Raw genomic sequence first — 144,179 nt, forward strand, 5'->3', positions numbered from 1 at the left:
AAAAATGCTACAGTGTAAGTTTATAATTGCAGCTCCATTCATTTCCTGAGAAAGAGATAATGCTGTAGAAGAATAGATGCTATAAGGTCAGAGATTCATACTCCAGTAAGCTTGAGAATATGTCACTGGCATTGTCTTACATGCCACAAGACAAAGTAGTTTCTTAAATTACTGGAGGAATAAATTAGCTCTTATAGCATGGTTTGAAACTTCGATTGCATTCTGTAGCAACCAGCAAATCCCCAAATGTATATAATATACCATTGCAAGAGCCATTGCTTCCTTCCCGCTGCTGAAAAATATCTTAAATTAAAATCCTAGGAGTTCAATACTGGATATATTGTCCATTTCATTGCTTTTATAGTTTTTTTTAAAGTCTTTTTATTTTTTAATGAAAAACGTAACACTTCCATCAGTGAAATGTGCTTTTCTTGGGAGCTTTGTGCATTAGCTAAAGCATGTTTGTGTGTAACAAACAGTGAAGAATCCAAATCAGACTCCAACTTTATTTTGTAATGCCAGGTGATTTGGGGAAACAAGAGTTACAGTTTCTTTCTGACGAAGATGCAAAAATCAGTTTGAAGGCCAGTATGAGAGAAAAGATAATGCTATGCAGGGCCTGTTTGGATAACAGTGGGGAGACCATTCACAGCTGCAGAGAAAAGCCGTATTTTAACTTTCATAAATAAACAATATATCCCTTCACCAAGCAGCACAGGAGCTACAATTTTAAAACAGAGGAAAATTTTAAAACGGAAATATGTGGGAGGGTAAACAAAGTAATAAGAAAGTCGAAAGCATATATATGTATCTTTGCCATAGCAGTCACCTTGCAGAATGCTGCCGTTAGCCTTGCAGCTGGCAGAGCGAAGCCCTTGAGCTGCACATTCCCATTCCTGGGACACAGCTTAGCACCGTGATTTAGCTAAAAATAACCCTTCAGGCAGCATTTTCCTATATGCTTGGTGGTCAAAAGCAGGACATCCTAAATGTAGCCAGTTCTACAGCCCGTTCTGAAACCAGACACTGCACTACCCTCACCGCCTGGGTCATCACGTCTTGTCCTGGCAATCGATGTCCTTGTGTGGGTACCATGCAAGACCACCGACGAACCTCCAGTCTTGAAACAGAAAATAAGAAAGCGGACGTCGTTGCTGACACTTTATCGCTTTGCTGTGAGCCTGATACAGCACTGATGGGGAGCAGAGAGACACCAAAGTCGAGATCTGTGCGCAGCGGGGATGCGGCAGGGGATGTGTCCCTGGCCAGGGGCTGAGCAAACTGTTCATTTTTAAAGGTCTTTAAGTTCTGGTGTTTTTTAAGTTCAGGCTGTTGCTCCAAAGCCCACTAGGACCCTCTCTGGTTTGTTGTGCTTTGGAAAAGTAGCAAAATTGATTTATTTTGGAGAAAACTCTGTGAAATCTTTCTGCTGATAATGAGCTAAGTCACTTAACTCATTGTGTGCTAGTTTACGGGCATTCCTAGCGAAAAAAAAGAAAAAGGATTCTGCCCTGTTCATGCAAGAAGATGCACTTCACCTAGTACCAAGTCTGCTCCTCAAAACCAGCAAGAAGCAGAATAAGATGTTTCTAGTGACCGGAAAATTGGAGCGTAATCCTGGGAGATGCCATATCTATTGTTCTTGTTTGGTTTAATCTAAGGATTCTAATGTATATTTGGAAAGACATCTTTTTTCAAATACCTTGTGTTTAGTAGCTCAGACAAACTCAAAAGTAAAGGCACCAATGTTTAGTCAAAATTGATTCGTTTGGGTTTCAACTTCTTCACTGAAAAATAGGAACACTTAATACGGAAAACAAAACATTTGTCAATAACACTCATTTTGCTTGACAAAGCACCCTTATTGTAAAAAGCGTGTTGTGAAAAAAAAAAAAAAAAAAAAAAAAACACAAGATCATATTCTCGTTTTTTAATTTGGAGTATTTTTTATTCTCATTTAATATTTTGCATTTCTATAGCCATTTCTGTGTGAAAGGCTCCAAAATTTAGAACCGCAGCCTATTGCAGGTCCAACATCCTCTCCAATTATTGGCTCCACTCAATTAGGGTTTTTTAATCCTTCCTTTCCCTCCCTCCTCAGTCTCTCGGGGCTGCTGCATGTGGGGGCTGGTGTTGGGGTGTTTGGCAGTAGGCACAGAAAACATCCAACACGCAGTGGAGCTTTTCCACACGCACAAAAATAACCCTTGGGAGCTTAAGGCTCTAATTTGAGCCATAGGTGGCTTTTATTTAGCTGGGTAGTTATTGTTGGTTTGCTCGGCCGGGCCGCGCGCGCGGCCTGCGGGGCCGGGCTCGGCTGAGGCCGCTGCCTCAGTGCGGGCAGCGCCGGGGGCTGCCGCGGCGACCGCGGCGGCGGTGCCGGAGGAGGAGGCGCCGCGGCGGGCGCAGGTGCGAGCGGAGCGGGGCGGACCCGCTCCCCGGGCCGCCTCTCGCTGCGGCGGGCGGCGCACGGGGCCCGTCCCCGCACCTGCTGCGCGGCGGCCGCGGGGCGAAGATGGCGCCGCTCGGCGGCCGCTGGTTGCGGGGCGCCGCGGCCGGGCTCGGCGCCGCGCGGAGGCTCCTGCGGCCGCCGCCGCCGCCCCTCGGCGCGGCCCGGGGCTGCCAGGGCGGCGCGGGGCCGCGGGCCGCGGCGGCCAAGAAACGCGGCTACGACATCACGAGGAACCCTCACCTCAACAAGGTGGGTGCCCCGCGGCGGCGGCGCCCCGGCGGCCTCGGCTTCCCGGGGAGCCGCGCGGCCCGTGGCCGGAGTCTGCGGGTGTGAAAATGGGAAGAAACGGGGCCGGGGAGCGCGGGAGCGCCCCTCCAAATCCAGCCGGGCGCCCCGGTGGGCCTTGCGCGCCCTGTGCGGCGTCGGGGCCTCGCGTCTCCGTCCCGACACGGGTGCGGGCATCGCCCCTGGTCCTGCGCCGCGTCCGCCTGCGGAGCCGCAGCCTTTGCACCCACACCAAGCGCAGGCCTCGGGGGTGCGAGTTCTCCTTGGCTCTGCTGGGTGCGGAAATGGCCACGTTAAAAAAAAAATAGGGAGAAGGAGGATTTCAGTGAAGTCTGCAAAGGGATGTCAAATGAGACCCTGTAATTTAGCCCACCTGTGGCTTGGCACTGTGTTTCCATACCTGTCTGCAGGTTGGATGAAAAAATGAAATCCAAATGCAGGTTTTAGGGTGAGATAAATGTGTTGGGCTAAAGAACATGGAGTTTCAACTTGTCATGTTTCTGTTGTTAGAAAAAACAGTAAATATTTTAGAGATGGTAAAAAGATGCAAATATTAAACACGGTGTAAGTAAAACTGTTTATTATCTCCTCATTGCATAGTCACCCAGCGTATCCGACTGCTGTGTTGGCCCCTGGTTGGGACTGCTGGGGTGACAACTTTTGCCTTGTGTAGGACCCAATATCCCAGGCTTTCCACATCTTGGTGCCCTTCAGCTTCCATAGTTCATTCCAACCTCAGAGAATGAAGGAGTGTGATGGCACAAGGCGTTACTGAACATGCAGAAATTTCATAGATAATCTGCTCAAGATCATTGTACCTTGAATGTCCTAGGGACCAAAGAAATGAGAGATTGCCAGATGTCTCCTAGTGCTGTTGGCTGCCTAGTTTGGGTGGGTTGTTCTTCGGCATCCTGCATGCTATCTTGAGTGTTCAGGAATAAGTTATAAAAAAGGTAGCTGATATGTCTCATAATCTTAAATTTGTCAACTGTAACGGAAAAACAAACGCTTTGGCCTTTGCTCAGTGTAATGCAATAGTAACTTATTACAAGCTGAATCTACCACACTTATTAAAGCTTGATCTGACTAGAGCAAAAAGCAATTCTGAATATCCCATTTGGTAACTTTCAGAGCCAAGGCTGCTTTCATGTGTTTGGATTTTCTTCCCTTTTGGTGAAAGAAAGTGTCTCTCTAAGTCATAATGGAATTTGGGTGTGCGTGGAGAAAAGGAAAGGAAGTGTTTTTTGTGTTAAAAGTACCAGTGTTCCAGTGTGCCATGTTTAAATGGCCACTAAAAACTTCCAGCCTGGGTGTTTGCTGTTTATGTTACAATCCTCGGTCAGTACAGGCCTTACAGTCATCAACGCAGTCCTCTTCAGAACATCCAAACAGGGAGAGAAATGACAGGTTCCTGTGATAAGAGATAAAGACCACCCATCTTTGCAACTAGATAATTAGTCATTAGTTGTTAGTGAACTGTTCCGGCTTTCTAAGCTTAACGTCTTCTATTTGCTCCTATTAGATCCTTATAGTGTCTACGGAATAAAGCATGTTGAGCTGCAGGGGGATGCATCAGACTGTTCCTGTGCAGTCAAGGTGTGATTCAAGGTATGTTTTCTGGCACTTCAGTGCCTTGCAGCAGTCGTGTAAGCCCAAACTGGGGAGCTCAGTAGGTTGTAATCTCATTGCATAGCAATTACTGCCTCCTTTTTGGAGGGCTTCTTATCTCCAGCAGAATAATAGACAGATTTATGGTCTGAGATTATTGATCTCAATCTTTGCTTGCTTACTAGGTGGAAGCTGCTTGATGGAGGCCTCTCAAACTTGGAAATTGCTGCTGACAGCCTCTCTGTCATAACCAAGTGTCAGTAAAAGTAGGCTATCTTCAGAGAGGCTCGGATGGTATCCAGATCTGCCTAAGAACAAAAAAAAATAGTAGTGAAACTAGTAGTGGGCACAAGAAATTTGTAGTGGCTTCATTTCTTTGGTCATTGCTTGCTACGTGAAGTTGGCTGGATTTTTCAAGGTAATAGGGTTGAATTCCTAAGCGTCGATCAAGGGGGCCAGCTCTGTCCTGAGTGCAGATTGTGAACGAGTTTTCTCCATTTCTTATTTGACCTATCCATGCATTGCTTGACCATGACATTTTTGGGGAGATTTTGAAGAAAAGACTGTCTTACAGTGAAGCCACTTTGTAGAGATTTGAGGACAAGCTGGATTCCAAGAGGATTTATTAGAAGTCTGTGATATGCGAGTGTCCTGCTGAGAGGGCAGCGGCACTGCTGGACTCACTGGGAGTGGAGCCTGGCCTTCTGTGGGATCTCAGCCTTGGAAAAGCTGTTTCAACCCTCAGATGCTGCAAAGGAAGGTGAGGTAAATCTTACCCACTGCCCTGCTGGTATGGTCCCCTCTCTAGTACCATTTTTTGTCCATTCTTAAGATCCATGCAATTCCCTTGATCCCAGATGCACTGACAAATCCATGTGCTCTCTCCATGTTTTGACAGAAACTCAGAGCTGAGGTTTAAGCTCACCAATTAGATGATTCCAAGTTTAACCACACACCTGTGGAAATTCAGAAATACCATTTCCAAAATCATCTATAATTTTGTTTTTGACATTGAGCTGCCTCCAATTTCGCCCTGTTCAATTGGAAACTTGGGGGCACTTCATCCCTTTTCCTGAAAGGCCTCATTTTGAGGCAGAGCTTGTCTCTTTGGAGACCTGCCATCACAAACAGATGTAGATCTGGAGGTCACCATTTGTTTTTAAAATGGCAGGATATTGCCAGTATTGGAAAGGCTTAGGGGCATAATAGATAATATGCTGATTTTTTTTCTGTGAGCTATAGTGCTGAGTTAAGAATTGGGGACCTTCTTGGAAAAAAAAAAATGCAGAATTGCCTGTCTGGATCTATAAGAAATTTTTCCCACTGCAGCTGAAAAAGATTGTTAGAGTTATGTACGTAGCTGTACTCAGCAACTGTGCTGAAACAGACCTAGAATTAGCTGGATTACTGAAATGACTGTATTTGAGCAAAATGAGCAAATGAACACAGAAACCGAGCACCTGAAGTGGCAGCTGGTGAGCTCAAACCATGGTAGGATTCTGCTTCCACATTGTTAAATCTCTTATCTAACCCCATGTGGTTGTCTGGGTATAACAAGAGTTTCCTGTTGGCCGTCCCCTGTTTCCACACACATTTAGCTGTTGGGGTGGGCACGGGGGTTATGAGGAGCTGTAGGCTCTGTGGCTGCCTTGCTGCCTGTTCAGGTTTGCTGTGTACGATGGGCAGGGTGTGAGGCTGTGCTCTGGCTTCTCAGGAGCCTCCAGCTGTTTGAACAGGTTTTAGAGAAAGTGGACAAGTTCATTAAGAAAAAAAAAAAAAAAGTGATATCCACTAAGGGTAACTGAATACATCAAACCACACCTGGCACAGAAAAGGACCCAATTGGAGGTAATTAGGGCATGGGAGCATGTTGTGGACAAATACCAGACATATTTGCCACAACTTTTGGGCAAATTATACTCTAATTCTTCTCTGTTCTAGGATGGATACGCGAGTGGGCTGGAGCACCATTTGGTGTAATGAGCATTTGATTATGTCCCAGGCAGAGCAGCTGTTTTCACATTTTTTATCTTGCTTTTCAGTTTCTGCATCCAAGTTGTTCTAGCTCGGTCATTGTTCACTTCAATGGGAGGAAACCCCAACAAGAGGACTTTGCCCTTGTGTTTTGTCAGCTCTGCTGCTCTGGAAATGTGGTTGCTTGGTCTCTATTCATTTTGGCCCTCATCGTGGAGTATGGGGTTTTGTTTTATTTATTTGTTCATGTCAAGTGTAGTTAGTGAGAAACAACCCTGTAAGTCTAAAATATCTTTCAGCAATCACATTTCATAAGGTTTGATACTAAGGAGAACTTTACTGCCTGGCCAACAAACTGAGCCCAGACGAAGTCCATCCTGAAGGGCTCCCACAAGCACTTTTTTCAGAGCAGGCTATGTTATAAAATACCTTTAAAATGGCCTTTAAATTATAGAAACTCATGAATTTGGCAGCTGCCTATGTTACTTTCTTTTAGCATGTAGTTTGTTCAAGGGAGGCCTTAATACCTCCAACCAGGCTCGTTTGGGTGTACGAGTAAAGAGACTTAATGTGTGGACCATTTTTTTGGCATTTAAATAGCATTGTGTTTAAATAACACAAGCTGTTTGATAAATATTATGAACCTCAGTGCAATGAAAATGGCTTTAGGGCTGAATGTTCCAGCTTGTTCCCATTTATCGAATCCAGGGAAATGAGTGGCAAACAACCTGCTGATTACACTGGGAATGCCTGGGGCCCGGGATGTTGGTGGGAAGACTGGTCATGTTCTATATACACATGGAGCAGAGCATGTTAAATATACGTGTCTTGTGGACACTCTTCTTTGCACTGATCTCAGCAGGGTTCAAGCATTGCCCCCACTTAAATAATGTGACATGTAGTGTCATTGACTTTAGAACTTGTTTACTGCAACACACAGAGATGAATCATTGGTATTTGCTAGGGCTCACCAGAACTAGTGATGCTGCTGAAGGATGCTGCTAACTCGCAGTACAAAGTGGAGAACAAAATTCTGTGGCTCAGCTTTGAATTCAGATGGATTTGCCATGCACTACATTCCCTGCTACAGATTTTCATGGCACTGTTCAAGTACTCAATTTTTGCTTTATGTGTGCTGTGGATCTGGCTCTCATGGAGCACAACTGGGTAAATTAAATTTGACTTGGTTTTGGATAAAAGGGAATGTAAGCTGAATTTCCTTCCAGTTTCTCTGGCTTCCAGATGATGAGTGGTACTCCAGTTGCTGTTGTGGACATTAATTGGAGCTGAGAAAGGAAAAGTGGGTCTTGAAGGAAATAAAACTAGCAGTTTCTTGGGCAGAAGAGATGGAAAAGCTGCTCAGTCATTCTCCTGAGCTGCTTTGAAGTCTGATGCTGTGAGAAACTGAGTGCTGGGGATGCTGAGGATTGGATGTGTGATTGCTGCTTATAGAGAGATGTCACCCAGCTGATAGGACCTTGTGGCCTGTATTCCGGAAGACCCACGTACTAACACCAGTCTTTATTGATTTTATTTCAGTAGGAGGGTGTTTTTGTTTTGGTATTAAAGTTTTAAAATCTTCCACAGAAAAATTGCTGCTTTATAGCTGTCTAGTCTGACTATTTCTCTGGGATCTCTAATCACCATACACTGATTTTCTGTTCTGCTTTCTTCATCTACTGACACAGTCAAATGAAGTATGCCCTTTTTTTAATCAGCATAGTTTGTATATGTCGGGGAACAGCCTCTAGTTATTATAAACTGTATTAATATTTTAGAAATTTACAGAGCAATAGTGGAATTCAACACAATAAAAGGGACTTTCTGAGTAGTGATCTTGCCTTCCTTATAGCCTATTTCTCCTCTCACACCTTCCCTTTCTGCAGAAATGGCAGCTGCAAAACGGATTTCCCTTAATAAGAAAGCACAGCAGGAAATTATTGATCTTGCTATTCACTGCAGCTCCAAGGTGTTCTGCTGTTGGGTGTGTGTTGGGTGCCTGATTCTGCTAAGGTGGGTGTGGGTGTTACACTCAGACAGAAGGAGTTGGGTCCTTCTTTGCCTTGCAGATGGGTGCTCTAGTGATGCTGGCATCCCTGGATCCCGGATTTTACCAATCCAGGCAAAAGCTAGGAGTAAGCCAGGCTGAAAAAGTGCAGGTTTTGTAATGTCTTTTGTTTTCCCTCCGTCTGCTACGTATTCTCCTGCCTTCTTTTCACGACACGCATTACCAGACCTGTTATCAAACCTTGAATGTCCTATTGTGTTTTTGGCCCAAATAAAATATTTGGGGACAGACTTAACTTTAGAGCCACTGTGAATAGGTCAGGCAGGCTTTGAGGCTCGGAGGAGAATAAACACTGTCCTGTAACATTCCCCTCTCTCAATAGAGGACTTAGTTAGCACAACAGCAGGCTGGGCTACTTTCAGCTTATGATGTGCTCCACTAGAGAAGATGAGCGTGTTTTTCATCTTTCATGTCGTCTTTGGGGCCTGGGGTGACACTTTCGGCCTCTCTCTGTCTCCCCAAACAACATGACATTTTGATAGATGGCTCATGCATTGTCAGCCTAATACAATATCTTCCTTTTAAAATTGTTTAAATGGCAAAGCTTTTTATAGTTCTGCAGCTGCCAAACACAAAACTCAGACATAAACTAAGCAGACTATGGTTCTGACAAAGAAAATAAGCCAACACAAAAGTCTTGTGCATATCAAAATTTTCTGCCTCGCTTCACTCTGTGGCTTTTTGTTTTACTTACATATTTTTTCTTTCAACATGTGCTGTTGGAACCAAAACAGATTTTCAATAAATTTCTGCATTGTGTATAAAAGATCAGCTTCACATCTCAGCAATTTCTTTTCTGTGTCTAGCTTATGAATTGGTGAGGCTGTTTTGTAATGTGTCCATATGGATTAACTCTGCTCAGCCTCATAAAACATATACTTGAGGCTTTACTGTGTTTCTCAACACAGGGAGGAATTAGTTATTTCTAATGCAGCAGTGTTATGTTCTCCTGGACAAGACATCTTGGCCTTTAGTTCTTTGGCTTGGCTAAAGGATTTGTCACTTCCCCTGGTGCTTAAGTTCATTATGGAAACTATTAAGTTCTGTTTAATCTTCAGTTCAGGGTTTGATGTTGAAGCCACAGGTGATTTTAGTTATGATCGGTTGCAGATGAGCAAATGTATGTGCTAAATCTGTCATTTTTGGAAGTGTCAGGCTTCTTGGAGCTCGTGTTGTCAGGGCAGCTCAAGCAAGGCAGAGGCTGGTGGGAGAGAGAAGTCGTTTTATTAGGTCAGCTGATTTAGCTGGGAAGAAAAAAAGACAAAACTAAAGGAATTTTTATGTTCACAGCCCTTCTGCTAGCAACTCCCAAGTGTTTTTCTTATCCTCAGACTTAATCAGTTGAGGATAAGATCAGGTCCAATAAAAAAAAAAAGGCAAAACCAGCTTTCCCTGTAAGCTCTTACCTGCCTCACAGGTAAGTAGAAGTCTTCATGCAGTCATTTGTATCTATAGGTAATTGCTGGTGCAAAACTACTCCTGTAAATCAAGTCCACTGATCATGGCTATTGAAAGGATAGCACCCTTCTGCCTCCTATTATGTAAATGTTTCTAAACCTAGCCTTAAAATGAGCCAAAAACAACAACAAAACTATCTGGATGTGCGAAGTCTGAATACTGTGCAATAAATAAATATAATATAAAAACGAACCATATCTCCCCTTAACTTTGTTTTTTTTTTTTAAAAAAAAAAACCCTATAAAAATAAACAGCAGAGAGCAAGCCATTTTTGCTCATGCACTATACACAGAATTGGACTTCCAGCAGGGCTTCCTGCAGGGAAGGGAAGGGAAGAGTTGTGAAACGGTTGTAAAAGACATAGTTGTACCATGTTTGAAGGATGTTTGAAGGAATAATTGAAGATTCTGCTCTCTGCCCTCAGTGACTAGCAGATGGCTTGGCATGATAGGCGAAAGCGATGGAAACCGGCTATAAATCAGCCCACGTGCTCAAGGTTGGTGCCTGCGGAAAGTTTTCCAGGCCCAAATTCATGCTGATCCAAACGCAGCGTGGCCTGTGCTCAGCAGCAGCTCCTGCTTTGTGCTCACTCATGAATTTGCTCGCGTTGGCATCTTAAAAGCCTGTCAAGTAAATAGTGCTCAGACACGAACTCGCTAGCTCAAGGGTTGTAGAAGATTTTTTTTTTCCCCCAGCATAGAATTTTGAACCAGTGGGCCTTGTTCCTGCTTGCCCACGTGCTGTGATCCACCTAGAGCAGCAGTGTTTGCAGGAGGGCCATGTGTGACATTTCTTTCACTCCGTGTGCTGAGGCCAGCAGCTTCTGCTGGTTGGTGCCCTGAGCATTATTTTTTGGCTCCTAAAAGGCAGCGCAGGCTCAAGCCCCTGGGAGACTTTTCCACTGATTTCAATAGACTTTGAGTCGGGCCTTGTCTGAATTTAGGAACAACTGCCTGCACCAGATTATTTGGTCACTAGAGGCTAAGCTTAAAGATGAAATTTCAGTGTCCTGCTCTGTCCAATCAAATGGAAAATTTGCACTCATTAGAGTTTTATTCAAAGTCTCAAAGCAAGAATTAGGTGTGTGGTTGTCATCAGTTTTTATTGATACTGACGACTCACATGAAGGCTTCAGCCACTCACATAGTTTGAATGCCCCCAAAATAAGAAATACTGTGTGATATTATATCTTAACCCCATCTGTCCAAGCTCTTTCATCTTCTTACGGACTTTGGGGTTACCAGCTTTAACTGATGGCTTTTTCCATGCTGCAAGCAGCTCTCTGGCGTGTGAAGAGACAGACTTCACCAGAGTCACTGGAAGGAAAACCAGAGCACTGTGATGCCATGGGGGACCTTGAGACTGTCCTGGAAAGTTCTCCTAGTAGCTTAATAATCCTTACAAAAGCTCCCTTGAATTATGACCTCCAAATGACCATTAGTCGGGGGTAACTAGGACTGTGAAACCAGAATGGATGCAGGTCTCAAGCTGCTGAAACTGGGCTGCCCTCCCTAAAGGCAAGTTGTTGTGGGTTTAATATGTTATCTCATAATTTCAAACATAGTTAATTAAATCATTTCTCAGGTAAATAGAAGTGATGCAAAAGTGCTGGAAAACAACAGTGCAACTCTGGCTGCTACTTTAAAATACACTTGGTGTTAGCCACTTACTGAAAGTTAATTGCATTTTAAAGATAAGTTTTAATGGGTTTGGCAGGGGGAAGGCGGCCGTAACCAGATCGTGTTGTTTGTGCAAGTGCCTTTCAGGTTCCTGTGCAAGGTCAAACGCTCTAGTGACTGGCAGCTGGACAGCTCTGCTTCTAGGAACATAGCTGGTATTTTGCAGGGGGGCAAAACAAGCTTCCCACTGAAGCCCAAGTAAAAGTATATGGGAGCCCAGCAGTTTGACTTCCTGCAAACCTGAAAGCCCTTGGTGCATTTACTAGGATATCCTGAGGGAAGAAGGGTTATTAATCTTGTTTGACTTACAGAATCATAGTATTTGCATTGCAGTTTGTAACACATAGCAAGAAGTTTTCGATTAGCATTTCCTGAGGAACACTGGGTTTGGTAGAGTGGGTGCTTTTCGCTGTGATGTTGCGCAGTGCAGGAGCAGGGAGGCAGAGCTGGGAGCGGTGCTGCAGCTCCGCTGGAGGCAGCAACAGCTGAAACCCTCTCTCCTGCCTTTCTCAGTGTTCGTGTTTGACACCATCATAGTTCAGTCCATGAGCTGTGGTGCTGGATCAGATGAGCTCGTGGGAGGCCTGTCTCAGTCTCGTCGACTGAACAAGTCACTTGGTCAGTTTGCTGCTGGGTTTAATTTTCCTTAATGTTACAGAGCTGTTCTCAAAGTCTGAGCAGGTTGTAGGGAACCCTGATTTGGGACCCACGTGACATCTCGGTCACGTCCTGGGAGCCTCTCCACTGAGTCGGCCTCTTGGAAATTGTGGGAAGTACCTTATAGCTCTTAAAGAAAGGGTTAAAAGTGAGTCTTGGGCCAGCATAACCTTTTGATGTTTGAGCACAACTGGGAGAGCAGAGGAGGCTGGTTTGAGGACCATTCTCTACGTGAGGGCTTCCAAGCTGTGGTGAGCAGGGACACGCGTGCCCATGGCGGTGGGGTCGTCCGTACAAACGGAGCGGCGGCGCTGGGGATATTCCTCCTCTCTGCCTTCCCAAAGGTGAGCGACTCGCCCTTCTCTTCCACGGCTACAAGGAGATCCAGGGAGACCAGCTAACCTACACCACGAATGTCTAAATTAGCTCGGATGAGGGAGGGCGGGAGGGAGATGCCGGACAGCACAGCTAGACTGGATTCCTTTGCTTCACCCACTGTCTTATTCTGGGATTTATCCAGTTTGTCTCAGGCATCCAAGAACCTTCCCAGCCCTGCATGTTGTGTGAAGACAGACAGAGACCTCGAGAGCTGCTGTTCCCCTGCAGAGCGTGAGTGTCCAGCGGCCCCTGGCAGCCTGGGACCCGCGTTCAGGTGCTGGGTGTTTCCAGCTGCTCCCCATCTCCCTGGGTCTGGTCCAGCAGAGCATGAGTGTTTAATCTCAACTGGTTTTAGGCCTAAACTATTGACCAAAGGAACAACAAAAATCCCCCTCACTGGCATGAAACTGAAATGCCAGTTAGAGTTCCCCTTTGTTTAGTGTAAATATGTCTTGTTTTGTTTTAAATAGTCAAATTATAACTCTTAAAACTGATTTTAAAAGTCCTTGTTTCCTCGTTTACATGTACATATTGGAAATATTTAACGTGCTTGGGTCCTGCATGTATTCTCCTTTCTAATATGTGTTAAAGGGTCTGAATTTTTCAGCACTCTGACAGATTGGGAATTCAATATCAGTTTCAGGTAAATAAAAATCCATTGTGGTTTGGTGTCCAGTGCTGGCTGTTGACTGCTGCTGTTGAAATGAAGAGATTCCATGTTGTCCCATTTTTTAAAGAGGAAATGGAGAGTTATATTTGGCAATTTACCTGACAAATATTAGGTAAAAGGAAAACAATATCAGAAGTTTTAAAGGTATTTACTGCTTCACATATTAAAACTAATACCATGATTATTTAGACTGCACCACTTTTATGTATTTTTTTTCAGTTTGAGCTAGAGACTGTTGCAAGATTGTAGCAAAATACAGGAACTACTGAGTTTTGAAATGAAAGGTAGGGGAAAAAAAAGGAAAGCAACGCAAGTGGGAGAAATGCTTGTGGTGTGTGATTGCTGATTCCTGGTTCTTGGAGTCATTCCGCACATGATACCACTCTCAAGACATGTATCATGAAGCTCCTGTTTCTCCCTAATATGCTTCATTCAGGCATTAAATTTTAAGCTGCTGAAGTCCTAGTAGATCAGTTGCATTAAGTATGCAGCTTTTTGGCCTGGTTGTGTTTCAAATAGTTATGAAGGGCAGTTTCTGAACTAGTCCTTTGTGCACACGATAAAGCAATCAAGCAGCCCTGAGCACCATGGTGGCACAATTCCTTATATTCCACATTTTGGTTTTGGAGCATCCTTCTAACACAGGGATATGGCAGCTGCTCTCACTGCGGAGGAATCAGTTTAGGCTGCCCAACGCAATGAAGGAGGTTGGGGCAGACCAGATACGTGAATATATGTCTCAGAATTAATTCCTTGATCCCTCAGGCCGTGTTCCTGCCTGCTCAGCTCTCTTAGGCTCTCCTAGCACAGCATCTTTTCTCTCTACCAGTAATGGTCTTGCCTGCAGCCTGCTAGAGAGACACACGATGCATTAGCTACTTTTTTTCACACCTGCCATCAAATATTCATCATTCAGTAAAGCGAAGAGCAATTTGTAAAAACTGTGCCCAAAAGTTACATGAAAAGGAAGAGCAAGTACTGAAAAACAGCTCTTTTAGGAATAATTTTTTATTCTGATTACAGCAACTTGTCGTGGTTTGTGTGTGCGTGTGTTTTTGTTTGTTTGTTTGTTTTCCCCCAGTATATCTAGGTAATCACTTAAAACTTCTGTTTTTATTGTGTCACGGTGCCAGATTTCCTGTCACACTGTGTATAGGTACAAGTGCCACTTTGTACAGATCACAAATTCTATGAAGTTCAAGTAATCACCTGGTCTACATTATTAAGGTAGTAATTCAAAGAGAAAACCAAAGGCAGGGGTCTCCCCATTGCTGCTGTGCAATATCTGATTAGGCAGATGCTGTAACTCTTGATTTCTAAGAAATTTTTCTAAGAAATTTCTAAGAAATGATTTCTAAGAAATCAAGAGATTACTCTCTAGATATTTCTCTCATCCTGTTTAGTGACACCTTCAGCAAACATCTAGGACTAGATACAGAACAGATTTAAGTGGGGAGAAACAAATGAGTAATTACAGCACTTTGTAGTGAAGTATTCAAGACTATGGCCCTATTGGCTTCATGTCATTTGAACAAGAACTTTCCTGGATTGGGTCACAGGTCTTTGACTTACTGTCCCATGCCTCTAAGACTACATATTTGAGCATTTTCCAGCCAGAGCCTTGCTGAGAAGTGGTTTTATGGGAGTACAGCTGAGTTGTAAACAAATTTTGATGCGCTTCTGCTCTGCTTTCAGGGGGAAGAGGTGCAAAAATAATAATAAAAAGCAGTTATGTGTATTATTGAGTACCAAACAGAAGAAAAACAGTTGCAAAATCAAAATAAACTTGCAGAATGAACTTGAGACAGCTTCTAATGTCTGTAGCTGCGATTTGCTTCATTAAATAAATAAATTTGAAAATAAGTAATAAATGCCCTAAAAGATGGCACAGTCACTCCAAGTGTTAAAACTTTTAACTGATAGAAATTTTTCTCAACTTTCCACTGTGAATTTGACACTTAATTGAGGAGTGCAAACGTGTTCTCCTTCTAGAGCAGTGCAGTGAGCCACAAATATATGTTAAATTTTAATTTAGTTTGGACTAGTGCAAAAGCTGGTATTCTGATGCATTCACTACCGTGGTTCACAATTCCCTTTCCCATCTCCCTTGCTCACAGGTTTGGGAAGTTATGGGAAGCAAACAAAGCATTACTATATATTTGAGGAAAGAAAATCTCCAAAGCCTCAGGACAAAAGTTATTTTTTTTTCCTTCATATAAGGCCCTTCAGGAGCAAAAAGTCTGTATGTTTCTTGAAAAGAGAGCTGAGCTCAAGAAAAAGGTGTATATTTTTCTTGTGTGAAAGGCTTGAGCTGCAGGTCCTGCGATGCAGCGCTTGCAGTGAAGAAGGGAAGATCATTAATTCTTCTGAGAGCTGGTGGGAAAATTCAGGGGCAGAGCAATTTGTGAATAATGTGAATGTGAATGACCTGGACAGTGTAAAAATACCCAAAGGCCTGAATTTTCTGTGGAGACAAAATAAACCCAGAACGCCTGCTTCATGCTGAGTCCTAGCAGTGCTGTTCCAAGACAAATGTAGTTTAGAGGTTGGTGGCTTTGGGGAAAAAAAAAACCAGATTTTTCATGTCTTTAACTTATATTTATCCAAGTGACCTCAAATGCTGCAGAACTGCTTTCTTTTGAAGGGGGAAAAAGAAAAGCCTAATGCATCAGGACAAATATTATGCAAGAGTTTTTATTGAGACCAGCCAGATGAATAGGGAGGTGCCTGATGCTGTAATCAGAAAGCTAATTTAAGATATATAACACAGCGACACTCCCCTGCACTTACAACGTTTAATCTGCACGGCGCTTTTGGTTAGTACAAAATGTTGTTTCCAGCAGCATAGGATTTGGCAATTTTGGTATAATTTGGACAGTCATCAAAGTAAATCTTTAAAAGAAATTTATCAGAACCTGACTTCTGCCATCAACAAGCACACACATGAGCCTGGGCTATGATTTTTAACAGAATCCGGCCTCTTCATCCTGAGCCCTCATACAAACCCCTGCTGCTCCCTGAAATTGAAACCTCCTGGTTCTCCTGCAGGAAGAGGCTTTGCTGCTGCCATCTGCAAAACATCAACATCTTTTATATGATGCTAAAAGCACTGGGGCCTCTCAGTCTATGATGACCTTGAAAGAATGTTCAAGGATGTTCCCTTATCTCCTGTTATGCAGTGAAATTAAGAGGTTGAATGTATCTCTTCATAAACCAATCCAGCAGTGTTTCTGATCAGCCGTTAATCCGGTTTTTGTATTTTCGTGGGGAAATGATGTGTTTATCTTCTTTTTATTAACCCATTATTTTGTGCGTTCCTGTATTTTACAATTACAAACATCTCCGTGAGTCTTTCAGATGCTGAGTTTTGATTAGTGTATTCAGGTGTGTTTGCACAAGGCATCTTTTTTTACAGAGCTCTCCTTTTCTTGATGTTGGATGTAGATCATCAGTGGGAAAGCTGGGGAAACACATTTATCGTTTCAGACCTGCAGCTCCTTCCTACAGCTAATTTGCAGTAGTTTTGAGAGAAATGTGAGGTATTCCATGCTATTGTATTACATATCCTTATTTTCAATACAAGTTGCTTGTCAAAAAGGGATTTTAGGGTATCCGTGGGAGTTTGTTACCATCAGGCATGTGCAATAAGGAAAGGAGAAGCCAACTCTGTCCTGTATTGGAATGAAAACTGTGATATCAAAAGCAGCTCAGTGCAGTGCCTGCACCTGTACTGTGCTTGGCCTGGCCTGGTCACCCCAAAACGCTCCAGAGTTGGAGGGGAACCCGGGTGGGCACGGAGCAACACCAGGCCTTGAACTGCTTTTGTAGCTGCACTTAAATCATTGCAGGGTAGGGGGTGTTTCTGTTTCTGAAATCTTGTCTATAACAGGACTGCTTCCTCAGCGTTTACTGCTGTGCACGTTTCAGCAGAAATGCATCCCTCAAAATAATGAAGGGCAAAATCGTTTCAACAACTTCTCTTTGAGTTGGCAGGGAATTAATACTGATGGGTGTCTTGTGCCATCCCAAGATCAAGACAGGATCATTCTCTTAAACTTTGCCAGTGTACATGCAAAAAAAAACAAGGAAGACTGAATAAATATGGACATTTATGTGGTTCTACTGATGAAGCAATTGTTTTATTATAAAATCCTTCTTATATATAAGACTATCCTAAATCTTTAAGAATAAAAACTTGCGGATAAATACTTTGCCGAATGGGACGTGTCATTTTTGTCATTCCTTAGGATTATTCCTTCCCTTTCCTTCCAAGTCTTTGATCATTCTCACCATTAAAAGTGAACCGTCTTCATTTCATGTAAAACGAAGCTTTACTTCATGCAAAATGAGACTACAACTCACACTTGCTGTTGTCCAATCATATTTTTTCTTGTCTCTATAAAATATTTTGGATGTGGAGGCAAGTCTAGCAGCTCTAAGGGCAAGTACATAATTGCTGAGTGCTCCCTTCTGATACTTATTCAAATGTCTTATCTAAATATAGATCAACACATCAGTTAGGGGTCTCTGGTGGATTCATGAGAAGCAGCACAGTGATTTCTTTTAATCCAACATAGGAAAGGAGCTTGCCTGCTGATACTAGCAGTGTTCTGGTTTCTATCCGGGTTAAAACACGTCTTGAAGCACCAAGTGCTAAATAATCAGTTAAGTGGATCTGTCATTCCAGAATCTGGAATCTGGACACATGGGAGACGTGTCTGGAGGGGGTTGGAGCGGTAGTGACTTCTTCAAGCTGTGTAAGTTAACCATTTGGATTACTCATAGCTACATTGCTCATGCTCATCTACAAAGATCTGGGAAAGATCTTGATGTGAGTTGATGATTTTCCCATAGAAACACTTCTTTGTCTTCACTGTTGACTCATCAGGCATCAAGTTTTGGGTTGCGTGATTCTATAATCTTTCAAAATGGCAAAGGGGAGGTGTTGTGGGCAATAACATGTGAGCTCTTGGAGAAACGGTGACCATGAGGTTTTGAAGACCACCAGAGAATCTAGGTGTGTGTGCTATCCAGGTACATTGGAGTTTGGCCTTTAAAATAAAAGACAATTAGGGTCTATTTCCCATTTCCACATAAAGTTAATCCACCAGATCTTAACTGTTTTGTGTTAGTAGCAGCCCTCCTTGGAAAATTAATTGACGAGTACCCCTGGACAGTCATTTAAAGGCAGAGCTGATGAGCCGGTTTGCTGTGTGAACCAGCTTCACAACATCACAAAATGTTTGTGTAGAAGCTAGCTACAGTCTCTAGCTACAGAGGCCTTGGAGCACAAGTTCATTCCTGTCTCGTGATAACGCTTTAGTCAACTCACTCTGTTAATGGGGCTGCTCCTGATGTCGCACGACACTGGATTGCTGCCGAAGTCAAACCTCAAGACACTCCAAAGGAAACGCGTCAGACGGGCGGGCAAGTGTCTGGGCTAACAAATGAAGCAAATCCAGACCCATTCTTTGCAGACGAGTCCAGCTGGCAAGGTCTGCATGCGTATTGTTGAACTCGGAATTGTGTGGCAGCTTACTGGGTATTGTCCGTGATCCATGGTAACTTCCAAATTGTGCCCAGGAATTGCCAAATGAATGAATAGGATTCACTCCTGCAGAATGTTGATTGTTCCTCCTGTGGGGAGAGATCATGGGCTTCCTGTTAACATACTATATTGGTAATTACAACTTTTGATAATCAGCAGTTGTCCTGTATGCATTTAGTTATATCCCTACTGTTTCCTTTAACAACAATTAGTAAGAAAACTGCAGCTTTACCTGTCTTATTAATAAAAGCACAGTTCAGTTCTTACAAAGTTTTCTATAGATCCCAAGAGGTAGGTTAAGGTTTTAGTTCTGCTACTAGATCACTGCTTGCCTGTAGCCTTTCGCTTTGCCTTCTGTTTCCATTTTTCACCTGGGAAACTATTTGCTCCCTTCACAAGTTTCTCTTAGAGCCTTTTTTGTGCTCTGTATTTTTTGTAAGTCAGGCATGAACACAAATTCTCACTTATTTTGTTACACACTTTTAAAATAAGGGCTGGAAACCTCGTATGAACTGCTTCAAGATCACAGTAGCATTTTTTTGTGCAACACTACCTAGTAGACAGCTTATTCTGAAAACACTAAATGTGATTTACCTCACCTTTCTGTCTTCAATGTCGTATCTTTGTGCTGTTGTGTCTTGCTTTGGAATAGGGCACAGAAATCAAATTAAGAATTATTATTATTAATATTAATATTGTTATTTTGTTAAAGTACCCGCTGTAGCAGTGCTCACAGGTTTAGAAAGCTAAGAGTTTAGAAAGCACAGAAAAATACACCGACCCCTCGGGGTGTCAGAGTGTTCCAGTGCCCCTCTGTGCCTGACGCCTTTTTACTGTCCTTGGTTTCAGCCCCCAAACGTTGTTTGTGTTGGGCACACATTTGAGGTTTTTTGAACACAATAAATGATTATAGCAGAAACAAATCACAGAATCCCAGAATGGTTGAGGTGGGAAGGCACCTCCAGAGATCATCTGGTCCAACCCCCCTGCTCCAGCAGGGACACCCAGAGCACGGGGCACAGGGTGGCATCCAGCTGGGTTTGGAAGATCTCCAGAGAAGGAGACTCCACAGCCTCTCTGGGCAGCCTGTGCCAGGGCTCTGTCACCCTCACAGGAAAGAAGTTCTTCCTCACATGGAGATGGAGTTTGCAGAAACAGGGATTTCCCACCCACATATTTTTAAGGGATTCTTTTAAAATTGTGTTGTTTGTGGGCTACCTCAACGTTGGTGAATCATGAGAAACTAAGCCCACAAATTACATCTTGGTTAAATGGTCTAGAGAAAACAAAAATTTCCCGTATTCGAAGAAGGATTTGTGTGTCAGAACACTCCTACATTCTTTTTTTCTGACTGTATCAAATGGCCTAGCACAGTTGTCTTTGCTGTCTTCATTGCTTGAAACTTGGAGTGTGCTTTTTCTTGGAAATAGACTTTGTCACTAGGGAAAGATCAGTTTAAGCCAAAAAAAGAAAACAAAAAGGTAACCAGGCCTTGTAGCCAGCGTGCTAATTCAGGGCTTTGCGATGGGATTGGGTGGTCGTCTTTGCTGCTCCCACTTTCCAGTGGCCTTGCAAAGCCTGTGGGTAATGCCAGAATAAAACATTTTCAGGAAACACTCATGAGTCTTCTTTTTTTCTTCTTCTTCTTTTAATTGTTTCCTGAGGGAAGAACTCTACAAGTTATAGAAGAACAATACATATACTTTAACTTCTGGAAAATTTCAATCAAAATGACTGGAATATACCAGGAACTGGTAATTCTGATGCTGAGAACTGGTGGCACAAGTGATTAATCCAGAAATTGCCTTCAGCAGATCATTGCCAAACGTAAGGTTGTTCATCATCACAGCATCACAGTGATGCTTTTCCTGGGGACTGGTCTTTCTCAATGCTTATTTTAATGAAACCTAAGCAAGTAATTGCAGATAACTTATTCAATTATATTAATCCTTTTAATTTTCAGGCTTTATTACTTGATTTCATTCCTTAATTGTATCTTTTAATTCCTGGGCTCCTAATTCATTTACTGTAACGAGTTACAGTTCACGGTACACTGCTTGCTTCTGCTCTTCTAAGTGCACAGCTCTTTCAGAAGGGATAAGAGTGCTAGCACCAATTAATGAGGTCCCTTTTCTGCAGCAGAGTCACTCACAACTCCATAATTTTTCGTGCTTGTCAGTACACTTCTTTTTGGACCAGTTGGTGGAAGATGCCCTCTTACCTGAAGCATCTCTAAGGTATGTGTGATTGAAAAGTGCCTGCAAAAGGTGTCTGCAGAGACATCTGGGTGGAAGAAGTCCAATGTACAGGACGTGTATTCTGGTAGGCCTCCAACAAGTTGTGCTTTGTCCGCTCTCCAATACAGGATACATCTCTGTATAGGAAGTCAGGATGTTGCTTTGTTCTGAGGCAGGTCTCACATTCATTAGATGACCAAGGAAAAGCTGCTGCCTTCATGCTCAGCAACACTTAGTGGAGAAGCATCACTGGTGTTTGTGTAGCGTGGCAATTTGCATTGAATGATGATTGCATCTTGCTTATTCTTCAGTGAATTTTCAGATAGTCAGTCTCTTTTCTGCAAGAACCTTCCATGCCACAGAGTTTCTCTGCTAGCCAAAATTTGAAAGGTGTCCTGATACATTTGGGTATTTTCTGTATGTCTCTGTGTATTTATAGAACCATTCTCTGGAAGATGCAGCTGCTTTTTACTTTCCATACGGTAAAAGATCCTTCTGATTAGCCTTGCATTAACCTATTCTTGTACCCAACAGTTCAAATTCCCAAACCACTCTTTCACATTCTTCATTATAGTCTGCACTATATAGCCCTTCATACACGTTTTACTGTGTTGCTGGTGCTGTTTCCATAGCAGTACTGGTACCACGTTTAAGCTTATTTCAGCATTTTTGCCTAGTTGTTGTGGCTGGAAGTGCATCATCTCTCATTTACAGAACACACTGGTTACTGTAGAGGGTTTCAGCCAAAATTCATCCTGAATGTCCTTTGGCTTCATCGACAGCGTTGGCTGGTCAAGCTGACTCTGTTATGTCCTCCCTCCACCCACACTCTGATTTGTTTTCCCCTGTTCCATAGCTTGGAAAGGGAAAATCTGAAAGTGAAGAAATCTCAGAAATTCCACTACTTCATTCCCAGTTCTCTGCCATTAGGAAATGCAATTCCCCCTGGATAGTAACTAACTGCTTCAGTGCAAAGTTTATATTGCAGAGAAAGTGCATCATGGTGTTGGTGTTAGAATCAAGCCCATGATGTGCAGCTGCTTGTCACATTCCTGATGCTGTTTCAGTGCTTTATGAGCTACGGGAACATAATTCTGCCTTTTTAGAGGATCTTGTTACAAGGCATTGCCTGGTAGTTGCAGAATTGCAGTTTCTGCACAAGGTGTGTGCGAAGAGCCCTGGCACATGCCCCAGCTCTGCAATGAGCTGGCCTGGGAGAGTCTGTGCAAAGATGCCTGTGGAGAACCACAGCAAAACACTGTGTATTTAGATATATATTATATCTATATAGTGTGTATTTTGATATTTATTATATACATTTATATATATATAATATTTATTTTTATATGTTTATTTATAATATATATATTTTTATTTATGTATAAAAGAGAGTGAGCACCCTTGAACTGACTTGGGCTGTCCTTGTATCCTTGTCTAACATATGGCTCTTCATATTCTATCTTATCTTGTCCCTAGCCTGATAATTTTGCTCCTTGGACAGGTCTTTGTGGCTTGCATTAGACCAGACCTTTTATTCTACTATTGTACTCTTACCAATGCCTATGTGTCAGAGGCTGTACCAGGGATAGACCAGAAAAATGGGAATAGCAATGGCACTTCCAAACAGTGCTTCCTGCCTCCAGCAGTTTGGGGCTGAGGGACCTCCTACCTTACAGGTGATATCTCTGTATTTAATAACCACTGAAAGGGATTTGTTTTTCTACCCCTTTGTTAAATGCTTTAAACTCCATGTTAATGAGGGAGCATACAAGTCAAGGAGTTCTTAAAGAAGACTGAAAGTGGTATAAAGGAAAATCTCTTTTTAGTTTGAACCTGCAGTTTGATTGCTTGATGCCTCCTGTATTAGCAAAGACTGTGAATAACCACAGCTTTCCCACTGCTCCAGGAGAAACGAGACTTCTAGCAAGAGCTGAGAAGAGACTGTTGGAGACCTGAGCACCTACGAGTGTTGGGTCGGCCCTCAGGGCTCTTGCGATGGTGGGATGAAGGCTCTGCAGTAGGACCAAGTGTGCTAATCTAGTTTAGCTTTTCCGATATAGGAACCGGTTATTAGGGCTAGCTAGGTAAGATGGAGATCCTTCAGTGTCAAATTTTCTGCTTTGTTGAGTAACAGTGGTCATATGATCACAAACATCCCAAAACTCAAGATATTCCTGCATCTCAAAAAACATCTTTCCAGTGAGTCTTGGGAAGAACAGGATTAAATTCAGGAGATGTGAATTCTCCTTGAAGCAGATTAGATCTGAATTACACTGAGGTTAAAAAATAAAAAGAGAAGGGGGTGGGATCACCGATAATATTTACATTTGTAATTAATGAATTTTTGAAAGCAATTGGTTCTCAGATAGTTGCTTAATTTCTCAGAGGAAAGTAGTGGAAAATTGGGAATAGGGAGAATAAAGAGTGGGTAGTGAAAAGCCTTAATGGGGTGGGGCAGAGCTAGAAAGCGAAATTGAAAAGTGCAGTTACATAAAATCAATTTTCATATTTCATAATAAAGCAGGAATTCAAAAACAATGCCTATAAAGCAACTAAGCAGTGAAAATGACAGAAAGTGAAGCTGTAATTTCCGAAGAATCATATAAGCACATATTCTACTGCTTCAAAGCATATTTAATAAAAAAAAAAATCTCAATTATAAAAATAGTTGTCTATTTAAGAGAATAGGCAATACCATGGTAGCAAAGCCATAAGCTTCAAGGGTCTTTGCAGGCTGGGCACGTGTTGCAGTTCTGCAAAGGGTGTGAAAGAAAATAAACCTGAAAATTAGAACTGAGGAAAAATTTCTAACGACTGGAGAAATGTGGGGGAGTGACGTCCCGCTGCTTCGTTCAAAACCATGGGGAGGTTTCTGCCACTCGGATGCTGGAGTTTAAATACAGAGCTGGGCGGCTTTCCTGGCCCTGCCGGTGCCCGTGTGTCCGTGAGGAGGTGACGCTGTGACCGGCAGCGCTCATGGGACACCCGGAGCGCTGGCCCCGCGCTCTGCAGCTCTGAACCTGAATGCTTTCCATCAGGAATTCTGTCCTGCAGCATCTGGTGCTTTCCCCTCTCTTGGCTAGTGGCCACCAAGTTGGCTTTTTTCTTGTTTTCTCTCTCAGACTCCAGCCATCACGGGTGCTGGAGGTGTCACAAGTCACCACGCTTGCGCTTTGGGAATTTGTCCTGCAATTCTTTTTGCGGGTGTCTCCTGGTTTGGGTCCGAGCACGAGGAAGTGAGTTGTTTCATCGTGGAAATCCTCTGAGAATTATTAGTCATCTTTTCCAACGGATAGCACCAATCTGATGGTGCTAGACAGGCAATCGAGCCAATATTGTTTGCAAATAGAAATGTCTAGAGATACCCAATTGATACTGAATTGAGAATTTAATTTAGCGTTTCATTAACTTATTTATTTTTATCATTTAAAAACTCCTTCTTTACAAAAATCTCTTTCAAAACATTTCTGTGGAAAGCTTTTGTTTTACGTTTCTCACTTTTTGTTAAAGTGAGATATTCAACCTATCTGGGTCTTATTTCATTGACACATTTTTAAATTTGTTTTTGCCTTTTTTAACAAAAAACTTTACTAAATACACTAAAAGGATACCTGCTACTTTTGCTCTTCTTTCTTGCCATGTTCCAGACTTTCTTAAGTTGCTCAAACTTAAACTGCAATAGAGAAAAGGGGTATTAAATACTGATGAGAATGAAGGAACTGACATATATGTATATTTTTTTCACAAAGCTGGATGGGAGAGGAGGGAATAAAGATTAAAAAAGAAATCCACCCTCCCTCAAGGGTCCTACAGGAAGAGATAAACTCACTGAACACAGCCAGCTGTTTTGTTTAGTTCTCTTGTGTGTGAGAGAGATTTCTGAGGCAAAATGAGGCAAAAGGGGAAGATGCAAAAATACCCTAATTCTGCAGGGGGAGCCCATCTAAATGCTGAGGTGACAGGTTGCGTCTCAGTCTCGTTGTTGCTCTCTCTGCTCTGTCAAACCTGCCTGTCTTTCGCCAGCTCCTGAGAAGGCAGGATCATGAGCAAGCTGCCATAATTAGGCCTTCTTTGAGTAGGGATTTGGACTAAATGAGCTCCAGAGGTCCCTTCCAAAACCTAAATCAGTCTGTTATTCTGTAACATACTCGTTTAAGAGAGGGGAAATCTACTTCAGCAAACCACAGTGTTTGGAGGCTTTGCCTCCACTGCTGCCCTGGGCACCTAGTAGAGCAGGGCTGTCCTGTGCTTGAATCCACGAGCTCAGGGCTCTAAAGACTGTTTTAAATCTGGCTATTAAAAACAAATTGGTTTGTTTCTTTTTATTTAGTTCAGCATCAGTTGATACTTTGTTGACGCTTAAGGGATATAAAATTTAGGATTTTAATGTTCTGTAATATTTATTTTTCAAGTGAGACCAAAATTAAACTACAACTTTTGGCAGAAAGCGTATTTTTTTTATCTGTGCCAAGGAGAACTGTCGTTTCATTTTTCTTGCCCTGTTCCTAATCACAGGGCTCTTGAAACTAAAAAAGAGCCCTGAATCTACAGAGCCATGAGAAGAAAGGACATCGCTCTTCTTAGCTAGGTCTTCACCAATAACTTAACCCGTTCTTGGACTGCAAGAAGTACTTTAGCAGCTTGTTTTCACACACACACAGGCCTCTCGTTCATTTAAAATTTGCAGCCAGTGCTTGATCTGTTTCCCACTGGAAACATTTGGGCCAACTGCTCAAGATCAGAGTCCGTATTCTTGGTATAACAATATAGGGATGGAAAAAATAAATCCTGAGAATAGTTGACAGTGCTTTGATTATGCTAAAGCCAGACGGATGGATAGTGGCTGCTATTCCACTTCTCACAGGCACTGAATTAAACTGCTTACAACATTTCTTTTTTTACAACTGCTTACACTTTTGTTCCATATTGCATCCTTTTTCTTTGCAACATTTTTTCAGACTCATTATTTATTTTTAAACGATTCATATGCAGGTGGTTTCCTTGTTTCTCTAAAAGGCCATTAGGAAAACCTGCCAGTGTGTTTAGAGATAGGAGAGAGCAGAAGAGCTGATCTTCCAATACTTAGATATCACCTGCCGCTGGAAAGCCTTAATTCACACTAAGGTGCAAGTCTGGACATGAATTTGTGGTGCCTGATCTCATCAGGCCTCCTACCCTAGTAACCAGTTTAGAGATCAGATTAGGTAGTTTGGGTTGTGATGAAATCTCTGCAATCTGGGTGGGAATTTCCAGTCTAAATAGGAAGAAAATAATTATATTCTTGTAACTGGCTTTCTACCAGGACGGTGACTCTGACTGCATAAAATGAGATCAGAGTGGCAGAAAATACTATTGTACCTGGAGAACCCAATTACCACCAGTTGCTTCTTTCACATCTTGTGCAACGTGTGCCCACAAATGAAAGTTTGCGCGCTGTCAGTGGTGGCTTCATTCAGCAGCTGACCAGTTCGCTGCACTCGAGAAAATGCAATACTTGGCTATGTAACGAACCAGATCTGACTGAAAACTGAGTGGTTTTAAGTTCCACTCAGTGACTACAATTATTTTAGATTCAGCAAACCTGTACATATAGCAAAAGCCAAATGTCCGTCACAGCTAGGCTCTGTAAAAATGATGAACTTTGATAAAGGTTAAAAGTGGTTTTTAAGAGAATTAAATCCTTGCAGGAGATTTGGAGTCTCTCAACAGTACCCTCCTAGAAGCACTAGTAAGTATCACCTTTCAAGAAGGCTTTGGAAAAGGGTCAAAGCGAGCACGTACTGATAGACAGCAAGGTTAGGTCTTTAAGAGCTGGGAAAGCAGTCTCTCTTCAAAAGCTGAACTTGCATTCAAAGGATGGAAACGGGAGGACTCCTAATCTTTGGTAATGAAATATAAAATCAAATTAAGTCAAAAAGCAGGAGCAAGTAGCTAGAAGTCTCAAAACTAACACAAAGTCTTTCAAATACATCAAGCCAGCCAGAGAGTCTGTGGGATCAGTTGATGGTCACAGTTTAGAAAGAGCAGTCGGAGATGACAGACACCTCGCTGCAGAGAAGCCAATTTAATTATTTGTATTGCTAAGCACAGTGGAAGAAGCTTGTGAGGCTACCAGAAAGCTTGTTGGGGTGAACTCAGGACAGAATGTGTCTAAAGTTGAAGTAACTGTGAAAGAGCCTATGATCCAAATAGGCAGGATAAATGTTCGTGGCCCAAAGGCCTGCTGTGTGCACCTAAGAGCTTCAGGGGAACTTGGGAGCAAGCAGCTGCGTTAGAGCAGTGCATATTTCTGTTTAAAGCCTCGTCAGTACCTGAAGACTAGAAAGCAGGCAATGGAGGACGAGAAGGGAGGCAGGGACTATGTAATCAAGGATGCAAGGAGTAGGTGTTTGGATAAACACAGTCTGTCCAGGAAGAATCCGTGTGGCTTCCGTAAAAGCTTCCAGAAACCCCTTGGGTTGTAAATCTCTGAAGGATGAACAAATATGTGGGGAACGCTGTTTGGGTGGTAGAGTCTGTTTGGATTTTGAGAAGCTTTTGATGCAGCCTCTCCAGAGGGTTTTTAGGAAACAACACAGCAGTGATGCAAGAGGGGACGTCCTGGCATGGATATTCCAGCATTTGAAATAGAAGAAACAAAGAGTTGGAGTGAGAGGAGGAAAGTTGCCAGTGAAGTTCCAGAAAAGTTTGTTCTGAGGTGTGTCCTGTTCAGTTTGTTCACAAGAGACCTGAAAAGAACTGCCCTGGAAAGGTCCATAGAAGAGCAACAAGGATAATCAAAAGGGAGGAATTGCTTCCCTGTAAGGAACATTTGAGCATATTAGGAATGTTCGATTTCCAAAGTCAAGTGACCTAGAGAAGAAGGACAAAGATTACTTTTATTTTCCCAACATTTATGTAATGTAGAATATCACTTTTCTGGATTATTTCCTTTGGAAAAAAAAAGAAAAAAAAGAAGGAAAATGAGGAGATGGGTATGTCACAAGTTTCCTTTTACAGTTATTCATTCTTTTTCACCTTATCACCTTATTTTTAGGACTTTAACTGGAGATGTGATAGGTTTATTTGCTTGGTTTGGGTGTTTTTGTTTTCATCTTGTTTTTGAAGTCCAGGCCATGTCCAACTGTAGCTGAAGTCATGCAGGCTACAAGTATCTAAAAATCAGAAGACACCAAAATCGGAAGATGAGCACTCAAAAATAATGACCATATTCAAAATATTTGGCTTCAGTGTGAGGTGTGGAATTTGATATCCTAGGTGGTAAACTGAACTGAGATCCCCTGAGCACTAGATTACTGCTCCAAGAACAGGGTGGCAAACGTGAGCGTATCCAAAGCCGGAGGGAAGGGTGCAGGTGTGTTCCCGAGCAGGGTCAAAGGACTCACCTCGTTGCTGCCGCTGATGATGTTCAGGAAGAGTTTGCCCTCCAGAGCTCTGATTGAACGCTGTCACCAGCTGAACATCTCTATATTGGTTCCTTTAACCTGTGGTGTATCCAAATCAACACACTCAGACAAACCTGCTTTTACCTGCCCGTGCTAGAGAACTGGCCAGAAATGGTGGAGCTCCGGTTTGGAAGGCTAAGCCGTATTAGTCCCTTGTTAGGTGGCCCTCTGCTTAGTTTCTGGAGCGGAGCAGCCCTGGTCCCTCCAGGCTGGAACATGGGAGGAGCACATCCGTGCTCGCGTGTCGGCACACAGTGCACCCTACGGATCACTCGTAGTCTTGGGAGGATATAATAAATCTGGCAGAACAGAAGGAAATGCTCAAGTGAGGAAAGGCGTTTTCAAGTTTATTTGTAATGGGGGAAAAATAATATTTAAAGTGATTTGCATTCAGTGGGTAAATAAGTGATCAAAAGATTAGAAGCAGCCAAAAATGTTTCAAAATCCACTCTCAAGTTTATGTTGTTCACCTCCTGCACTGTACATACTTGTTTTCCATGAATGCACATGAGTTAGATCAACCAGGCCAACTGGTTCTGATATAAAGATGCAAAATCCTCTCTGTATCTGATCCTGAGTCCTTATTTTCACTTAGCTTTATTTTACCCTGTTGTTATGCTATTGATTTCAGTGGAGTTGCCCCAGGTATCGCTGATGAGTGATACAAGAGCCAATAACAAGAACTATCGGGGAAAACTGTTCCCTTACTGCTGCCAGAAGGAGAGCAACATGTTTCCAACCCAACCTCGCTGCCCCTGATGTTTGTTTGCAAGGAGAGCCTTGCAGAAATCCTGGGGTTTCTGCTGATCAAAGGGATTCCTGGTTCGGATGTGCCTGAGTATTAAGGCTGTTAACTTCTTCTCTGTGGCTCACCCCAAGGGCTTACTTCATTGAAGGGAAGTGGGCTTTAAATCACTATCACAAGCATAAAATCTCATCGTGTTTGTGTGTGATACAATTAAAGATTCCAGGCATTCAAATAAGGAGCAGCCCATGCTCACATGAGTCACTGAACAGGAAATGCTGTTAAGCAAGATCCTGAACTTAGCGAATTTTGAGACACACATATTGCAGTGCTGAGCTATGTAGTGCAATTATTGCAAATGGTTGTGTATGAGGACCATGAAAACTGTCTAAAAACAAGATTTTGCAACCCTCAGAATGTGAAGTTCACTCATATTTGGCAAAGAAATGTTTGTCTTTCCCCGGGGCAACATGTTTGTAATTAGGATACAAGTAAAGACTCTTGGATAGCCTGGGGTCTCCAAAGCACACACCATATTTTCAGGCTATTGCATGAGCAGGAATGGGTGCTTTCACAAGATGCCCAGGAAATAGTTCAGAATCCAGTCCACAATTCTGAATGCCCAACCCTTGTTAAAATCTGTCCTCTGAATGACTGACTTCTTCCCAGGATATTTAGTTAATTGATATTAATTTCTGAATGATGGCATGAGACAATGTTTTTGGGGTCACTGGCTGGTTTACACTCCTGCTCTTTGCCTTCAGGCAGTGATTTACCATCAGCTGAGGAGACCCGAGGAAGTTTGTCTGTTATCCCATCAGTCCCCGAGCCAAGAAGGTTTGCAGGGAGGTATAAAGCTTATCCCCAGCTTCAGAGAACTCCTCAGTTTATGCTTGAGAATATTTGTCACCTCGCTCTGCTTAATGAATTGCTGTTCCCAAAGGCTGCCCTGCAACTATCAAATCACTGAGAAATTACTTCATTATCAGGCAAAATTTAAGGGTGAGAATTATGCTTGGCCATTACCATGATGGAATAAGCTCATGATTGTAACACTTAGAATACCAAAAAAAAAAAAAAAAAAAAGGAAAATCATGGGAAAATGCAGTTCTAGACAGTATTTAGCAAACATCCTTCTTTTTCTGCGTCAGTGTCTTGGCTACAGCCGCTGACTTCTCTTTCCAGCCCACCCAAAGCTGGTTTGCTGAAGAGCAGCTTTTCTTCTTTCTGCTGTCCAAGATAACGTCTCTGCCCTGCAGGCCCTCTCTGTGAGACTTGGTCTTCTTCACATGGCACAAGTTTTCCTCCTTCCTCTTTCCATTTTTTAGGCTTATTGATTTTTTTCTTTTTTTTTTAGTATTATTTCTACCTTGGGATTTACATTAAATTCACCTCTCTCTTTTCCTCTCTTTGCATTTAGGCTCTGGGCTCTAATTTACACAAATAGGGGACATGTTCCTGCACACAGCTTCCAAGCTGGACTTCTCCCACCCTTGCTAACCCCTCGTATCTGCTGTGTTCCCCTCTGTGTCCCTCGGTTAGCAGATCGCTTCTGGCTTTCAGCCTGTTTTCCCTGTTTACAGCTCTCATAAGACCCAGGATGTTTAAATGCACACATGTCTCTGGGTTCATCATGTGGAGCCTGCTGCAAACATTTCATGCTGCAAAAATTTCATTGCCACATAGTACAGTAACGTAGATTACTCGGATTTGGCACCAAGTGTTTTCCTAAATTGCTCTCTCTATCTACCTAGTCTCCCTTCGTGTTCATGGATTTTGCTATTACAGCAACCATGAATCACTTTGTCACATCTGATGTGCTTTCCTTAAGGCATCAGCAAGTGTGTTCTGCCAGCTCCACGGTTCCTTTCCCTTTGAGGAGGAATCTCAATATGCACAGCGAATGTTATTTTTTTATTATAGTGACATTCAAAATCTCCAGGGAAACAATTCTTGTAGGGACCGTAAAATCCAGCCTTTTCACACTGTCACTCTACTATCTGTACTATATCTCATCTGTGATGTATTGTCACTTCACTGTACATCTGCTTTGGCAATGTGCATTTGATATGAAAACGGTGCTTTTTTTTTTTTTTTCTAATGTAAAGGAGAAGGCAACAGAAAGGGAAGGAATTCTTTTATATTAAAATTTTCTTTTTCATTTACCACCATAGCACACAGAAAATTTAATTCCATTAGCAGCAAAAGATTTAAAGAAATTGTATCTCTATGGTCTCTATATTCTGTTTGTCATCCAGAGTCTGGCTATGTGTCTCACTTAGATATCTGTACCTGATACCATTGAAAGAAAAATTGCTATTAGCTAGCACCCGTTTTCTAACTGTTAAAGAGTTATTGCATTTCCTGCCTACATTTTGCCAGCTGTGTACAAGCCCGTATACATTTATGGGAGAAAAAACCCTGCTTGCACAAGTTAGAAGCAGACTGAGCACTAAACTATATCCCCGCTTCAGCATGATTTTGGCCTAGTGAAGTTAATAGGAAGTTAGTGCATTTTCTACAGGCCTTCTGGGCCATCCTGCAGATAAATCTGTACCACATCTTTTGTGATCCTAATGTAACCAGGGGAGCTGAGCACAGGGTTGTGGAAGAGAGGATAGAAAGAGAGCAAAAGAGAAATTGCTCCAGCAATTGCCCAGAGATACCAAATGTGTGTTTGTTGTCTCCTTTCACCAGCTTTTTCCTGAGCCTGTTTACTTAAGAGCTTCTTACCTATTGCCAGGAATGCAGTTCTCCTGTTTTAGGCTATATGTGCTCGATAAAGCCCTAAGCCATTCCCACATGGGCAAGGGAGGCTTCGAGCTCGTGTTTTGGTGCTACAGTGCTGTGGTCTGCCCAACTCTGCGGGTGTTTAGAAGGAAACCTCTTGCTCTAAGATGCTCTCAGAGATAACGCGCAGGCATTTAAATGTTGCTTTGCTATTTGGTCATGCTTCTGTCACTTGCAGAAACTGCACCTCTTAAAATAACCCCCAAAACTCCATCAAATCAGATGCGGAGAATTTTGAAGTAGGTGGAGAAGGTGACAGACATGAGATGCTGTGGGGCAGGTGGAGGGATGGAGCTGATATAAATTTAGCTTCTGTTCATGTGTGTTGCATATCACCTCTGCTTCTGCGGAATCCTAGGGTCTTGCTTTTTGAACAAATCACCCGCCAGTTATGTGTGTGGAAATACAGCAGATACAGTGAAGGTACAGATTTTATATAAGAATTTATATGTATACTTTTTCAAAAAAGTACTTGCTTATTCAACCTGGTAGGCTATGGGGACCATAATGCTTTCCTGCTCTATCTGTGAAGGCTTTCTGTATCCTTCATGGCCTTTTTTTTTCTGAATCTAAACACATCAACTTAAACAGCCTCGTGAGTGAACTCGATTCAACCCTTCCTGTGCAGAAATCACAGCCTCTCTCATTAGTAACTGCAGAGGAAACAACTGCAGCTCCTCTGACCTGTGTTCTCCATACCAGATCTTTGCTTTTTGGGGGGAAGAACCAAAACAAGGATCTTTAGAAGCACCTGGGGCGGATTCCACCAAGGCACACTTTGGTGCGGGACGACACAGCTCGGCTGCTGACGGAGCTGGCTGAATCCCGCCTGGAATTTGAGATACCGGCTCCTCCGCGTGCCCTCGCCACTCTGCTGCTCGTGAAGAATTTGACCTGCCGAGAGGTCAGTGTCTTCCTGCACCGCAGAGTCCCACAGGTGACGGGACATCCTAGCTAAATCTTCGGACGGAGCTTAGCCCTGGAGCTGGTTCAGGGAGCAGCGTCTTCCCTCCGGCCTGTGGCTCTCCGAGTTGCTCCATCTCTCATCCGTGTCTGCATTCAGCCGTGAGGCGTCCAGCTCATGTCGAAATCCCCAAGCTCATCAGCCTCGTTTCATTCAACTGCTTTTCTGACAGTTATTTATTTTTTCCCATTGCTCTCTACTACATGAAACAGGGTCAACTGTCCATAGCTATGAAATTTCCAACTGGTGCCGTAGTTTAAAACAAACAGATTTTTTTTTGTCTTTAGAGATCACTCGTGACGTGGTGTCAATGTGGAAGATTTAAGACAAGCTCCTTCCCAAGAAGAAATCCCGATGTCCCATTCTTACCTGCTGGTTCAAAGCCCCTTCATTTTCCTTCTGGCCGAGTGACCAGGGCACTGTGGTCTGTAGCTCCCCACAGTGGGGGATCTTTGGAAATGCTTTAGGCCTGAGTGGGTTTGCAGGATTTCAAGGGAGTTTTTTGTTTCTTAAGCCATCTCTGCACTTGGCCTATTTCCCCCTTTGCAGGAGGTAAAATATGTCCCAAGTAATGAGATTCTTTTTTTTTTTTTTTCTTTTCTTTTTGGTCAATTTGTCTGTGAGGTTCAAAGCAGCTGAAGTGCTTGGTAGCTTTTGTCTCCTGTTTGGGGAAAAAAAATGCAGCTCCCAAATTCCTGCTGTGCTGCTAGCGAGTGAAATCGGCCTCGAATTCCAGGAGTACCTCAGGAAGGGGAAGGAGGGGAGCGGCATCTGCGGCCCTAATAAAACCCTGAGGCATAAACAGGTTTTGACCTTCTTTGGGCTAAGAAACTACCCACCTTAGTCTAGCATCTTCCAGACTGAAGTCATAATCTAAATGCTGTCATGGTCCATGGACTTGTTATGAGGGGGTGTATCAGTGTCCCAGCCTAATGTTGGCTCCTGAGACAGCCACGAGGAATATTGGAGGAATGTCTTCCTGATTTTCACCCCATTACATTACTGTGGATTAAGCATTATTTTTTCATGCCTGTATGTGTGGATAATGCTCTACAGTGGAACCAATTCTTTAAAAGTTTGATGTATTTCCTACATTTTGTGCTAACTAACTTAGTTTTTCCATGTGTGTGTGTGTTTTTGCTGTCACTTGGCATATTTGCCTTTTACTCAGCTGAGACAACAAGCAGCTGCAGTAGTCAGTGCTTTGTTCAGGATCTGTTTTTATTCCAGTTCGGTGTCTTGCTCGCGTGCCCCAGCACCGGGATTACAGCGTCAATCCCTTCTGCGTCGTGCGAATAACAGGGAGCTTCTGGCCAGGAGGGCAGGAGGCAGCCAGGAGAGCGCCCTGCGAGGAGGAGGAGATCTCTGCACAGAGAGTGTGAGATCCAGAGCTCTGCTTTACCAGCAAAGCCTTTGAACTGCACGAGCCAGGAGAAAACGGGAGCAGTGGGAAAACCTGCACACTGGAACTTTCAGGAGTGGACAAATTTCTACGGGTTTTTAGGCTTTATCAAATTCTCTAGGGCTTCTATTCTGCGTATTTAAAAAGAAATCAAAATCGTTGTCCAGACTTGCTCTTTCTGTCCGTGTCTGGTACAACAGAAGAGTGATTTAAGGCATGTTCTGCCGTGAACGCTTAACCATGTGCTGTCTCATCACAGGAAGCCTATGGCAGCATTGAAATAGATGGAGCAGACCATTCCTATTAGGCTATTGTTTCCATATTGCAAACACGGACAGACTCTTATTTACTGCTTACACTACATGGATAACACCCAGCTATAGATATTGCTGTTTTAAACCATGTGAAAACTTCTGAGAAAAAGTTAAAGAGCTCTAGATGGTTTGAAAAATGTTTTTAAAGAAATGCTGCTCAATCTGTTTATTTATAACCATACCGAAGCAGCATAACCAGAAGTAGCTGATCAACTTCATAGTGGTTAGAATTCACATGCTCAGGATTCTCTACCTTTAGTATTTCATGGAAGGATTTCAAGAAGCAATATGATTGCATGACCATGAAAAAAAAAATTGTAAGGATTTGTTTTTAAAATCACCATCATTGCTTGTGTGCAATTTGGCAGTGTCCCTTTTCACTACAGCTGAGAAGTGTCCCACCAGCACTGGGAAAGCGACCCTTTCCTGGCACGTTGTGACACAGGTCTGTGCTGCAGCCCTAGGTCTTGCCGCCCTTTTTTAGGGTCGTAAAAGCCAAAAGCACACTGGAAGCTGCCCCTTTGCTGCAGATGCAGGTTAGTAAAGGCTTTTCCTTTAACATGGATTCACACAACACTGAGTGCCCAACCATTCTTGTCCCGTGAGCTGGGGTGGTGGTGGAGCGCTGCAGTAACACCGTCGCAAGCAGTTTTACACAGATACACCCAGAACAAACATTTCCTGTCATTTTTTATCTTCTTTGTTAGACGCAAGCACAAATGTCTCCAAGGACAATCAAATGGGAACATTTTGAAACGAGCCCAAGCAGTGATCAAGTGCATTAACTTGCAAGATCCCATTCTGTTTTTCTATTAAACTCAGTTTTATCCTCCGACCTGCATTTTAAATGCAGACTATTCAATGGGATTCATACTTTTTCCCCTCTAGCCTGGCTCCTTTCAGGCTTTGTATGGCATGTGAATGATTCCAGTAGGGGAATGTGAAAGCACTGGGCTATGCATTGACTTGCTGCTTTGACATTCCAGGGGGAGATGCTACTAAGCTGTAAATTACGGAATTAGACACCAGTGATTTGAATTTGGAGCAGTTTGGCCAGAAGAACTAGGTTTAGTTCTTTGACCTGCCTGACCCCTTTCTGGCTTTTGTTTAGCAAGGTACCTGATTTGTTTGCAAATGTTTTCCTACTCTACTGTGCACAGAAATTGAAGTATTCGAGCTTTGGAGCCCATATCTCACTTTGGTTAATTAAAAATCTCCTTGTGCCTCACTGTAATAAGAGGTTTCTAAAAGCTTTTTATTGATTTTTGTTATTATTATTTTTATTTTCCTGGTGCATCACATTTTCAGAAATGTGGCTGCAAAACTTACCTTTGGATTATTTAACCCATGATATGGCTGTATATTGAAGCCAACAGTTAATACAGTGCTTAAATCCAATATTTGCAGTTATCTGAGGTGCGATTAGAAAGCTGGAGGGTTACAGAGCTGCCTTCTAGAAGGAAGTGTAATACTCTGCTTGAATCATGGTCTGTCCAGGGCTTTCCTTGCCGTGCCTGAGGCATGAGCACATTAGGGGGACAGAGCTAAGGGGAGCAAGGGCAGCTCCGATGTGTCCCAGCTGGGCTGTAGCTGCTGAGGAAGCAGCAAGAGCAGCCCTGGCACGGGGGGAGAGGTGGAAGGAGGCAGTGAGATGAGGAATATCACCCGTTTTCTCAAGTGAGATTTGGCTACACAAAGAATGGGAACAACTGGCAGGGCATTGCAAGGATTTGGGGTATAAGAGACCTGGGTTAGTTCCTTCAGTTTTCCCATTATCTATTGAGCGACTTGGAAGAAGCCGTGAGGACATTGCTGGATAATGACAGACAGAGATCCTTCCTTTCCAGTTCCAAATGGATTCACGCCAAGTACATTGAAGCTTCAGCCAGTGCATATGTAGACACAGATCATTCCCGGTTGTTCTTTAGATCCTATGAAGGTCGTAGTTTGCTTACTGAAGCTCATAAATAGAAGTCAGGGATAATGCACGAGGATCATGTCTTTCCTTTTGGTGAAGCTAGGTGAAAAAACCTCACCTTTTTTCTTAATCAAATTCCACAGAGACGCAGGAGAACCCTCCAGGTCCCTCTCTTCTCCGCTGTGTATCGCTAGGTTATTGCCCAAGCCTGGAAGAGAACAAACCTTCCCAAGAACAAGCTGTGTTTTCTCTCCTCCTGCCTGAAGATTAGCGAAAGGGAAAACGTACATTTTCTCTCCCCGAGAGCAAGTCATGAATATGATGATGCTGTGCTGGGTACTTGGTTGTAGGTTGGCCGATGTAGTGTCGTGAAAGGCCTGTGAAGCAGCCAGCTAAAGCTGATATTGGCTTTATTGGTGGCGAGGGAGCTGGTGCCCAGGCCCTGCACACCTCTTTCCTTTTGCACTTCAGCGCAGGCGACGTGCAGGACTCTGAAAGTCAGAGCTGCTGGGAGTTCGCAATGAGAAAAAAAAAAGCTCCTTTGGCAACTAAAGCGGTCATGCTAGCTTATGCTGCAGGCTGGACTAGACTTCAGCGTTGTATTATTGTTTTAGAAGCATTTCTACACCTATTTTCTGCACTTGTATATTGACCACAGCCCCAAAAAAATGACTTGTTTCATTTTGCATTTCCCTCTCCAGCACTGTTACAGGGCAGAGGTGCTCTGGGAATAGCCTCTGAGCGGGGTCTCAGCAACCTGCTGCTATCTGAAACACCCCGCACGGTTTCAGGGCTCCTGCACTGTGAGGTTCAGCAAACCCAGATGGCAGGGACAGCTGCAGTAGCTACTTTTTGTTCATCCGAACAACTTGGGCTTTGCATGTTTTAGAGGGAGTATGAAGAAACACTTCGACAAAACAACTCCAGTGTTATGTTCCCGTACATGCTGCTCTTTCCAAGAGCTCATGAACTGGGGAAGTTTAAGCCAGTTGCCTGTGTTAGATGCTGGTGGCTGCTGCTGCTTGCAATCATGTGCATGCTGGTGGCACTTAAGGCAGTGGTTCCTCCTTGCAGAGTTTAGATTAAAAGTGGGAGCATACCCCAGCATACTGCCATGCACCTTGCTGTTTTAAAAGACAGAAGTTTAGAAACCACTCCTCTAAGCTGGCTGTTAGAGATGTGAATGCCAAAAGTGATTTTAGAGAAGTGCATCTTTTCCTGTGCTCTTTCTGAACAATGTAGATTCCAATTTAGCAGTGATTCAAAGTAAATTTAAGCAACTAAACATTGTATTTGCTCATTACACTTGCAGATGACAACAAGCTGGCAAGAACCCCAAGGACAGAACTAAACTCAGATTGACCTGCACAAACTAGAGAAGTGACATGAAAAAAGCACATGTGCAAGGTTGATTTGCAGTAATCAACACTGCAAACACAGGGTGGGGGAAGAAACGCAGCAGTTCTGCATGACAGGATTTGGAGGGAATGGGGGGCAGGATCTCAAACCAAATGCAAGACAGCAATGTCATACTGTGTTGTGGGAAAAAGAAGGAGTTTTCATACTAGGATGCATAAACTGGAGTGTTATTTTCAAGACATCGTTAGTAAAACTCCTGCTTAATTTGTATCCACTTTCTGTGATTTTTTCAGGTTAGCTTTGGGAGTTGTTATGAAAATAAATTAAAGGTAATGGGAAAAAAAACGCATGTGTGTGCCTGCATGTGGTTTAAAAGAGAAAACATGTTTAATATATTAACACTAGAATAGAGTGGAGGGAATTCATAAAACCTTTTACATTCTATTAATTCCTGAGCTACGCAACAGATGTAAAAGTAAACCAAGTGGCAGTGGTAGGAAAAGCTCTTTGCAGAGTTCCATGGACATCTGCCTGTAGTTAAAGGATAACTTCTAATACAGGATAACTTCTAATACCTTTTAAAATACGCAGGTTGCGAATGGGGAAGAGCCTCGGTCGGTCAGGGGATCTGTGAACCAAGACGTGTGCTCTCGGGAGAAGTGTTCAATAACTTGCATGGTATGAACATTCCTGTTTTGGTCCCGGATCTGAGAAATCACAGGGATGAGCTCATCACGATTCAGAAGGGATCCAAAGAGAAGGAAAAATAAAAATGGAGAAGGAGGGACTCACAGTCTCGGGCAATCTCTTCCTCGATGGCTGTCTACTGCCCTCATGTTAGCTGATATTGGTGGCACAACTTGTGAGCTCGCTGCAGTTCCCGTTGGAGCGTCCCAGGGCTGCTGCTGATGCAGATGCTGCTTATTTTGCAGGCTCCATGCAGAGACCGGGGCAGAGAGCTGTAGTTTTGGGGCAGTGCAGACCCCAGGGGAGACAAGACCACCCCATGGTGGTGGGTGGAGTGACCTGACTTGTGTTATCCAGCTCTTGCTGTATCTGTCCTCAGGGCCGTTCACTAGCAGTGAGGAGGACCAGGGTGAACCAAATCCTTTCACCCCACCTATGCCAGCTGCCACCTGTATAAATCCTTAGCTTCAGACAAGGAGAGCAGGTACCTTTCACTGCAGGCAGTGTCCTAAGGCCGATGTCTTCCTCTTGTTTGTGCTGCTTCCCCAGCTCCAGCTCCCTGCCCGTGCTGGAATCCCTCCATGGCCAGGTAGGTGCCAGGGAGAAGCTTGGAGAACAAAACAAGCTTCTGGTCTTTGATCACATGAATTGAAGCATCAACTAGTAATTTTAAGTTTCTCAGGCTCCTCAGCAGGATTTTCAAAAGTCGAAGATCTTATTTATTTATTTTTAAGGAGTAGAATAACTTTAGAGAAAAAGTTAAGTGAGCAAGGCTTTGTGCCTGGTGCCTGTTTCAAGGCTAATAGAAGCTCATCACATCAAACCGTTCAGCCTGATTCCCTGGGACAGGAGCCAGGGTGTTTTCATTCCATCAGCTCTGCTTCACCTTTTCTGTGGTTTTACTCTGGTTTTCATATTTGTGTTTCTCCCTTTCTCCCATTTGCAGATGAACTTTGTCCTTAGACAAGTCATAAATTCTTTGCATCGCATTTTTTTGTTTATTTGTTTTTATGCAAAGGACATGCATGTGGCATCAGAAATTTAAGTTAGTGGACAATATATTGGTGATGTGATAGCTTCTTCTTTAATTAAAGTTCAAATGCAGCATGTGTCTTTGCTCTAAGTAATCTTGGGACACACACTGTTAGCTCCTGCTGCTTCAACATTTCTAGTGACCTCCCTTAGGCAAAGCTCAAAGACAATATTTCATATGCTCCCTCCTACTCAGTGTCAGTCATTTCATCATTTAATCATATCTCTCTTCTGGAAATCCTGACATCCTTTGTTTCTTCATGGTTATTCCTTTCTAGTCTTACTTTTCTCATCACATTTTCCTGTTTTTTTTGGCTGGAGGACCTTCTTGGTAGAAGATCTGTCATTTGTCCCCTTCTCGTCTCCCTTCTTTTCCTTTAACCTTTGAGAGATCTTAACTGTAACTACAAAGACCACTGCTATCTCTAAGTATATATATATATATATGTATGTATATATCTTAGAGTTATATTCCTCCATGTCCAAATGTCCCAGGCTACAGTCTTAGCTTCGTTCAGATATTTTAGGTCTCCTCAGGGATATGTATCTATGAGCTTGATCTGTGTGTACTGGGATAAAGAACTTAGTCTTTCGTTCTCCCATATATTTTCCAGACCAGTGGAAAATACCAGTGGCCTCCTTCCTGGTGCTTAACCCATCACATCATGTCTCTAAAGACTGCAGTCAGCATGTTTGCTTGTCAGCTGGCATTTCGTGTGGCTTTCTAATGTATGGCTAAGGTTCCAACTAGACTTTGTTTTGCTGGATCTATCATCTCAGTTACTTTTCTCTGGCGTAACCTGCAGCCGTTCTGCCATGGTGCTGGGCTCCTCTAGGGCAGCTCTTCTTTCTGCCCTCTTTTGTAGTGAATCAAACCTACATTTTCTGTGTGCTCAGAGCCATGCACATGCAATCCAAGTTGTGCGGCTTCTTTTAGCTTCAAGTTGTTGACTCTCTGTTCAAAGCATCTTCAACATGGGGGTCATCATTCTCCTGTTACCCTCTCTGGTTTCTCTCCTGATCCCTCCCTACATTGGAAAAAAACTCACTTCCAATAGCGTCAAATCTGCTACAATACCAACTTCTCAGGAACAACTATTTTACCAAGCTAGGCTGCCAAACATCAAAATCATCACTTGCATTGCAGCAACATATTTGTGTTGCCCGCTCTGCCTGTATCAGTTGGCATTTCATAGGGTTTATCAGCTATTTAGGACAGGTATTTGGTCTGTTTTAGCACTTACAGACAGAGCCTCTGGGACTCGGCAGATGAGATCTTCTAGGGGCTGTTCTTACTCAAAAAAAAAAGGAAGTTTGTGGAGTATATGGTAGATCCTATCTACTTAGCTCTGAGCCCTGGCCTTTCAGAGCCTTTGTTTGGCTTTTTGTCCAAGATGGAAACAGTAAATTAATTCCTTTCTCGTTTGTAGGGAACATGCTGTAAAAGTGTAGTCTGTGGTCTCCCTGAAGAACTGTGCTGGCAGGAGCGTGCTTGGTGTGTGTTTCTGAGCTCTCCCTGCACCTAACCATCCCTGCTTGGCTCTAGTTCTTCTGCACTTCCCTTTGGTGCAGTCAAAAGCCCTTCGCCAGCTGCAGGCACAGAACAAGATGCTGAACTTGTGAACTCTGCATGGCAGCAGTGTTGGAAAGCTGCAGTGTCTCCGTGCTCACAGTGAAATGCATACGGAAAGCGAGCTATTGGGGGAACTGAGATCATGTTCAACTTGGTATTTGCATGGATTTACAGCACATTAGATTCACAGGATTGGTATGTGTTCACAGAATTTATGAATGAATGCAATGGGCCTGCAGTGCAACCTCCCTGCAGATGGAATATCAGTTTAAGCCATTTACACCCCTTGGCATGGTGCCATCCGTGAACATCTCCTTGTACCGTGCTGAGCCGTGTTAGCCTCAGTCTCTCTTAACACAACCAGTGCAGCTACATTGGGTCAAGGAGACAGGCAAAGAGGACACGGTGTGGTAACAGGGTTGGCAGACACCTCACTGATAGAAACACTACATTCCTGTGTAATAGGTGGGAATAAATAAGTGCCTATAGGGTGCAACCATGCTTGGAACCTAAGCTATCTATAAAGTTTGCTTACATTGTTGTTTTTTAATGTCTTTATTTCTCTTCTAGTATAAGTAGGTGATTTATGGCATCGTGATTTTAGCTGTCTGGACAGAATCCTGGGCAACCTGCTGTAGGTGGCCCTGCTTGAGCAGAGGTTTGGACTAAATTTCTAAACGTTCCTTCCAATATCAACCATTCTGTGATCTGTAGTCTAATAGCAAAAACATATGTATCAATGTCCTGTGGAAATAGGTCCATTCCAGGTAAATGCCACAGAATTGCTTTCAGGGCACATAATCACAACTCCATTAAAGAAACACAAGCTGTTTCTAGCCCCAAAGTTTCCCCCTGAGAATCTTCTCCAAATAAAGCTAACGGAGTAATTCCATTCTTTGGACGTGAGCATGGAAAGTTTTTGGCATTGCACCATTAGTTTTTGTAGCCTTTTTCCTTCGAAATAGCCTTCTTTTGTGGCCTTTTTCCTTCTTTTTCCAAAGAAATTTTGATTAAAACACTGGAGAGAAGTTAAGGCTGTTCTACTGCTGCTACCATTAGGTGTAAAAAAAAAAAAAAAAAAAGGAAAAAGGAAAAATCTAATATGATGTCATTTTTAATTCTCTATTTTGCCTTTCCTGGTTTGCCTGATGAATTCTGAGGACAGCTGTTGCATATTGGGTAGCTAGTGACCAAGCACATGATGCTGATCACGCACCTCCTGTGGCCAGCAGTGCAGCCCAGTTGTGGTGTGGAACAAGGCAGAGACTGGAGCATCTCTTGCTCAGTGATGCTTGTTTTTACAAAGGACAACTTAAGCATAATAATATTTTAGAGCTGACTTACTTACTGAGCAGGCTCCTGGCATGAGGGTTGTGCTGAGGACACTGCTCATCATGCTGATTAGTGACTGCTTCTCTGGTCTCTTCTGCCTCCCTACCAGTTGGGTCTTTGGGACAGAGCTGACCTCTCCTTGTTGTTCATTTTGATATTTTTCAGCAGTGTGTTTGGCCCCTGGGGTTGGGGTGCATCACGTGAACTGCTCTAATGCAGTTACTTTTAAGGGTTTGTTCATAGTCCAGACAAAAACATCAGGCATATGATTCTGTGCTGCTATTAAGGGCCACTTGGAAGTGTAATTTTGTGTGTAAAATGTGGCAAAGGTTTATTAAAAAAAAATACACACCACCAATGCTTTTCAGAAGCAGAAATGAACACAAGCAAAATGTTCAGTGTGCTTTACGCCATACTGCTTCCTTATATTCAAAGTAGATTTAGATAATCTGATTCGATCATTAAAACACAGTGATAAGTTGAAAGATATGGAAGATTCTCAGTCTCTGAAGACTTACATTTACACATAGAATTACATCTCAAAGGAAAACATGACAAAAAGATCAGAGGGCTTTCATTTCTGGTGTTTGGAAAAGATTGAATTTAGAGCAGAAAATGTGTAGAGGAATTTTCACTGAGAGAGACAAAAAGCTCCAAAGGAGAAGACTCAAGATCAGTGATGAAGAGAATGGTAGAAGCCCTTCCTGCCACTTAAAAAAGAAAACAACAGTTTGAAACCGCAGTAGAGAGACACAGTAAGGTCCCCTGGTCTTTTTTCCCCCTTCAGACTTAGTATTATAGGACACGTACTGCAGAGGTAACATCAGGAACAGAACTGTGCTTTGTGCAAAGAAGGCCCATGAGTGACAGCCCATAGGGAAGTGACAGCCCTTGGGGAAAAGCCGCTCATACTGAAGCTCCGCGTGTGGCCAAAGGAATAGGATGAGTCAACCCCAGCCTCCCTTGGAGGTGGCAGTCAGTGCTCCGACCAGCTGTGAAGTTCCTTGTCCCTCTTCACCTGGAGAGTTTTTCCTCCAGCAGTTGGCTGCAGTGTCAAGGAAGAGTGTGACAAGTGGTAGAATGTTGAAAAGGGCCATTTACGTCGCTTTTCTTTCCTTTTTTAACCAGCATTGGGGAATTCCTCCCCAGGTTGTCCTGGCGGTAGCCAGACAAACAGTGGCAAGAACGTGGAAAACAGCTAAGCAATTGTATTCCCAGCAGTGGTGAGCAGCATCCCTTCATCCAAAAGAAATCACTTACAGCCCAGTGAAAAATGCTCTACCTAGTGCTCATACAGAATAGGGCCCAAGTGCGTCAGAGCACTTCAACAGGAATTATGTGATTTTTTTATTAACAAGAGATGCAAAAACCTGGATATCATCCTGTTTACTCTGCTCCACACAGTAATCTGCCATTGTATTTAAAAAATATGTTTCTTAGGTGCTGCAAAATGTTAAGGTGCAAAGTTCAAGAGCTCCTGCTCTTGAAAATGAAAGACCTTTATGATCCTAGATCATGCACTGTAGAAAGTGCTTGTTTATATTTACTTTTTGCTTCCTTTCTGTTGAAATAAGTGGGCAGACAGCTCTTTTCTTCAATGTTTTCATTATGTTAGCAACTGTTAGCATGTCTGGGAAAACTGTGGAGCTGGGCTTGGCAATCTTCATCCAGCCATCGCATAGTTAATGCCATTAACGCCTGCTTTTGATGATGTTGGTGTTTGAATCCCTCTGTAGTCTCTGCAATTCTCTTTAAACTGAAAACAAGTTGGTTTGGAAAGAAGATAACAACGGTCCTAAGTGGATGTGCAGTGTGAACTACAGCAGCAGGTTTTCATGGACTAATGACTAAATTGTTGCCTTGCAGAAGTCTGATGGTGCAATTCCCATAGGCTACAGTAGGGACGGGATTTGACCCTTGGGAAAGGTTCCATTTGAAGCATCCATTGCCTGAATGTCTCCCAAAAGGCAATTATTGAGCCAGAGGCACCACAAAAAGTGAGCTCTAATTTTTGTGAGGGACTAGGAATTGCAGCTGGGAGGTCAATAAGCGCTTGTCATGTAATTTCTATGGTTCCTTCATTACAGACCTCTACGCCAGCCCATGTACAGTACTCACAATAAGCCCAAGATGAGAAAGAGCCTGAAAGAAGTGCATTGCGGCTGGTGAAATTATGCTGTTTTCATCAGCCACCTCTTCAAGTCACTTAAAGTGGGAGCAGAACAGTTTCTGCTTGACCCTGTCCTATAGAGCGCTTCTCTGCTTTCAGTGCTGTCAATAGGCACTGCCTGGCTCTGCGCCAGGCTCCAACAACGCTCCAAGGTATCAAATACCTGGGGACAAAACCACACTAACAGAATTGGTCTGTCTCCAAGGTTACCGTTTAATACCTGCACATCAAAACCCACCTGGATGCCACCCTGTGCCACGTGCTGCAGGTGTCCCTGCTGGAGCAGGGGCTTGGACTGGATGATCTCCAGAGGTCCCTTCCAACCTCAACCATTCTGGTATTCTGTGACTATTGTTTCCTATTCCTCTAACCCAACAGAAAATAATCAACAGCAAATGCACATTTTCATGATTCCATGTGAAAGGGGTGCTATATATTTGCTCTCAGCTCTTCAGACTTAAATAAATTGAACCAATTGGTAGAGGCTTTCCTAAAAATGCCATTTCATCTCGAGTGCTTCTGCTAGAGGCACTAATTAGTGATTCGGTGCACTCATTAACAAAGCAATAAATGCCAAGTGCACGCACAGCCTCTTCATGGGCTTTAAGCCTTGGGCTTTGCAGAGGAGGTCTCAAAGGTGCAGAGATGCAGCCACCTCGTTGTGAGAGCAACGTGCGGACCGTGAGCCCGTGGGGCACACGCAGTTGCGGCTGGAGCAGATTGTCCAGAGGGAAATGCCGGCTCGCCAGGATGGGATGGGCTGCCCTAAATTAAGAAGCAGGAGGCCCTAATTTTGGATGTGGTCTTTGTTTCCTTAGCAGTTCTCCTTGGCTGGCAGCCCTTCTGTACGTGCTTGTCTGTAAGCAAGTTCTTGTTATCAGGAGGAAGCCCCACAGCTTTTCTTTTACTTCAGCAGGCATATAACTTGCCTCAATTCATTTGTACACATTCTTCTTTATTTTTTTTTTCATTTCCAGATGTCTTTAACCTCTTTTTATGCTAGGGCATTTGGCAAGAAATTAGATTTTTTTTTTTTTTTTGTAGCCAGGCCCCTTAAAATAATCTTATTTCTTTATTTTGCTCAGAAATGTGTGTGTATATATATATATATATATATAATAACTAAACTATTAACACCCACTAGAGAGTCTGGAATTTCTGGTAACCTTCCTGATCACAGTTGTGAAAGTATTTAGGCACTGCTAGATTAAATCTAATGGATCTGAACCCAATGCAAATTAGACACCATCCTATTAATATTTCCTTGATAATCACACTGAATATATTTCTGCATTAACAATTACCTATATATGTCTGGAAATACAAAAGCTGAAAGTAATATGTTTCTTCAATACAGAACCTGATGCTAGAATTTGATGCTCTTGATTCTGTATGTATTCAGAAGTGTCAGTTTTGCTTCTATTGAGGAGAGCCTAAGGATGTAATGACCTTTTCATTTTTGCAGAAGTTGTGTTTATTTAAAAAAACTGAACTATATAATATGGTTATGCCTGCTAGAAGGTTTTATCATCACTTCATCTCTCACTTAAGTTTTAATTTTAAAATATAATGAAATATTCATTATTATCTGCTTTTAATTTCTTGTCTAACAAACAAATCCTGTTGTATCTGATTGGTTAGGGATCAGTAGGAGTTTTGTCGTTTAATTTGCTGGCTTTAACCATTGGAATCTAATTTGCCTTAAGCTGGGGAGAAGAGCTAGACTGATTGCTAAGCCAAACCCTCCGGCTGAGGAACCAAGGGAGCTTAGTCCCCTTTGCTTCCCCTCCCAGTGCACGCAGGGTGCGGGTTGCATGGCTTGCAGGCCAAGTTCCCGAGTTTCACCCTTGCCCTTTGCTAAAGAAAAGCCTGCGTCGAGCTCACAACAAAATGGGCAGTCTTGGAAAGAAGGGGTAGTTTTTGCATAAAGTTGGCATTCAAGTGTTCATGTTGGAATTTTATTCTAGCAGAAGATTTAGCTCAGCCCTTTGGGCTGTAGACCCTCCTATTTGCTCATCTGGAGGCTTTTTGTCAGTGTCATCCCAGGACTCAGCCACAGCGACACTGCTCTTCGTCTTTTGGCATGTCCCAGCTCTGCTTGTGGACAGGCTCTATCATCGTGTTCTGTTCTGAAGAATTGAGAGAGCTTTAGAAATAAAAGGCAGTTTTGAACTGTGATGGGTGGAGTGGAAAAGCATTGCTGAAGAGAAGATTTTTAGTCCAGAAGGTCAAACCCTGAAAGCACTTCTTTTTCTCCTGAAAATTTCTTCCAGAGCTAGATGTCCTTCACAGCTTGGACCCAGCTTGCACACAGCTCTGAGTTGTGGTATCTGTCCTGTCTCAGAAGACCGGTTCCTTCAATGGTTCAGAGGTCAAAATGTGTGTATCAGAATACAGTCTGTGTAGCCAAGAGCTCAATCCATTGATTTCTTTATAAAAGTATAAAACCCCAAATTTAACATTGCATCAAAAACTATATGGAAACTAGTGCACAAACTTGAACACAAAACTAATGGACTCCATTCTGAAGAAAGCAGATGGCCACACTGTGACAACTGGAGGTTTATTTGTGATTTTCAGATCTGTGCTGTTTGCAGTGAACTGCCAAGACCAGCTGATACATGTGAACTGTCAGTTGGTGTATGTCCAAAGGATTCATGCATGTTTATTGCCAGCATTATTAGCACACATAAAATTTTCATGGAGATATGCTACAGTAATCATGGAAATAACCAAATTGTCATGGCAAGTTCCGTTGTGACAAAGTTGTAGTAAGATTCATTGTACAGATTTGGCACTAATAGTATTTGTTTCCTTTGGTTCTGACATGCATATGCCTAATACTTCCTAAAAGACCCCAAAACTTCAGGAAATCATCAGAGGAAGTTTGCTGACAGTATATGACTGCTGCACCCCGTACAAAATGCCCACGGGACTTCTTAGGAGCTCCAAATGTTAGCTCCAGAGCCAATACATCTCTGAAACAACCATGACAAAACAATTTGGTGCTAAATGTCAGCTCTGCCACTGGACTTCTCTGTGTTTTCTGTGAAAGGAGATCAAAGAGAAAGATGCATGGGCCTGAGTGAGCAAGCTATAGCTTTCATGGAATAAAATAATAGAGCTTTAGGCATGAAATCCCAAGTGAACCTGTGAGTGCCAGTGCCTAGGGGACTTCATCTGAAACCCCTTGGGTCTTGGAGAAATAGTGTCTGCTCTCAAGGCAGCGTATGGCACTGCCATACGGGTTGGATTATCTTCATGGCTTCTTCCTTGCCATTTCATGGTATTATAGATACTAGATCTATCTAGTTTATAAACCATCATCTTATTTTTTCGCTTCATCCATCCATTTTGTTTCTTTGTCACATGTTTTCTAACAAAAAGGTCTGGGAAGTCAAGCTGGTTTGTAAGCCAGCTTGTTGACCACACTCAGCAGTTGATTAATATGATATTCTCTCGTTGAATTATCATGTTGAATATATTTCTTTTTTAGAGCTGCCAGATTTGTCCCTGTGTTTAAGGTACAATGGTATTAAAAACTGCAAGAGATTTTAAGTTCAGGTACTTGCCTTGCTGCTCTGATCAGTGCTACCCATCAGCAGACATCTCCCCCAGACAGACTCCTGTGCTATCAGCTCCAAAGCTACTCTGTTCAGCTCAATGAAGGGAACTAACTTTTGTTCAACACCAAACATAGTGGTAACCAAACAACTTCAGGAGTGCTCCTTCACCCAGATGTTATGGTTATTGGGATAACTACATGTATTTGAGTTTCAGTCCCAACTATAAAGGCTGCTGTGTCTAGTTATACATCAAATAGTTTTTGGGAACTGATAAAATTACATTAATGCCAAAATGTAGCTTTGTTTTTCTCTTTTCCCAGGATAAACAATTAGCTTTTATTTCTAAATATCCAGAGCCTAATTCTTCAATCCCTTCAATTATTTCAAATATTAATCATGTTCAAAGCCATTTCAGTTTTGCTTTACTTTGTTGACTCTGCATGGACTTGAGCTTCTAGAGCGTGTCCAGCAGAGAGCCATGAAGATGATTAAGGGACTGGAGCATTTGTCATATGAGGAAAGACTAAGCGAGCTCGGCCTGTTTAGTCTGGAGAAAAGAAGGCTGAGAGGAGATTTGATTAACGTGTTCAAGTATCTGAGGGGTGATAGTAGGGAGGATGGGGCCAGGCTCTTCTCCGTGGTGGCCAGTGACAGGATGAGGGGTAATGGGTGCAAGTTGAAACAGAGGAAGTTCCATCTCCATGTGAGGAAGAACTTCTTTCCTGTGAGGGTGACAGAGCCCTGGAACAGGCTGCCCAGAGAGGTTGTGGAGTCTCCTTCTCTGGAGATCTTCCAAACCTGCCTGGATGCCACCCTGTGCCCCGTGCTCTAGGTGTCCCTGCTGGAGCAGAGGGTTGGACTAGATGATCTGTAGAGGTCCCTTCCAATCCCAACCATTCTGGGATTCTGTGACTTTGGATAAGGCAGAAGAGAATCAAAACCCTGGGATTGAAGTCTGGGTTACAGAGGTCTGCATCAGCAGCTGGCTGTGGAGGAATCAAAGCTGGTGGCCATGCTGCCATCCTGCATACAACTCTTCCACAGCAGGTCATAAGTGAAAATCTCTTGAACGTTCCCAGTCCTTTCAGACCCTGGTGGATCTGCCTACAGTGTTCCTCGAGCTGTACCACGTTCTTTGAGCAAAACAGGACTTACTAGACAGAACCCATCTCTAAAAGTGGTGAGTTTTCAGGTTGGATGCATCAGCTTGTGTGTCCTGACAGACACAAGGTGAATGAGTGAAATTAATGCTTTGGTTGTTGCCTTTTTCTCTTCATCCAGACAGCAGCCCGATTGCTTTGGCATAGGAGTGTATATTGAGGGAGTTAGGACTATGTTTTTTCCCCTCACTGCAGCCACACTTCATCTCTGCATCAGGCAACCTAATTGTTTCGAGGGCAGAAGAATAGATGTTCTGCTGGAGGAAGGAAGCTGCTCCGTTGGCCTCGGCCAGTATTTGTCCGACCTGGGAAAGGCTGGAGTAACTGTGCTGAGGTGGACAGGCAGCAGCCTTGCCAAGAACAATATTATTTGCATTTTAAGCTTTAGTATCTAATAGAATCAAGAACCGAAACTCTTTTTTCTAAACTCATTTGAAGGTTTGCCAAAGGGATGATTTACAGCTTCCTAGTCATAATGAGCAGATCTGCTGGCTTGACCAAAATGTGGTCACGCAGGTTGCAAACTGACATAAATATTTTATAATATCTTGCTGCAGTTCCTGTTCCATAGAAATATTTGTCAGACTGCTCATGGAATTAAAAGATGTTTAATCTTCAGTTTCATCTCAAAGTATTTGTATTTTCCCCCATTCTGAACTTAGTAAGCTTATTATTTCATTCTTTCCTTGATTAAAAACAGTTGGAAGAGGAAGATGGGAGTTTACATTTTTTAACTTTTTTGGAAAAATCTCTGGGACTTTATTAGTTTTTTGATTTATAGTCTAATGTAAATATCTTCGGGTGCTTCTGAAACTAGAAATGGTTACATTCAGTCTCAAAAAAGTGATAAAAGTGAAAGCACTTGTTTGAAATTAATGATATTTTTTCTCACCTGGAATACTTGGACGTAGTTCTACTCATAACATATGGAAAAAATAGAGCTAAAATTTTGAAAATAAAGAAAGTGGGAAATAAAAGTTGCCAGATTTTGAAACTGTATCACTGGAAGAATATTTAGAGGTCCTGGGGGGGAAGTTTGATAGAAAGGATGTATCGTTTTGGACTTGTATTGTATCATTGGACAAATTGCTGTCCAGATGCTGCAGAATCAGGGCCAAACATGCTGAGTGCTGTGCATTCGATTGCATAGTACTTAGAGTCACATTTAATTAAGTTGACCATTTACCAAGATAGCAGGGAGAGTGCATGCGAAGGTGACGAGAGCTCTATGCACAAAAGGTCAGATCACACATATGGGAGCATTTCATGCATTTTCCTTTTTCCTCAGTGCATCAGAAAAGAAGAAAAGGTTCCAAATAATATACTCAAACAAGGTCCAGGCTGAGGGGTCAGGTCAGAGGGTAGTCGTGGTAGGCCAGCTACTCTCCACAGTGATGCCAAAAGTCATTTGGACAGTTGGGTAGCTGATCTCATCATCTAAGCAAAACATGTTCTTGGCAAAACAGCACCCCGTGAGGTCAGCACGGAGATCATTGCAGAGGCTGGATTCAAAAAGATCACGCAAGCATGCATCTGTGCTACATATACATGTATAATATATGTGTAGAAACGGCTTAGTTATCCATCAATATTAAAAATTACTTTTGCAAAACACAGTTTGGCTGGACTAAGGACAGAGTGGGGAGTCAAGCTGTTTACTGCCTTGAGAGAAAAATAAAATAAAATATAACGAGAGGGCTGAGCCTCTGGAAGGCTGAGAAAGCCTAAAAAGGAAGGAGGAGCTATGAGAAAAGATCAGTGCAGATTTCCTGCAGGATGATCTGTGTTTGCCTTCATTTCTAGTTGTCTTCAAGCAGTGGTTAAATAACTGGAGGACATCTCAATGGTGTTTTTGGTGCATTTGTTGTACTGAGATGACAGATTTCTTATTCGGAAACTTTTGTGTTTCTCACATTCCTAATTTTAAATTGTCTGCCTTTCTCTGTTATCTTTCCTCTGAGGGGCACGAGGACACATGATAAGCATCTTGCTTGGCCCATAGTGCTCCATAGTATGGGTGTATGTTACATCCTGCTAAACATCTACCAAAGCTGAGGCTCAGAAGCTCAGCCCACTTGTTCTGGATTAGACGGGAATGAGCAGATATAATCCGGTATTTCTGGGCAAGCCGCTGCCCACTGGTCCTTCCTCCAAAGCTTAGGACTCTGGTGGAAGGAGCATGTAAGGATGTGGGAATGGTTCAGTGGAGAGATCAGCACTGGTAATGTCAGTAAGAAAACTACTCTTGACATCATTCAGACTAAGCTCCCGTCCAAGTGATCTGCTCATGATAGCAGCTAGCTTAGGTCATGGTTGTCAGTGGTGTTGGATTGAGGACAGTCACCAGCAACCATCCATGAGCCATAACTTGGTTGCTGCAACCTTGTAGGCCTGAAGCTGCAATAGCAAATGAGATGCAAACTGTAGATAGAGGATTCCCGTCCTCCAAAACCACAGCATAATAGTTCATGTGCAAGCAGTAAATCTGTAATTCTAATTTTGTGTAACTTGCTAGAAGCTCAAAAGGAAATCGGTATTCTCTATAGCACAGAACCCATATTATGCACAACGATGTGAGCAGCTGCTGTCTGTACAAAGCAAGAAGTTACAGATACTGTAAAACTGGCTTTTAAAACTGTATTCTGCTAATGCTTTGGATCACATTTAAACCTCGAAATTGCCTTGATCTTTGTTCTCAGACATGTTTGCTTGTCTGAGTTGAAGCTGAGGACTGTTTTTCATATACTTGGGAATGCAAGTGTTGTAATTTTTGTAGAATTCCCCCTGTCTAGGGGAAACATCATATTTAGGAGAAATGTGGGTCTGCAACATCACAGAAACTGCCATACTCTTTAAAAAGTCTATCTATTTGGTGAAATCCCTAAAGAAACTCCTTTTACCTTGTTCACTCTCCCCATGCAGTGAAGGAGTAGCACCCCTGAGATCGCTGTATGGCTTAGGAAATTTTCTGGAATTAGGTCATTTTGGTAACTAAGTGGCACAAAAAAGTGTGACAGTGGTGTGAGTAGAACAGGTGGGGCGTTATACAGGGAGGCTGGAGCTCACAGAGTCCTTATCAGGGTGACTTCACTGTTGAGAAGGCCAAGATACAGGGATCCATGTGGGATCATTTGGGACTTTTTTGGTAAGTAGTTGGGTGTTTGGGTTACACAGGAATCTGCCTGTGTATCTCACTATAGCAAAAAAAGCTGATGTCCTTGTTACTACTCATCCCTCTCTATCATTTATTGTATTTTAAAAGAGGCAGCCACTGAGCGCTTCATATTTTAGGCTCAGCTGGGTGGGCTCTGACGCTGTTGTTTGTGTGCAGACTTAAAACATATGTCCTCTCTTCTGACCTGCAGTGCTGCTCTATTACTTTAGTAACTTCCCAGGATTTCTCTGTTCTTCCAATTTCCAAAACTTTTTTTTTTTCAGCACAGTGTTCCTGGTTCTCTAGACACCAATTTTATTCTTTTTCACCAAAAGACAGTGAAGGTTATTCACTTACTGCCTGTAAAGACATTTGTGAAGCTGCTAACTACAACCACAGCAACAACAAGGCAGCTTAATCTAATTGTCATGAGAGCCAAATAAGTATTTCCACTGATTTGAATGGCACTCTGTAAGGATCTTAATGTTGCCTTTGTGGGAAGAAACAAGAATTGAATTTAGCCACAAAACTGAGTTTCTTAAAAAATGCGAATTGTCTGTCTCCACCTTTCCCATTCATTGAGAAATTGAGCATATTTTTAACTGTGAAGTTTATAGATCCTTCACAAAGTCATTCTGCCAAACCAGCTGTTCTTTGAGCAGCTTGGCCTAACTCAGTTTTTAGATGTTTTTCTATAAGTAACATAATCTTGTTTGCAGACAAAACACTTCTAATATAAAGATTTCCTCTGTTTTCTTTGCAAGAAAAATTAGTGCCCTGGAGGCTGGCAAACTGTGGGAAACAGTAACGAGTTCTTTGCTAGCTTTGGTATTCAGTTCTACCCCTGCAGTTTGCAATATAGGGAAGGCTCAAGGAGCTTAGCAATGAAGTTGTGCCTATGGATTAATAAATAAAACCCTGAAACCACTTGCCTTACAAAGTTTATTTATAGAGGCAGCCCTCCAGTAACATATGGGCACACCATGGCTTAGTGGCTTCTTGCCTGTTGCATCTTGCCTATCATGGGACTGTCTTGACCAGGAAAGCTCTTACTTCTGTGGGATAAAGCCAGGATCAGATGCAGGATCAGATCCTTGGTCAGTAAGCAGTGTGGCACAGGGGGGTTGTTATATCCAGTTGTTCTCACATAAATCGGAAGCCTCTGCTGCAAGGCAAGGTATAAATGAAAGAGGTAGTGGGAATATTTCCCAGCAATCCAGTGAAAGGAAGTCACTCACAGAAAACAAATCAATTCCTGGAAACCTCCATTATTAGTTAGGACAATTTATGTTGTAATTGAGCTAGCTGACCTCATTAAAGAGGATCCCCAGGCTCCAATACTGTATGTTGAAGCAAACATGACACTGAGTTACTTAATTGTCGTTGGGGTGGATTTTATTTTAGGTCTCCAAGTCTCTGTGGGAGAGGAACAACTGCATGAAAGGATTAGGAGTCAATGAATATACCACTTTGAAACAAAAGGGGTGGCCACGAGGGAGGCATTTTAAGCTGGTGACTCTGACCCCTCGGAGGAGCTCAGACACAATAAGAGGAGTTTGTAAATTGTTGTCAGCAAAAGATTTGCTGGGCAGTGACCAGTGGGAAGCCTCGTGAGGGTTTTTCTTTCCCGGATTTCAGAGGAGATTTGCTGAATTATGTCTTTTGCATACTCCAAAGCATCATCAGTTTTTGTTGTATATTTTTGGAACTTCTATACACACCCATACAAATCAAACATAGTAAGATGCTCTAAGACATTTAAAATGGTAAAGTAAGGTCTTATCCCTCCAGCATGCCTTACATCTTTTTATGGAAATTGTGTTTTTGGTGCAGCTTCTCCGTGGTGGGGCGCTTTGCAGGAGGCTCTGCAGGAGGAGCAGTGCTGGGGCTGGCTGCCTATCTCCTTCAGGACCTTACAAACAGGATTTCTAAGTCACTTGATGCAGAGAAGACCATAGCAGGATCTGATCTTTGTAAGAAAACCCTGTACAGTGCAGAAAAATTTTATTTCCTACATTGCCCTCTGCACCCCAGGCACTGATTGAGTTTAGTTCCGGTGGGGATCAGATTATCCTCTGGCCTGGGCCTCTTGCAGAGGAACTTCCCCAGCAGATAGTCAAAGTATGTCCCTGCCATGAAGTAATACAGGGGCAGATATCTGTGGAGATGTTATATGGAAAATCTGTAGAGAATAACATACGAAGAATCTTACTAAAGTTTATCAGGATTAGGACTGCTTCATTGTCATGGTGTTAATTTATTCCTCCTAAAGGAGATGCGGGTAGCCCAGCTCTGGGTCTGCAGTTCAGCCCTTGCTTAAGCCTCCCCTGCCTCTACTATAGGTACGTGACACCCCAGGAACTACCATTTTGTATCTTTGTTTCCAAGTAAGGGCTGGAAGTTTGAACCATGGCAAATGAATGACCAGGATAAGCCCAGCCTGCCTCCTTCCTGCCTATTAAGTGAGCCCCCCTTTCTCACGGCAGAGAATTGCAAGCAGGGGTAAAAATAACCCTTGGAGCAGCTTCCCTGCTTATTTCCCCAACAGACGTTTGCAAACAGTAAGTTGCTCTGTAAAGACTTGGTGCTGCCATGGATGAGAAGATGTGAGAATTCGGGGTACCTTGCAGCACGACTTTCCCATCACGAAGCCGCTTCTGCCTAGCGTGAAGCCCCGTGGGCAGCTGCTGTTTTCGCCTTTGTTGCTGCTCGGGGACGTAACATCTGCCCTCTCCATGACAACTCCGTTCCCGCACGCTGGAACGGAATCGGAGCACCTGGATTTCGCTCTGCGCGGCGGGGCTGGTGGACCTTTCAAGAGCAGAACAAGCAGTGGTTCAACATGACCCCAAGTGCTTTAATGTTAAACACAGCGATACCTCTGTGAATGCTGCCTTTTGATCGGGGGCAGAATGTGTTTCCAGATTCATTTCACGCCGGGCTGTTTTGGTGAATATAGACCCTCCGCCCCGGGATCTTATTCCCAGCCCTTCCACCCAACTTCAGAGAGCAGCCAAAGCTGGGGCAGGCAGTTTGTGCCGCAGAGCCGCGGGACGATGGGCCAGCTCCGTGATTAGGGTTTTGGTGATTTAACTGCAGTAATTCCCTCCTCACACACGGCTGCAATCGCTCCAGGATGAAAATGCTCATGTTGCTGTAGCTGATTCAGCCAAGTGCAGTAAGATAGAGATGTCTTGCATTAGGATGACTGCACTTGGCCTTCAGCTGTGAACAACACAACTGTGGCTGTTCTAATACAAACAGCTTACTTGGCTCTCATAATCCAGAAAGTGCCTTCACACAACTTACATCTATACGCACAGCTCCCCAGCTTACTTAAAATGCAAGTTCAGTGACTGAGCCGTCCCTGTCTTTGAAGCAGGTCAGCACTGAAGACCAGGGGCTTGACTGGAGGCAGGCATCAAAACTAGGCAGAATTCAAGTACTGAGCAGAATTGTGCCCTAGGTTTGCACGAATGACCTGCCAAAGCTGTACAGACAAACGTTCCAGCACCCCCTTTGCCTCCATTTGTTGTTGTTGTTCTATTAATTCTCAACCTCTCCTCCAGAGGTTTTGCTACACTCTGCTGATGCTCTCCAGTCTTTTTGTCTCTAGAGCAAAGCAATAAATCGGGGAGGTTGTGGGATCACAGCAATCAAATCTTGAAGCAGAGCAGTGATCTGGCAAATTCTGCAACAAAAAAAAAACCCAGAAAAAAGCCCTAGCAGGACTGGTGAGTGCTCAATGAAAGTGCTTAGGCTCCACAACAGCTCTAATTCCTTTACAGCTCTCTTTCAGGATAGAGCTGGGTGCTTCTGCTTGCGCCCAGCTGTAGAAAGTCAGGTAGAGCCCAAGCAGTGCAAAACCTGGGGTCCTGGCTGCAGGACCCAGCAGTTTCCATACAGCATCACAACATTCCTTTGAATAGGAAAGCACTGCACTTAACCAGAAAAAAAGGGTCTTTTATGGAGGATGTGATCATTTGATGAAATACAGACACTTTTAACTAACAATTTCATAGAATCATAGAATGCTTAGGGTTGGAAGGGACCTCTAGAGATCATCTAGTCCAACCCCCCTGCATACGCAGGGACACCTAGAGCACGTGGCACAGGACTGCATCCAAGCGGGTTTTGAAGATCTCCAGAGAAGGAGACTCCACAACCTCTCTGGGCAGCCTGTTCCAGTGCTCTGTCACCCTCACTGTTAAGAAATTTTTCCTTAAGTTCCTATGGAATTTTTGATGTTTCAGTTTCCGGCCATTTCCTCTAGTCCTATCAGTGGCCACCACTGAAAAAGAGACCATCCCCGTCCTCTGCACTCCCTCCCTTGAGGTATTTATATACACTGATTAGATCCCCTCTCAGCCTTCTCTTCTCCAGGCTGAACAGGCCCAGCTCCCTCAGCCTCTCCTCATAGGGCAGATGTTCCAGGCCCCTGATCATCCTTGTAGCCCTGCGCTGGACTCTCTCCAGCAGCTCCACATCCCTCTTGTACTGTGGAGCCCAGAACTGGACACAATACTCCAGATGTGGCCTCACCAGGGCTGAGTAGAGGGGCAGGATCACCTCCCTCGACCTGCTGGAGACGCTCTTCTTAACGCACCCCAGGATCCCATTGGCCTTCTTGGCCACGAGGGCACACTGCTGCCTCATGGTCAACTTGTCATCCACCACGACACCCAGGTCTTTCTCTGCAGAGCTGCTCTCCACAAGGTCAGTCCCCAGCCTGTACTGGTGTCTGGGGTTATTCCTCCCCAGGTGCAGGACCTTGCACTTGGCCTTGTTGAATTGCATGAGGTTTTTCACCGCCCAGTTGTCCAGTCTGTCCAGGTCCCTCTGGATGGCAGCACAGCCCTCTGGGGTATCGGCTACTCCTCCCAGTTTCGTGTCATCAGCAAACTTGCTGAGGGAGCACTCTGTGCCTTCATCCAGTGAGTGAAGAATAACGGAAACACATTTTTTCCCATTGAAAAATATTAGCCAAGCAGATTTTTAGCAGTTGGGGACAGCAATATCGAGGGTGCTCTGTCTCTGCCTTTTCTATCCCTTCCTGTTTCAGAGGCATAACAGCCACTGGTTTGCTCTTTTGCTGAGCTCCGTTTCTGTTCCAGGGGATGAGGCAGGTGGGGTGGGCAGGCCTGAGCAGCCAACACGACATGACTGTCACTAGAAAGCAAGAGGTCCTTCAGTGCCAAGTACTTCTCCCTCCTGCTATCTGCCCTCCCTGCTCAAAAGGTGCAGGAAGTAAATGGTTTGAAATGGTGATTTCTCTTTGCAGATAAACTTTGACATTTGCAGTAGCTGTGTTTTCCCTCACTGGTACAGTATTGGAACTGTAAAGCCAAATACTGACTTAGACCTCATGTCCCATGATGATTTTAATCTAGTATTTCAGGAATCTCTAGCCTGGAGAATACAGATAATTGCAACTTTTCTGGTGAGAATATGCGTTTTGTTTGTTTGGTTGTTTTTGTTGTTTAAGTTAGAAAAGGATGACTCACAAAAACTGAAACTTTATTTTGTGAGAATGCACCAGTTCTGCTGGGAAACTTTTTGGGAAAGGGTTCTCCGGTCCAGGAAGGAATTTTGGGTCAAAATGTCAGGCTCTTTAGGGCAACCGGTCATGTCATGGGTGCAGCCTCCACTAAGGGCACAGAGACCTTGATGCCGTGTCTGGATTATGGACCTCCTGTCTCACAGGGTGACTCACGGCCTGGTGGCTGGAAGGGGAATGGTTTCTCACTGCCACATCCTTGCAGCAAGATTTGGGAAGTGCTTGTTTTTTCCTGAGACAGAAGAGAAAAAGATAAGAAAATGCTCGTGGAATAAGATTCTTTTTCCTCTCAAATGTCCTGGAGGCTGGATGTCTTCTCTGAACTATATGAAATATTTTCTCATTTGCATGAGTTCACTGTTCAGTACTAAAAGAAGTATCACACTATGAATAAGGCATGGACCTGGCAAACGAGAGGATCAGCTTTGATTCTCTATCACTGTGTCTCGTACAGATCACTTGACAGTTTTGTGTCTGGCTCTAGTTTGCCAAACAGTTTTACCAGCAACCACAGCTCTTGTGACTGGCTGGCACGTCCAGACATTCGTTCCCACGCGGTGTATTTCCTCCGTATGGGTGCAAGCTTGCCAATGCCTGCAAAACCATCCGCGATGGATGGGATCCAGCCCCAGGATCTACTCTGGGCTCAGATGACCTGGCGTTTATAATCCAGGTACTTCCACTCTCGCATTAACCGTGTGACTGCGCAAATGCTTGTGCTGGCACCGCTGGCGGTGGCACAGGGACAGGAACAGGCAACAGGAGGGGATGGAGGGCTGCCAAAAGCAATCCGGTGAGATGTGTCCTCGGTTTCCCTCATGAAACATTAATAATAGCCATTTATCATTGTGTAACACTAAATCCGTGGAATAAAATCCATTTTAACAGCTAGGTAGTCATAAAGCTGATCATTAACATTTTTTCAAACATTTGTCAGTTTGCTTGAGTAAACATAGTCCAATAATTACTGAGTTTGAATATTTTACTGCCAGATATTCATCAAGACATGAATCCACTGGTTAGTTATGGGTGAAGTTTTCATTAGGACTTAAGCTTCTTAGTCACTTCTCAAAATGTTTCCTTCTATCCTGCTGTGTAATCTGGTATCAGCATAGCCGAAATCTCATTAAGGACCTTTTATAATCTGCACCCCAGCCTGCAGAATGCATTCACCACTGCTGCTCCCAGGGCTGAGTCCAAAGCAGGAGATTGTTGGTCCTCTAGAGCATCATGACACCCACAGGGACACGCTCAGGCTTGTGCTTGTGGTGGGTTAAGTTATCCTGTAAGGGCAGGAGATGCTACGCAGTTGGCATCAGAGCTTCAGCTGGAGACCTGGATCAGTATCCAGCACAAAAGGTGGATGGATGGGCAGTGAGGCTGGTGCTGAGAAAGCGTCCTGCGTGTCCAGTCTGCCTCGTGCACTATCAGTGGGCCATTAATATGCATTGAGAGAAGACCTGGAGACCTGTAAACCAGCTGAAGCTGATGAGTTTGCAAAAATCTCTATTCAGTAATTAAATCCAAACCTATTGATATGAGGTTTATAAAGGATTATGATAATTAGGCTTCAGGCTAATTAAGTAACATAATAAGAGTAAACTGAGAGAAACCTTAAAGACTGCTTATACCTAAGTCCTCTTCTACATTCTTATGTATATCTTTAGGTGTCCTCATATATATACTGATACTTCCTGTGCTCAGACCGACTTCAGAAGACAAAAGTGAGTCCCACTGGCATTGGGTTTGCTCACCCAGAAGTTGGGTGTCACTGGGAGCATCCCTGAGAGGAGTGTGTGATCCGAGCACCCTCCCGTGGACGAGGGTGGCCCCAAGGACCTTGGGGGCAGCTGGGGATGGAGCTGCAGGAATCTTTGGATGCTGATTGCTTCCCTCTCAGATAGTTTGTTCGTAGCACTGTATTCATGGATTTATCAGAATACACTTGTAATATTCATTTTTTAAGCTGGTCTGATAGAGAGAGTAACTCAGTGAGGCTGATTAGAAAGAACGGCATGTCTCCTTCAAGAGAAACAAATCTGACATGGGCAAATCTGACATCTTGGGGCTGTACCTGTGCCAAGAAATGAGGCTGTGAGTCTCAAGGGTAGGCTGTGCTCCTGCCAACTCCTGGGGCACTGCGAGAGCTGCTTTTGCCAAGTGCCAGGCTGCAAAGGGCGCTTAGAGTTACTGCAAAATGGCCAGGAGCAGTTGGCAAACACAGCAAATACAGCCACAGTATCCCCTGATTCATCCCGACCTGCCCAGTTCACTGCTGTCTACTTACACTTATATTATCACCCGCAATACATGTGCAAATGGCAGAATACTTGGTATTTGTTAGTAGGTTTTTGTGTAGTGTTAGGCAAGGCACATCTGGCTGATTCCTGGAGTGTTCTGAAGGCAGGTGCTCGGGGCAGAGCGGATCCTGCCGTTTGAACGGGCCTTCCTCTCCTCTTCCCAGGGAATGGCTTTCACGCTTCAGGAGCGGCTGCAGCTGGGAATTCACGGCCTGCTTCCTCCTTGCTTCTTGAGCCAAGACGTCCAAGTTCTCCGTGTCATGAAAAACTACGAGAACAAATCTAGTGATCTAGATAAGTATGTCAAAAAAAGCCTCATCCCCACCCTTTCCTTTCCAGTTCTTTAATGCCTCAAGGAATATCTGAGGATCCTATTTCAAGATCCAGATGTTTCCTTCAAAGTCACTTTTTCCACCTGTCAATATTCTTCAGCAACAAGGGTGTCTGTACTGGACAGTCCTCTGGCATCTCAGTTACCCAGTACCTAGTCCCAAAATACTGATGATGCTTTCCTTTTTTTTCTACTGTGTTGCTGGAGAGAACTCTTATTAGAGTGGCAATTCACTATACCCTATCTGCACATTCATCATTGCGTCTACACAGGTTTCTCGGGCAGAAAAGCATTCCTGGTTTTCATATCATGAGAATTTTATTTTTCTGGCTGCAGTCTGACCAAGAGAAGGAAAACCTTTTGTGCAAATACGACATATTTTAAATTACTAGGTGATCGTATAAAGCCAGTGATGCACATGTAAGTCTGGACAAAACTAAGAATGAAAAGTTGATTTAAAGTTTTCATTTTCTAAAATTATGTTTTTAACATTCCTCTTTCCAATATAGTATTTAACTATTTTGATGTGTTTGGTGATTAAATGAGAGCAGGGTAAAGGAGAGCACGATTTTGTAGAAATATCTTAAAGACTGCTTTAAAATTGCATATTAATATTTACATATATATATATAATATCATATATACATATATACATATATATACATATATACACATATATATACATATATATACATATATATATATAATATAATATATATATAATATGACTGTACAGATTGCTTAATAGATTTTCTGTCCTTTCCTGTACCAGATGTCTCTAAAGACCTTTCCCATTGCATATTTTTCTGATGCAAATTCAAAAACTCTAAGGATACACAATGAGTCTAATTTTCAGCCCTGCTGAGTCTTTGTAACCTGTCATTGCGGATGGTGGACCTGGACCTTCAGGTCCTCTGGGAAATCTTGTTCCCAATGTCTCATCATGTTCTAGTGCTTTGGAGCATGAGGGATTGGAAGTATCGAGTAAGTGCTGAGCAACCTGAGTACTGCTCTTAATGAAATTGTGCCAACATGTAAAAATACTGATGCGTATGTATTTTATTTTACTTTTGAGGTACATTGTCCTTATGACATTACAAGACCGGAATGAGAAGCTTTTTTACCGGGTGCTGACCTCCGACATCGAGAGGTTCATGCCCATCGTCTACACGCCGACGGTCGGGCTGGCTTGTCAGCAGTATGGTTTGGCTTTCCGGAGGCCACGGTGAGTGAAGCCAATGCTCTTGCCCCTTTGCTTAACTCGATGTGAATGCTTCTTTTGTATTGAAAGTCCATCGTTCTGTGGGTGGCCCGAAAGCATCTAAAACATGATGCTTGATCAAAAAATGGTCTATCATCGAGCAGCTTGATATGCGTCCATTTAATGATGGGCTGGGGAGCTCAGAACAACTCTGCCTTCTTCCTATAAATAGTGAACAGAGTGGTTTTGTTTTTTGAACAGTACTGTACAGTCTGTAACTCAGCTCCCAACGTCTCCTGCGCCGCTCCCCATCTGCTGTCTCCAAGTGCTCAAGTTCTTTTTGCTGTGATGGCCTTTGAGTAGTCTTTGCATTTTGGGTACACTGTGCTAATTTGAAACTTTTGTATGCATTTCCACAAGCTGCCCTGCAAAAGGTATTTGCCTTGGAGATGATGCTCTGCATCAGTGGCTGCCTCTCTGCTCGAAACACTGAGTAAATTGATACAACATCATTAAGTCCTGTGTACCATTCCGGAAAGCCCTATTGTGCATAATTCCTTTTAATGAATAATGTTTAAATAAGCTACTCATTACCATTCTGACATCACATTTTCTAGTAAAGCCCCTGAATTCCTTCATGTTGCTGAATAACTCTCCCATAGCGCTGCTCCTCAGGGCCATTTTTCTGTATCTCTCTATCCCAAATCATCGTATTCTGCTCCCAGCCACTCACATTTCTGAACTACTGCCCTGAGAAGACAGTCAATACTTGATTGTATCCCCTGAGGACACTCAGTGACTATGGGGAAAGCAGAGAAGGAGCTGCCCCCTTTGAAGGGGGAGATTGCTTTGTTCCCCTGGGTGGAGGACATGGGTTTGCTGAGTGTTGCATGTGTTGAGCAGTGAGCAGTGGCAGTGAGGAGGAGGAGGAGGATGGGTCTCCGCTCGTCCAAGTCCTACCTGGCAGCTCCTGACCCATGGCCCGTGCTCAGCCACTGTGTCTCTGCCCCGGACCTGCCTTCAGTTCGTGATAACAAGTTCAAACAATTTGGGGGAGTTTTACTTCATTTAGTTCCCAGACATGTTGTTACCTTGGGGAAAGCAGTGGTGACTTTCATGATACTGGACTCTTTCTGCAGGTGTTTCATTTGGAGAAGTCCTTGTCCTATAATTCATTTATTTCTTATTTTTGAAACCTCGACTGTGATGTTCTCATAGTTGGCAGTTTTGCTGCTCAACTTGGACTTGGAGCATTTCTACACTCCAGCCCCTGGCTTCTGCAGAAAAGGGCTAACTATCATGCCCTTAATGCACTGAATTTGCCTTGGCAGGGAGTTTGTTCCTGTGAAGATGGATAGTAAATTTTGACCTATCCTCAGATTTGATTTTAATTAAAGTTGCTTTATCAAAATAGCTTTTCTTGTTCAAAAAAATGAGGATACTATTCAAATAACTAGGTTAAATTGAGAATCTTTCAATTTGTCTGTTTTCTTTTTTTTACTTTTCAGATCTGACTCTTACTGTCTTGCAATAAATATTTTTTTCTCCTGGAGCATATTTATTTATTTCAGGAGCTGGCTTGCAAGATGCTTAGGACAGGGTAGCATACCAGTGTTTTCTGCTAAAAACACCAGGATCTTCAGATCTGAGGAGCCCTGGAATTAAGACTTAGCTTTGAAACTCTAGCTCTTGCTGTGTTTGTTATCCTAGTCTGCTCTGATAGTCAGAAAAAGGTGGTTCTAAACTTTTTATTTTTTATCCAAAGGGATTTTAAACGTAATGATGATCAGGCAAATATTTCATTGTTGTTTTAAGGAGAACGTAACACCTAAGGCTTGAAAGGATTTCCAAGCCATTCAGCCATTCAAGCCATTGCACGGCTGCAGATTTATTTATTTTTGTCAGGTCCTGCTGTCGTAACTGTGGGGCTCAAGGCCTCTTTTACCTTTCCTGGTGTGGGCAAGTTCTTAAGGGAAGACCCTGCACCTTCCATTCCATGGGGCTGGAGTCACGGACTCCTCCTGGATCAAGACTCCTGCATCCTCTCTGCTGCAGGCTCATCTGCTCCAAGTGGATCCAAGCACCTGCTGTTCTTTCCTTGGGAAAATGCTTTCAGACAGCAGTTCAAAAAACACAGGTTTTATTTATTAAGCAGTAGAAAAGAGAAAAGAAAAGTACTAGAAAACATCCAGCTCTCTGCATTTTTACCTAGGAAGCCCATAGTCTCACCCTTTTTGCTGATGTTCTAGGCAAGGCTCCTGTCTTGAGATGCCCTGTCTGGTTGCTGTCTCTGGCTGCCCTTCCCAAACACCTCTTGCCTTTCCCTGCAGAAGGAATCGCTTAAATTTTTCCAAGCAGACTTTTGTTTTTCTGGGGCCTCAGGCTTCTCGCTATGTGATGAAACCTCAGGTTTTTAGAATTGTTGGAGGAGAGGTAGAATCATCAAAATATTAAAACAATGTCTGGCACTGTCTGCCAAGAGCTCTGAAGTTTTTGCTGGAAGGTGTCTATCCTGAATCACATTTTTCCTATCTAGTTTTCCAGACAGCTTCCTGCTGTGTTACCAATATCAGTTTACTCAAAGCCATGCAATAAGCATTAAAATCCTCACACCAACGTACAGTGCATTTTTATAGTTTATTTTATATATTTTTAATAAAAATTACGAACTATTAATAACTGTAAATGCAGGATGAAGTGCAGAACTGATCTTGCTCCTCCTCAGTCTGTGTCTCCAAGTTTTGGAGTTTGCTTCTGAAACGCTGCTTGCACGTCTGTCCTCACAAGGTCATAGTTTGGTTCTGGAACGGCTGAGATGGCTCCCAGGTGTGTTTACATTTTCAAGGCCACAGCAGAGTGTTACTAGTAGTGTGCCAAGGTGACAACAATTGTACCAGATATAGGAGTAATTCCAGATGTTCTCAATCACCCAAATTTAAGAGAGATTCTTGCTGAGCTGCATAGGTTCAGATGCTACAGCTGCACGTGTGGCCTTTGAGAGGGGGCTGCAAGAGCAGCTTTGCTTTCTGTCTTCTGCCGTCCTCGCTGCTTTGCGCACAGGCAGCCTCGACGGTTATCCCAGGTCCCCAGGGCAGTGGTGCCCATTGCTGCCCATGGATGTGCCCGCCTTCCTCCCACATCCACATGGAGCTGGCACGGGCCCCAAGAGCAGCAGTCCCACCTAATTCACCCCAGGTTGTCACTCCTCCCTTCTGCCACCCTTGGGCCTGCCCCTGTGTCCATACAGTGTTCAGGGATAAGCCTGGGTCAAGCTAGGCTTTTTTAGGGCCAGGTTGGTGGTAATGCCGATATCCAGTTCACCAGCTGCAAGGAGAGCTGTGCTGGCATGGGGAAAGACACGTGCTGGAGCAGGACCGGGCTGCTCAAAACTCTGCTGCCTTTCTGTGCCTGCAAGTGTCCATGCCACTGTTATTACAGAAATGACTTGCACCATCCCTAAAGCTTTGAAATAGTGACTGAAAGTCTTTCCTGTAGCCCACAGTAGTATTATCAACTTTTTTCCTCTTTTACTTTTCCTTGCCTATTTTTTTAGTGTAATATTTATTTCAGAGTTTATAATGTAGGTCTTAATGCAGCACAGGACTGAGCACATGCAATGCAGACTGAAAGGTGTCTTTTAAACTAGAGTATCGCCTTAAATTTTGACTCTATCTTTGAAAACACAAAGTGATTCCATACCTTCTACAAAGAGAAAGTAGAGAAGGGAACTGCTTTCAGGGCACAGGACAAGGATTTTATCTCTTGCATAATTACAAGCAGTAGTTTATTATAGTGACATAATCTGACAAACTCTTGGGACGCTGGATAATTCATGAGCCTGATGAACTTTGAAGATATGAGGTAGTCAACAGCTCTGCAAAAGTTTTTGACATCTTCTGAGAGACTGCGAGTAGGACTGGAGGAGGTTGCTGTTGCCATCAGAGGAAAGCTGTGGGGATAGATTAAAAACCTCCCTTAAGCTTGTCTCCTTTGCTGGTGATATAAACATTCCTGAAGACTGGCCACAAAACAATGAGAAACATGTTGGGATGGAGCTGAACCTGGAGAACGAAAACTAACAGGATGCAGATGGTGCTGAAATTAAGTCTTTTAGAATAATGATCTTTGATGAAAAATGAGCAAGTAAAGCATCAGTCACTCCACAGAATTGTCATGTCAACAGATCTATCTCTGCAGAGTGTTGTTTTTTTTTTTTTTTTTAAATTGTGTTACGTGGTCTGACCACAGGAGAGAAAATGACCTGCCATTTCTGGGCAGTTCAAAGCCAAACCAAGTGGAAGTTAGAACTGAGGTGTAAATCCCATGGACTTGTCCCTAACCACTGACTTGTCTGTGCTCACTCTCCTATAAGACACTGAAGAGCAAAAATGAGTAAGCATGGGGAAAAATGAGTTTTGAAAAGTTTTGCTTTTCAAAAGCAAACTGACTGGTATGACGAAGTCTAAAGTCATTTTTAAGTGGCCTTTACATCTTGCAAAAACACTAGCTGTCATAACATCTCATTGCCACCAGCAAAATTCAGACTAATTCCAGAAAGAGCTGATGTTATTGTAACAGAAAATGAATGCACTAAATCATCCATGTTGAGATAACATCACCATGAGCAAACTGGTTTTATCACAGGCTGAAGGGAAGGATCTGAGGAAAATCTTGTGGGGACAGTGATTGCCCTGAGGGGTTGACAGGGGATGAAGCTGGGACAGAGTCCCAGCCATGGGGCCGGGTTATAAAGCAATATGGAGAAGGCTCTAGCTAGAGGAGGTCAGGAGGAAGCAGGTCTTACTACAGGCTGCTCAACCTGTCCAAAAACCTCTCCTGAGGGATAGCAGAGTGGTTTGGGGGTTCTCACAACTCCTTCTGCCTTTGTGCTGACCCCACTTTTTCTAGGCACAGTCCTTTCAAAGTGTTACTTCGTTCCTACTTTGCTCACCATATGCTTCAGAGGAAGAGAAATCTGAGGTACTGTGGCATGTGGGTGGTAGGATGGATATTGTTGGAATACTGGGGAGGTACAAGGGTTATTACAGTGGGCTGGGGCTGAAAAAGGACTAAAATCCATTAGAGAAATAGTCTGTGCTTCTCTCATTTTTCTTGAGCAAAATGTATGTTCAACAGCTCTTGCACTCAAAATAAGTGTCCATAGACAAGAAATAAAATCCTAGGCCCATTGAAGTTAACAGCAAAGAAGTCTCATGCTAGTTCATGTAGGTCAGACTTTTCTCTGCTGTCAGATGTGGTTTGAAATTATATCTTTTGAAATTCCCTGATTTATCAAAAGAAGCTCAAAGGAAGAGGTGGAGCTGGCCAAAAGAAAGAGGTTGACCTGGAGTAGGAAATTCAAAGGGACGTGTTCACATTTAATCTGGCATAAATCTATGCTGCTACCACAAAGAACAACCCCACCTTAAACAAAAAATGCCACAGGCAGGGAGGAGAATTACTTGAAATAATGAATAGCAGGATGCAAACTGAAGAGGAAATAACACCGGCTATCATGTAAACTTTGGACAGTCATATCCATGGGCTGTGGAACCATGTCCCATAAAATACTGGATCTTTTCTAAGAAGAGCTATCCTCTTTTTAACTCTTTACATAATGCTTACATTACAAACTAAATCATCACATTTATAATGACCTTTTATTTCATATGTTGCTGTCTCATGTTGCTGTAAAAGGGCAGCACTAGAGGTATTTAGCCTCTAAAACCAGCTAATAACGTTTTTGAAAGAGAGCAGAAATAAGTAGGTAGCATAAAGAGCCTTTTTTTACTTGACAATGACTTCCCCAACTGCTCTGTGCAAAGTGTGAGGTTCTGTGTTTTAATATTGACGTTTTTACCTGTCTGGAGCCTTGCTATGTTTTCAGAAGTGCCTTTTCACTTACATTAAAGGGAAGACTTGGTGTGTAGATATAGTCTTCAAATGTTTCGAGAACAGGGCATGTTGCACACATCTTCAGCAGGTGACTGTGAAGCCCTACCTTCAAAGTTGTCGGCATGTTCTGTACCTGCTGCGATTTGTGGCAAAGGTAGAATTGTTTAGTTGATTCCCCAAGATAGAATATGCCAGTTTAAAATAATTTATCTGACAGCAGATTGCTCTGACATAGTAAAAAAAAATTGTTTCTTTTCTGTGCCGAACTTTGTCCTAATTCTGCATTCATTCTCAGGGCTCCCTGCAGTGCGCTTTACAAGTGAAGGTGTGGGTCTTGGAGGAGTTTTCTCAACACAGGAAGGAATATAATCAGGCTAGGATTTAATTTAACTTCCTAGGGAGTCTTTATCCCGCCATGACCTCTGTACTATCAAATGAAATGAAGTACAATATGTGCTTACCAGTTAAAGCAGACAAGGGCTTTGGTCAACATCGCTGGACAGGAGCACTGATTGCTCATCTTGACACATTCCTCCTTGCAGCTCCGTAGTTTTCTAGTTTTTGAAATGCTACCAGACTTCCATGACACAGGTTGGCTCATCCTCCAGAAAGGCAAAGAAAAAGAAGTGGTGAGCTCAGTTTTCCTGTGCTTAAAGCTAATCTTGAACTGACGACTTCAAGGTGCTTGAGTATGATGGACGCAAATGCATCAGACACTGAATCTGAGAACTGCCAGCAGTCACTGGTTGGTGGCATTCCTGGGTGCTGGGTTACTGTGTCTCATTTTGAAGCCTTTCCATGTGCATCAATTTATGTATAGATATTTTTTTCGTGTTTTTCCCTACAGTCTGCGTTTTTTCTTCGTTTCTCTGTTTAGCCCTACAACATTTTGCTAGGCTGGCCTGGAAGGTATTTTTTGGCTAGCTGTCAGGCTGGGTGTCAGAGGAAGGGCTGTGTGCCCCTTGCAAAGTTGTGGGGACATAAACTTTGGTCTTCTGCCTTTATCCAAACAATGAGTTTCCAAAAAAAAAAAGATCTAGAAGCAAACATTTTGGAGAACTTGGCCTTTCTAGTAAATTTGATAGGAATCGTTTAGCAGGTGAGAGAAACAAATGATAGAATCATCTCTCCTTTCTTGGAAAAGCAGCTAAAAATAGTCCTGACGATTAGGCAGGCTAAGACACAGATCTGAAAACTTTGCTTTAGGCTCTGATCTGGACTTTCCTACTATGGCAGAGTCTGGAATATGCGGAGAATTTGGAGGGCCACAGCTCTCCGAGTTGTTCTCCGAGTCTGGAAGCCGTCGTTTCTATGCGCACTCGGATCACTCTGTTCCTGATCCTCAGCAGTTTCCTACAGCGTGGCTGCACTGAGGCCCTTAGGATCATGGAGATTTCACCATGTGGGTTTGGGCATTTCCTTTCTGTGCTGAATGTTTCATTATCATGCCTCAGAACATGTGTTTTCTGGCTTCCACATTGAATTTTGCTTTTCCTGCCTAAAAGATATGATGACAGTCTTGGGGACATTTGAGATACTAAAGCAATCATTTATCTTGCAGAGATTATTTTAAATTAAATCTCATAGTATAGTCAAATTACAGGATACTGCCTTAATAATCTCTCTATGGATTTCATTAATCAATGATTGTGTTTGGTTTCTCTTACTTTATTGTCAGTACTCAAAGAACTGTTCAGCATCCTATAGTTTACAGAGAAAATTATATAACATAACAAAAAGTTATTGACTTTTATTTTAAACAAATCTGTAAATACAGCTGATGAATCAACAAAGTGATCCTGCCCAGTGTGATGATTAGTTGTTCTGTATTTAGACAAATCAGTGCATGCTAGGACATACTTTCTCTCCAAAGGCTGTAGCCCACAGGCATTTAGAAGCTCAAGCTCCTAAAAGAGATAAGCAATTTTCAAAGCTTGTTTTGTTATTTCAAAGCCTCTTACTCTCTTCTGGCAGAGATCAGAACCCAAAAAATCAACAACAGGGGTGCAGCTGGTGGAAATGCCTCTCGAGGCTCTTGTTGCTCAACCTGTCATATTTGTGGATGCATCTTGAGAATAAAAATAAATAAAAACCAAATGTGAGACTGTGATTTTTTGTGTTCTTCCTGCTAGATACCAAAGCCTGAGCAAATCTGACCATTACAATATATGCAAATATCAGATAATGCCATACAAATAACCTCCTTCCCTCGCTGAACAAATATCTTTGTCTTCCCGAGAATAGGCTTCTTGGAGGAGTGAGGGAGAGAAAAAAAGGTGAAACTGGGTCGAGCTAATGTTTGTTGCACTTTTCACCACAAAGTCCTGTTAACTTAGGATATTTTGAGATCCCTCTAGCAGTTCCTTTTTTTCCTCTACCAGTAGTAGAGGAAAGTAGTACCAGTTGGTTATGGTTCTATCTGATCCATTGAGGGCAACTCCTGTGAAGGAAGGATTAGGGTCCTTTTCCTTCATGCCAGTGTACAGATCACTGGACCAGCACTACCATCTTTTCCACTCTTCTGTGGCCATCAGCCAGCCTGGTGAGGCTGGTGAATTCACTTGCTGCCTGTCATTTGCACCTGGGCAGTGTGAAGGGGCCATTAAGTGCCTGGATGCAACCAGGCAACTGAAGTTTGTGGTTTGCTACCCCAAACCACAGCACAAGGCAAGACTAAGAACACAGCAGTGTGGTCAGGAATATTTCCTCGGAGCCTGATAAAGCAAACACAGAGACTCAGGCATTGCTTGCATTGGGTTGTTGTTAGGTTACGTGCCAGAGGAAACAGCAGGCTGGAAAAGCGAGTAGCAGCCAGCAGGGTTGCAAACACAGCCACAGAAGCTCTGGTTATTGGGACACCAAGGAAAAGCTGTTAGGGAGAGAGAGAGACTTTTGGGTAGGAAAGAAGTGACAAGAAATTTGGAGCTATAAGGACTAAGGTTGCATAATCTTTCCTTGTTCTTCTGGGTTTTTAGGGAAATTGGGTTTTCAACATTCTCAGTAAATAAACACAATCTGTCTCCATCATGTATTGGATCTTCTAAATGGAAATAGCTCACAAGGCAGAGCTGCTAAACAGGGGGATCAGAAGACTTTCTCTTTTAGGAGAAGCAGCCTCTCACTGATTGAAAGCATACAAGAATAATTTTGTTTCCTAAGAACTGAGACGTATTAAAACTTACTCCTTACCAAATGTCTGCAAGAAATGAACATTACTCCTAAAAGTAATTATCATCTTTTGTCATTTCATCCTCTGCATATCTCCTCCTCAGTCTCCCTTCTCTCTTAATTCTTTCTAATCTGAGCATTGCAATTCTGGGATTGTCTTCATTTTGGGTCTTTTATAATGCCATCAGCATGGCCAAGATCTAATGGGTGCTGAGCACAAGCACAGGATTTTTCCAGTGTCTCACATGATAAGCTGTATAGCTTGGTGACTTATTCCTGGAACATTTCCATGAGTTCATCTGGAACAAAACCAGAAGGAGAAAGAAAATGGCCCTGGGTTAAGGATGGGAAATGGTCCCATGGGGTGTAGGTGAACATACCCAACCCCTTTGGCAGATTCTGCAGTCATGATCTGCAACCTGCCAAATCCTGCAGTCAGTTTCAAACAGACTGACCGAGTTGCTGAAATCCACACACAAATACTGGGCAAGTAACGGCCTAAGAAGCCACAATACTCCTTGAAATTCCCTGGATTCTTATAGACCTGCTAGCCGGCATATTAAAATCTAGTCTATCTTCCACCATAACGAGGGAGGTCTGTAGTGAAGCAGTGATTTTAAAGGAATGGAACCAGCCAAAGCTCTGAAAGCCCTGATGAATGCAGGTCGGAGCACTCCCCGCTCCAAGTTACCCCTGCAAAGGTAACTGCTCTCTCGAGTTTCTCTTTAGCCTGAAGTGGTGGCACAGTTTGCACATCTTGGCTTGACATTGGTAGGATAGTTAATTTTTACTAAGCTTTATTTCTTGTATTTTTACCGTTTGCTTGTGTGTTTGGCACAGCTAACTGTGAAAATAGCTTCTTCTCTGTGGGGAGTAAAGATATGCAATGGCCAAAACAGTGTTGACCTTCCAAAGCCAATAGTGTGTTACACTAGCCCTATTAGTGTGTTACAAGTTCCTCTAAATTAAGGTATCTCCTTTTGTCTGGAGTGAAGTAGGGAGTCATTTTTCATCCAAATTCCTCCATCCTCTGGCAGCAGAGATAAGGTGCTAGGACTGGGGACCTTGTCCATGGCATGGCCATGTTGGAGAGCAAATGTGTGTCCATAGCCATTTTCTTTTCAGAAAAGATCTGCAGAAGTTACCTTATTCAGTGGCAATAATAACATTAAAATAATATTAAATTCATGTCAAATAAAAGTAATGTTAAAGGGACCACAGATTCTGTCTGGAGTATCCCTTTTTTCTTGTTTAGCAGCTGCCAACTTAGATTTGTCTATTTTAAGTCAAGCCAGTGCACTCTCAGGCAAAACATATTATGGTGGCAGTAGGAAGTGTCCTTCTCCTAGGCAGTGTAATGAGAGCTGTCATCAGATTTTGGAGGACCAGACTGCAGTGGCTTTTCTCACAGATCTGTGGCAGGGGTAGGAAGGCAGCCTGCAGCTGTCCTGGGACAGCCCTCAGAGCCAGGGGCTCTTTTGAAGCACTGGGTATTTGCCCTTTCTGCTTTGTCTGAAATATGTGGATAGTTATCAAGGAGCAGGACAGGTGATGGTTAGAGAGCTGGGTTTCAGTTTCTGCTGGGATATCTTTTAGATATTTTGTGCTTTTAATCCCTGATTATTGAGTTCTTGCTGAGTGCAGAAGGCAGCAGTACAGTACCTGCTTTTTATGGAGATTAGCGCCTGTGAATAAGGCCTCTGAGTTAGCCCATATGTATATGACTAACTTGTTGGTTAATAGGCAGTTTTAAAGAAGTGTGCTGAATTAATGGACCAGTACGTTCGTTTTCTTGCAATTCTGATCTTTCTCTGTGTTACAGTAATTAGTATAGAAATCATCACTCTTTTATTTTTCTTGTATTCAGAATGGAGCTTTTTCATCAAGATCCTACAGATGACTGTGGGAAGATATTTGCCCTCCTGCAAGAGTCATATGAGGGAAGCCCTCACTAAAAAGAAGCCAGATTATGTTTGCTTATTCGTTACTAGTATGAACTTAAAATGTTTTCTGTCTGTTTTCAGACATCTCTAAAAATGAGGTTTTTTCCTAGCTAGAGTTTCATATTTGAACCCTAGACCACGACCTGATCTGAACTTACTGGGCCTGAGCAACAGCAGGGACAAGCTTCAAACATGCATTTCTCTGGTGTTCCAGCTGCTTTCCAACACAATAGTTGTCACTGACATAAAACTCCTGCATTTCTGATCAGACAACAGGGCAAGCAGAATGGGAGCCTTGGCCTCCTTGGGGTCATCAAGTTAGAGCCCTTGGTTTGTGCTGAGCAAAGGAGACTATGAACAACATAAAAAGTTTACCATGAGACATATGGAGAGACTGCTGCTTCAAGGGTCATGCCTACCAAAATGGGGCTTATAATGCCTAAACACTTGAGCAGAGATTAGTCAATATGAATAATATTATCCTGGAATTGGAAGTGTGCTATGGTATACTGCAGTAAGGATACTATTTTTTAATGTAACAGCAAAGAGGAGAAAAATAAGCTGCTGGTCTAAAATACATTCCAAGTTTTCAAGGGTCTTCCAGGCCCTAATTTTATTGAAAAGGCGACATTTTCTTTAAACAGCGATAATCTTTGTTTTGAGAAGATTTTAGCCTTAATGCGGTCAGGTATACCATCATTATTGCACATACCTCCTGCTGAAGTTTCAACCTTTCCCTTCTGTTTCACTTCTCGTATTTTTGGGTGTTTTTCATTAAGGAAATGCAGGTATCAAAATCTGGGGTCAGACAGTCATGTAAAAAAAGGCGTTATAACGTCAAGTTTGTTCTGGTCAAGGTAAATGCCATGGCAAGTATTGATCCAAATGCTCATATTGCAAGAGGTACATATGGGGAATGCTTTGCACTAGTCAGCACTGATTTTAATGCCAAGTGAGGTATGGTATAGAATTACTGAATGAGATTACGTATGTATATCAACAACCCCTGTGGTGGACAGCCAGTGTCTCCATATCTTACATCCTTGTAAGGGTATCTACAGAAGTAATCTGAAGGCCACAGCTACTTGCAAGCCCAGGAAAGATAATCAGAGTGAGATAAGCTTCCCCTGAAGTGTTTATAGTCCCTGGAGACCAGGAGAAAGAGGAGAGACAGTTTTAAGGATCTAAACTGTCTTCTCCAAGATCCCTGGCATAACATGGCAAAGGCTTGATAAGTGCCTAACTCTCCTCGGTTCCAGAGTGCTGTCCCGCTCATGAGACTACTACACTTCATCAGGAACCTGTTCAGGTTGAATCTAACTTTAGTTCTGTACAGTATAGTTGTTAATGACAAAATAAGTTATCTAGAATCCCTATATAATCTGTTGAAACAGGGGTTTCTGGAACATGATTCAGCTCATTCTGGGTAGACCTCTAAAACAGGTCAGATGATCAGAGTCTGGAAGGGCTCAGAAATGTTGGAAGTTCTTTTGACTAGAGAGGGTAGACTAGCTCTGAAGTAGCCATCCCCATGGTTAACATCCTTACCTGGATGAGAAGAATCAAACTTTCATTGCTTGAACAGCCAGCAATAAGTTGTGCTTTTTTTGTTGTTTGCTTGTTGTTGTTGTTGTTGTGTTTGTGAAAAAGTTTAAAAGAATGCTTTAAGCAAAATCATCGGCCTCCTCTATATTTAGAAGAGTTATTTTAATCAAAAGAAAAATCTTTTGCGAAAGTCTGAGCTTGCTTCCCAAAATAAAGAAGTTTCTTGCTTGTGGAATGTGCAATACCTGACGGTGAAAAAAGTTACCATTATGGATCTTGAGCCTTGGTGTTCTGAAGTGAAAACCGAACTTGGTATTAGCTATCTCCAGAGGTTCTTATTTAAGTGCCAGTGAATAATCTGTGTTTGTGCTCAGTAGCTTATTTCCCTGCATTTTCAAGTTTTTATTTTATCTTAGAGTTATTGATTTTATTACAAAGTTTCTTTTTTCTTTCCTAGGGGATTGTTTATCACCATTCATGACAAAGGACATATTGGAACAGTGCTAAACTCTTGGCCTGAAGAAAATATTAAGGTATGTGTCATGTCTATAGGGAGTTGGGTGTAAAAATGGGTTGCTGAGTGGAACGGTGTGATGTTATTACAGAATTACTAGTTAAAAGGACAAGATAAGAAATACTCCTTCCCTCAAAGAGTTTCCAGGCCAGCAATTGAACTTCAGAGATTCTGACATGTATGAGCTCAGAGATGTTTTTTATCAAAGGTAGCAGGACCTTAATCAATAAAAAGAGTATGCATTGTAATAAATTTTTGCAGGATAGGGTTCTGGCCAAGACCGAAGATAGGGATATTAAAGAATTTTGCGGCTAACTTGAGACTCTTTTAGATACACCAAGGAGTATAGCTAACTTGGTGCTTGTAGGACTTATTTCCAAAGTGATGAGTCATGCAGCCTCCAGACTGCCAACTTTCCAGATGGTTTTTGATATCCAGCAGCCCAAAAAGCTATTTATACCGCACCCAAAACGCGATCTTTTGAAGTGTTCTTCACTAGAGCTTAGGGGAAGGCAAGTCCCTGGCATGAAATAAAGTCAACACTAAAGACAGGTCATGCCAACCACTTCCTTCATCAGTTTGAAATTAAGGGTGTCTGGGAATTTCCCTGGCTGTGGACGGAACATCAATCTCATATCACTCAGCTGTTGCTCCCAGGAATGAAGCTGAGAACACTTTTTCCATTTCTAAGAAAAATAAACAATATTTAGCATGTTTCCAGAAGGAATAATCATATTCCTGTGACTTTGCCTTGGAACCAGGGAGAACAAATGCAGGCTAGATATTTTGTCCTTGCTCTGTCCAGAGATCTCAGTATTTCCTGTACTTTCTGACTCAGGATTGTTAGCAAAACTCCTTATGGCTGAGAGAGATGTTTTTGCTGTTGGGAACGTGGCACAGAAAGGTTAAACGCTGTTGTTAAGACACCCCAAACAGACCATAAGAAGTGCAGTGATCCGTGCAAGAGACACAGGCTATCTACTTTCCCAGTCTGCCAGACTACAGAGGCCTCTAATTTCATCAGTATTTCTGTTTTGGACTGCAGATTTCAAAGAAATTCCATCTTTCAAAATTCCCTATATGGAATTCAGAATTCCCTATATGATTGCACACAGAATTTGCCATGCCTGAACTGGTAGGTGCTTCAGCACTGTTGTGATTTTGAGATAAGTAGGGAGGTGCCCAAACTGCACGTAAGTCCCTGGAGCAACTTAGGTTTTTTTAGGCAGGCTCAGAACACATTGACAGCAGTAAGTCCCGTTAAAGACAGTGAAGAAATAGGTGGAGATGCTGCCCCACGTTTTGCTTTGTGGCTCCTTAGAGCTTTATGGCAACATTTGCCGTGGAAATGAGAAACCTGGGTCATTGCCTTGGGTCTTCTGCCTGAAAGGGCTGGGCGAGTGCTGTGCTGAGTTAGCAAAGCTCTGTGATGGCTCTGAAAGTCGCAACACCAGAAGTAGAAAAGGCAAGGAGGAGAAGGCCATCCCTGAGCACATGCATGTGGCAGCCTGTTTCTGTCTGCCTCTTCCAGATTGCTACCACCTCAAGCTGACAAGAGCCTAGAAAACCCTATCTCCTGTTCATAGACAAATGTGTCACTCTCAAGCTATGCAACTGGCCTGCTTGCCCTCCCTCCCTCAACATGATACTTATCCTGAGAATTCAGAATCTCACTCGGTATTTAGAATCACAAGCAGATGGAAATGTTCAGATTTGTCCCTGAGGATACTGTTTTCTGTTGATGGGCTCAAGGCAGAGCATCAGTCCTTCCTAGAAAGTTTAAGCTTATGTGATCAATATAGAGAGGTGGAAGTCATAACAAGGCACTTACCTCATTGCCCAAGGAGCTTGGAGATGAGCATATTGCTCCACATTATTCTGCTGGCTCCTCCTTAGGCACTGCAGTAGTGAGCTACTCAGAGCACTTGACCAAATGGAGCCCAAGGTCAAGATTCATCTCAGCTAGTGCTAGCTGTCTATAGACTCAACGCTCAACCTCATCTTGTTAATACTACCCCACTGATCAATGAAAAGGAAGATGAGCATCTTCCACATCTTTCATCCCTTACCAAAACAAGTGGTGGTTGGAGAAGACACTCTGTGGAGATGTCTGTTCCTCCCCATCAGCTATCAAAGAAGCTTAGAAATAGGCTAGATGTTTGGTTTAAACTGCACACCCAACTTCTGTTGGGTGGTGATGATTAAAAATATTATTTTCATGTGGTTGTCAGTCAAGTACGCACTGAAACTTTACTTTTGATTTTTTTAATGCAAAGAGCTATAAACAAGTATGAATCTAACCTCCTGTCTTCAAAATACACAGCAGAAAATGTTTTTTTCATAAATTTTCTGCTTTCCTGTATCTTTCAAGTGTTCTGTACCTTGGAAGTCTTTGATACCTTTACACTACAACACTTCTAAGACTTCTAAGACCTTTCTTCAAATGGTACTCTCTCTGATGTGCTTACAAGTGCTATCAAGAAATTTTCAGGCTGTATTTAAATATTTTTCAAAATATATTCTTTATATAGTTATATAGATTTTTATATATTATTGTTTATATATCTTATTCTTTATATAGTTTATATAGTTATATAATACAGAATTTTGACTTTTTTCTCATCAGTTTCAGGATAAAACAGTCTTAGTGTATGCACGCACTCTTTCCCATATTCCAATTACCACCTTCCAGTCCCAAATGCATCCTCTGGGTGTGGAAAACAAGTGAGTGCACACCCAGAAACAGATGGAGCCCACCCAAAAAAGAGACTTTCCCATCAGTGGCTAACACTTCTCATTGACTCAGAAGGAAAAAAAATATGAAAATGTCCCAAAATGGAAAAGAAAAAGAGTTTTACTGTCGTGGTTATGAATCTCCCTCAGAAGGACATGTTCACGATCTAGCTGAGTAATAGGTGTATAGTTTTAATAGGGTTAAATTAGTTTAAATGGATTTATCATGGAAAATTCACTTTAGGGGAATTCTAACTCCTAGTGATAAGAAACTGTCAACAACAAAACAGCAGATATTATAAATACAGCAGGACAGTTTGAAAATCATCCCTGTTGCATATAGATTGTCACTATTATTTTGTGCATTACAACCCTGGAATATGTCATGCGCATACCATCCTAAAACTACCAGACGTTTTGGTTGGTTGGTTGTTTTTTGTTTTGTTTTGCTTTTTGCTAAAAGGCAAAGCAAAGGTGAAAGGCAAAATAGATATGTATGTGCCCTGTGTATCATTTTTTTCTCCTCAGGCTTAATCCAGAACTGTGTAATGTAGCATAATGTAGTTCTTTTGTCCTGCTACAAACTATAGGTTAAGGCAGAAAGTATACTTGGGAGATGTATATAGTTTATGCTAAATAAAAACATCTGACTGTTTATCATGAAGCTGTATTGCAAAAGTTTAAGTCCTTTCACAGTTTTTCCCTTTAATCATCTGAAATAGGCAGGAAAGGACACTGAGATAGGAAAATGAAGAAAGGGGTTTATTGCATTCCTGAACAAAGAAACGCTTCTCCATCCTAGCAATAAAGAACATATTTTTGTTATTCCCCACAAAAAGAAAGTACAGCTGCTGAAATGTACTGGGGAGCTTCTGATCCCTCATTCTCTTTATTCCTTGCTGAAGCACATGCGTGTGCGTGTCCGAATTTTGGCTTTAACTTTGCGGATCAGCAGAGAAACAACTTCTCCACAGTCTTCTCCTTTGAAATCCAAGCTAGACTGTGCCTTTGAGTCACCCGCGGTCCAGTGACCCATTTGATGTGAGCGCTCTGTTCTCTGAAGTGCTGTGACAGCATTGAAAGCTGAGGTTTGTTATTGTATTTACAGCTTTCCTCCCACAGTGGGAATGGACTCCAACATCTTCCTGTTCTTACTGGGTTTCAGAGCTGCCCACAAGAGAGCCTGACCCTGGGGACAAAACTGTCATATATAGTAGTTAACCTAAAAAAATGTGAACCTTAGTCAGAGCTTCTTGTTCCTTTGCCTCCTAAAGTCTGGATGATGTAGAGTGTGAATTGCATAGCTCAGCTTTGGACTTCTAAGTTGGACAGTGTTGATCAGGCTTTTATTTCTTTTCTTGTCACAAGGAAAAGACACAGTAAAGAGAAATGCAGGCGTTTATAGGACAGAGATCTGAGTGAGGTAACTCATCGCAGTATTGCTGAAATGCAGAAGGCCAAGTGCACAAAGAGTTAAATGGTAGTGGTTTAAATCCCAGTTAGATGAGGAAAAAAAAAATTTAATATTAAATACATAGTGTAAGAGACTTCTCCAGTAACTGGAGATGTCTTTAGCCCCTTTATGTGAACAGTGTTCTCTCAGCCCTGTTTGTAGTCAATAGAGTGAAACAGATATTTCTGAGGAAGGGTGAATCTGCTCTGGTTTATGAGTCAGCACAGAGATGAGTGGAGTTATGCCTTAATAATTTCTTCTTCTCTGTACTGACTATAAAAGGAGCACAGGATAAAACACACTTGCAGTGTAAATGACTGTGTTTGCTGAGCCTTGACTAAGGGCTTTAAATGAACTTGCATAGATGAGAGTGCAAGGACTGACATCCCAGTGTTTATTCCTTCAGTGGGTTTGAACTGCAGCCCAGGCTGTTAACAGTGCAAGCAACTTCTGTCACCCTGCCTTGCAGTCACAACCCTGTTGCAGTGTAGACATCTCCTAAGTGACCATTGACCAATTCCTTCTCTGCTTTTTCTGTTACTGTTTTTTCCTTCTACCCTTATGAATATCTCTGTGTTTTCCTTATTCCGCTCCCCATTTTGGGTCATTTCTTTTACAAACTCAGTGCTATCTCACTGCTACTATCAGAGACACCAGATGCAAGAGGACTCAGTTACAATGAGTTCTGCTTTGATTTTCTGATGTTGGCCACTCTACGGATACTCTTCAAGAGTGTGAAGACTTGAGCTGGTTTCTTCCACAAAAGTAGTTCATGAGCAAAGGTGTTTTTGCACAGAACTCTTTTTCTAGCTGTCCAGTAACAAAAAAGAGAGGAAAAATCTGAGCCAGATCTCTCTTATGCAGCTTTGGACTGTGTAGATGGGAGTGCCAAAAGAGTCATGTTTGTGATTCTGCCACCACAGAATTGAAATGTTAGTGAGCAGAACTGCTGTACTCCCACACTGAGTGCAGCCTACCCATGGGTCGTGTTATCTCCTCCCCCAGAATGAACAGCCTGGTAACATCAATAGCTGATTGGCAATAACATGGCATTATGTAGAAGGAACCAATATCCTTTGCACAAGCGCAAATGGCATTGGTATGAAGAGAGTGGGGTTGATTTTGCTACTAGAGCCTTGGAAACACCATACAGCGGTCTCTTTTGATCCTCCTAGGCTATCGTGGTGACAGATGGAGAGAGGATTCTCGGATTAGGAGATCTAGGAAGTTATGGCATGGGTATCCCAGTGGGGAAGCTTGCTTTGTACACGGCTTGTGGTGGAGTTCACCCACAACAGTGTCTCCCTGTCCTGCTGGATGTTGGCACAGACAATGAGGTAAGACTTAGAATTTTTTCATGAATCTGACAGGAGGAGAAATTGTTGAGATTGATGCTTAATTCTGAGGCCAGATCCCTAAATGTGGAGCCAAAGCCAGAGACATCCAAGATCAGACGATGGCTAGACCAGCACAGCGGGGAAGCGGCCAGGTTGCATTCCTGTTTAACAGTCAAGAAGCTCTTGTTCTTATGGGGAGCCTAAATAAACACTCAATAGCCTCCTGGTCCCCTGGTGAGAAGACTCAGAACGTTGCCAGTTGGAGCTGATAAATCAGTTGATAAATCATATTTCAGCGTGGCAAGGTGAGTTAAAAGATTTCAGCCAGGAAGATCCAGATTTATTCTTCCTGTGGTAATTGTGAGGAAACAGACAGATGCCCATGTCGATGTGGAGGTGACTGTCTTCCAGCAAGTGGAGAATCCCTGGTGGGTAGTTTGGAAATGATTAATTTCAGTGTTTTGTCAGATTGCACACTTTACTGCACATGATAACCAGACAGGAGGACTCCATCTGCTTGCTGATTTTTGCTTTATGACTCTGGCTCTGAAAGGCTGAAGTGCAGCATTTGAACAATGCCAGAATGGACATCTGTGAGGATGTCTTTTTTTTTTTTTTTTGGTAATGAATATCCTATAGTTATATGTGATGGCCAGGGTTTGTCCACAGCTGTAACATGTGCTTGTGTCTCTCTTGACCCTAAGTAAAACAAATGTGTTTCTTGAGAGAAATGACAAATCTTTGGTATAAAAGCTTTGAGCTTGTGTATGAAGTCGTATGCTTCCACAAGTGCCGGACATTTTCAGACATTCCCTGGAAAACTAGATTTTCAGCACTTCTTTCACTCAAACCCCAGGTCTCTCACACTGGTCACTTGAAAAGAAAGCAAGCAAAATCAGTATCCGTAGATGATATCTAGCATGAGGTTCCCAACCATCTCGTCTGTCTCTGGTCCCAGAATTCTTGTATCCTGGTGCAGTAGCCAGTCCATGAGGGACCTGGATGCAGGTGCTTCCCCACGCACTGCAGAATGTGCATCTGTTTCTGCCTCAGCATGCCAGGGACTGCAGTCTAGAGAAGCACACTCGATAGGTTTTAGGTATCTTCAAGGATAGCTGGTATCACAGAAAGAGACTTCCGAGATCAGTTTCCAAGTTTTGAACACTTTCAACCTGTCCATGTCCCCATGTAATTTATGTGCCCAGCAGCTTCTCTGTGAAAGCAGTTTCCAGAGCTGGGATTAAGATAACAGGAACAGCACATTTTTCAGACGTGTTTTGACCGTAAGCCTCCCTCACAATACAATTGATTAATTAATTAATTTAGTGACTTTCTCCTGTACATAAATCCAGCATCACCAACCCTAAACACAACCCAGCAGCATCCTGCCCTGGGTGTGAATTTATTCTAACAACATTGCCATTTCGTCAGTGCAGAGATAGCTCCAGTAGGCACCCATCCTCTTCATCTCTCCTTGTTAATATATAGTGAGCCTAGGGTGACAATGCAGCTAATACAGGCATCTCAGCTAAAATGGAGTAAAGATAGCAGCTTTATTACATTTTTAACAGCACTTCCCACCTTATCTTTCTGACAGTCTAAAATACTCTCATGTTTACTTTCAACAAATCAGCCTTTTTCTAGAATTTGATATTTCCAAGCATACCTGAGAGAATCTTCTACTCCACAGACAGGCCAGAGTACTGGAGTTATATGAATAACCAGTGAATTAATACAAATGAGTCCACTTTCTGTTTCATGTCCCTGAGGAGTTAGTGTATCAAATGCAAACAAAAACTTCTTTCATCTTTTCTGCTAAAGGAAAGCAGCTGTGGCTAGAAAAACACATCTAATTTTAGTTCTGCCAACACTTTGAGCCCATATGGCTACAGGACGATGGGCCGGTGATGGGTTGTCCTCTCTTCTTATACTGATGATTCAGTTCCTGGAATCAGGAGGGAACTCTAGTTGCTTTGCAGTGACTCACCAAGGTGTTGGCCCACGTGTCTCCTGCCACTCTCTGTCCTGTGATACTCCCCAAGCTGTTTCTGTCTCCATGCTAAGCCAGCCCTTTGACATACCCATCCTAACTTAACACCTGGTGGATTGGCTGGAGGAATGGCTCTTTTTTATATTCACAGCAGGAACTAAAAAATAAAGTGATTTTTGATTAAAAAAAAAACCCTGCCACAATAAATGCAGATGACTAGCACTGAGTGCTTGCTAAAGGGCATGGGAACCTTCCAACAGCTAATTGCTGGTTCTGGTCAGCTCTGGGCTAGCTGCTAAAGACCTAAAAGATGGATCATTTTGGGTTACTGCAGGCAAGCTTCATTGCTCAAAGTGCTGTTGGGTCAACACCCTTCCCTGCAGTGAGAGCTGAACATTTCTAGAACTTAGTGGGCTGCAAATGCTCCCTACACAAGGTCATTTTTATTCACCACGAGTGAGAGACACCTTGGTAGAGTGTCTAGTAGACTGTTTCTGTTCTGGGGATGCAGAGCTCCATTTCCTATTGTAGTCCAACAACACTAAGTTCCTCCAACTGTAACCATAAAAAATAGTTCATAACACAAGTAAACTTGTGGATCTGCCCTGTGATCTGGAAGAGCTGTGTAAAGTGGTGCTCACTACATGATGAGTGAAACTAATATGACTAGAACAGACAAACATTTTGGGAGGCTAGGACATAAATCTCCCTACAGGCATGGAAGAGGCACTGTCAACAGAATTCCTTTGTGTCCTAGGCTCTCCTGAATGATCCACTCTATATCGGACTGAAACACAAGAGGGTTCGTGGGAAACAATACGACGAACTGATTGATGAGTTTATGCAGGCAGTGACCAACAAGTAAGTGGGATTATGTACATGCCTCCTCCGAGCTGCTTCTATTTAAGAACAAACGATGCAACTCTTGAAATAAACATTAGTCTAATTGATTGTCCAAGCAAAGGAAGGTCATTTAAATGCAAGTCTCCTGGGTGGTCTACAAATTACTCTTTGTGCTTGAGCACTCTATGCCAAGATTATTTATATCTTCAGGGGACTGAAATGGGGCTAACTATTTATATCCATTTCCTGTCCATACAGGCCAGAGGTGTCAAACATATGCCCTGTAGGCTGTATCTGGCTTCCATCATGCATTTATGAGACTCATTCGGCATAGGCAAAATCTAAACTTCAATTTGTTTACCTTTTGTAAAGGCAGTTTCTATCATTCACCGTTGTGAAGAAAGTCTCCTAAATGGAAATAGTGTGGTGTTGTCTGCCTGAGTCTGCAGGAAGCTTATCTATCACTTACTCTGTAAAAGCACAAGCTTCCCTGCTGGTATGAAGCCTGTGGAATGAGAAGGCCAGGACTACAAACACCATGTCCTTAATTTTGGGACAAACTGAATGCACATTCCCATTCTCACTGGCTGCCTGAGACAGATGATCTCTGATGTGTGTTCTCGGTGTGAAGGGAGTCTTGGAGTCTTGCTACAGACAGAGCTGGGAATTGCAGCTCAGTGCTGTGTGTGCACTTCTTGCACTATATTTATTTCCCCTCTATGGAGAAAAAGCAGCATTTTCCGTCTTTCCTAAAGCAACAGATGATATGGATGAGGAAAGATAGAGAGCTGTGATTGGTACCTGATTGATGGGTACTGCATGTCTTTATCTTGTAGGGTCTGTTCTTTGCAGCCGAAGGAGCCTTGTTGGATCATTCCTCCTCTTTTCGGGCTCCAGCAGGCTCTGCGCCTGTGTCTGTGTGTGCCTGTGTGTGTTTCTGTAGAAATGGGAGGGAATGGGTGGTATGTGTGTCATCAGCAATCAGTTCATCATGTCTCCCTTGAGGTAGGAGACATAATGTCCAGTGGCTAATGGCAACACCTACCCTTCTGCTGAGAAGCTTCTCCCTATGCTTGGTTTGGCTACTGAGCTGGCTATGGGTGGAGAAATGCAGGAAATAAGGACCATTCAATCACAGCTGATGAACCAAGTGTTATGAGAGAAGAGGATGTTGTCGAGAACTTTGACATCTGCTGATGCACAACACACTGTGCATGTGAAATGCTGCTTGTAGGACAGGAATTTCTCTTTCATCTGTCAGCAGCAAGATGTGGACATGTCCCATATGATGTGGGTCAGTACGTTAGCCCTCCAAACCTCAATTTCCCACCGACTGCACAAAGGTACTTGTTTTCAGTCAGTGTTGTAGCTCCTGTATCTGTAAACATGAACACAGTAACACTGGCCTGCCTGGAGGATCAAAAATACCTAAAGATAATTGCAGAAGAGAAAATTTTGTGCATGTGTGTGCCAGTTTGTGCTTCTCTGTATTGGATAAAAAAAAAAAATTGACCAAACTGTTAGTTCACTACAGAGTAGTTTTACATTAGAAATTTGTGGAACAGCATTGTTAATTTTTAATGACTAGAAATTACTTAGGAACTAGAAAATTGTTAAAACACAACTAAGAAATTAGGAGGAGATCTGTGGATTGTACAAATGATTTAAGAGTAGACCACTGGTTTGTTTTTGTTATTTTATTTTGACTGCAATCACTAATTAATTCTTCAAGGAAACTGTCATGTTTCCCTTTGGCTAGGAAACCACAGGGGTATTCCAGTGTCAGTACTGATGATAGATATGGAATGAGAAATTAGATCATGGTGTCAGTCAACATACATTTAGCTCGGGGTGTATGTTTGGGGTGTTAAATGCAGAGCCCGTTGCAACCACTACTCTTCTGATGTCATTGACACCTAGAAAGTCAATTTGCCTTTTATGTGCTTGCTACTGCAGGGAAGGGATTGACTGTTATTTTCTTATGTTTAGTTTACATTAATTAATGTCTGCACTGAAGGGGGTAGACCCTCAGACACCAAAACGATGAGCTCCTATCTTGTGAAGAGGTGATATCATGTCTAATGTTTAATACAAGTACTGGGAATACATTTCCTGGGATCTCCCTCCAGTTTTTGTATTTCTTTCAGCCAGGATGAATTTTTTGAACACAGGAAAGCCCAGAAAAGTTCTCTACAAAGTGAGGCTAAAAAAACAAAAATCCATTTTGTAGTTCTCCATTTGCATCTGTAAAGTGTTTGTAGATCCTTGAGCGAAAGGAGCCATTAGCCTGTATTATTATCATGACCACCAGCATACTTTTAAGAGCTGTTGGAGTGTCATTCTGTACAAGCTCTGGACTGCGGACTATCTCTGCTGTCAGCTGGGGTCTGGCAAAGTTACATGGAGCGAATTCATTTGCAATGGGCATTGCCCATTTGCAATGGGCAATGATTGGATGCAACCTAGCAGGAATTCTCACTTCTGTTATGAAAGGAAGCTGCGATGGTTCAGAAGGAAAAAACATGCTTCCTTATTGCAGCCTGCTTCATTTGAGGAAACCTGTGAGTGTGAATTGGTGTGATCCTCAGTCTGCTTTGATTCCTTATGCAAATCTTTAACATCACATGGGAACTCACATATCTGTGGAGGAAGCTTTTGGATTGTCACAGATCTCCTGGAATGTGAGAGGGTTCTTTTTCAGCTCAATGTTCATGCTGAAATTCTGCCTGAAGGTGCTTCCTGGAGGTACTTCGATTTCTCATGGAAATCGTTTGTCAGTTCCTTTGCAGGAGCACCTCCCAGCCTGTCAAATAACTGCTGGCTCAAGGGACATTTGTCACTAAATTGGAATGTGTCGGAGCCCACAGGAAAGCCAGCAGAGTGAAGATTTACAGCTCTAATGGAATAATAATATCAAGCAGATGTCAAATTTCTATAGCAGGAGACCCCATGCAGTCAATGGAAAGTGCTCCTGGTCCCATAATAGCCTCCTCATAATGGAACTAGGAGTGCGCCAGAGGCTTCAGAGTTAACATTTAAAGTATATAGAAATAAAGTGTGACTTCTGGGCATTTTCAGGTCAAATAGTTAAAGCCCTTCCTGGAATGTCTGAATGAAATAGCTTCATTTTCATGGCGCATAAACCTCCATTCATTACTCTCCACCTAACATACATAAAATGACTTCCTAATGAGAGTTCCAAATACCGTGCTTTGCTCCTCTGGGGAGAGAACCACATTCAAAATTTGAATTTGAAAGCCCATTGACTTAGATTATGACAGAATGAAGAAGTCTGGCAAACTGCAATTTTCTCACAGTGAATAATACAATCTGTGATGGAAAAATACTTATCATGTTTTCCCTTTCCCGATTTGGAAGGGTAAAGGGCAAACCAGCCACTTTTATTCTTGAACTAGTTTTTTTGTTTGTTTGTGTCGCTTTTTTTTTTTTTTTTTTGTATTATACTCATCTAAAATGTCCAATAATCATATTAGAATAACCCTCAGAATTTCTAAGACCTGCATATAGGAGCAAATGAATTTTGAAATCAAAAGAGCCAGGAGAGATGCTATTGTGCTGGCATATATTCTCTGTGCACTGCAGAGTAGCTGGTCCTCCAACACCATGATGAGCCCTAGTCTCTACAGTAACAATGTTCTTTAACTCCCAGATTCTTTCAAAGCAAACTACTACTACAGGTTTCTTCCTTCCTTCTCCCTTTCTCCTGAACTGATATTGAGGTATGGATCATATACTACCATATAAACAACTAGACCAGGTATTTATATAAGATCCTCGGTATCACTCCACTCACTCCTGTGGCTTCATCCTGCAGTAACGGTGCAGCTCAGAGGCTCCAAATGGCTAGAGGTGTTGACGGATGGCCTGTCCCAGAGCTGCAGCCTCTGTTTTGAATACTGGCCTCATTCACTTGCTGACAGGCCCTCGGAGAGGCCCTTCCACACCCCAGCAAACCATGTCACAGAAGCCTCATCGAACTGTCATATTTTCATCCCCAGTTCCTCTCCCATCACCACTTATTAACAGGGTGACTGGGAAAACAGAAGTTTTCTCTTATGAGCCTGTGCCATATGGCTGCACATAGAAGACAACAGGAGATCAACACCTTCCAAAATGGTAGAAGAGAGAAAGTAGCTCTGCTTTCTTGTGTTTGTTTTATAACTGGTGTCTGTTTGCCTATTCCCTTCCCAGTGATTTGCCCACAAACATACCCAGCAGCTGCAGATCAGGTCCCGTGTGCTCTCCAACAAGCAGACATGATGTTCCCCATCATGTCACATCTATTTCTCCAGCAGTACGGCTCCCAGATTCAGCAGCAGCACCTTTCTGAAACAAAATCACCAGTATAGTTGTCCCCCGCATTATTTATTTGGATGTTAGTCAAGTTAACTAGTTGATCCGGAAAGTCTAGACTTAACTGTCTAGATATCACTGGCAACCACAATGTCCTTGTTTTTTCTTATCTTTTATAGGCTTTGGGTGACTAACTCTAGGAGAGATGTTCTCTTCCTGATTCTGAGAAAGATGAATGTGCCTCTACCTTTCCCCCAACATAAGGCTAATTAAGTTCCTGAGCAGCAGTGCAAGCCATTTCTGAGTGTTTTGCCACGTGACACAGAGCAAGAAGCTACAAGTGTCAATGGCAGTGGCTTTTGACCCATGGGCTGTAGTACCCACCACTATCCATGCTGTTAAGACATTTAGTTAGCTAAGATGTCTGGAACTGCTGCATGTGAACCTTCTGTAGTAATTAAGTCCACATTTGGTGTTGCCAGTAAGATTCCAAATAAAGGTTGACTTCATTTAATTTCTGTATCTGTTGTCAAGGTGTTAGCTACTTTTTTCTACTTCTCTTTCCATAAGGCTGAGAACTAGAAGTTCCTCTTACCAATCTGAAGTGGGGGTGCAGAAGTTAGAAAACCTGAAAACCTGTGCTAAAATGACTCATTGTAATTAATGACTGGGAGCAGGAAAAGATATGGTGGTATCTGAGGCAGAAGAACATCTGTCAGCTTCCCAGTGGCGTTCTTTGTGTGATTTCTGTATTACAGTGAAACATCTGAGCTCATCAGCGAGCTCCTGTGTCCACTTTCAGCGAGCAGATGTTATGTAATGTTAAAGGACTGAACTCAGGCTTTTTTAGATTGATTTTCTGCTACTGATGAATGATTGAGCTCTAGATGTGCTGCTACGGGGTCCTTGTGGCAATGGACTTTCATATCATCCCTGTAAATGTGACTCCTTTTGGATACAGCCATGTTACAGATGTTGAAAGCCTTCTGCCCCAGGCTTTCTGTCTGTGGTTTTTCACCTAAGCCAGATTTATCACCTTTGACCTAGGAAGATTTAGCTAGAGAAGATCTACTTGGATGGAAGGCAGAAAGCTACTGCTCAAGGCTACATCTGAGGGTTAGTGCTAACAGTTGCATCCCAAGAGGCCTTGTACCTCCAGCTAGAACCTTTCTCCAGCCTGGTGTGAGGAGGATTAAGTTGTTTTACCATAGGAGTCATTAGTGCTAGACTTAGTACTCAGAACTCATGAGATATGCTGTGTGAAAGGGCTTCTTTATTATTATTTTGCTATTCTAAGAACTATAATGAAGGCTGACTATGATTTTTCAGCTTTTTTTTTTCCCTAAGAACTCTGAGATTAATCTTGGCTTGATCTTGTATACTGTCCCTAACAGTAGCTGGTGGCAGGTGCCCAGGGATACTGTGAAGAACAAGCAGACATGCAATAATACTTCCTTGGCATACGCTCCAGCTTCCAGCAATCTGAGATTCAGGGATTTCCTGCTCTCTTTGTGCTTCGAGGGTCATTCTCATTGCTTTAGCTCGCACTGAATCTGCAGCAGGCTTTTATGCCTCAGATCATGGTGGCTGTGTTTGTGTTGGCCAGACTCCTAGCCAATGTTAGAAATATTGTGCAGGCCAAGAAGATGGTGAGGCGGACAGCAGTTCCTGTAGGGCTCTCGACACGGCTCTCTGCCGTGTCATTTCTAAATGAAGGACTTTCTGGAAGAAAGGCAGCGTCACTGCAGTCTTCAAAAGGGCAAGAGGCAGGACCTGGGAAACTACAGGCCAATCACCTGGAAAGGTGATGGAGCAGCTCATCCTAGAGACCATCTCTAAGCATGTGTAGGACAAGAAGGTGATCAGGAGTAGTCAGCCTGGATTCACCAAGGAAAAGTCATGTTTGACGAACCTGATAGCCTTTTACAATGGGATGACTGGCTGGGTGGATGGTGGGAAAGCTGTGGATATTGTCTACCTTGACTTCAGCAAGACTTTCAACGAAATCTCCCATAACATCCTCATGGAGAAGTTCAGAAAATGTGGGTTAGATGGGTGGACAGTGAGGTGAATTGAGAAATGGCTGGATGGCAGAGCTCAGAGGGTGATGATAAATGGGGCCAAGTCTAGTTGGAGGCCTGTGGCCAGTGGTGTGCACCAGGGATCAGTACTGGACCCAGTGCTTTTCAATTTGTTCATCAATGACTTGGACAAGGGCACAGAGGGCACCCTCAGCAAGTTTGCAGATGATAAAAAACTGGGTGGAGTGGCCGACACTCCCGAGGGCTGTGCTGCCATTGAGAGAGGCCTAGACATGATGGAGAGATGGACAGAGAGGAACCTCATGAGCTTCCACAAGGACAGGTGCAGGGTTCTGCACCTGGGGAGGAGTAACCCCAGGCACCAGGACAGATGAGGGGTTGACCTGCTGGAAAGCAGCTCTGTGGAGAGCGATTTGGGAGCCCTGGTTGACAACAGGTTAACCATGAGGCAGCAGTGTGCCCTCCTGGCCAAGAAGGCCAATGGGATCCTGGCCTGCATGAGGAGGACCATTGCCAGCAGGTGGAGGGAGGGGATCCTGCTCCTCTGCTCAGCTCTGGTGAGGCCGCACCTGAAGTATTGGGTGCAGTTCTGGGCTCCCCAGGACAAGAGGGACACTGAGCTTCTAGAGAGAGTCCAGCGTAGAGTGACAATGATAATTAAGGAAGAGGAGCATCTATCTTATGAGGAAAGGCTAAGCAAGCTGGGCCTGTTTAGCCTGCAGAAGACTGAGAGGAGATCGTATCAATATGTATAAGTACCTAAAGGGAGAATGTACAGAGGATGGGCCAAACTCTTCTCGGTGGTGGCCAGTGAAAGGATGAGGGATAACGGGTGTAGGTTGAAACACGGGAAGTTCCACCTCCATGTGAGGAAGAACTTCTTTACTGTGAGGCTGACAGAACCCTGGCACAGGCTGCCCAGAGAGGTTGTGGAGTCTCTGTCTCTGGAGATGCCACCCTGTGCCACGTGCTTTAGGTGACCCCGCTGGAGCAGGGGAGTTGGGCTAGATGATCTCTGGAGGTCCCTTCCAACCTCAACCATTCTGTGATTCTGTGACTTGGAGCAATTATTATTACGTTGGCTGCAACTGATATTCTGGTAGTAGATAGCTCCCTTCTGTTTGTAATCTTACATTCTAGCATGAACTGCATTTTTGTCTCATTCATGACCACTGTGACATCTGCTATAGCAGTCATGACTTCTCATGTGGATTCTATGGTCAAGCTTTCACTATGCTATGATTAACCTGGCAATCCATGACCCTGACTTATGTCATTGCTGTTTCAAAAGAATTAGCAGATATAATCGTGTTGCCTGCCTTATCTCTTCATCTCTCCTTTTAACACTATTAAACTATTTAATTAGTGATATAAATAGTGCCATTGAATCACAGCTTTGTATTGAATTTATCAATATTTTGTATTGAAATTGAAATGAAAATAAAACTTAAATGAAATATTTTGTAACAAAATTACCAACATTTTAGGTCTCATTATTGGTTTTTGAAGGAAAATTAGCCTATCACTCAGCTCAGTGGAAGTCATAACAATGAAAAGCTTTTTATGATGTTAAGTATGACATCTGCCTGCAGCCTGTAAGTAAACAAATGTTGCAAGCTTTCTGTGCAAACAACAGTCCACTTGCCTGGCCCCCTGCCCTCCAGGTAGTAAATTTGTCTCTCTGTTGACTCTTTGCTTATCCTGATTTCCTCTTGTTGGCCAGAAACACATACAAATATGCAGACAGTGCGATCCTCGAGTGAGATTTACCAGACATGAATGAGAAGAGGAAAAGTTTATCCCTCTGAGAAATGCTTACACTTTTGGCTGATCCTCTCTCTGTAACTCTGTCTACAAGAAAGACCAACAACCACACAAGAGCTGACACTTAAGGGGCTTTCAGCAGAATTACAGGTGTGAAAGAACTAGATCCCCAGTAGCAAAAATGGGTCTGGGCATTGCGCCCTGTTTATGTGGGATGAGCAATACTGTTTTTTACCTCTAAGCCTCTTTTGGGCTTGGTCCCAGTGTTTGCTTATTTTGGATTGTTGTCTCTGACTCTATTTCTAATGTAGATAAAAGAATATCTTATTTTGTGCCTTGAGTCAATCTTGGCATGAGATGGGCTAATATACTAGTTTTATTCAACTTTCGTTGTGAAGACTCAGTTTGCCAAGGCCTTGCAGAAATTACATGCCTTTTTCTCTCTCAGAATGACCCAGCTCAACCCAGTCCCCTTCCCTTTGCTGCCAGCGTGAGATATACCTGACCATGTCTCCATAGCACTGCCAAGGTTCAGAGGACTTTGCCTATCATACCCAAAGAAAATGCAGATTTTTAAGTCCCTACCTTCCAGTAGCAAAGGCTAGAGCCTGGCTATAGCTGAATGAGGAGTCACGTGGGAAGTGCTTTGCCCGCTTCTTGGTTATTTCTTTTCTAGCTATATCTGTTCTGGTAAGCAAGAAACACCAGAGCCTGTTTTCTCATCCTAAGGCCAAGTGACATAGTTGTTGCTGCCCATATTCATACTGCGTAGCACTCTTACAACCCTAAAGCTGCAGGCAATCTGTCTTTTGTATAGGTGCTTGGTCCAAACTGACGCAGAAATCTATGAAACTGTATGGCAAAGTACTTGCTGGCCTGGCCAAGAGCATGCCACGAGTCACTAATAATTTTACAATAAGAATGGTCTCAGGACAGTGTCCAGCCTCAGGTGCTGGTATTGTTTAATTTGCTACAGCAAACATAGCCTTTTGTTTCCTAAGTCTGAATACTCATCATTTTCCAAGTATTTTTTTCTGGTGATGGCCTCCCTTACCGTAATACTAGAAATTAGGACTTGGTTGCCAGTGTATCAAGCAGCAATAAGAAAATGTCAAGAACAAAGACAAAGATGTTTTTGCTCTTTGCCTGGTTTTATCAAAGACTGTGAGTAGGAGTAGCAGTGCATCAAAGCAGACGCCTTACATCATGAATGAGTGGAAGCAGTGCTATAAATTGGTAAATTCATAGCCCATCCTGTGACTTTTTCCGTAAGGAAAAGAACTCCTTTGGGCTCTCTTTCAAAAATAATTTTTTTCCCATGCATGTGGGAATGCTTTATAGTCCCTATTCACAGGGAACAGAAATGCCCTTTTAGTATTGGTCAGTAAAGCCTTTGCACAGGTCGCCAGGCCACCCTTGAAGTCCTGACTTGTGCTATTCAGTCAAATTTTAACTGCTGTCTCATGATTTTTTTTCTTTGTGACCTCATGACTTATAATGGAGCTGGATGATCTTGAAGAGGTACGTACAAATGGGAATGAAAGAAACATGTTTCATAATCAGATTGTTCAGGCAATTAGGAAATCTGTTGCATGGTGAAGCTAAAAGTAATGTTATCAGGAGATCATCTGCCTCCCACTTCTGGGATTCAGGCATCTTCTGTTCCTCACTTTGTGCTCATCCAAGAGAGACGTGTCCTCTGCAGAGCATACAGACTTTGCCAACAGCATCTTTCTTGTCACCTTAGCCCAAAGATTCAGTGTAGCTGTAGGTTAATCGCAGCAGTAATGGGACAACAATGGAGTGATTAACAAAGCATTAATACTTTCTTGTTTTCCAAAAAGAAACTGGAATAATTTCATGGTAAAGACTTTTAGTTAGTGATTTTTACAAGAGTCTAGCATTATTGTGCATGTCTGTCTCCTAGATTCATGCTTTATTAAGGTGATTTATAGGGTTTTATGCTATTATTCTGCTGAATAACATATTAGTTCATAAAAAGTCATTTTTATGCCAAATTTATTTACTGAGGTTCAGAGATGATACACTAAAATGAGTGTATGGAACCATTCTATAAGCCTTGGTATCAGTGAAGGCTACTTGTACTGGAATATTACTGCAAGGTATGAGAAGGAATGAGCACCAAAACTTGAGTCACAGTTATGTACAGCACAGAACCCAGAAAAGTGCTGATACAGAGTAACGAGAGCAACTCCTACCTCAAAAGACTTGTGATTTTTCTTTCATGAGGACGAATAATCACAAAATGACACAAAATACACAATCCACCCAAAAGAAAACAGGGTATTTGTGTCAACGGAAACTGAAAAGATGATCCCAAACAAGCTCTGCTCTATTCTACCAGTCAGGAAGGTTCTACTCAATAACACTTCCCTTTAGCAATGACAGATGCACAAAGTACTTGCCTTTTCTGACCAGTTATGAAAGAAAAATATTTTGAGATACTAGGCTGTCTACTAGGTGCTGTATGTAGTCTCAGTTATATTGAGACAGTATATATGAGATGTTTGTTTCCAATTCTTAAAAAAAAAGGCTAAATAAACTCAGATATGATAGACAACAACATCTCTAGATTGTGCTCTGGCAGCCAACAATGAACCAGGAGACATGATAACTGTATTAAATCATGACTCTTGTAGTGTCACCAGTTTCAATATCAATGCTAGCATAGCTGTGCTAGAGTGAAGATAGAAGGAAGTTTAGAGAAATTAGACTGAATGTTATAGGAGAAAAAAAGACCCAGAACCTCAAGCAAAGGCTCTGCAGCAGGTACAACAGAGTTTGGCTTTTAACTCCAAAAGATCTCACTTTTGCTGAACTGTGTGCAATTGTAGTGGAGAGGAGTTAAGACATTAACTTGAATAATTGGATTAACTTGGATAATATTTATGTCATTTTGCTGTTATATTATTTCTCCATTTCTATGCAGTATGAAAACTACTTCTGTCTGATAGCTGCAGAAAGTGACTGTTCAAGCTTCCTTTTCCACAGCTAGCAAACATAAGAATTACTCCTGAGAAATATCCATTTTCACCAGGAGACATACGTCTGCAGAGATCCCAAGAAATGCACAGTTCAGAGTGCCTGGTAGACAGGAGAACATGTCATAATCCAAAATCAACTGCTCAGAAAACAAACCTTACTTTTTTGAAAGGGGAGAAGGAGGTGAGGGTGGGAGAAACCCAATTGGAGGTTGGTCTGTGCAGCCTTTGCTCTGTGTCATGTTACCTTGTCATGCTAATGTCCCAGTAGCCTGTATGGGAGTTTAGCTTTCAGATAAAGCTTGGTTGTTTATCAGTTACTGACCTGGGTGCCTAGGAAACGGAAGAGTGCTCTAAAGATGAGTTACTGAGCATCCTCCTGAGATTACTGGAAGGAGGCAATCCCAGCTGGCCATGCCTTTCCTGGACTGGAAAACATTCAGTCCCAGTGTGACCTCCTGATGTGACCTGCTGCTGTTGGCCTCCGAGCTGGAAGACAGGGGATGAGTCACGTGGAGCTCATGAGAACTGGCAACACGCCGAGTAGACCGACCTCAGGAGCCTCCTCCTGCCAGAGAAGTCTGCAAGATCTCTGCACGGCCACCCTCAATGGTTGCTACAGATTTAAAGATACTGAAATGTGGAATGTATCTTCAGAGATCTGTATTTAAATACATATTTTTTCTATAAAGTGGCATCCGGCACCTACAAGCAGTAAGCATGTTTCAAATGCTTGAGTAGGTACCATCTGGGGTTGCATTCACAGGTTAAGCAGAACAAAAATGCTTAGACAAAGGCACATCTTACTAAAAATAATTTCTCTAATAAGGAAATCATTACGGTTTCTTGATACGGTTTCTTAACAGAAACACTTTTTTTTTTCCAATGAAACCTGATAATTTTACAAAATTAATTTAATCAAAATCTTGCGGTTATTTTTGAAACATGATGATGGGAGGAAACTGGCCACTATATTTCACTCCATTCATCTCCATGTGCCCATACTGGGATACACTTGTATAACTTAAACATGGCATGGAGCAAAATAAATTTGGCAGAGGAGGTGAAAAAATAAATTTAAGATTTTGAATAAAATAATAACATTGCAGTTGAAAGAGTGATAAGATAGTGACTTAGGGCACATGTCACATACTTGAGATCTTCTTGAACAGCTGTAGTAATTAGATAGCATGGGGGGTGGGGATTCTCTCTCCTAAATTAGTTGTCTGAAGTTAGACATCTAAATCTGTCATCTTTGACTGCTTTCACATCAACTGTGGAAAAAGAGACACCTCCAGGGGGGTTACCTACTTCCATTTCCTTCTAGAGTGGTTCAAAGAACTTGCTACTGGAAGTGGCTCTTTCTCTTCAGGGTCGGAGAAGGCAGTCGGGGTTGTGGAGTTCTGCAGACAGACAGTTTTTAGATATGTGAAGGTAGTGAAAGGAATCCCATTCCATGCTGCTTTTTGTTGGCTGAATTCCAAATAGAGGCACTCTAATTCTTCTCTTTGCATTAGTAAGTATTCCTCACTTTCTGTCCTAAACTGGATTTTTTTAGCATCGTTGCATATTAAAGCACTTCTGTGTTCAAGTCCAGACTTGGCTACGTTTCCTTTTTGGATGCTACTCAAATACTCTTTGCAGAATGCTCTGAATTCCTTTGGGATGAAACAGGTTACACAAATCTTGAGTTACTGTGTTGTGGACAAAAGACAACAGAACTGACTCATCGTGTTGACACTCACCAGAATGTTACTGCACATGGCGCCAGCAGTTGTTTTGTTCATACTGCCTGCTAAGTTCATCCTGAGGCTGACCAGGTCATACTATGATGGACTGATTGCACACAGCCAGCAGCGTACTGCTAGGAAAGAGAACTAAGAATTAACAGGGGAGTTTCCAAGACAGGGCTAAGTCAGCTGCCTAATTCATTTTAAGTTTCTGTGAGTTGGAGCTACACAAGTTCTTTAAGATCTTCTCAAAATCCCAGTAGGCCTTGAGGACTAGAATTTTGAACATCCTCCCAAGATTCTCATCTGCAGTTTTACTGAGTCTTGAATATTTTGTTCTTTCATTTAAAGCATTCAATCTTAGGCCGTTGTCATGACCAGCTTGGAATATTTATTAACAAAACTTTAGTTTTGCAAAATACATTGCAAAATAGATTCAAGAAATGTGACTTGCTCATATTTTAACTCAAAGGCCATATGGCAGATTAAAGGAAAATAATAGCTCAGTGAAAATATTTTTCATTTCAGCACAGTCCTGTCATACTGAGGAGCACAAGAAGAGAAGAGTATATGGGCCACCATACTTTAGCTGTATACATTCAATACAAAACGATCAGGGACAAAAACAGAAACAGCTCTGCCCTCTCTCATGCTGAAGATCAGGTGTAAACAATGAGGAAAGATTTATCTGCTTAGAACAGATATTTAAAAAACAAACAAAAATTGACTCAGGGTAGTACTATTCCTAATCCTAATAATATTCCAAATTTTACTGTCTGGTTAGGGAAATCCACGCACCTTTATGCTCTTTGAAATACTCATCTCACACACGTCTCACACACATTAGTGCTGGCTGAGATCACTGATTTTATTAAGTTGACTGATGGTAATTTTACTTGCTCAGTGATACATGTAAATAGTGACACTTGTGTTAGCGAAACAGTCCCTATAGCAACTAAAGTTTCTTAAAGATTTGCTAATTCTTTTATGTGAGCATCTGTTAGCAGATGTTAGGAACAGTATATCATCTCCCAATTAGCCATGTTTTCCTTACACATTCAAAATTATAATAAGGGGATTGCCCATTAGAAAACTGATCTTCCAGATGCTTTTCTGTGTTGTTTCTTTGCACATATTCCTTGGAAATCCAAAATGTTCCTTCTGAGTTTCAAGACTTTACAAAGAGAAAGAGGCCTAGGAGTTATCGTATACTGCTTTTTAGACTGTTTCTCAGCTTTCAGAAGCATTTTTGATACTGGATGTCTCCTTAACAACTGCCAGGATCTGCAGTGGGGAGGGTTAAGGTGCATAGGTGTTCTTTCCTGGAAGTCTCTGTGCAGTTTGTAAATCATTAGCAGCCGGCGAAGGCAATTTAAGAACAATTTCTTCTTCTTTTTAAGAAGACAATTCTTCTTTTTAATCTTTCTAATCTTCTTTTTAAGAAGACAATTTAAAAACATGTTATAAAAACTAGTGAGAAATTTCAGTAGAAGCTATTTGCTATTTAGCCTTGTTCTGCCATATAGGGTGAAGGAAATAATTACTATGTGTTCTTCAGACACCTACATTTCTAAGAGATGTTAAAAATCAGTTGCCTAAAATCTAAGGACTACAAAATGCCTCTTTCTTACACAGAAAGAGTTGTAGTAGTTTCTTGTTTCATCTCTAGAAGAAAATTGAGAAGCAAGTTAACCGCAGACCATGAAGGTCATCATAGACAGAAACACCTGATATGTTAAAAACAGAAAAGTAGATCAAGAGAACAGTGCTGGTGATTAGAGGTACCTGCTGTTTACAAGTGAAGCACACACTTTGAGCAGCAAGGCTGAGTAACTACTGGAAGAAACCACCACAGGCGTTGATAGATTCTGTGTGTGTCTGAGTCAAATCTGAGAAGCCTGCCAGAAGCTGTGGATTTGCAGGCACAAAACTATGCCAGACCGGGTTATCAAAGGGAAATTTTATGGCTTGTGATACTAAGAAGGTCAAATAAGATGGTTTAAAATTATATCTGAGTTTAAAATCTGTTTGAAGGGAATGACCAGTGGGCCTCAGAGGAACAGCATTGTCCACACATGATAAGGTGGAGAGACCTAGACAGGATGGAGAGTTGGGCAGAGAGGAACCTCTTGAGGTTCCACAAAGACAAGTGCAGGGTCCTGCACCTGGGGAGGAGTAACCCCAGGCGCCAGAACAGATGAGGGGTTGACCTACTGGAAAGCAGCTCTGCTGAGAGCGATTTGGGAGTCCTGGTTGACAACAGGTTAACCATGAGGCAGCAACGTGGCCTTGTGCCCAAGAAGGCCAATGGGATCCTGGCCTGCATCAGGAGGAGCGTTGCCAGCAGGTCGAGGGAGGGGATCCTGCCCCTCTGCTCAGCTCTGGTGAGGCCGCACCTGGAGTATTGGGTGCAGTTCTGGGCTCCCCAGTACAAGAAGGACATTGAGCTTCTAGAGAGGGTCCAGCGTAGAGCAACAGTGAGGGTGACAGAGCACTGGAACAGGCTGCCCAGAGAGGTTGTGGAGTCTCCTTCTCTGGAGATCTTCAAAACCCGCTTGGATGCAGTCCTGCGCCACGTGCTTTAGGTGTCCCTGCGTATGCAGGGGGGTTGGACTAGATGATCTCTAGAGGTCCCTTCCAACCCTAAGCATTCTATGATTCTATGATTCTATGAACAGAGATATTAAGGGACTGGAGTATTTGTTGTATGAGGAAAGACTAAGCGAGCCGGGCCTGTTTAGTCTGGAGAAAAGAAGGCTGAGAGGAGATTTGATTAATGTGTTCAAGTACCTGAGGGGAGAACGTAGGGAGGATGGGGCCAAACTCTTCTCAGTGGCAGCCAGTGACAGGACAAGGGATAACGGATGTAAGTTGAAACACAGGAAGTTCCATCTCCATGTGAGGAAGAACTTCTTTCCTCTGAGGGTGACAGAGCCCTGGAACAGGCTGCCCGGAGAGGTTGTGGAGTCTCCTTCTCTGGAGATCTTCCAAACCCGCCTGGATGCCACCCTGTGCCCCGTGCTCTGGGTGTCCCTGCTGGAGCAGGGGGGTTGGACTAGATGATCTCTAGAGGGCCCTACCAACCTCAGCCGTTCTGTGATTCTGTGTGATTCTTTGATAAGGTCCACTCTGCACGCACAGCCCTTAGCGTGAACCAGGGGGTGGCAGTTACATACACATGAGAGGGAAGAGGCTGACTGAGGACATCATGGCTGCACATGGGATGAGAGAATTTATGCACCAAATCACCAAAGTCACCAGAGGAGAAGCCAAAGAGACCCAAAAGGTCCTTGAGAGCAAGGATGGATACAGCACCGCCCTCTTGCTCAACCAGAGTGATAAATTTCAAATAACGGGGCAGATAATAGGGCAAACACACATCATTCCTACAGTTGCCAAGATCCCTCTCCCAGCTTCCTGGGAATATTGAGCTTTGTCTCCTTGCCGAGGATGCATATGGAAACTGCAGCTGTTTAGTAAGTGGGGAAATACATCACCCTCTCTGCAGTCATACTCTCTGTTGAATCTGAGCTCTTTGCATCTAAATTACTGTTAGAGTCAGACACAACTCTGAAACCATTATGGCACGTTTCCAAGAGGCAAACACAGGGAACATGAAGAAAGAACAAAAAAAAATTGAACCCTTTTCCCTTTCGAGGCCAGAGGGTTTATAAAGCGTGCGTTTCTCATGGCAGACGAGTAAAAGAGCACAATGCATGTGCTTATCGTTGTCTCCCTGCTGACAGATGTGCCTGCAATGGAAAATAATAAGAAAAAAAAATCTGGGCCTTTCCAGGAGAGCTGGCTGCCCACACCACTAGTGCCATGAAAAGAGCTTTTCATGATTGGAACCACAGTTCTTCAATGGAGTGTGTTTTACCTAGCATCGATTTCTAGTTTAGAATAATGGGTGTCCCCTACCTCAGATTTCAGTGGCAAAGGAGGAAGGTCTGAGTGGGAGGTGTGTATGGCAAGGCTGCCTTTGCGCTGCTTACAGGCCCAGAGAGGCTCATGTCTGTGTACAGTGCAGCTATTTAGAGGTTGCTAATAGTTGCATTACTCATTCCTACATCGTGTTAATGTAATAAAAAGTATTCCTGGCCCTTTCAGATTTTATTAAGAAAACCCTAATACAGCCTTAAGTCAGAGAAGTGCTGAAAGTGGGCAGATGTGAGTCAATCTGTAAATTACTCAGTTCTGAGAAAACTGCATACTTGCCCGGACTATTATGGGATAATTAGGGAAAGTTTACCGTTATTTCCTGCCTTTCCTCAATATTCATTGCTAGCAATCACTGCCTGCTCATCTCCTGCAAAGCAACTTGGTGGGCAGAAGTGTATTTCCAAAGCACAGAAAGGTAGTTGTGAAATCACATAAGGAAGTGGTCAAGTCCATGTGATCAAACAAGCAGTTTTCTGCTTATCTTTCAGTCACCCAAGGCTGCAGTGGGCACCTGATGTTGCCCCTTTAGCTGAGGTTTCCTTTTCAGTCAGATCTGCTACGTTGTGGCATGACACTTGCAGTATTGATTGAAAAGCATCTACTTCAGTTTGAGAAGCTCATCAGTTAATCCCTCCCTGAAAAATTCTCTTGTCAGTAGTCCAAAATCATATGATACAGTGTATCAACTGTATGTAGGTACATAGCTCTATATATTCATATCCCTCTGCGCCCCCCAAAAAGATGAATTTATGAATACAATTTATCCTTATTCCACATTTTTATGAACCTTGAGAAGCATATGTTCATATTTGGTGCTACTATGATGAAATTCTGATTACAATACTGTATGTTACTGTTATGTTAGTAATAAGGGCTCTGGCCTCATTATTCTGCTAAAAGATGTACATATTCTGTGTTGTGGAAATAGTTTTATCCATTTTTAATTACCCTTTGACTTGCAGGTACGGCATGAATTGTCTGATCCAGTTTGAAGATTTTGCTAATGCTAATGCTTTTCGTCTCCTCAATAAATATCGCAACAAATACTGTACATTTAATGATGATATTCAGGGTAAGTACATTTAAGAAAGTGCAAATTTAATCTTCTAATGAGGAAAGATGATTAAGATCACAAGACTGTTCATTATGCTGTACTCAGATGTGTGATAAACTTCAGAGTTTACATGTAATCATTTTAAACTATAAACAAAAGCACAGCAGTGCTTGAAAAGTCAGCCTCCACTGTTTCCAGTAATTTATCTGTTCATTGGAGCAGTGTTCTTCAAGACCGAAAATATATCACGTGCTTTAGATTATTAAGGTAATTTAGAGAGTTCTGTTAATTTCCTATAAACTAGCTAAGACAATACTGAATAATGCTGCCTTTTGACAATTGTGCAAGGTTTTTATGCCCCATGTGGTCATTAACTGATCCTGGCAATGGCCTCCTATTGTTATCCGTTCGATTTCATGGACAAATGATAAGGTAAACCAGATTTTTCCTCTCTTTGAATGCTAACTCTGGGGTAATCTGAGAACAGATACATTCTCCCCAAGAGTGGTTTACATAACTCCTCCAGTGCCAAAAAACAATGGCCCAGGCCAAGCTGGCATTAAAACCCAGCCTGTCTTCCAGGTCCTACAAGACTCAGTTTTCTGCAGACTTGCACGGAGGGAAGAAAGCTTCACATTGATGGCAGCCTGATCTTGCACTGACTTTGTTTTAAACCATTGGAAGCAAAGTTTGCCCATCCATTATGGACATGATCTTCTCAACTCATTAAAAATAACCCGTGCTTATTCTAGTAGTTCTTTTACCTTTTTTTTTTTTTTAGTGCTGCTTAGCATGTGCAGGAATTTCAGGAGTTTGTTGATTTAATAATATGCAGTCAGTATGGTCCATTCTCACTTGTACTTAAAAGAGGCTGAAACAAATACAAAATTCATTTTTCACACAGTTCTGGCTCATTGTGAGCAGTCTTTCCAGCAATATTTCCTTATCTATTGTCCATCTAGTAATGTCTGGCCATGTTCTGCAACAGATTTTTCATATCTGTCTTGGCTCAAAACAAGTAAGACCCTAGCTTGTGGGACTATAGTTGGCACGATGCATGATTCTACTTGAAGAAACTTTCATGAGAGGTTTTAGATGCAGAGAAGCTTAGGGCATTTCAGAGGTGAGATGTATGTTCCTGTAAAAGAAAACTTTTTATGTCTTCTTTCCAGCAAAAAAATAACTTTGGTGAAGAGAGGAGCACACATAGGGACAATCCACATCCAGGATGTGGGCATGGCCATGCATTGCTATAGGATGGATCTTGGCTGCCTCTTCCCAGTTCATTGTGGTGCATAGCAGAGGTTGCATCCCCTGAGAACTCTGCAGAGTCTCTACCTGTTAAAACAACAGGGTTTTAGCTCTTACTAAACTTTCTCATCATCTCAGATAAAGCATCTAGCTAGCTGTTTGCATAGCTAGCTGTTTGCATGGTAGCAGGTAAGGAGAGAAATCCCACTGATCCTCTGAGCAGACGTGTCATAAATCACAAGCCACTTTTTCTGGCTTTTTTATGTAACTATCAAAAAGAAAAGGGGATTCCAAGTCAAGTACATGTCATGAATGAGTATGGGGCATACTGGAAGCTGATGTAACTTGGATCTGCTTAGTTCACTCTGTCTTACGATCATGTCACAGTTTAATGGAGCCTAATTTGGGATGAGTAGCCTAGTTTACCCACCCCGATATATCCCTCTGTATCCCTGATGTATCCCCAGATTATATGAGAAAGGTAGAAGTGCCATTCGCTAACTTACACCCTCCTGTGCTTTGTTTTTCCTTCAGGCTCTCTCTTTCCTAACATGTTGCTTGTTTGTCATTTGCCCTGTTTGAAAAAGTTAGAGTGTTCAATGCATTATTAGTGGAAATTATACAAAAGCCCTGCGTAAACAGTCCCGAGCAGGAACAGAGCTCCAGAAGCCTCAACAATTCAGCTTCAGAGCTGGCATTGATTTATGGATATTGGTCTTAAAACAAATTCTAGGCACCAACTGTGCAAGCTAGGTCTGGCCTGAACTGCACTCAGTTAGACTTATTGCCCATTGCTTAGCAGGCCTGGGAAGGCAGGAGAGCCCACACTGAGTATAAAGTGCTCCACTTAATCTTCAGGCCTCCCTCTTGCTGCCCCACAAACGGAAAGGCCTTTTAAATACTAATGTCTCTTTTGTCACACAAATTACAATATCGCCAGATCTGCGCTACCCCAACAGAGTTGGAGTGACTCAGAGCCCTTCCGCTCGCAGGCAGCCCGCTGATGTGCAGCGGGACGCCTGCCAGGTACCACGAACCGGGGCGAAGCGATCGCGCTGCTTGTGAGGCTCGTGAGCCTGGGAGGCAGCGGGAAGCGGTTCCCAGCGGCCGCCGTGTGGGAGTTCCCCGTTCAGGGAGAGCTGCTGCTTCCTCGGGGGGTGACATCACTCCTTTCCCAGCGCTGTCTGGGTTCATGCAACGGGCAAGAGCTGCAGTTTCAGCTCCAAGGGAGGAAATTGGTTGTCACTTCTCCCAGCTTCCCAGTAAAATACCAGGGCAGTGCAGCAAATGTGAAACTGGAGGGATATGAGAATTCCTTTGATAGGTCTCTTCCTACTAGCATTTTGCCCCACAGCTATACACAGTGATGAAAAGAAAGACAACTGAAAGGTCTTATAAAGGTGTAAACTCCTGTGAACTCCTGACACAGGCATCCTTGGATTCCCCTTTCATACAAGAAAATTCACATAAGCAGAGATAGAAGTTATGTTAGAAGGGACATCTGAATCACCTGGTCAACACCCTTTCCTCAAGGTAGAGTTAAGTTCCAAGTTAGATTCAGCTTTTACGTTAAATTAGGTTTCTGGGGCCTTTGTTCAACCAAGTAATTTTGAATATCAAGGGTGGAGAATCACAGCCTCTTTTGTCTTCATGTTTCAGTGTTTCCTAATCTTCCTTGTGATTTTGTTTTCTGAAGTCTACTTGGACTTTCCCTACATGCAGTTGTGTTCATTGCTCCTCATCCTTTTGCCATACATGTCTGAGAAGAATCTGCCACCATTGCAACCATCAGAATCAAGTCTTAAGTCAAAAAGTGAATTTCTGTTGCTCCCACTAGTTGAAGATGGTGACTTCTTACACTTCTCTAGCCTAATCAAATTAGCCTAAATCCACCACATGCGTCATATATCCCACCACTCTGATAATGTCGATGAGCCTCATCTGAACTCTGGTTTGTCAGTGTATTCCTTGCACTCAGAGCCCGAGGTGGGTATGGTACTCTAGATAGAACCTCAAAAGTGGGGAAATAGAGAGATGTAATCACTTCCATCAGCCTGCTGCCTACAATTCTACTGTGGCAGCCCATTATATTGTTGGCCACTTGTGCTGTTGGCTTATCTTCAACTTGTCCATCTTGACCTCTTCTGCAAAGCTGCTTGCCATCAGTCATCCTCTAGTCTGTGCTATTGCATGGAATTATTCCTTCCCAGGTACAGGACTTTGCATTTGTCTTTGCTGACCTGACATTCCTGTGGGGCTATTTCTCCAGACTGTTGGGGTCTTTCTAAGTGACAGCTGTTTCAGTCATTACCCCAAATTGTTACCATCCATGAGCTCCCCTGGGTACACTCTGTTCTGTTATCCAGCTTATTAATAGACAGATAGTATCGAGCTCAGTATTGATCTCTGAATGACTAACTGTTATTTGCACTTTATACCACTCATGACAACCTTACAGTCCACTTAGTTTGTCCCTCTTCAATTGACAGCAAGTTTGCTATGAAAGATCACTTCAGAGGTCTTGTGCGGGTTGAGAAAAGCAACACCTACCACCTACTCCTTGCCTGCATAGCAAATTATCTCATCATGGAAGACAGTCAGCTAGGTTACACATGGTTTGCCTTAGGAAATTCATGCTGTCCTCAACCATTGTCTTGTCCTTCGCATTCTGCAATGTACCATCCAAGAGGATTTGCTTCATAATCTTCCCAGGGATTGAGATTAAATTGATCTGTAATTCTCTGGATCCTTGTAATGTAATGTAAAAATAACCTTGCAATGACACTGACCAGATCCCTCAGTATCATCAGATGCGTCTCAGCGGGTCTTGCAGAATTTTATCTGTTGGATAATTCCTTCTGAATTAGACAGGAGATTTCTGAAGTTCTCAGCATGGCACAAGGGCTCTATCTACACATGCCTCACTGTTTTTGTGGCAAAGAGGCCCACTAATTCTAGCTTAGCCTTCCAACATGTGCAAGGCAGACCCAGAAGAATCAGTAGGAGTCTCTGTCTGGACTCAACAGAAGTCATTCTGCCAGCTAAGTCAGAATTGCAGGAAAATGAAGAAAAGGAATCTCTTATGTGTGATTTGCGTCGTTAACTTGGACCACAGATTTTGAGTGTTACAGATTTCTCCATATCCAGCTGGAGATTCTGTAACTAGACTAGGAAAACACCCGCATCCTGTAAATGCGACTTCTTCAGGGTGACTTAAGATGGGAAATGTTAATCACTAGTAACTTTTAAAAAGTCCAAACTCTATATTTCCGTTCTTTCTGCAACTAATGTGGGCTATCAACTATGCACAGAGATGATTCCCTTCCACAGAACCTGAGTCTTTTCATAGTCCTTAGAGTAATGGCTCCTCTTTTCCTGGATCCTTGACTACTGCAGTCTCATAATGTCTCTAGAACCACCAAGCACCCTTATCAGATACAGATACCCTAAAGATTAAAAGATAATCTTTATATAACTTTTCCATATCATTTTAGGAAACAGTGTTTTAGCCTAGAAGAGTACAGCTCCCAGGTCCTTGTAGGGGTTAAGAACAGCCAGACTCCAGGATCACGAATCCAAGTGGCTTCAAACGTTTTGGCGGTTGGAAAGCAATCCTGTGAAAACATGGCCCATTTTGCAGACACATTGCAGCGTGCTTTGAGGAGCAGGCCTAGCTTTTTGGCAACGCATTGGGTAATTTCAGCGGCTTAAAATGGTACAGTATCTTCTGTTGTTGTTTCAGCTGGCGTGGAAAATGCATCAATAATTATCATAGGAAACTAAGGAGGGGCGGAGGGGGGAGAGGAGCCCAATAGGAAGGGAGCGCTGGAAGACACCGTGCTGCAGAACAAAGCAGGACACGTCCTGCCAGGCAGCTCCTGAACAGCACGTCTTCCCTGCAGGGATTCACTGAGGCTAAATGTTCTCAGTCCTGTAGGGATTCACCATTACAAGACCCTTTTGGACGTGTTGTGCCCAGCAGAAGAGACTTCTGCATTTTCCCTTGATAGTATTACAGTTAACTATTGAAGGGCCAGCTCCTAAACTCATATAAACTTATATAAACTAACATAAATGTATGGAGTTCAGTCTGTTGGCACAGCACAGTGTGTTGCAAACCCAAAGTCAATGTATGTGTTGTCTGGCAGTCTGTGCAGAACAGCCCTGCTTCAGCCCCACCTCCGTTTGAAGGTAGTAATACTGGTCTATATATATATATATAATATAATACCAATATTATAATTCTGAAGCAGTGTAGTTTACAGGCAAGCACTTTACAATGCAAAGAGAGAAATAGGTGACTAGAGATGACTTTCATTTGATTTTCATTAGGTTTTAGGTTGAGCATCTGTCAGACAGCTCTTCATCATACCACCATATCCAGAGAACGTCTTCTTGGTCACCAGTGCTCCTAAACCTGCTGCTGGAAAAAGTGAATTCCTTTCCTGACCATTGGTGCCATGCAGTTGTCACTGCTGTTTTCCTTCACGTGGTCCATACCATTTCTAGCTTTACTTTCTGAGGTCTCTTGAGGGAAGGATAACAACAGCCCAAACCCATGGAGGAAAAGGCCTTGATCTGCAAACACTTTAGCAGCTCTTTACTTCAGCTTTGTTGTATTTGACCTTTGATGATGCATTTGGAGTTCATCTGGACAAGGTCCACTTTGCTTTCCAGTAGTCAGCTGAATGACAACTGCTGCAGAGAATTAATGGGAACCAGGATTTGGAAAAGTTCTATGCTGCATCCATAAATTTAGATATATTTTCTTGGCTGCCCTTTGCTGGAACTGTTAAATTGATGTTTGTTATTCCCTGGGCCCTACCTTTGGCATTATTTTGATGGGGTACAGCACAAGGAGGAAGGACAGAGGTTAAAATTAGGTGGGACTGAATTTGGCCATCCCTTCCCCCAGTGTGCTGTATTGCCTGCATGGGCGTCGTGTAAAGAAAGGGACATCTGTGTGGGTGCCTGTTCCGATCGCAGCTGCCATCGGAAAAATCGGCTCGTCCAGCTGCTGGTTCTGGGTCCTGAACCACTCACAGCTATTGGAAAGTTCTTTTGCTCTCCATGCCATACTGTCAGCCCACCATGCTATGAGAGATACTCTGCTCCACTGAGGCACGATGTGGGTCAACAGGGCAGCAACTCAGCATGAGGAGGAAATCCTGTTCCCAAACATGCCCAGTGTCCCTGTTTCCATCCACGTCCCCTTTACCATTTACCCTCACCTTTACCATTTGTCTTGAAGCTGTGAGGCAGATCCTTTCTCCCTGGTTTTGCTCCAGTGTAGCTCCACTGACATCTATGGGACTTGCTCTGACTTGCACTAGTGTAAGTAGAAAATCAGTCTCAATGTTTGGTTTTCTTTTTTCTTTACATTGACAATATTCTGAATGTGCCAAAGATTTACAGATTAATTCTTACTGGAACTGCCATTTTTCTTGAATGCACCTTAATTTTAAATGGCTCTTCTCTTTGATAGCCCTGTTTCTCTGGACTCCCTGAGACGATCCGGAGACCTGCTTGCTCTTTTGTGATATTATCTTGAGTCTTGAAAGGAGATGAATTTCCTTTCTTCTCTCTGTGCCCTTCCACAGCTCCTCCCCACCTCCGATAGATACACACCAGCCAAGCTGGCTCTTCCTAATTGCTTAAGGAAGTAGTTATCTGCAATAAGGGCATTCAATCTCATTGGAAAACAGAGATTTGCTTGTTTTCTTCTTGCCACAACTCATAGTGACAGCTTTTTTTTTCCCCATCTCATTCTGTGGTCTTTTTAAAAGTGAAGCACACAGATTAGCCAATTCCTTATACAAACCAGCTGTGAACTCTCCTCCCGGAGATGCTCCATTGTTCCATGCTCTGAAATTGTAATTATCAAAGAAAAATATTGAACCGAGGCCAAGGTACAGTAACTTTGTTACTTGAGTAATGGGGGTGAGCTGCAGTTTGGGAGACATGGAAGGATTAGAAACACATTGGTGAGGGAGAAAGAAGTATTATTAGGAATGGCAGAGCTGAACAGAGCCCTGCTGTTATTAGGGAGGTCTGTAATGCTGGCGCAGGGGGATGAGTAACGGCACACCCTGTCCCAAGGCTTCCATCAAGCTCAACGCGTATCGCGGCGCAGGCTGCAGTCCACGCACCCCCTCCTCGAATGCTTCCTCGTAATGTATTTAAAGGAACTCGTGGTCCCTCTGCAAAATGATCCACAGACATTTTCCACTTGTTTAAATGCGTTTGCAGACTCAGACAGAAACCAGCGTTTGTCCCGACAGACTCAACAAGCACAGGGTATAAAGCAGTTTTGCCTGGGAGAAAACCAAGAGAAACAAGACATTTCCCCAGTTACATTTCTTCTTTTAAATCTTTTCCAGGCATATATTGCTCCTGCTGTGACCTCTCTCCAGGCTAGGGTTGTCCTGCTGCAGTTGTTCCACTGCTATATATTTTTCCTCTATTCTGTCCGACCCATGCAGAGAGGTGGACACAGCTGCAGAAGCGTGGGGAGATAGTGCCCCACTGTACACGTGCATATGGGTAGGTGTCCACGATCTTCCTGCTCCGTGTCACAAGGGTGGTGGCATTGCTGATGACTGTAGGATCTTGATCTCTTCCCGCTTTTTTTGCAGCTCAGCCTGCAAAAGTGAAGAATGAGCATGAAGTAGGCATGCGACATCTGCTGAAAGCAAAATCTAAAAATTAGGCAATTTTTTGGGGTTGCTCTGATTTCCTTGGATCTTCATCGTTTTCCTCTGTAGTCTTTCTATTCACATGGCATGGTCTTTTGCCGGGTAGATATATTACTCTAAATATGGTTTTAAAAGACAGATTCAGTATGGGAAAAAGAGGAAATTCTTCACACACATCCTTCAGTTGTCTGACTCAACAGATATTAATATTGAAGCACTAGAGCACTCAGCAGCTGGTTCTCTCCCGTGCTGCCCTTTAAACTAACTGAACCCAGATGTTCTGTGTCTGGTAATAAACCCACACAAACTGTTTCCTGGGCCAATGAAGGGAATTCATCCTCTGTGAAATGTGTCTCTCAAGCGATTCCTTCAGGAGGTTTCTAGTTTAGCCGTGGCTTTTGTACCAAATAAAAAGAGCAGGTAAAGCTCAGTTATTTTTCCAAATCTTTGCCATATGTAGCAGCACCATCTACCGGTTTCACTTCTCATGGTCATGAGCTGCTCCCACTTAGCTCGCTGGTGGGTTTGCTGATGCGGGGCAGCACCTTGGCTGAGCTGCACTAGCTGATTAAAGCCCTGCACATTTGGATGGACAAGAAAATAGGAAATGCTGGAGGCTTCTTAACCTAAAAGGGTTTGGGGCATCTTCTAAGGATAAATATTTCAAAGCAGGGAAACTCAGATTCGCTAGTGGCAGAGCTTAAGAGAAGGGTTCCTACCACAAGATTTCTAACAGCATACCAGTAGGGTAGACTATCCCTTTGCCAGGATGACCATCTCATGGTGTTTCTGTCTTTTCAGGCACTGCATCTGTGGCAGTAGCTGGCATCTTTGCAGCCTTACGGATCACAAAGAACAAGCTCTCTGACCATAAGTTTGTTTTCCAAGGGGCTGGAGAGGTAGGAGCATTATTGAGTGTGTTCCTAAATATTACATAAACTCAAATTTAGAGAAAAATCATCCATGAAACTTTTTGTAAGGCTTAGCTTCATGAAGACAAACCACAGAAGCAGGGCATGTCATCGGGCAGGAATGGGCCCCACAGATGGGTCTTGTTGCTGTGCAGAAGTTGCCAGCAATCTCAGCGAGTCCTTCCTGAGAGTCCTGGACAGACCTTCTGGATGCTCTGAGGCTGCCCATATATCAGTGGGGTTTTAATGTGACTTGGAGACAGTGCCTTATGAGTCAGGGTGCTGCATTAGCTTCAAGGAGACTGCTTTGGGTCCTCAGGGCTGGTGTTTAGGGGAAAATAGATCCTCTTTAATAGTAGAATCAAAATTATTTGAACTCGAAGGACTGAAAACCTGTCTAGTGCAGGTGCAGGACTCTCATTTCTGCGGGCTTTCTCCAAAGGACGTTGCTACCCCAGGGAGGTGCTTGTTTACTGCTTTTCTGTTCCAGGCTGCAATGGGCATAGCTCATCTCATCATCATGGCCATGGAAAAGGAAGGAATTTCACGAGAGGATGCCATCAGAAAAATCTGGATGGTGGACTCAAAGGGTCTGATTGTCAAGGTAAATGTGTCTCTAATGCTTAGCTACACTTCCCCAGCACTTCCCACAGGCTTTGGTGAGGCCAGGGCAGGTAGATGCCTCAGACACTGCTCAGCCCTGCAATAAGGGCTGTAGTTTTGCCAAGGCCAACAGGTCTACCCTTGCCCCTGTTCTCAGCAGGACTGGGTCTCAGGGGTCTAACAGTTGACTCTCCTAGAGGCAGCAGTTTGGGCTAACAGTCTTATAATACTAGATGGCCCTAGTTATCAAACAGTGACAGAAGTATTAGGTGCCACACAGGGTGTTACAACATCAATGCTGTTGGGTTATGCCCTACTTTGTCTTCCAGTCTGATGAGCTCTACTCTGCCCTCCCTGGATCCCCAGGACCTCTGTCCTTGTCCTCCCCAGACTCGAGACTGTGTTACTCACACATCTTCTCTGCTTTGCCAGCCAAATCCTTCCTCTACACTAGTGTTGTGTCTTGGTGGGGGGCACAGAAGCAGAGGCAAGCCCCACATGTTGTTATATCAGGTACTCAATGCCAGGTTGGCTGCTCGGAGGAGCCTGGTTAAAGAACAGGGCTGGGGAAAGGAATGAACTGACAAGTTGCTAGTTGAGTGTCCAGCTTTTGCCAGCAGCCCTAAATTTGACTTTCTTTTCCCTCACAGGGCAGGAGCCACCTGAACCATGAGAAAGAGATGTTTGCTCAGGACCACCCCAGCGTGAACACGCTGGAGGAGGTTGTGCAGAAAGTGAAGCCTACAGCAATTATAGGTGGACTTCCCTTAATGTGACCTTTCTTTGACTGTTCAGATCAATGGAGAATTTCTTGCTTGCTTACAGGGCCTCCTAGTCAACACATATGGAGCTTTTTTTTTTTTTTTTCCCCATTTTCTCAGCTGAGTTCCCTACATCATTTTCCCTTAGACTATGCCTTAGGTACAGGCTTCTTCTGTTGGACCTTTAGAAATGCTCACAGCCAGGTCTGCAGAGGGACTTGTCAAGGCAAGGTAGGATCTGGGGCTCTCAGCACCAAGCACGGTGCAGACAGCCCAGAAAGGACAAAGGTGATGGCAAGTACCCCAGGCAGCTCTTTGGGAGGGCAAGTGCTAAGCACTGCAGCAAGGCCATCCCAAACACTGGTCTCCATCCTGCCTGGCAGAGCAGAGAAGGGAATTTTAATCTCACCGTATCATGACGATGAAACATTCCTACTTGCATCTTCAGAGATGAAGCCTTTTCCTTGCTGCGGTCCGGTTAGCATTCCAGGGAGATCAGCCCAATACACTGAAGTCAGAGAGTCAGGAAGCAGCTTCTCACTTTGCTGTTACTGTTTTAGGTGTCGCAGCCATTGCAGGAGCTTTCAGTGAGAAGATTTTAAAGGACATGGCAGTGTTCAATGAGCGACCCATCATTTTTGCCCTGAGCAACCCCACAAGCAAAGCGGAGTGCACGGCGGAGCAGTGCTATCGCCTCACCGAGGTACTTGGCAGAGTGAAGCCGGGGGCTCACAGCACACCTTGGTCCCGGCTGTACAAGGGACAGCAAAACAGTGCACGGGGGAGGGCAAGAGACAAGGCGAATAATTTGAAATGAGAGATTCACATTGGTTAGAAAGAGAAGTGCTTACACCCTGAGGATAGTCTGGCAGTGGAACAGGGCCAAGAAAGGTTATGCATTCGGTGTCCTGTGAGTCTTTAAATATGCGCTGGATAAAGCTCTGAGCAACCCGGTCTGACCTCTGAGCTGACCTTGATTTTTACAAGAGTTTGCACTAGAGACCTCCCGGGATTCCCTTCCAACCTGAATTATCTAGTGATCCTATAAAGGAAGGAGCTCCTTCCCTTCCCTTGCCTGCACCCCCATGCAAGTTACTCTCCCTGGTGTTTTGCCATCCTGGTTGTTTGTGTAACAGTTTTGTCACCCAGTGTCAGTCAAGAATTACTGCCGTATGTATTGACCTGGGGGAGTGAGGTGGCCTCGGTTCAATCTTCACTTTGCCCCCACCTCCTACTTCCCTGTCACAGTGCTGCTGGTTAGGACAGTGACACAGCCCCCAGGCCTCTAACCTAGACTTTAGGAGCACCCCAAAGGGCCAATAGGAAGAGAGATGACTTTGCAGCAGGGTCAGAGCACCTGCAGGTGGGCAGTGCAAACACCTGCTGAGTGCTTGGCAGCCCCATTCTGCACAGCTCTGGTGACCAGGCCCCCAAAGAATGTCACCTAGGGCTGTCTCTGATGGAGAAACTTCTTGTTGATTGCCTGGAGAAGTGGCACTTTGTCCTCTGCGAGCAAATTGTGGAGGGCAAATATAAAACATCTCCTCCACATTTGGATGCCTCTTTCTTTCTCTTTGATCAGGGTCGGGGAATATTTGCAAGTGGGAGTCCATTCTCCAAGGTGACCCTGCCCAACGGCCAGACCTTCTTCCCTGGCCAGGGAAACAACGCCTACGTCTTCCCAGGAGTGGCACTGGGAGTCATCGCTTGTGGGGTCCGGCACATCCCTGACGACATCTTCCTCACCACAGCAGAGGTTTCCAAGTGTCATTTAACTACTGTTTCCAATATACATATATATATATATAAGGTGCATGTGCACCTACTTGAGGCATTTTCTGGAATCCATTGAGTGGAAATTACACAGTCTCAGCAAAAGGCTGTAGCTTTTTTCCATTCTCAGGGAAGGCTTATGTTTGCATTGCGGGTACAAAGGTGCTTGCCCTTGCCCTTGCTGTGACAGGGCTCCCTTCGTTCTATATGACTGCCATCCTTCATACCTTTCAGTGTTTAATACTGGCAAATGTGGTACCTTCTTAAAATCATCCCTGTAACTACCTTCCTCCTCTTCTAGTCTATCGCAGCTGAGGTCACAGAGCAGAACCTTGCAGAAGGAAGATTATATCCCCCCTTGGATAGCATCAGAGAGGTGTCTTTCAAAATCGCTGTGAAAGTAAGAACTCATTTATTTCCACTTTCTGTGGTAGAGAGGATGGGAATTGCCTATCTTGTTTTGTGATTTTTTTTTATTTCTACTTACACTGTAGCCTAAAGCAATGATTCTCAGGAACCCTTCTGTGTTCATGCCAGAATTGCCGCTTCCATTTCTCCTATCATTAATCATTTGAAAAATACCTTCTGGATCTGAGTATGTCACATGTCATGCTTTGCTACCTGGAGCTGTGATTGCTCAGTATCAGAAATCAGGTTTAAGGTTAACATCAAATACAGAGCAAGTTGCCAGAAAATTTCAGGCTCCAAAATGCTGTTGTGAAACCTCTCCTTCTTTTGATTTTGACAGGCATCTATTCACCTAAATATGATATTGTATCTGGACTTGTTTGTCTAATTTGGAGATTTCTATCCTGCATACACCTAATCCATAACTCCTATTCAGGTCTCCAAAAAAGCAGCATGCTTCCCAGGGCATAGAGCACCCACTGAGGTTCACATTGGCCTGTGAGAGTTGCTGAAAGATGCACAGAGTATGCAAGGAGCTAAGGCTGTGGGTGGTGGTGGTTAAAGGGCTCTTCACCAATTGTACACTGCAACCATTTCGCTAAGGCAGGGGAGCGTATTTCTAAGCAGCTAATAACTACCTACAGGCAGTTTTTATTCATCAAGAGTTGAAGTGCTGCTGATTCAGAGGATTGCACAAAGAGAAATGAGCAAAAAAGGTCACAATTTTGAAGAAAAAAAAGAAAAAATATGTCTAGGGCTGAGCTGCAGTTGCTTTCGACTGGGCTTGAGAATAAACGTATCAACATTATTTCCTCACCTTCTTTTGCTTACATTTTGCAGGTTGTTGACTGGGCCTACAAACATGACCTTGCTTCTTGGTACCCTGAGCCAGCAGACAAGGAAGCCTTTGTGAGACAGCACATTTACAGTCCTGACTACGATTCATTTGTTATTGACGATTACAGGTGGCCTGCCACAGCCATGCAAATGCAAGATGTCTAAGCTTTTCATGAGAACTATTTTTTCCATCATTTCCATCAGTTTCCATCATTGCTGACATAAATGCACCTCCTGGGCTGCAGAATGATAAACGCAACTGAAGCCAATATTTTTCTTTCTTTCTTTTTTAACTTTCTGCTGGCTCTTCTCTGTGGCAGCACATCAATAAGGAATAAAACAGGAAACAGAGCCAATGCTGGGCACTCAATACTCAAAGGAGAGATACTGTAACTGCCGCGTGGCATGGTCAGTCTACACTGCAGGTTTTGCCATTATATAAAGCACTATAGCCTCCACTATAGCCAGTGTCATCCCCTTTGCAGTGTCTCTCCTTTATTTGAAAATATAACCCCTTGGGCTGTGGAACAGCAGGTAGAGAGGGAGGAAGACAATCCTCACAAGTGGCAGGAGCCCTCCAGAGGGGCACCTAGCTGAAAGTGTTCATAGGGTTCTTTTTCTCAAAAAAGCATGGATAGTGGATGGGGACCAGAGTGCTAGAAAACGCAACAATCCATGGCACTCATCCCCAGCCAGGAAGTCGCCCATAAGCCAGGAGTAGCTGCCATCCTGAAGCCATTGGCACCTTACAGGGCCTCCTCTCAAAAACCTGCCACGCTGATAGTAGCCTCCCCACAGCTGTAGTTACTGCTGGGTTACCTCTCCCCTCACACTTCCAGTGACACACCAAAATCCTTCGACAAGGAACATGAACACAGCTGGAATTCAAACAGAAACTTCTTTTAGAGAAACCCTTGCAGGCTGTGATGGTGATCTGTAATTGTAAGGCTTGTTCTTGTTACTATCGTGCTCCAAAGGCAACCCCCGGATACACAAGATTATTCCAACAGCCCTTCCATATCTGGTACCAATATGCCGTGAATATTCTCAGGGAATATCAGTAGGGTTTCCACTTGTAGGGTTCTTTTTGTGGATTTTTTTTTTCTTCCACTGGTCAGAAAAACACTCGTCAAAGTATTGAGATCATGAAACAAAACTGAAAAGTTTATTCTGCTCTTTAAATGCAGGTTTTAAATTGACAAGGCTTGGCTTACCAAATCTGCCAGTTATGTCATGGGATGAACCCCTGGCTAGCGAATCGTTACAGCACTGAAAGGGAATGCAGAAGGTGGTGTCTTGTGAAGTGTTGCAAAATATTTGTCACCAAAACAGCCACAAATGTGTGCAGCTGCAAAGAGACAGGACACAAGATACCCTGAACCATACAGGTGCTCAGAACTGTCGTGGGGAGATTAGAGGGCAGTGTGGCCTTAATTAGACTATGTAAATACGTCCCCTCTTAAGGCCTTAGCAGCCCACAGCTCGCCTTATATCCCTGCTGTACTGAACGGGCCACGCACAAAAATGCCTCTTTGCTAGAACTTTGGATCACTCTTGCTCAAAGCCTTTTACCACCCTTCACAGTCTGTATGAGAATCAAAGCAACCTGTGACATTTCCACATTTTGAATCCTAATGGAGGCAGGTCCTCAGCCCACTGAAAGACCGCAGTCCTGTCAGGGCTGGCTTGGAAGCCTGGCTATCAGGCCAAACTGTATGTGGCTATACATGAAGCCCCTGTGTGGTCCACAGGAGACTCCAAAGGGCCGTTGAGCCCCACTAAAGAGGTGCCTGCTTGCCCTCACACCCTCACTCCCAGCGCAGCGGCGCGTCTGGCAGTCCCCTGCGCTCACTCGCCATTCTTCATCTACGGACACCGTGAGAAGTGTCCCCAGAAAAGCTGGACACATTGGCAGCCCTGTCCCTGGCCTGCTCGGTACGTCCTTCCAGGTCGAGGAGTTACCAACCCAAGCAGCTTGATAGTGCTCAGAAGCTGCCCCCTGAGCTCCACTACTGAAGGCTTCCAGGGGAGAAGACAACTCTTCCTGATGACCTGTACAGACCTTCTGGACCACTGCAGGCCTCACCCACCTTCCCTCCCCTCTCCACAGCGCAGGTGCTACAGGGACCAGCTCCACAGTGGTGGCTCTTCCCTGCGCAGGCCCACAGCTCCCACCTCGCATGCACCACCTGCAGCAGGGCCACCCCAATGCTTAGGAGGCTTCACGCTGCTTCTGATCTGGCTGAAAGGCTTCAGCGTTTCGGCACCCAGCATTCACGTAAGGTGGTGGAGGGGCTGTCTGCTGGCACCAGCTGTCTTCATACCACAACTATTGCCTTATGTAGGGTACCTTTCAGATATAGAAGCCAATAAAGCTCTGTTTTAACATTCATTCCAGCTCTTTCTTCCAGTGTGCCAAAAAGAAGGAAAAATCCCTGTGTCCTACATGTCCTAGGTAATGGGATTTGCCCCATGTGGCCCCTTGATTTGTGGCAGCTGGAGCCACAGTGGCAGCACCCCCTGCCAAGGGGCACAAGGGTGGCTTATCCCCCCACAACAGCCACCATGCTAGGCCCTAGGTACCCTCCTACAGACTGCAGGCACAAATATAGCTGAGTCAGGAAAGTACTTGGGCAAAACGCACTGTGCAAGCAACAGGGGCCAGGCAGGGAGCCAGGCACTTGGCCATTACCCAAAATTGAAAATAAACTCATGAAACTGCCTTTCTCTCCATGAGGACAAGAATTTTACAGCTGTTCTATTGGCCAAACATCTCCCAGAGGACAACGGAGCAGCAGTGGGCATAGGGCCACAAGCGAAAGCCCAGGACACTCCAGTGCCCCTTGGGGACAGACATGCACCATGCGCTCCGTGCTGTGGTTGTGTTCTTGGCTGGCCACTGCCATGGAAATGCTGCACCTGCTCTGACCGAAAACTCACGCTGAGGGTCTCAGATAACCCTGAGGAACTCCCACTGCCTCCTCAACACTGCCACAGCGGCATTATGGAGCTCCTGGCCATAACTGTGAAATAAGAGAGGGGAATCCTAACAGCTCTGCACTAATCCAGATCTCAAAGGCTAACATGTTGTAAGGCCGAATCAGTCACACCAGCTAGTGACAACAGCCTTTATTCAGCATCTTTAAGGGGGTTTTAGCACTGGGAAACACATTTCATCTCTCTGCTGAAAGTTCAGCTGCTGCAAGGGGCACCGCTGACCCCAGCCCCGGCAGTGTTTCCACACACAGCCCTCCGTGGGGACACGGTAGTGTGCTCTGGGCCAGGCCAGCCCTGCACAAGAGGGATATGAAACTACCAGAGAGAGCCCAGCATAGCGCTGAGAAGAGGATTAAGGGACTAGAGCATCTCGCCTAAGAGGAGAGGCTGAGGGAGTTGGGCCTGTTTAGTCTAGAGAAGAGAAAATTGAGAGGAGATCTTATCAATATATACAAATATCTGAAGGGAGGGTGTCAAGAGGATGGGGCCAAACTCTCCAGTGGTGGCCAGCAATAGGGCAAGAGGCAGTGGCCACATACTGAAACACAGAAAGTTCTTCCTGAATTTGAGTGAAGGTGACAGTGAGGTGACAGAGGGTGACTGTGAGGGTGACAGAGCATTGGAACAGGCTGACTAGAGAGGTTGTGAAGTCTGCTCCTCTGGAGATCTTCAAAACCTGCCTGGACACAATCCTGTGCAACATGCTTTAGGTGACCCTATTTGTGCAGGCAGGTGGACTAGATGAACTCCAGAGGTCCTTTCCAACCTCAACCATTCTGTGATTCTGTGAACTTGCCTCACTGATGTGTCACTGCCTTGCATCTTGTCTCACCTGCATGGCTTTTAATGCTGGGCCCTTTCACATGGGTCCTGTAGGTAGGTCTACACGCCAGGGCTAAGGAGTGAAAAAAAAAGGTTAAGGTTTAAGGCTCGATAGAGAGGCCAAGAGGCCCTCATTTCTGAGGTTTTGTGGCCTGTTACATTTCTCAAAGCCAGGGAAAGTACCAGGGTAGGAATGACTCTTTCTTGTCAAAATGCTTCTTATACCATTTCCTCTTGTCTATTCAGTCTTCTCCTTTCTCTTCATCTCTGCTACAGCCTGGAGGAACACTTGAACTTTGTGGGCACTCAAGTTCTGTGCTCGGCTTCTCAGCTATTAGGCAAGGATAGAAGAGAATACCTTTTAGGTGGACAGATGAGCAGAGGAAATTTCCCTGGATGACCTGAAAGCATCTATGACTGCTCAGCCCTTTGCAGTCAGTCACCCCAGGAGTCTTCTTTTTCAAGCACAGCAATCATCAGAGGCTTCATCCCTTGTGCGAGGAAACCCAGGAAAAGACTGAAAGCTTCATTCATGAGCTCCAAAGGTCTAATTCTTCCCTTACAGAAATTAGAAAGTTGAAGAAACAATTCTGGCATAACTGTTCTGCTGGCATAACAGCATAACTGTTCTGCTCAAGCTCATCTTGGCCTAGTGAGTAGCAAGCCCACACAGAGCTTGGCACCTTGGTGCATCTGGTTCGAACTTATCCTTCCCCTGGCCTCTAGTGATTGCCCAAATCAAAGGAAGGGAGGGTCACCCTCCTCACAGTAGAAGCCTCGTTTTGTCCTCCAAGTGTGTCTGAGAGCTCCTCCCTCCCCACAGGGACAAGGCAAGCCAGAGAGACAACAGTGCCTCTTGGCTCTTTGGAGGCAATGATAGCCCTGGGACTTGGATACCTTTGACACGCCACTCTCCTGGAAGACAGAACGGCTCTTTGGGAGGATGCTTCAAGTACATACCTGAGCCCTCTCCCTGTCAGATTTTGCCCTCTGAGCCTGATAAGCAGTCCAGAGGCGCTCCTCCTCCGCCTCTTTCTGTCGTGCCTCTTCAGCCAAGAGAGCCCGGAGCTTTCTTTGCTCCTGCTGCATGCAGAGATAGCATATTTCCTGCAAGGCCACAGAAAAGCAACAGCAGCAGCATGAGGCTCAGCTCCTTTGGATATTGCCCTCCACCGCACCACCAACACCATCTCTGCCCAACATAAGAAGGTGGATGTGAAGAAGGTAGGAGAGAAAACACAAGGTACGTGAAATTTTCAGGTAAACTCCGGATAAAGCCACACAACATGAAAGGTCACAGGACCTTTTAAGCGTCAGTAGCCTTAGAGCTGTGTTTTATAGCAGTGGCACAGTACTATGGCACAGTAATGGCACAGATGCATAGAGAGTACCTGTCCTGCTCTCTTATGACCATCACAGACAGGGGCATCTGCCTGGCTCCTGGTTTTAGAAAGCTTGCCTTCCTCTCCCTTCTTGCAGGAGCTCCCCTCGCACAGCGGCGGCAGTCTGCAAACACACAACAGGAGGAGTTTTGTCCTCAGCTTTGGCTCACTGCCTGCATGCCCACTTCTGCCCTCAAAGGAAAGGCTGCAGGAGAAGAGCATGTGGCAGAAAGCGGTAGCCTCAGCTCTGCTTCTCAGCTGTGGCCTCACACCCAGGGTGCTCAGGCACAGGCCTTCTCCTCATGAGGTAGGGACAGCAATACCGACATTTCACATGACAGTCTCCCTGGCACTAAAAGTTACACAGGAGACTGTTGGGAAGTGCAAAATACTGCAGTAGGTTCATAAAGGGGATTTATGTAACGGAAAAGAAGGAGAAAGCAATCTGTGTTGAAAGCAATTCCGTCATGACTCTTTGTTGCTTCTCTGGAGACAGCTTTTCCCAGAAAAGAAAAGGCTTCACTGAAGGCAGCCAAAACAAGCAGCCTCTCACAAGAACATGTGGAAAAAAAAACCCTCAACTTCTGCAATAATCCTTTCCTCAGAGTTGCCAGAGGTGGACATCTTGGAAGTCAAGACAGGAGAAAATGAAGCCAACACAAGAGTCCATAAACACCTGCTATGCCCTTCCCTCCAGACCCAGATGTACTTCCCTGTGATGAGTGTCAATGGCCTTTTAGTTGGCCATAGGACACCACTCACCACACAAGAACAAGAGCACAAGTTTTCTTTCTTCTATTTCTCCAAGAGTCTCACCTGACAGAGGGCTCTAGTTCTTTGCCCATCTTTGCCTGGTCTCCCTCTGCCTTCTCAGTGGTTATCCTGGTCGGAGACAGAGTGTCTTGACAGAGGAGGTTGCACTTGCCAGGAGAAGTCCCTGTAGAGAGGCAACAAGAAGCCTCTCAAGAACAGCCCTTGGTGGCAAGTTGACCAAAGAACAACTGAGTCTACCTCTCTGACAGTTCACAAAGTGGCTATGAAAATGACTTGCTCCTCAGGAAGTGTTATGTCCTTTCTGACACTGGCTCTTCTGCCTGTCATTGTTTCTGTCACACAAATTACTGCCTTTTCTCCCTGGTAGCATTTCCCTTACTCTGACTTATTTAGAGGGCATTCTGGGAAGTGGGGCCAGGTAGGAGATGCTGATGAACTAGCTAGTCTGCTTAGGGTAAGTCACTTCAGAGGACGGGAAGAGGAGCTCTATACTTGTCTCCTAGACGCTGATGTGCTGTTCAGGCACCTCCAGGCCAAAGACAATAGTATTGGGAAGTTCACAAGTGATTACCAATGAATGCAGCTGCACAAAAATGCAGTTGCTTTTCACCCTGTTTAGTAGTCTTTTCATGGTCATCATCAGATAGTCTCATCACAGGAAAAGAAACAGGTTCCCCAATACCTCCGCAGTTGTTTACACATTAAGGCAGGCTTTGATATGCAGACTATGCCATGATTTTTACCCCTTGCTGTTCCAGCTGATTCATAAAAGGAAAGAACAATTTTCATGGGACACTAGAGAACTGCTAGAAGAGTCCTTGAGCCTAAGGAGTCAATGGAGATTTACCATGCTGGTAAAACAACAGCACAGCAAAGGCCAGATTGAGAACCAAGCGTGGCATTTCAGCCTGTGCTCTCATCTCCTTGCAGTAAGGACAGAAGTGAAGCAGGGAAGCCTCTGTGTCAAGCTAGCACTTCCATTACCTTTGCTCTTAGAGTCCTCACTTTTCTTTGGCAGCTGGTTTTGGTTGCTAATCTTTTCAGCTCCTTCCCTGATGGATTTAATGGGAGGAGGGATGTGGACCCTGATCCTGGAAACAAAAAGAAGTCTTAGGTTGGAATGAAGGATATCATATTTCAGCACCATGGGACACGGATGGTCCTTGATCCACGTTCTGGGAGATGCTTTCATGACCTAATAAACACAATGCCAGTCTGAGAAGTGCTCCTGCAGGAGCTCTTTTCAGGCTTTGCTCATAAAGGAAAGCAAAAAGGATGGGAAATGCTGCATTTCTGCAGCAATTCCTGCATTTCTGCTGAGGTGAAGTGATGGTAGGTTGGGCATGTCAAACGCAATTGGTTTTCCATGTTCACCCAGGACGCAAGGGCGAATCTGGAGTGACCAGGACCCATTCATTCCCAGGTCTGCTTCTCAGATAACTGCAGTATAGGAGACAATGAGCAGCAGAACTCAGTGCTCCCAAGGAGGAGCTGTGAAGCTGCTAGCATGTCAGCCAAGGGCCACAGAAGCAAAGCTACTCACTTGGGAAACACAACGGTGCTGTCAGAGCGATTCTGGGAAATGGCACTTGCTCTGCATGAGATGGCTGAGTCCATGGTCCACGGCCTCTGCAGAGGGGCAGAGCAGGTGAAATGATTCCAAGGCTGCACAGCAAAGGACTGGCAGAAAGCACCTGGCTTTCTGCAAGCCAATAGCCTCAAGCAGGAGGATGTTTTGAAACTAAGAGGTTGGTAGAGGCAGGCAGTGGATAAGGCATTCCTAAAGCTGCCTCTGCCTCCTGGGACTTCTCCATGTCTGTGCATTCATGAGCAAGGAATGGTGCCCACAGGGTTTTGTGCCTACAGACTTTCCAGATGTTCAACCAGCTGCATCTGAAGCATGCAAGAACAGGGAAGTGTGTTTTTCCTCAGCAAGCTGCCTAACAACTGAGGGCCGAACATCCAGGATATAGTTACACCAATCTTCACTAAAGCAGAGGGTCTGGCAGGTGGTGATGACAAGGAAATGGAAAAGCCACTGTCACCTCTGCCCTGTCCTGCCCTTTCCCTGAATGTGCAAGGACACCATGTGGGCTCCAGGGCACTTTAAAACCATGCAACTGTTCTCCTATGGCACTATGAGCCCTGACCACTCTCGAGGAGCAGCCCAGAGAGCGCTTGCATGAAGACAGAGTAGGTCTATCCAAGTGGCCACCCCAGTCCTGGCAGGCCAACCAAAGCCAGGCCATCTTTTGGTGGATTTCATATAAGACTTTATACTACATATAACTACATATAAGATAAAGTTTTGTTAGCCCTGGAAAACTCACATGTAGGAGGGATTTTGTTAAGTGTCCTGTCTCTTCCAGGGATTGCAGAAAGTCTTTGTAAAACAGCATTTTGACTTTGTTTCCTCGGACAACAAGAATTCCAAGGTCCTTAAATACAAAGTCCACATCGTGCCTGCTGGCTATGGTGCAGGACAGAAAAAGCAGGCTCTCTTGTACACAGCCCTCCACGGTGACCCGAGGAAACTTGGTGTCCAGTGAGAGCTGGACATAGTTCAGGAGGACAGTTGGTGGAGTACCTAGAAAAAAAAATAAAACAGAGAGAAGCAAAGTCAAGTAGGCAGCCACGAAGCCTCGTACAGTCCAGCAGTGGCACAGCTCCCAGGCAAGACACCTCTCTGCCTGGAGATGTGCAGCTGACTGCCCTGGTGTTGCTAACAGATGTTTGTGTCTATCATTCCTGGCATCAGGTCAAAGCACCCTGCCAGCTGAGGCACTAAGCAGACAGTAAAAGATGTTTTATGCACAGGAAGAGAAAAAAACCACCTCAGCCCAGGATGAACATTGAGAGGGTTTTAGGGCATGAAGAGGGCAAAAGGTCCAGATCCCACCACAAGGCCACTGCAACCATTACTCTGACCATTTCCAAATCCATCAGTCAGTGGTGCAGCCTGCAGTGCCGCACTCCTGCCTCTGACTCAGGGCCAAGCGTCAAGGGCAGTAAGGCAGAACATGTCTCAACATACAGAGCCCCAAGCTGTTGTTGTCCCACAGGTATCACTGATGCCACAGCACAAATTCCCAGTTGTTTACCAACCCCACAGCCACTGCAGCACTCACTCGGGGAACCCTAATCAATGGAGCCATCACAGACTCACAGACTCGCAGAACGCTTGAGGTTGGAAGGGACCTCTAGAGATCATCTAGTCCAACCCCCTGCTCCAGCAGGGACACCTAGAGCACGGGGCACAGGGTGGCATCCAGGCAGGTTTGGAAGATCTCCAGAGAAGGAGACTCCACAACCTCTCTGGGCAGCCTGTGCCAGGGCCCAGTCTGCCTTTATATAAACTCCAGTTCCCATCTCTGTTGCAAGGTTCCCTACAACTGACTGCATGCCTCTTTGGTCTACAATGGTGCTGTGAGAGCCACCATGAAGTCTGCCATTCCCTTTGAGGAGGTCTGGTGCAGCCTAGCAGGAGAATATATAGCGGGAGAACATAGCAGGAGCTGTGACCAAATCCAGTTGGAATAAAGACCTCCACTAAATTTCCATGGCAGGCACCAGAACAGTGGAGAAAGGGGAATGGGATCTAGTTAGTACAGAGAGAGCAAGTCAAACTTGAGGCCAGATATACCCAAAAGGATCTTCTTAGAAATTTCTGCCTGGGGGTTTTTCTGGTTGCCATGAGCTTAAGCAGTTCTCTGCATCTTTACAAGGAGCTCCACACTTCCCTCTGTCCTCTCAGAACAGCAATTCCCACATGTTGCAAAACCAGTATAAAGGGGAAGCCAAGGCGCTCCTCTGCCTCCTTACCATGAAATGTTTCTTTAGAGTATCTGAGCCCGTGAATCCGTGCAAAATGTTCAGACACTTGAAACACAGGCTTCTGGACGTGTAAGAGCTCATACTCTCTCCCAGGCAAAAAATGTTTAACAAGGGTAAAGGTCCCCAGTCCGATTATTCTGACACCCTGAAAATGCAAGAGAGATAAGAAGAAGGGGAAGCATTGCAGAGCTGAACCAGCAGACCTGCAGAACCTGGCGATGGGGCTTTCTGCCCTTTCCACTGCTAATGGGATGCAGGGCAGACAGCACTCACTTTGGAGAGCTCTGCTGAAGGCTTTCCTGTTCCAGGATTTTCCCTCCTCTGCCTCTATATCAGAGTTGGAGCCCCTTGGCTCTTGGAATCGTAGGGGTTTCCAAGAGAGGGGAGACATCCTCAGAATAAAAAAAGCCCAAGTGGGCCTTTCCACTCTGGCACTAGGGAACACCCAATTCCTACACATCATTGATCAGTATCTTGTATTAGAGCTGGACTTTGTCATCCCGATTTGTAGAGAAGTATGGTCAGGGCATGTAGATAATTCCAGGGTATTTTTTTTCCTGCTCTCTAAGGAGGGGAAGATGCACTGCAGTTGGCGGCATGGCTTGGTGGGTCAGAACAACTGAAACAACCAGGGTACAAGGGGAGGAAGAGGCTGCTGAACCCACCTTGTTCAGCGCAAGCTTCTGGAGGATGTAATGAGACACACTGTCCCAGATTTTCTCAACGTCTGGAAAGCAAGGGAGAGGCAGGTCATGTCCCAGGGCAGCACTCTCACGGCTGTTCAGCACACTCCTAACCATGAGATGGCAGGTGCCAGGGTCATCAAACAGCCCCAGTCCTCTCTTCTCATGAATAAATACATCCCTGTCAGGAGCTGGTTTTTCACTGGCATGGGACTGTAAGTCTCAGTGCGGCCCTGGAGGAAGTAGGGCACTGAAACAAAGATCTTGTAGGTAGTGTGAACACAGGGATCCCCCATCTGACAGTCCACAGCTGAAGATGCCTCCAAGCTCACATCTGTGCTGAAGTTGAGCACCAGGAGGACAGCCACAAGAACAGGTTGTCCAGGGGGCCTGTGCAGTCAGTGTCCTCAGAGGTTGTCCAGCCCCGTCTGGGCTGGCCTCAGAGCTGAGCTGCTTTGAGCAACACATTGGACTAGAGACCTGCTGAGGTCTCTTTCAACCAGTGCTATCCCATGACCAGGGCCCAGGAGCCCGGGCTGCCACCTGATCCCCACACCAATAGGGTGCTGTCAGCCAGGTCTCTCACTGCAGCCTCCACATGCCATCCACCCAGGGCTGCACGACTGTGATAGCTAAGGGGAATAATCTCTCTAACAGCACTTGTGGGACAATTCTTGATGGTCTTACCGTCATCGGTGAGTTTCATAAGCGTTGGAAACATGAGACAGCCAGATCGCAGGATGGGACTGTTGTTGGCCTCCATTTTGCTCGGTCTCACACAAGCTGTCCCACACTGAACTGCTGCCTCCCTTCCCCTTCTCCTCCTCCTCCTCCCTGCAAGGCAGCTCCTCAAGAGCAAAGCAGTTGCCAGGACAGCCCCCAGGACCTGGCCTTGTAGCCAAGCGTAGGCAGGTGGAGAAAGAGGAGCTAAGCAGCAAGGGGTGCCACTAGAACAACCCACTGTTACCCGCCACTGTGTGTCACAAGGGAAGCTGCAGGCCAAAGAACCCAGCCAAGCTCTGCCCCGACCTACCTGTTCTGGGGGAGCTGTCCCCACTCTGCTGCACCTTCCTCTGGTGCATGGGGACAACATGCACTCCAGCTGTTTTGTTGTCTCAGCTGTTCCCAGAGGATACCGGAGCAACTGAAGGTGCAGGCCCATGAGCTACAGCCCAGGCCACTGGCCAGTTCTGGGCACCCCACACTGCTGGCCATCATTGCATTTCTGCCATTCAAAATTCAGCACGAAGGAAAGCAGCAGTGCAAAGGCCTGGCCTGTTGTTCAGCCTCATTGCTCCAGGGTGGCCTCAGAAAGTTTGTCTGGCAGCAGCACTGGTGTCAGGGACACTTCTCCTGCAGCTGCAAAGTGCCAAGCATCCATCTCAGCACAGCTTTCCCTGCAATGTCACAGTATAGCCAGGTTTCCCTCCAGTTTCTGCTGCACCCGTCCATCTCATTCTGAGTTCACTTCTGGCAACACAAGCACTGCACTGGGCACCACAGGAAGGCTTAGTGCAAGTGCACAACAGGCCTCAGTAGGTCATACTAAAGAGAGGCTCAACCACTCACCCCACACACAGCTCATAAGCAGCCATCACCTCCTACTGCCACCACTTGCTTCCTCAGCAGGAATACACAGTCTGAAAATGTGTATTCTGCACCCCTGGGTCTCTGGAGCAGGACACCACATTGTTGTGACTGCTCTGCCTGGCCTGTGGCCTTCTGGAAAAGCACCGTTGAAGCTTAACAAGGAAGTTGCCCGGATGGGAATGGCTTCTTCATTCCAAAGGGGCTCTTCCAAATTTGCTCTGCTTTCCTCAGTCTTCCTCTTCATTTCTGCAAGAATCAGAGTGACAGCACAATATTACCTGTAGCTGCAGCTTTTCAGGCAAGGGAAAACACAGCCTGAACATTTGATGGAGGTGCAATCCCTCAAGAGCATGGAAGGCATCACGCTGGGATGTAGTCATGTCAGGACAGGTTCCTCTACAGTCTTCTTTTTCTAAGTAAGCCAACAGGAATGGCCTCAGCCCTCAACCTCTGAAGCCAATGAGAAGACCTCCATGGCCATGGGCTTGGGAGTTAGCCCTCATTCTTCTCTCAGAAGAACCAGACTCCCAAAAAGCAGCTTTTATGCTGAGAGAGAAGCTTACTGGTAAAGCAAACAGAAGGACAAGGTGTACCCAAAACAACTTAAATAGTTGTCAGAGCAGTGCTACTGCCTCACCAAGGTACCTGGTTTTGGCAGTGAGCCTGGACACTCAGGGCATGCTCTCCAGGTGACCATTTGTAGATGAAGCCGTTTTTAAACAACTCAAGGAAGTCTCTGAATGACAGACTATCCTCATCTCAGATTTAGACCTCCGCAGTATCAGCTGGAAGTCTCTTTCTCCCTTTGTTCTCAGGTAGTTTCAGGAGTCTTGATCCTCCAGCACTATTTGTAGCTGAGCACAGTTCTTTCCCACTTCTCAATGCAGATAAAAAACAGGTATATCAGCAATGTGTCAAGGACTTATTTCTGTGTAAATACATATAATAAGAGAAACATACACTAAAAATAACATATAGCTCCAGCAAAGGAAGTGGTCGATGCTCAGGGTGTTTGCTCTGCTTTTACTTCACTAACTGTTTTGAGAGAAGAGAGAAGCAAAAAAAAATCCTGGTGGGTAGGTTATCTCCAGAGCTCTCCAGTCACCGTTGGCTCCTTTCCCATGGAGACTGGCCAGGTCACTCATGGCCCCTGGCAGCCATGAGGTTGCTAGGATGGCTAATGTGTGCGTTTGGTGGCTGCAGTGAGAGACGTGGCTGTTTGCCCACTATGGGCACAGTGGACCTCACACAGAGGTTTACACGTTTGCCTTTTGTCCTTACTGCAGAGATCAGAGCCAAGTTTAAAATGCCATGTGTGGTGAAGGATGCCTTCCGCGCTCTTGTTTTCTTATGATGGTAAATCTCACAAGACTCATTATGGACCAAGATCTCTGTGGGACAGCCCAGTGGCAGGTGCTAGTGCGCAAATACTGTTTCCCACTGACCGCTGTTCCCCAGCACTCAGTGCAAACTACTGTTTCCTTTTCTGAGTGCAAAGTTGTGCCACATGCAACTGTGTTTTTCCATATCTGCAAATCCCTCTCTTTTCTTATGTCCCTTCTCATGAACTTCCCAGAAGAAACATCTTTTGCCTGGCTTTGTCAAAAGAGCAAAGCTGTGTCTTGGCGATGGGGACAGGGATAACAGATCCTCTTCCCCGCTCCTGCGAAGTGATGATTCCCAGAGAAACTCATTAAGGTCACCAGCATCTCCTAGCTGACCGCACTTTCCAGAATACCAATTAGATGAAGGAGGGGAGCAACAATACCACAGGGAGGACTTTTTGCATGGCACAGAGTGGTAGAAGATTGTCAGAGAGGGTCCAACACTTGCTGAGGAATGCTTATTTTCATAGCCATTTTGGGGTCCTTTACCTAAATGGCACGCAGGGCAAATAATCCATGTAATTTTGTCAGCTTCCAAGGTGTAGACCCTTTGGGTAAATCAGTGCCAACACCCACCCCTCCTGTCGAGGTGACAAACTCCTGCAAATAGGGAGAAGGCAAAGTCAAGTATCTTTCTTAAGCCAAAGATCAGGACCGTCCATGGATCCATGTCATTATCGTGCCACACTATAATGCTGGAAACTGCAGCTGCATGAATACTGACCCTGCAATGATCTTTAAGCCTATATACACTCAAAGCACTTCTTGAGACTCTTCCTAGGAAAACTGGGAGTACCTTCTCTATAGTGTACTTCCCTGTACTGTTCTTCACACCTACTTTCTTGTACAGGACTAAAGATGGGGTTGATGGTGTGAGAGAACAATACCCAAAGTTGCTGAGCCTCATGCCACATGTATGACTTAGTCTGTTCATCATATGAAGCAAATACCATAAAAATCACAGTGTTCATCTTGCCACAAGCCAGGGTTTAGTATGTGGTGGCATGGTGTAACAGGTTGCAAATGACTTCTGGTGAGGACTCAGACAGGGAGAAATTGCAGGTTAAGGATGAGATTTAACTAAGGCAAGCCACTCAACTCAACTAACCCACCCTGGTTTCCCAAAAGAAACCAGCACCCACCTAAACTTGGGACATTTTCAGTAAATCGAGGGTGTGCAGGATTCAGAGTGAACCACTTGAGGGCTCTAGAGGACTTCCATCCGCAGTGCTTGCCTGGCAGAGACTGCTGTCAGGGGTATGTTGCATTTTGCCAGAGATTTATGCAGTGCCATGTATTATTTTTTCTTGCCCAATCTTGTACAAGAAAAATCTCCTGTAGATCTAGAATTTACCCAAATCGGCAGCTGCCCTATAGGACACCTTAGCAAGTGAAAAATATTGAATAAGTGAATATTGAACAAATCGAATATTGCAGGGCTTCATGTTGCTGGATATTTGTATTTTATGTTCTAATCAAAAATGAAGGTATTTATGGGCTTTACATCTATAGCTGATTACTTTGATTTGCTATTTTCCTCCCCCTTTTCCTCTCAGCAACTGAAAATGCTTTTTTACTCCTGAGCTCATCCTTTTCTTTAAAAAAAATCATGACACAATGTGAAAATAGTGATGAGTATAATATAAATATACAAGGAAAATAAAATGGATTAATGCAGATATTAGTATGCCAATAGCAATATCTATTGCAAACCCAGAAGCAATCGATGGATACCTGAAGAAGAGGTGCCAAGAAGAACTCTACTCTTCTCTCTGTGTTCAGTTAGTCATGACTCAGCTCTTGTTTAACAAAACTACATTTTATTTGTAATTCCAGGTGGCATGGATTTAGTCAGGTGGAGGAGCTTTTCCTGTAGAATAACATGATCTTCCTTGCTTGAGAGGACCAATCTAAGAGTAAAATTGGGGCCTTTGGTCTTGCTTGGAGCACCCTGCACTATGGTGGCTGCACCAGTAATTCCCCAGTTCCGCAGCAACAACAGTCTCCGAGCCTGGACGTTCAGTAAAGGGGCTCTGATAACCACAGCGTCTCTGAGCATCACAGCCCTCATAAAATGTGTTGGGGCAATACTCGTCTGCCCTAACTTCTTCTTAAGCCCTTTTGCCTAGTGTTTATCATCAACTAACCCTAGGCCTTAAGAGTCACCTAGCCCATAGGAGATACTAAGCACAGAGTTTGGGAGAAATTCAGGCTCTGTAGCCAACACTTTCGAGCCTGCTGGGCACAAACAGCCACCCCACATTGAACCCCACCTTTAAACCATTTTCTGAAGCACGTTAGTCACAAACCCTGACTTAATGTGCAAATCTGAGGCATTTCTTTTGCTAGCACTTCAATGATATGCTTGACCTTTCAATCCTGAATAGAAAATATTGGTAAAATCACTAATTAATGACTGACTTTGATTCACTTGTCCCAGATACGTGGATAAACAGAGAAGCTAAAAGTCTAGCTATTAAACAGAGAAGAATGTTTTCTCTTCACAGAGCAAGCTGGGTCATTAAAATACCTAAAATGCTCGTTATTGATTTATACTCAATTATTTGAGCGCACAGAAGCAATTACAGCTAATCTTTAAAGCCTAATTTGCCCGTGAAAGGTAACTATGCAAAAAAAAAAAAAAAAAAAAAAAAAAGACTTCTTATTAGTTATCTACTGATGAAAACATGATGTTAGGAGGATGGAATTTCCCTTTTATTTAGAAATTCTACTGAATTTTACCTGATAGCTTTGTTGTGTATATTCAGAACAACTGGCATGTTTACTCCAGACCTAATGAATTCGGCTGTCAAACCACTGACAAGGAAGAGGCGGCTGGAATGGGGGGGAGGAGACTTTCTTTGCAAAATGTATAGAATTGTAAACACTGTCTGATAACATTCAACAAAATGTTGCTGTAGCCCAGCATGAGCTCTACCTAGGAAGTGTGGACAGCGAGGTCCCAGCAGAAGAGCTGAACCAGTAGATGTGGGGATCTCCATTCATATAAATTCCTCCTTTATTTTATAGCGTAACAGAGACCATCCCATGTTCAGCAGTTAAGAAAGCGAGGAAGGAGGCAAGGCCTTGGCTGCTGTCTCTTCGGTGCTGCTACCCCAGGCACGCCAGTCTTAGACGTGAATTCTTTGCATTTGAAAAGTGTCTTGGCAACATCAAATTAAAAATAACTTGCCGAGTTTTCTCTGCTGGGCAGGCTGCTTAAGCAGTGGGCCTGCATCTTTTATGAAGCTGAACAAAATTAGTTGTGATCATGCTCAGCTTCTGCTCGAGAAGCAGCAAGTCGCCCATCTCCAGCTGCTCATAAAAACTGTCATCACCCAGGATCCTCGGTCTGGCTCTCTGCTCACAGCTAGGCCTTTCTACACTGCCCATCACCCTACTGGGATCTCCTTGGCAGCATGTTAAGATAAATACGTGCTTGTCTAAACAGCTTGGCACTCTGATATATCAGCTCGGGGAGATGACTGGTTGAAGACACTGATTTGGCCACAAAATGTGCTGTTCAATATCCTACAAGATCCAACACAGAGCAAATAGCAGGCAAGCTGCTCGATGACTGTAGGATGTGAAAGGCAAAGTCCTCAGCCTTCCCTTTCCTGTTCTCTGGCCTGGTAGAAGCTCTTATAGACGAGTTTCTACTGCAGGGCTGTTTAAGGCAGAAGATCCACTACTTGTTGCTGTAGGTGGCCAAGCTGTACAAATTTCTGGGTGGGAAAGGGCACACTCGTTACCTCATCACCTTGAGGCGGCCTGGTCTAGGTTACATGTGCCCAGCCCACAGGCCACTCTGCTGAACTGAGCATGGTCTGAACACGGATGAGCTGAACTCCAATCCATTCCTGGATGATCCATACCACCCCAATGCTCTATTTGAAGATGGACTTGGTCTATGAACACAGGCAGGAGCGACTGAGGCAGAACGGGCAAATGGGGCTGATCACCTCTTAATCTACCTCAGCAGGATTCACCAGGATTTCCTCATCAGAATGGTCCAACGCTGTGAGGAGAGAGCTGGATACGGAGGGAGGCCCTTGGGGAGGGGGCCACAGGGATTTAATAAATGGAACATGATCCTCGGTCTCCGAGAGGGAGAGAGGCAGGGGATCATTTAAGAAAAACGCTGCATTATGGCTCAAAATCAGAGCAGGTTCCCTATCTTACTACACTTGCCAATTCAAGCCATTTGTACAGAGCAGTGTGAGTCTTCCTAACAAAGACTGTAATGAAATCAGATAATGTGTGTAAAATACACCAGAAACAAAATGGAATTTAGCTTATGTGAAGACTTCGTAAAACTAAATGTTCTGACAGTCAGGTATTGATCTAAGAAAACAGAACCCACTTCCATGCACTTCTTTCAAGAAATAAAAGCCCAAAAGGCTCAGATTTAGTTGTCACAGACAGAATCCAGACAAACCAAAATATCCCATTCAATTGCAAAGATTTTTATTCTCACGGATGCTTAAGGCAACACTTTGAGGGCTTCACTGGAGGAAGCAATTTCCCAAGAACATTTGCAAAGGAGGCTTTTATCACAACATTCTATATGTGCTCATGTGCCCAGGCACACAAAGAGCTTGAAGAACCCAACTTCACTTGGTGGCATCCCTCGATCTGCAGAAGAAGCCATCACCACCTCCCCAAAAGAAGCTCTGGGGACCCTTCAGGAACTGCCTGTAGAGGACCACACTGCTCATGTTGTTGTTTGTATCCATCTTTTCCCCAAGTCTCTTCTGGGAGACCTCTTTTAGGCTTGTTTTCAGCCAAAAATTGCATGGACCCAGGGAGATGCAATTGGACCCATGGACTGAGAGATGACTCCACGATCATCCACGGCAAACACAACTGCATCCCTGGTTAAAATAAATTTGCATATTGAGCTGGTGAAACACATTGCTTAGCAAAAATTTCAGTGAGAACAGGCTGTTTTTCTCTCAACGGAGAAATGCTCTTCTTGCATTGCCTACATCCCTCTTGGTGGCTCAAGGCACCGGCAGCCCCTCCACAGGCCAGGAGCTCTGCCATAGCCAGAGCCCTCTGTGAGCTCCCAAAATGAACGGGGCATCACAGCTAGTGACTAATCAGCTAATTAGTTGCTCCCTCCGCCGGACTGGCTTCCCAGGCTCCATTAAATAAATTGTACCACGTTTCTGTACCCACACGAGAACTCAGCAGTGTTCAGCTATTTGTCCACCATGCCATCTCTCCTACAGCTTGCGAGGATAAATGCGCAGTCCCAGGCGCCGCCTTTGTGCTTTGGGAGCAAAATTAAGCCGATTGAAGAAAGAATTAATCCAAAATACCCTTTTTTTTCCCCTCCTTGCCATACACCTCAGTTTGTTGACCCCATGTCTCTTAAATCCGGGCCCATCAATGGAAAAGGAGAAAAAAAAAAAGCGCATTTTATTTTTCACATTACTTTTAAACGATTGAAGACACAAGGATGTGTTGTCACCACGGACAAAAACTCACACTTCTCCATATGTGAGTCCCTTCTTAAAAACAAACACCCCAATTGGGACTGGCCGAGAGCCAGGGAGCAGGATTGCCCTTTCAGCCCTGCATCTCAATAGGGAACCTCAGGGTATTTTGATCTGTTTTCATTAACGTAACCATTTTCATCCGTCACCCTCCTTATGCATTATCAGTCTCTTCTTTCTAGTAGGTTAAGGAAACAGCCAGAACAAATGGAGGCAAGAAAACAAGAACAGTTGGTCACTGTGGATAAAATACAGCATCTCAAAAGGTTTAGAGGAAAAGACAGTAACCACCGGGCTGCCCTAACTTGTGCCAAGAAACAATTACAGAGGATGACGAAACACAGGGGAAACACTCACACACTGCATTTCCACAGGAGCAATAACCACAGCGCTGAAATCTATCATGTAGTTTTATTTTACAGGACCTATCATAGACTCTCTTACATAACTTAAACAATTATCAAATAATCTCCTGTACACAGTGAAACCGCGAGCCTCGCTTCCCGAGTTTGGACACATTCCTGAAATAAACCCAGCAGCCGGAGGGAATGGCACTGCTGGGGCCGTGGCAGCCACCTCGCTTGCTCCTCGCTGTGCGTTGCCATTCGCGGTACTCCTGCAAGGCGCTGTTAACTTTGAGGACACCAAGATTTGGTAGCAGCCTTTTCTGTTCCCTCTCTTGTTTTTTGCTTAATTTTGCTTGATTGTTCTCAGTTTTGTGTCCTCAGCGGGGAAGAAGAACCAGCGCGGGACGGATCGCGGCCGCCGCGCAAGGGCTGACACGGGGTCCTGCTCCTCAGTGCGGAGCCGCTCTGCGAGTGTCCGGGCGCCTTTGCCCTCCGGACGAGCAGCCTCGGGAAGGCCCCGGGGCGGCGGGACGCACCGCCCGGCGCCGAGGCCGCGGTGAGGGCCCGCGGCGGCGCCCGCGGCTCCCCCGGCCACCTCAGTCCGCGCGGGCTCTGCTGAGGGCGGCGCGGGGCCGCTACAGCCCCGGGTAGGCCCGCGCGTAGCCGTAGTCGTAGTGCCCGTGCGGCAGGGGGCACTCGGCGAAGCAGGGCGCGAAGGGCGGCGGCGGCAGCGCGGGCTCCTCGGCGGGGCCGGGCTCGGCGGCGCAGTAGAGCGGCGGGGCGGCCGGCGGCGCCTTCTTGGGGCCGCTCCAGGGCGGCTCGGCGTACAGGAGCCCGCCGAGCAGCGGCGCGGCGGGGGCGGCCGCCTCGTAGAGCTCGGCGGGCAGCTCGGCGGGCGGGCGCGCGTCCTGCTGCTCGGCGAGCAGCGCGCCGTACTCGGCGCCCAGCAGCTCCAGCAGCTCGGCGGCCTCCGCGCCGCCCTTCTCCGCCTCCCTGGCGCCCGGCGGCGGCGGCGGCGCGGGCGGCGCGGGCTCCGTGAAGAAGGAGGGCGGCAGGTTGCGGGCGCGCAGCGGCACCTTCCGCGCCGCCGCCTGCGGCAGCGACTCGAAGAGCGCGGCCAGGCTGCGGCTCTGCGCGCTGCCCGCCGCGCCCGCCGCCTCCCGCCGCGGCGCCGCCGCCTTGCCCGGGGGCACGGGGGGCTGCGGGCGGCCGCGGGCGGGCTCGGCGGCGGCGATGATGCCGCTGCAGCGCTTGATCTGCTTCTGCAGGTACTTCCTGTGGTTCACCTTGCGCTTGGACTTGCCCGGCTTGTCGAGCGCCAGCTTGATGTTGCTCGAGGCCGAGTCGATGAAGCGCAGCAGGTCGCGCGTGGCCTCCTTGGCGTCGGCCGCCTCGCCGCCGCCCTCGTAGCCCCGCTGCAGGTCGCCGTAGCCCAGCAGGCCGCCGCCGGCGGCCGGGAAGCACAGGGAGAGCAGCTGGTGCGGGCTGAGCAGCGCGGCGGGCACGGCCATGGCCCGCGGCGGCGCCGCCGCGCCGAGCTCCGCAGCGCTGCGCGGGGCGGCGGCGGGGGAAAGGCGGCGGGCGAGGAGCAGGAGCAGAGGGAGAGGAGGAGGAGGAGAGGGAGAGGAGGAGGAGGAGGAAGAGGAGGAGGAGGGCTCAGCGCGGGGCTGGCCCGGCCCGGCCCTCCCCGCCTTCCCCTCGGGGCTGGGGGCGGGCGGCGTGTCCCGCTCCGCGTCCCTGCGCTGCCCCGTGCCCGGCGGGGCTGGAGAGGAGGCGTCGAGCCCCGCCAGAGGCAGCTAGCGGGTCCTCTGGGGCAGCTGCCGGCCCCCCGGGACAGATATGAGCATCCCCAGGATTGATACCAACCTTCCGGTGCAGGTACCGGCTCCCCGGGCAGATATGAGCATCCCCAGGATTGATACCAACCTTCCGGTGCAGGTACCGGATCCTCTGGGGAAGGTACCGAACTCCCGGTAGAGGTACCGCCCCCCCGGGACATGTACCTGCACCCTCGGGATTGCTACCAAACCTCAGGTGCAGGTACGGGATCCTCTGGGGCAGGTACCGACCTGCCCCAGTGCATCTGTCAATCCCCGGGGGCGGGTACCACCTCCCTCAGGAGAGGTACTGACCTTCGGGTGCAGGTACCGAATCCACTGGGGCAAGTACAGATCCCCTTGGCCCAGGCACCAACCCTAAGTTGCAGGTGCTGGGTTCCTTGAGGCAGGTACCAAACCCCTGAAGCAGATACCGGCTCCCTCGGGACTGGTGCCAACACTATGGTGCCCTGTGGTGGAGGTACCAGATCCCCTGGGGTAGCACTTACCTCCAACCCTTTGAGCTCCAAGTTTATTTTTAATGATTTTATGTCCCCAAATGTGAATAAAAAAGCAGAAAGCAAACATGACTGGAGGGTTTTGCAAGAGGGTTCACCCGCATGCGACCTCATTTGCACCACAGGTTGCAGCAGTCACCAAAGCCTCTGGGTGAGGGTGGCAGGTGGCACCTGGCTGTCCCCATCGCAGGGATACATCATGCCCAGGGTTCCCCTGGAGCCTTCCCGGCATCTCCTTTGGGGGTGTGCGCTGAGCACAACCGCATAACGGAAGCCAAATCCTGGTGGATAGCAGGCTGGGGGGAGTGTGTCCCTCTAGCCATGTAACAGTGAGATTTCTCCCCAGGCTGCTGCTTCTGCAACACGGCGGCTGTGAAGTTCGCGGCCGCCTCTCGAGAGGGGGTTGTTGGTGACTGGGTGGCATGACATGCAGAGTGGCTAAATATCCGGTGGCTCAGAGAAGAAAGGCGGGAGCCCCGGCTTCGGCAAGGCTCCGTTCAGTCAATTACACAGCCCGGAGGGCTCAGCGGCGCTTTAGCAGGAGACTTTATTACCTCCTAAAAATTGGAGAGTATTAGAGCCGTCGTAGGGCCGGCAAACCACAGTTTGCATTCAGTTGTGCTAAGCAGACAGATTTACATATTCACGGCCAGATTTAGAGTTTTAGAAAGCCTTCATAATTGCATTAAACATGCTCATTCTCCGTGTGCTTTCAAGCAGAGCTGATTACCCCAAGTCGAGCAATGCCTGGAGGGAAATTTGCTTAGCCCCATGATGTCAACAACTTGCAAGGAGCTATTTTTTTTTTTCCAAAGGAAATCGGAGTTTGGCTATTCCTGCAAACTGTCTCTCTCTCTCCCAAGGGCCAGTGCCTGTTTCCCACCTGTGTTTTTTTAATTCAGGATTTTTCAGGACAGAGCTCAGCCGGAGCAGACGGCAGCCCCATCCTACTCACACCGAGGCCCTCTGTTAGGGAAGAGGTCACACTCGCTCTGCAGGTTGGGATCACAGCACCTCAATGACAACCACCCCTCAAAATGTGCACATGAGTTGCCAGGATCCATCCGCTCTCCTCCCAACACCAAAACGGGCTGGATGATCCAGCAGCAGCATTCCCGCATCCCATGGGATGGCACTTGGGGCTCATGGGATGGGGCGCTGGTGTCTTTACTGCTATTTCCTTGCTTTCTTCTGCTTTTCCCAGAAAGGTGCCCATGGCTCCGGATTCAGCTTGGGGAGACGGGACCACAGCACGTCCCCATCAGGAACCTTACTGATGGGTGACGCATATCCAGCCTTTGCCAGCAGTGCCGACTTGTTATCCCTACGGATTCTGAGCAGAAAGGGGAGCTCACACCCGCAGCAGAGGCGTTGGCCAGCAAGGATGCATGGCACAACATAGGGTGCCTTTTGGCATCATTACTTCATCTGAGCAGCTCCTGGCTAGGTACTGGCAATGTGTGTCCCCCTGGCCACAAGGATCCAGCCTGAAGGAAACATCCCAAACTTTAACCATTGCTTCTCCCTGCAAAGGCCACTCCATGCCAGTGTGGAGCTCAGCCCTCCCAATTCCCAGCGCTTGCTCACCTTTCACCAAGGCAGTGTGAAAAGTAAGAAAATCTCCATGGCAGGGCTACTTTTTTCCCCTTCTTTCTATTTCCTGCCCCCCAACCCATTGTATAGGCCCATATGATTATCAAGTTATGGGAAAATCTCCCTGCCCAAACAGGTGTCACTGTCCAAAACATACAGTCTCATTTCCTGATCGTGTCTTAATCTGCTCATTGGTTGTGAAAGTTGATTTCTTGCACATTCTTATATCAGTGGGAATTTCTGCCCTTCCCTGACAAGTATTATAGGCAGCCTTTGACATACAGCCCTACAGGACCTAAATAGGCGGCTATTCTTTCCCTACACTGAAAGGGAGCTTTGTGCCAGGGATTCATTAAACTGCACTGCACAGCCCTTCATAAATGGGCTCAATAATGAACAGTCGATTTAACTGGAAAAGCTGCTGGAGCTGTTAAATTAAAGGGAAATAAAGTGCACTTCAGGCTCAGTCTGCCAGAAGAAAATGTTGACCTAAAAAAAAAAAAAAGAAAAAGAAAAAGAAAGAAATCTTCATTTTCCTGCATCTCTGCAAACAGTCTCAAATTTTCAGGAAGTTTATACTCATGGTTTGTAGTGGAGAAATTCAAAATGTGCCAGCTTGCACCCCCCACTAACAAAGAAAGAAAAACTGGCAGTAAAATTTTCAGCAAATTCAGCAGTAGGGAGGAAGGGCATACTCCATTTAAGCCAGGAAGCATGAATATCCATCTCAATTTAATATCTGCATATAGACAGAACGTTATGTAGCTTATATACATGCAGTCCCTGCCTGCTTGAAATGACTAGAGACCACTTGGAATGACACAGGGAAAATGCAGCAGGGACGTGGCTACTTTTAAGGTCTCAATTCTGTAAGATGCTATTTTATTGGCTTGAAATTATGAATCTACCTTTTATCTATCTAGATTTTTCATGTATCTTTTAATCACACAGGAAAAACAACAAACACAGAAGGATTACAACCAGAAAAGAAATAGTGGGTCACTTCAGGGCCTCATCCCATTGACTCTGTATATCCAATGGGATTCCATTTTATAAATTCCTCACTGGGGGATTTTGTTCCCTGTTTGCCAATGTTTCTGAAATATTTGGAATTTAGGCAGTCATATCCCAGAGTGCCCTAGTTGAGGAGCGTGTTGCTTATGAGGTCAAGGCAGTTTTGCCCAGGTAAGAAGTGCAGGATTTGTGCAACACACGGCCCTCACTTCAAGGGAATGTGTTTAATTTAGGGATCAGTAGGAAAACCCATCATCAGCTGAGCCTGCCTCACCTCCCCGGTTCCTACCAGGCAAATGTCTTATTTCAATGAGGTTGCTCCAGCAAAAAAATGGGGTTACTTAAAAAAATGGGGTGCATCATCTTTTCTACCATAGGCAGGTTGCCCTTCTTGATCCACACAGTAGTAAACGTTCTGTAGTTTAGATACATTAATCATGCTCGGAATCTGTGTTTGGGAAGGTAGATTGGACACTCAGGAGGAAAAGATCAGAAGAAATGTACAACGGGACCTGGGCACATCGGCCTCCCGGGACGGTTTGTCCGAAAGCAACCGCAGCCGCAGAATCAAAAGCTCTGTGCTGCGGGCTGGTTTGCCATTATATCCCCTTTCCGTTTGGAGAGCAGCATTCCCTTTCAGCCACATTCCGGCTCATTTTCCTCAGAGGAGGGTGACTTTTGTTCAAATCCACCGCACCATTTTAGAGGTGCTTGCTGCAGGTTTCCAGCTCTCCACAAATCACCTTTTTTTCACAGTATCTGGAAACATGAGCATTTGGGGGACAACATTAGCGTTATCATACCAGCCTTCCACCTAGATTTTGTGTAATTATCCCTGACCTAATTTTAAACATGCAATGGCACAAGAGTCACAAAACCACGGGCTCTTTTGCCTGCTGTGGGAATGCTGCAGTTGGTAACTTTTACAGGCTGTTTTCTTGAATGCAGAACTGATGCACTGGCTCTATGTCATTGCTAAAGAGCTGTGGAAAAACAGCATTTACCTCTTTGGAAATGAGTCTGAAGGGTTGAAATTGTTATTTCATTTCATTATGTCCTACTCAGAGCCCTGCATTGAGCTACTGGTATAAATATGCATTGAGGAAACTTGTACAGATATTTGCAAACAGAAATGATTATTTAATGCATATGATTGAGAGATCTTCCTTTCCTCAGCTCCTGCACACTCTATGAACTTCCTAGTATTTTATGTTCACTCGCAGACATTTCTGCAAGTAAATGTGGAGGATTGTCTTATTTTCATAATTTGTGAAAATCCTTCTTGGAAAATCCTTGGTGTAGAGTGTGAAATAAAAGTGCAGAAAAAATAATTTTCAACATTGGCTTGTTTGCAGTATGCTAGCCCTTTGCTAACCTCTGTTTCCAAGAGAGAAGTCAGTTTAATGTCACCTCATCATTCACTGATCATTCACTGATGGTCTTTCCTGTAGGTGCTGCACATTTTGGGGAAGAAGCTCCTCAAATTTCATCTAGTGCAAACGTTACAAATGTGGTAACTCCTGCAGGAATTGTCTCCGTGTAGCTCACACTGGTCATGGAAACCCTAAGTGAATCTCAGAGGCTTGGGCATGTGTCCTCATGGGATGGAGAACCTCGGTGCTCTGGTTGCTCTGTGTATGATGCCCCACCATTAAAATAAATTCATTCATTATTTAGACATACAAACAAGGACCCAATCCGGCTTCCAATGAAGCCCTTATTGACTTCACTGAGTGAGGCATAAGCCCAATTAATGGAGCTAATTTTCAGAACTGCTAAGTGTCAGCTGCTCCAATGAATCACGTGGGCTCTTCTGTCTCTTCACGCTCTCTTCCGGGATAGCCAATTTTCCTGAGGAAAACCCCCAACCCCGAATCCCGCTATGGCCATGATGCCGTCCCGGGGCGGGAACACGGTGCCCACCAGGCAGGCAGAGGGGCCCCACATCTGCCCCAGGGCAGGAAGGGACACAGGAAGGTGCCGTGTCCCGCGGGATGGAGTGCCACGTAGCTCCTTAGCGGGCATGGGGAATGTTCTCCTCAGCTGATATATTACACATAGGATAACACTTGTGTTGCAGGTGATGGACCCAAAGGAAAATATGCTGCTTTGGCACCCAGCCTCGTTCATAGTGTCATCTTCGCTAACATGACTGCTCCAATTTCTCATTATTAGTGGCCACGACTCCCCCTCAGCCCTGGCACCTTCACTGAGTTGATTTAACCCAATAACCAGGCAGGAAACTACCGAAGCATCTTAGCACAAAGGAGGTCGTATGAGCACATGTGGCAGAACCACCCGACACCAGTTCTAACAATTCCCATGACTTTTTTCACCATTTAATTTTTCACTCTTTTTGCCACCTGCTGAAACATACCCGCAGAGAGTGCTTGATTCCACTTGATTCAACAGGATTATTCACATGCTTAAATTTAAGCACATCCTGCTGAACAGGAGGCTTCATTCACAGCAAAAAGTTTTCAGTACCATCCCATGGCTCCTTTTAAATGTTCATTGGTTTCTTTTAGAGTTTAGGCTAGAAATCCTAGCATCTTTCTTGTCCATAAAATATCTAGATAAAGAAATTAAAATCATTATATAGACATACTTTAATGTATGTGCATATATATATATGTAATATATATGATGAATAAGTCTATACATACATATCTATAATGAGCATATGAGTATATACATACATACATATAACGGCTATATACATATACACTATACACATTATATAGAGTATATGCTTTATGTAGAGTACAGGTGTTGTACTATTAGGTGTGTTACATGGAGGAAATACAGAATTTTCAGTATGGACGAAACACACTGTAAAAATAAGTTAAAAAAATCTTCTGGAAAGCTCCAGCATCTAAAATGTTTACGTTTCAAACACCAAAAACCTTTCCCTAACCAGATGTTTGCGGGCTTTTCTGAACAGAGCCGCTCACGAGCTGTTCCCTGAGTTATTTCGTGTTTAGCAATGGTGGCTTGTTAAAAGCGAGCCCGAGACTGAGCACAAACTGCCATTCTTATGTAAATAGCCCCGGAGGAAAAAGGACAGTGAAAATGATAGCACTGATCTAATTATCTGCAGGCCAATATAGGCCAGTCCCTGAAAGAGGCCCACAGAAAAGGCTGCCACAGAAACACAAAAAACAGCCAGAAAACAATAAGGAACTTAGCAACAGTATAAAAACAGACTTCTTTCCGGGCACAAAGAGTAGTTTTATGAGCATTTTTCTTGCTTTCAGTTTGCAGAAAAGGTTAGAGCACGTTTGAAATTCTGTGCCAGGAGGATTTTCCCCGCCGCCCCCACGGCACCGCGCGCCCGGCGGCACCGTGCCTGGTGTCGCACGGCATCGCCCGCGCTGGTGTGGGGGGTTTGGGCCAGATTTCAATCAGGGCTTTCGAGCTTTCCTTTTTTTATGGAAAAAAGCCCCATTTTAGTCCTCTCCAGAGGACTGAGTTGTGCCCCACGGTTGCCTGTGACCTGCAGGGACTGAAAGGGAGCCCCATGACCACCCCAAGCAAACTCATCCCGCACAATATTCCAGAGCTCAGGGCATCTGCGGCTCTGCCAGACATCCTCTGGGGCTACAGGTGGCTCAGGAGTGCAAGACAGTGGACAAATTATGTCCTAGAAATTTGTTGTGGCGATTCAGAGATTGCCGGATTCATCCTGGGGGAGCCAAATTCTCATTGCTGTTCATTACAGGTTTTCACTGGGCAGGGACCAAACTTATAAAGAGAAAACATATCTCATCATATAGTATCCACATCCATGACCATAGGCAAGATTCAGATTTTTGGTAGGGTCAGGAGGAGGAAGAAGAGAAACTACTGGGAAGTCTGATCTGGGGAATGCAGAGAGAGTTTGGGAATAATCCCCAGCAGGCTCAAGGAAATTAGGGAATGTGGAAGACACTGAAGACCTGCATGAAAGGCAGAGGTTCCTCACTGTCCCTTCTCTTCCCTGTCCACTGCCCACTGTCCTTGTGGCTAAAAAGTTTCCATATCCACCCATGAGTGTTCCTTGCCATCCCACCAGTTTGTCTCCAGAGAGGATAAAAGAAGGACTTTGAGTGCGCACAGCTGGAACAGAGATGGAAACACGGGTTAGAAAAAGGGTCTGGGCAGACAGATCTGCTAGATTAGAAAACTTCTCAAGATACCAGTCACCACCAGACCAGGGTGTGACTGCAGCCATCCTGCCCTTCTTCCACTCTCCTGGTCCCAGGCCCCAGCACCTCTTTCTGGAGGCAGCAACGGCACCTGTTGCTCATGATGAGCCAGCCTGAGGACTGGTCAAGGCTTAGACCTGCCAGGTCCATTTGAGTCCAGATTGGTTTCCCAGTCCTTGTCACTGCATGGCCATATGAGCACTCATACCAGCTTCTCCTGCTCCACAAACCTCTTGAAAATATAGACTAGAAAACAGCAGAATTCAAGAAGAAAGAGCTGAAGTCAAGCCAGCATGAAGAGCATGGCCAGTATCAATTTCTCCAAAATGGTGATTCCATTGAACACAGTCTTTTCTGCATTTGAAGATACAGCATAAAACATCAAAAGAAATAAATGATATAAGGGAAACTATGACAAATGCTAAGACAGTGAAATAAAAGGTCCTCAGTTGTTTCTCAGCTCCCTAGAGATCTGGATCTTGGTTTCACTTCACAAAATGTCCCCGGAACTCCTCTATTTTGTAGGATGGTTTGGGAGATTTTTAACACTCTTTTGGAGGGACTGTCATTTCTGTGGGCAATCTGCTAAGGTTGCAAAACAGATTTTGGTAGCAAAATTGGCTGTGCCAGATAAACGTTAGTCATGGTGATTATCTGCCAGGGAGCACGAACAGGCAACCAAGTGATAAGAGGAGCTGTTGGCACCAGGGATCCAGTTTTTTTGTTGTTTTGAGTATTTTTTTTTCGATGCACATGGAATTTAATTTATGCAGGCTTTGCAAACAACAACTGATCACTGTGTCAGATGGTCCGCACCAAATCACAGCCTCCAGACTCATGCCCAGACAAATGCACCTCAAGATTTGCTGCACTGGAAAGAAATGGGAGAGTTTTGGTTCTTCTTTCTCACAACACTGCATTTTTTTTAGGTCTTCCACGGAGCAAATTTCTCCCCATCTAATCTCTGTTGTGACTTTGTCTACCTAATACACCATATTCTTCCCCTCCTGATTTTGTTTTTTATTATTTTTATTTACTTGCTGCTTCCCAGACCACTCTGTTGGGAAAAAAAAAATGACATCATCAGTGAAACATCCAACATTTTAGCTGATCTAAAATCAAAAATACCCTGAGTAGTGAGTAGCATGGCACAGCACACAAAGTCACCTGACAGTCACAGGACATGGCAGCAACCCTCAGGGAGGAACCAGGC

General features: G+C 44.3%; 2 protein-coding genes across 2 annotated transcripts; one reads left to right on the forward strand and one right to left on the reverse strand.

Annotated features, from left to right (window-relative positions):
• The first annotated feature begins 2,615 nt into the window (after positions 1-2,615).
• Positions 2,616-114,781, forward strand: ME3 (malic enzyme 3). The gene is made up of 14 exons (XM_088534981.1): positions 2,616-2,701; positions 60,647-60,780; positions 61,889-62,038; positions 75,023-75,098; positions 80,441-80,602; positions 83,350-83,453; positions 101,192-101,301; positions 110,031-110,128; positions 110,631-110,744; positions 111,394-111,499; positions 112,065-112,207; positions 113,087-113,260; positions 113,579-113,677; positions 114,526-114,781. The coding sequence occupies exons 2-14, from the start codon at positions 60,650-60,652 to the stop codon at positions 114,685-114,687; spliced, it is 1,629 nt and encodes a 542-aa protein (XP_088391107.1). The 5' UTR covers positions 2,616-2,701; positions 60,647-60,649; the 3' UTR covers positions 114,688-114,781.
• Positions 114,782-134,472: 19,691 nt separating this feature from the next.
• On the reverse strand, positions 134,473-135,381 carry FAM181B (family with sequence similarity 181 member B). The gene has a single exon (XM_088534930.1). It carries the CDS (start codon positions 135,346-135,348, stop codon positions 134,473-134,475), a length of 876 nt encoding a protein of 291 aa, XP_088391056.1. The 5' UTR covers positions 135,349-135,381.
• Positions 135,382-144,179: the final 8,798 nt, after the last annotated feature.

The sequence above is a fragment of the Tinamus guttatus genome, unplaced genomic scaffold, assembly GCF_059628265.1.
Source record: "Tinamus guttatus ecotype Peru unplaced genomic scaffold, ASM5962826v1 Tinamus_guttatus_pri_ptg000602l, whole genome shotgun sequence".
Taxonomy (NCBI): Eukaryota; Metazoa; Chordata; class Aves; order Tinamiformes; family Tinamidae; genus Tinamus; species Tinamus guttatus.

What these genes read in the sequence shown, in the direction of transcription:
- ME3 (XM_088534981.1), top strand. Translation starts at nt 60,650, where the DNA reads ATGGCTTTCACGCTTCAGGAGCGGCTGCAGCTGGGAATTCACGGCCTG. An exon ending in TTGGCTTTCCGGAGGCCACG is followed by an intron (nt 62,039 to 75,022) that starts GTGAGTGAAGCC and finishes TTTCTTTCCTAG; the next exon opens with GGGATTGTTTATCACCATTC. An exon ending in TCTTCCTCACCACAGCAGAG is followed by an intron (nt 113,261 to 113,578) that starts GTTTCCAAGTGT and finishes CTCCTCTTCTAG; the next exon opens with TCTATCGCAGCTGAGGTCAC.
- FAM181B (XM_088534930.1), bottom strand. Translation starts at nt 135,348, where the DNA reads ATGGCCGTGCCCGCCGCGCTGCTCAGCCCGCACCAGCTGCTCTCCCTG.